The sequence below is a fragment of the Channa argus genome, chromosome 1, assembly GCF_033026475.1.
Source record: "Channa argus isolate prfri chromosome 1, Channa argus male v1.0, whole genome shotgun sequence".
NCBI lineage: Eukaryota > Metazoa > Chordata > Actinopteri > Anabantiformes > Channidae > Channa > Channa argus.
The window spans coordinates 34597819-34741997 of record NC_090197.1 but is presented as its reverse complement, the minus strand read 5'-3'; the positions used below and the strand labels follow the sequence as shown (position 1 = coordinate 34741997).

The following is a 144179-nucleotide window of genomic DNA, read 5'->3' as shown; positions in this document are numbered from 1 at the left end:
CACCATAATGGGACTGACTGGGCTGCCACAGACCTGTCTGTCTGCCTGTCAGTCAAACCTGTCCATCAGCTCTCTGTGACACAAACCTGTCTGTCTGTCCGCACTGTACTGTTGTCTGGCCTTTTGTCTGTCTTGCACTCAGCTTTTAAGAAACTCTATAAGTAATACGGTCCGTATCTTTCTTTCAGTTTGTGATCTGTCTTAATATTTACTTGGCTGTAAATAATGCAGTCTGTCTGTATTTGGTTGGTCATTGCACCATATCTCCAGAAGATCTATGTCTACCTCCCAGTTTTCTTTGGAGCTTTTTCTCACTGAGCCTACATTTACCATGTATCACGTCACATGTATCAGTATGCAAGCATCTAGCAACCCAATCCCCTGTCAAATTATCCCTTGGATGGCCCATTGATTGCTGTGACATTTCAGTGTATATGGCCAGTGCCACTGCCCCCTACTGTACTTGACATATGGAGTAATAAGACGCACACACCCTCCTCCTGTTCACAAGCACAATCCACTTTTCCCATGCAGTTAAATTGAGTTGCTGGATGCGCCTGAGTGGTTTTAGACTGCAAAAGGTATGAAATGTAGACGATACATACAACAATTATGCCAAACACACTAATTTAATTACAGAATATAATTCAAGGTCAATTACAGTATAGAGTCTGTTTATGCTCTGATTTGTTTTAACATTGACATTTTTTATGAAGTTGATAGGCTGCTGAGCTGGAACCGATCCGCTAAAATGGATTTGATTGGGTCCTGCGAATAGAATGAAAAACATACTAGACATCGGAAATTCTTAATGCAGTTGGAGGTGTAGTTGTTTATGCACAGTGACATTCTAAAGCTTCTCCTAAATGTGATGCTTGGGGGCCCTCATCTCCCACAATTCACTAGTAAATTGCACTGGTAATTACATCAAAATTAATTGAGAATGTTCTTTTGCCAGATAAAGAAAATGTGAGTAGTGGAACTGCATTAATGAACAACAGACCTGTTTTTTTGTAATTATCAGTGAAAACATGTTCGTGACTGCTACATATGACGTTAACATCATTTTCACATCATCACACAGTGTCTTTGTATAGTCAAGTAGGTGTACTACTACAGCGCTTGGTAAATTTAATCTGAAATAATTGACAGGTTAATAACCACTTATAACCATTTTCTGGATATTAACCAAAAGATCCTAAAAATTATGACATTAAGTGTCAGTTTAAACAACTGAAAGACACTTTTACAGAAATAACTCCAAATTCTTTCTTTTTCAGTATTAAAGTTTAAAAGGTAGGTTTCAGTTTAAAGTCCACTAATGTCAATACTAAGAAATTTCCTTTCCACTTCCTCAGGGTTTGGTAGCTCTCCCTCATTGCTTCTCTTATTTTACTCCTCTCCTCTCTTCCAGTCTAGCACCAACAATAGCCATCAGAGCCCCTCCAAGGGAGGCCTTCGAGGCACAAAAGCACAACGGAAATGAGGGTAACTTCTGGGAAGTCTGGCCTCTCGTACTCATTACCTCCGCCTGGCCCTTCCACCCTCTGTCCACTACTTCTCCCCCTCACTCTCACTCTTGTTTGCAAATGAGTGATAACTATTTGGGAGGGTTGGCCTCTTCTGTCCTACCTGTTCAACCTGTTCCCTGTCACCCCATCTTCATTTATCCATCTCTTGATGCGGACCATGGTTTTCACATATATTCCTGAGATACAGGACAAGAAGCATGAGATACGGGACAAACAGATGAGTTACAGACATCGTACTTAAGTAGGGACCTCTTCGTAATGTCGGCAAGTGAATTTCTGTTTTGGGGGGTAATGAGGAAGAGGAAGGGGGTCAGGAAAAGGAACAGAACTTTTTCTTTTGTGTTGTTTTGTGCTCTCTTGTGTTGCTCAGAGGAAGAGTACAACAAAAAGGGGAGAAGCTGAATTATTTGTCTGCCCTTACCTCTTTCCGTCCTCTCCACCACCCCCCAATGTTCACTCAGTTACTTATAGGACCCTGTTGAATGGGCACAAATGGCCCTGAGGGTGAAGAGAGCCACACAGACAGACGGGCCATAGTGTGGAGATGTTTGTCCAACAGTGCAGGAGAAAGAGTGGGAGGAAGAAAGAGGGAGTCAGGACCACCTTAGTGTCACCCTCGCCTTGTATCCCCTCTGTTCGCCTTCGTCTTCCTTGGCAGAAGGTCACCATTCAGCCCAAAGCGGTGACAAAGATGTCCAGTGTGTGTTTCTGAGAAAAGAAGTCAGTGTCTCAACGACAGCTTGGCTGCTTTGCTTTTACTACTGTGCGTGAGTGTTGTGCGTGTAAAGGCTGCAAGAGGTTAGACTGTAGCCCAACAAAAATGATTACAGTTACAAAGAGTACAAAAAGCCTAAATGTCAGTATGTATTTGGTCAATGTAAAATACCAAAATCTGAAAACTAAAATAGACACATCCTAATATGTTGTTATCTGATGGTAATTAGATTTAGTGTTTTTTAAGTCTTTAGGGGTGAAAAATGTTGTGGAACTGGACACAATTTTGGCACCATTGTAAAGAAATGGCAACTGGCATTTTGGTGTCTGTTGCCAAAAGGGAGGCAATTTTAACAGAAGCCTGTCTCACTACATGGGGGCGCTATTTCCACAAACTGTTCTGTCAGTTTTATGAGAAGGTAGGGACTAACGAGGTACAGTAGTTGTGCAATTACACAACTAGTGTACAACAGGAAAAGTGTTTGCTGCCTGTATAGTGTACATTTTTAATCACCATGAATATGTTATTAATTTATTAAATTATTCTGTACGAGGTCACTACCAATGTACAATTTAATTTATTTTTTTTAAACAATAGGCTCTCCTAACCGTTAAACTTATTAAAAGAGGTTAACTGTTAATTAACTTAATACTGTGCTGTTTAGAAGCTCACTGCACTTGGTTAAGGTCAGGAAAAGATCAGGGTCTTGATTTAAAACAGAATACCAGAGTTTGTGGTGTTGAAGTCATGTACATTTATGTACATGCAATTAAAAGTGTTATAATAAAACTGCAAAACCAACTATTAGTATGCAAGTATATTTACTAGAAGACAGGGTTGTCAATCAAAGGCACACTGTAACAAAAACCGGATAAAATTTGTTGAAACATTTATTTCATTTTTGACTGCTAAACTCATACTCATCTAGTTCAGTGAAAGTTTGCTGAACTGCAGTTTCTTTCATTTCTCCTTAATGACCTGATGAAAATGAGAAAATAATTCATGTAAATGTAAAAATCTGCCTGTGTTACCTTCCAGCTGATACCGCCACTTCGCTGCTCTCTCTGTCACTTGTTTGCATTCTCTGCAGCTTGTTTTCATTCTCTGTTTCTCAGAATAACATTGAGTTTGGCTACACTGTGTGTTATGTGTACACTGGAGAATGAGAGGGAGAGAGGCCTGCGTCCCATTAATATGCCACATATGGTGGATCTGCAAATGACAGATCCTTAATGGTAAACATAGACGGATAGCGTTTGCTTGTTTCTATTGGTGAACTGGATGGGTACACTTGTGATAAGTGCTCCATTGCCGAGGAGAGAGATGGTGTAAATGGGGCAGGAGAATACCACTAATAAAGCCCCTCACTCCCCTCCCCACCTATGCTCCTCAAGCTAGACCTTTTGTCCCACCTGCTATTCTCCGGCTGTGAAATTAGGCTGCACCCCCTCCTCTTTCTCATTCCTTCTTTCTTTATCCACCTCTTTTCCTTTTGGGTGAACGGCCATGTGAAGAGGTTCATTACTGCTGTGGCTGGCCCTACTCAGGTATGGCTGGGTCTTTTCCCACTATAGGCCCATAGCTCTCTCTCTGTCTGGCCCCGCTGGCTCCCTGGAAAAGGGAAACATGGCACACAAAGGTCCTGTTAGCACTTCCTATGAAATCAGCAGTTTTCTCTAGAGGTACAACGCTCCAATTACCTAACACTCAGAGGATGCTATACCCCCCACACAACACTACCCAGGGCTTCAGTATGTGTGTGAGTGTCTTAGTCTTCAGCATAAGTCTTCTTCGAGGAAGGGACTGTGCTAGGTGGCTAATTAGCACTGAAGATGCTCTCCTCCTTTTTTCATCCTCTCATCCTTGTGCTTTTCTGCTCCTCTTCTTGCATCCTGTGAGTGCATTTTATTTACCATTCATTCTTTGAGATGGTGCCTCCGGCTTCCTCTAATATCCCTGCCTTGATATACTGTACACTATACAAGCAGCCTATCCACAATACTCCAGGGCCCCAACCTGCTGAAATGCACAGTGGGGACTCAAAAAGAGCTCTACATGGCTGGAGTTGCTAGTTGGAGATTAGCGGTCCTGGATCCCTGGTTGTTCTCCCTTCTGATGCTATTGCAGCCAGCTCCACGGGATCTATGTACGAAGGATATTCTAGTGAAGCCTGAATAAGCAATAAGCAGTTTACGTTCATTTCTCACAAATTAACATTGAAATGAACAGCATATTTCTATCTATTAATTATCTATCTATGCTAAATAATGTATGCAGTTTATACAGCTCTCTATTACAGTAGCAATATGTTTTATTTTCCAAATAAGAAATTTTATAAGGGTCTTTTTGCTGGTTTTATTTTGTGGTGCGAGTTTTCAATCAAAGATGACCTGGAGGCCAATACAGTGAGAACTTGGGTGGTCTTAAAGAATGTCACGAGAGTTAAGTGGAGTGAAAGCAGAGCATAAGTAAATCAGGAAGAAGGGATAAGAGCGCGTCTCCTCAGTACAATAAGACAGGTGTGGAGAGGAAGGCACTGTAATGGTGGAGGAGGGAACAGAGGACAAGAGAGCGGAAAGACGACAGATGCATTCACTGACCACAGACCTGGTCTAATATTTCAATATGGGTGAAAAGCTGCCCTGGGAACTGGAGGTCATCAGTGTTATTTAAACCCCTATGGTTGCTATTGTCTATTATGAACTTTATTTTTAATAAATTATAATTTACACTGGTAAAAAAATACCTCAACCATCTTTGTGTCGTTTATGTGTTTTAAAGTTGTGGTTTTTTTTGACATTAAGAAAAATTGTATTCTTTATACAGATGCATATTTTTAATTAAAAAATAATTTGCTATTGAAGCTAACTTTATTGTATTTGGGAACTGCTGCTGTTTAACTATAGCAACATTTTAACCAAAGACGGTACCGTGAATGTTAATGAAACAGAACATTGTCTGTCTGAATTCTCACACTGTTTCCTATAATCTGTTTTTCATTTCAACCTTTTCCTTACAGCCTTATCAATCATCATGAGCAAGATCTATAACCAGATTACCTAGAACTAGCCTAGACATAATGACACATACACAGACAAACATATACACACACAAAACTACAAAACTATAGGTATTATTACAGAAACATTATCACAAATGGTATTTGTGGAGATTTATCCCATCTCCGTTCCTATCACTTGATGGGATTAATAGATTCCTAAGTGTGACGCTTGAATTAAACTGCCTTCCCTCTGTTCTAGGTGTGGAGATAAACGCATCGCAGTGTGGATCTTTGAACCAACAAAAACTCTGCCCATCTGGCTCTGAGCTGCAGGAGTTTTAAGCCAAGGGCACAGTTATGCCTCACTCGTAATCACAGCACCAGCAGCCTTGAACTACAAACCAGCAATCCTGTCTACAGGTAGACATGTGATAACAAACTTCTCGTAATTCAGCTTTCTTTGGAATGATTCCATCTCTGTTTTATAAGTTAAACAGTGGAACGTGAGTCTGCTGACTGGGTCTAACATGCTTGGTAGATGTACTTTTAGTTTAATTTATTCTGTTGCTTTATTCCTTTTGTCAACATTGACTGCTCCAGGGCCTAAACATACAGATCACATTACACATATGCCCCCCTTTCACATTTAAAGATACACAAATGGCTAAAGAACAGCATATATACAGTGTTAGCTTTTAATAGTGGGTTAACTATCCTACTCAAAAACACATTTCCACAGCCAACTCAGGGATTCAAACCAGTCATAACAGCACTTCTCAAAAATCTAGGCCTCTGCTAACTGCAGCTGACAGGTTAATGTTGGCAGGCTTACTTTGTTGCTTAATCAGGGGTGTACTTTTTTCCCCTGTTCAGGCAACACCCAATTCACATGGTCTGGATTTGCAAAGGGAAAGATTAGCATTAAACAAGGTTTGTTTACAAGTACAAATTAAATAGATGGAGAATCCTGTGGGCCCAAAAAAATGCATGAATCTGTGTAGATAAAGTCTTTTCATTTGTATGAGCTTCATATGAAAGGGAAATGTATTCAGCTGAAAAACGTAATGTTAAAAAAAACTGCTAAACCCCTTGTATGCCTACTGTAATTTACTAATTTACACATTTTCATATTTAAGAGTATGAGAATGCATACTTTAAAAAAATATTTGAATAATTTAAATGCATAACAATTATGACTTTTATAATATTATAATTAAATAAGAAAGCAGTTACAATATATTTAGAAGGCTACTAACATATGTAGACAAATGCTATTACTATTACTGTATACTGTAATTACACAAATGGATGACCTAAAAATATTGTATTAAAAATATAGTAATAAATATAATTGTTATTTTTTATTATTTAGTATCATGTATAAGAATTCATAAATTAACCAAGGCAGGGTTGCAGTTAAATGTGAACAAGACGCATGCAGTTAAATATGAAGAAATGGGTTGCAGCTCCAGAATAAAAACGATTAAGGCAGAGAGGATTATTTTTGATGAGGTCAGTGTTGATGTGAATTAAAACAGCGTCTCCAACTGCAGGCCTAGTCACTCAACCAGACAGTGCAGAGGAAGCTTATGTTGGGAGAGGAGTTAAAACCCATTTTCTCATCTCTCTCCCTCTCTCTTCCTCTCCTCTTTCTTTCTCTCTCTCTCTCTCCCTCTCTCTCCCCTGCACCACCTCTTCTCCATCTCCTTGTCTGAGAGCAGAGTGCTGAAAGACAAGCCGCATCATCATGCCATTAAATATTTAAACAAAACACTGAAACTGTATCAAAGATTAAGGGTGCATAAAAATAATTAAGGATTATCGCAATTAAAAATGCATGCTCGGTGTAACCTAGGAGTTCATGATATAAGCAATACAATATGAATCAATACAATATTAATGGACTGGAGTGAAGGACTGTGCAGGCAATTCTGTAGCCCCATTACAAGGAATATGTTTGTCTCTGGCAGGCAAGGCTGCAAGCTACAGATACCAGATCAGCCTTCAGTTCAGGTCAACAAGACAAACAAAGGTAATGAAACCACGCAGGGTAATAAGGTGTGAGTGTGTGGGTGTCTGTGTGGGTGAGTTAAACTGGGGATAACTTACCAAACTCTTCCTAATAAAACACACAGATGTGAAACCAAACATCAAGCTATGTACATTTTCCTGTTTGTACCATTATCCAGGAGTGAGTGGAATATTGCTAGGCAACATTAAAAAAAAAAATAATCAGAGCCACTGCAACAGGATTGGCCACAGAAGGTCATTTTCAATGCAGGTCGAATACCAGGGATATATTCATGGCCACAGAAATTAGAAAGCACCAATACCTTAAATCACATTACCATGAACAGACTCCATTTCCTACACTGAATTATAAAAGCGTGAACGGCCTCATATATCTTTTATGTGAGTGGCCCATTTTTGAGGAGAACTGTGCTCATTTCTCGCGGGACATTGATATTTTAACAGTGTTTTAATTATTGGAGGAGGGAAGCTGCAGGGTCGGTGCAGTGATGAGGTTTCCCCACATCGTTGGCTTTCAACAATGTCAGCTCTTTGACACATTTTCATGTCATTTTGCGATGACCGAAATACAAATGAAACCCATCGCCTATTGGAAGAAAGTAGCAGTAATTGGCGACGCAGCGCAAAAGGGCGCGACCGGTGAATTTGTTAAATTTGACCTCTCCTGAAGCGGAGGATTAGGAGGCAAACATAATAACGGGAAAGTCATTGTGTCAGCGGATTATGCAACTACATTTAAGTGCCGGCACAGAGCTGATACAATAGTGAAAATGTGCAAGTTTTAAATGTGTATCTGCCAGAAAGAAAGAAAAAACACATGGTTTCATATGTTGAACATGCATCGTGTGTGCACACACTACAAAACCTAAATATTTCATAGGCCTTCTTCTAGTTCATAAAATTTGACTATAAAATAAATTTCCACTCCATGTTTGACAAGTTATGTCACGGTGCAATAAAATTCCCAAAGCAAACGCAATAACATAATATCTGATTAATTTAACTTTTAACAAAATCTTTTTGAAGAAATAGTAGCATTAAGAGTGATGTTTTTACACAAACACACACACACACACACGCACACACACACGGTGAAGTGCTGCTGTCACACAGTCAGATGCTCCCTCATTAGTGCAGCTCAGCGCACACTGCGGCTCTTTGCGCGCTCCCCCGCTTCAGCAGAAGATTAGACGCAGATTCTGCCACTATTAAGAATTCAAATACATCCTCCCGTGATTGAAGGGAACCATTACAATAAGTCACGGGCTGCTGCTGATAATGGCACAAGGCAAACACAGCCTTCAGCCGCCGTGACAGGATATTGAACAGGGGTGAAAAGTTAACAAAATGATCAAATAGCCAAGATCCGTGCTCCTTCAGACGAGAAATAAAATAATAATACAAGACAAAATATAAAAGCCAAAGCCTCTGGGAAAAAAGAAAAGCCTGATTTTTATTTTTACAGCTGCTGACAAATAACAGAAGCATTTCCCATTATTGTTATTAGGGTTTACATCACGTGTTAGTGTGTGTTGAGAGTTCTTATATTATTCCCCCGATATCTTTTCACATTTCTATCCACAACTAATTTGTCGATGCGTTTTAATTATTACCGAAATTCAAACGGTGGCCTTGCAGTGGCGGTCTGCTCTCTTGCAGCAGGCACAGAGGGGCAGCAGCAGCTTCCTCATCATCTCAAGCACACTCCCTGATCTGTATTGTTCCCCAGTGGCATCATTTTGACCAGAAATTGTCAGAGTTAGGTTGGCATGTCGTAGCCCGAGCTACTTTGACAGAAGGAGGAGGCCTGGTTGTACAATAACAACCGTAAGAGAATCAAAGGGGTCTGAAAGGGAGGAAACCAGGGAAGCTTCCTCAAGTGAGTCTGTTCAGAGCAGCGTAACAAGGGAGGAGGAGAAAAATACAGCATTTAGAGGTTTATCAGATTTCTGCTGTAGTATATCGAGTGGTAACAGTTTTGCTTTTAAAGCTGCATTTTTGGAGAAAATATGGTAACTTGATCTGCTGGTGAATATGTTGCATTTTGTCATTACAACCAAATTATTCTATCTGCATCGACTTAAGGCCAATGCGAGTTTTTTTTGTTTGTTTTTTGTTTTGTTTTGTTTTCTACAAATTTCCTGAACATCAGCAATAAATAAACGGCAGAGCCAAAACAATTAAATTGTTGGTGCAGTAGAAATATATGCTAATGTGTGTGTGTATGTGTGTGCGCGCGCGCGTGCCTCATGGAGTCGTTCTGCGGGGAGAAATGATAGTCGCATTAACCCTTCAACTCTTATTTCATGGCTGCCTCGTTAAGAAGCTTGTGGATTTAATTACCAGCGATGGAGGCTGGGAAGGTACAAGGCCCCGTGTCGCCGTGTAATTGGAAGCATTTCTCTCTACACCCAACTTAACATTTTCCACCCATCTCTAATTGTTGAGTACAATTCATACTCATTAATAAGGCAAATTATGTAATTTTCAAAACAAGAATTGGGTGTGGATGGGGGGGGTTGAGCAATAATAATATTTCCTGCAGACTTGAAGCCTCATTCATTACAAATACACACAGCCTATACATATACTGCCCATGCTTCTGCATGTAGTCAAAGCTATAATTAAACCCAAGTCTCATTTAAAAGGCTTCTTCTGCACATACTTAACATTAGGAAAACTCTCCAAAAAGCCACACACTGTATCCAGTATTTCCGCTTGTGTCAAGTCAATTACAAAATATCCCCACCTAGCACGCCCTGCATTTTGTTCTCTGCATTTGAAGCTTTCTAACAAAATGAAACCACATCAAATTATCACACTGCTCTAAATAACACAAAATGATACAAGAATTAAGTTTCTACCTTAAAAATAACAAGGTCTATTCTTTTCTGTATGCTGATAAATCAGAGAAAATGGTCCAAACCTGGATTCTGTGACAACTTTCAAGGTTAACAGAGCATCTATGTGATTTTAAAATGCTACATTACCCTAATATAATGCTTGTTTTGACGTCTTTATTGATTTATGTAGCGTTTGGTTATTTTTTTTATTTTTTTTTGGCTGTATTTGGTGTCAGCACTAGTAGTAACTGAAAATTTACTGTTATCAGGTGGTATTGTCATGAAAGAGAGCCTCAGACAAATTTGGGAGTAATAAAAATGCTGCAAAATAGGATTGACTGCAAAAGATATTTGACTTTTCCATCAGGGGACATGGAATATGAGTAAGTTTGTCTACGTCTAATGGGCTTTGCATGTTCTCTATGCTACTGTATGGCTGCCATCTTCCTTAATTAACTCCACCCCTTCTGTCCTTATCAGCTGTCTTCTCTTCTTATTCATTTCAATCTTCTTGCTCCACTCTGCTGTCCATGCATGCCAGGTATCAGAACTATGTGTTGTTTTCAGTATGCTCTCCCTCTCTCTATCTCACACACACACACACACTCATATCTTCTCTCTCTCTTGTTTTAATCACCATTCAATAACCCCCAATGACTGTGTGAATGGCAACATTTAATCGGCCACACTTCATTTGCTCTTTTAAAATTGGCTCACGTTGATGGCAAACAACAACGGCATGCCCTGTCTGGAATAGAGAAATCACACACGGTGACAGTCGTGGAGAGGCGAGGGCCCAATACCGCTGAAAATTAAGTCCTCAGCCACAAGACTCCATTAAAATGTCGCAATGTGATACCAATCTGCAACTTCATTATTGCCGGGCCCACTTCCCCCCACACCAGCATGACCGCCACTGTAGGCGCCATCGTACTCCATTCTGCATTATCAGAAAACACAGTCATTAAAAAGCATTTGACCTTTTTGTAGCGAGTATCAAGAAATTACCTTTCCTGTTTGGTCCTCACCCCTCCCTCCCTCCTCCATCCCACCTTGTTCGGCAAATAAATCACTTCATGGCAAATTGTAATGCAACTCCTTCTTTGCTGAGTGGCGTTAGGTTCGCTCTGCCTCAACAGCGCCTGAGGAGATACTGCCGTAATTAAATGTTACATCTGCCAATTGTCTCACAGGGACAACGAGTAGGGAGGGGACGGCTGGAGAGTAGGAGAAGAGACGACTGGGGAGGGGGAGTAGTGGAGAAGCCAAGTTGAGGTGAGACAATGCACTATGGTGGACTGTTTGAAGAGAAGACTGCAGAGGCCAGCCAAGGAAAGGGGAGGAAGAGATGGAAGTAAACAGGTACTAGGAGAGGAGACACTGGAGCAAGGACAGACAGATATATAAAGCTCTTGGCCTCACATTGAGCATCTCAGTGTCATCGCCTTAGTCTGTATTGATCTGATGTGTGTGTGGGTGCTTGTACGTATCCTTGTGAGAGTGTGTGTGAACAGACAGACATATGCAGTGTTAGAAGTGTAACAGCATATCCTAACACTTAGAAATCCTCTGCTCAGACAGCAGCTATCTCAGATATCTTGGCCTCGCTGCCTTTCACTGACACCTGGATCCAATCGCCTTGCATAGTGGAAAACAACCATAGCGCCTGTTGTTGTCTTCTGATGCATCTCATCATACACCTCAGCATCCACCGATAAATAGATTTAGGCTGCATCCACACCCACTACACATGCAGACACATACATGTTTATAGGTACACACACACACACACACAAGCACGCAGCCTCTCCCCATGTCTACAGAGCAAGCCTTTGTTTACCCCTGGTGAAATGAAAACTGCTATGGGAGTTGCTCTAGTTGTTACATATCACCCTGTGAGCAATTAGCAAACTACACAGGGGGTGGAGGAAAAACATACACCATCCCACATGACACCGCCTGTCTATGTGTCTGATTTCTGGCAAGTGCGAGTGTGTGTACCTCTGTTGGTGCGTGCATGTTTGTGAGTTTTATTATTAGATTTTGTGTGGACCAAAACAGACAAAAACAGTATAGATGAAAACAGGGAGGGAAAAAATAGCAGCCAGATTTAACTCATGACCAGAATCTGTTTACCCACATTATAGCAAACTCTTTTGTTCCACACGTAGCTTTAGTTGTTTATGTAAACACTACAGGTTTTCTTTGCCTCGGTTATGAGATATCTGTGACTGAGATTTCTGCTGCCAGGCCCCATACAATGGACGCGAATGGAGTTTTTCCTTGTGGTGGACACAGCTTTTTAAAAAGTGGCCTTTAAAACATCTCTCAATATAAACAGTGTACCTGTTTAAATAGGAATTATTTTGTTAGTGGAAAGTAGCTCCTGTGAGGTGCGTGGGTTATCCAGACTAATAGGGCGCAGACTCTGAAAAGAGTAAATGTAATTTTTAAATATGAAATTCTATTTACCTCCATTTGAATCTGAATCAAACCAAAACTATATCCGTAACTATTTACTGAAGGGTAACAATTGAGAAAATAATTTCAAATTGGTCATTGTTAAAGCACTCCAAGTTTATTGTGACGCCGATGTAGTGGTTTTAGATAGCTATACACTCAGATGTTTTACTTACAAGGCTCAATATACTTATAATATATAGTACTGCTTATATTGTATTGTATCCCCGGGCTTCTCTTACATTAACTTAAGCCGTGGCACCGTGAAAAATCAAGAGGATGAGGAACGGATAAATAAAAGGGTTGTGTGGAAAGAACCCACCCTTATGCCTCGGAGGGTAAAGATGCATTTCCATAACAGCGATAAATTGGATTTAACGGCAAATCATAGACTACAATGGTTGAGAACGCTAAGGCCTGTTGTCTGTCCCACCCCGCAGGGAGGATCTACGAAGACCTACGTGTGTTTGTGTGTAAGTTCGTGCTTTGGTGCCTAAATGGTCTCATCTCAGTTAAGGTATGAAATCGCTCTGACCGTAAGCACCTTCTCTTTCCAGCCGTGACCTGTTATCCATTTATATGAGGAGAGTCAGGGGAGTCCTTGTTCCTGCCCAAGGGCAGATGCCAGCACAGACTCCATCCGACCAAACCCCACCAGGCAAACATTTTAGGTGGCAGGGGGGCACCTACCTGTTACACCTACTCAGGCCTACAGGTGCCACAAGGAGAGTGATGGGAGAGTCAGAAGAGCATCATCCAGACCAGTTTGGTAAAGTAGGTGTGAGTTAAAACAATTTCACCCATTACAAAAGTTATAAACTATCATAACTTATTAGCATTGTCATTATTTGTCTACAGTAAGTTGCTTCCCAAAAAAAAAAGCCACCAGAAACTGTGTATCAGAATTCTATAATGCAAAGTGTCTTAGATGTATTATTTTCTTTACACATCTCCCCATTTAATTAACAGTTAAACTAATGTTCCCCATCTCAGAATTTCACTTAACAGTTAATAATTTTTTTTAAATGTAGTCATGAGTCATATCACTCAGTTTGAACAGGATTTAAACAGTTGAGAACACAGAGGATGATATTGTTAAACAGCAGTAAACAGAAAAATCAGCTAAATCCACACAAATGCACTGACACTCACACACAAATACGCATACCTCCCACTGACAGTGATAACAAACAGTGATTAGCATGTGAAAAACAGCACAGACAGGGTGTAAGCAAGCAGATGCCTGTCCCCCTATTAGCCATGTTGATTAGCCTACTGTCTTAATATCTTTGTTTTGGTGGATGTGTGTCTATCTCGTTCTTTCCTGCTTCCTCTCTCTCCCTTGACGACACACCCAAGGCCACCCTGTAAAAATCAAACTCATCCTAAAGCCAATTCCTGCCTCTTTTACCCACAAAACAAATACACAATCAAACAACACTAAGCCAATTTCCTCCTTTGCTGAAGCTTATTCACAGATTCACACACACACACACACACACACACACACACACACACACACACACACACATACACACACACACCTCCTCTAATTTCCTGGGGCCGTGGTACTGGCAGGGAGTGTGTTGTAGCGCCAACAGAGCTCTGTGTTTGGGGTAATTGCTCTTGCTGCGTTAGTATGGAAATCTGCGAATGTGTGACAGGGCCAGATAGCTTCCTCCAATGTTGTTCTGATCCTGCCTCTAGGCCCACAGCCAAACTATTTTATCTCTTAATGCATTAGAGTGATCTTCCAATTAGCCCACGCTCATAATACTCCCCCATTCCGGGTGCCTGGCTGCTTTGGGCGGCATAGACGCAGGGAGGGAAGCCACACGTGTGTGTGTGTCCACGTAAATGTGTGTATTCTGTGGGTTGATGGGATGGCAACTGTGGAGGGTGGAGTTTGTAACCAGGAAAAGTGAAGTGGAGAAGATGCAGCGTACGCGCATGTATAAGTGTGTACATGCATGCAGCTGTACAAGAGGGGTGGGTGGGTAGAAGGTGGTGGTGTGGCGATAGTTCTGCTTGAGAGGTGAAATGAGGTGCTTATTGTGCACGGTGTGGGGGTTGCGCCGTTAGTCCGGGGCTCCTGTTGTAAAGTTTGCTGATAAGAGGAACCCGGCCCTTGAGCATCCATTCTCCTCGGTGTATTAGCGCTCCCTTATCAGGGGCCCAGATAAAAACCGGCATGCCATTTGCCTTCGGTGGAATTAAGCCCTCCTCCTCCTCCTCCTCCACCCCTTGTCTGCCTTGGCTAACCGGGCAGGCTGCGATTAACCTCGACACTGTCCAATATCCTCGGCAGACTCCTGCCTGCAGATTAGCTGCTATTAGTTATGACCAACTAAATTAACCACCGCCGCTTCCCTGAGAGAGAGAGGGGGGGGAAGAGAGAGAGAGAGAGAGAGAGAGAGAGAGAAAGAGCGAGAGAGAGAGAGAGAGATGGAATGAGCATGAGGAGGTTCATTTAGAAAGTGAGAAACAAACAGGGAAACACTAATGGAAAAAAGGGTGAGAAGTGAGTGAAGGAGAAGAGAGAGGGACAGACAGAGAGGCCAAGTGCTCTGAGCGGTGTGCGTGTAAACTCTGAAGTGGCTTATTCTGAATCGCACACTGCGGGGCATACATATTGCAAGCTGTACACACACTCCAATTGCAGTGATATTGTAACGCTTAGGTGATATATGCATATTAAACACCCCCACTTCCAGGAAAGTGTTACACAATAAATGCACAGCTATTTTTATCATATTTACAAATTGTACCTATAAATGTTCATGCACACTCTTACCATCTCTCTTCCTCCAATACACTTAAACACACACACACGCTGCCACAACATGTTGCAACATTATGCAATTTTATTTATTTACTTAGGGTCGTTTTACTTTACTCCATTTCAAATTATAGAAAATCAAGCCATTGTCTCAGTGAGCTGAACCAATCATCACGATAACTTAAGTAAAACACTCATTTTCCGCTGTGTCAGTGCAGTTGAATAGATCATCAAGTGAAAATAAATACAATTTTCTAACACTCCTAACATTTACAGACACTCTCTGGCTGACAGCATCTCTTTATTTTATAAGTCACAGAGCTTATAGTGGAAAACATCCTCACTAACATTACTAGCATTTGTGAGTTGAGCTTTTAACTGCATGCAGCACCTTGTTGCAAAACGTTAGGGGAATGAGATTTTAGATTTATTGAAAACCGAATCAGCACACACAGTTAAAATAAATGTAATTAAGAAATTTCGGGGCAAATTATAAATATAATAACAGAACTATTTTTGGATTAAACAATAAGATGTACATGCATGTACATTATAAAAGGGTATGTTTAACCTATTATTTTAGTTTTGGGGGCTTTTTCATCACAATTTGTTTTTTATTTAAATAAAATATTTTGTCCTGATTTAGTTATCAAGTAAATACACCCTGAATTAGCTCTCTCTAATATCCGATTTTATATTCTCCATATTTTCTGTTTGTTCTGTTATGGGTTCATGTTGGTGCTCAGACCTGTCTGTCTACTGTCCTTTTTACAGCGTGTAACAAGGAACAGAAACAAGAAACAGACCAAGGGCCAAGCCTTGGTGTGTTTCCGTGTGTGTGTGTTTCTGTTGACTTGACAGAGAGAATAGCACAGTGGCCAGGAGCCATGGAGTGCATACACTGCCTTTCTGTTTACATGAGTCGGCCCCTCACAGGCACACATTATAAACACACACACCCAGCTAAGCTTGTGCTAATAGTATTAAGTCATCACATCTGGGCTGCACTGACAGGAGATGAGACAGGGCAAAGCATAGCAACATGCATGCAGCTGCTGCAACCTCTGTTGCTTAAGGTGATTGTCTCTGCTCTCCCTGTGTTTGTTTTCTGTCTTGTTGTTCTTCTCACTGCCTTTTCTTTCAGCTTACCATTTGCAGGTATGATATTTGTACTTACAGGGCCCTGAAAAGATATCACGTATGTGCACAGACAACCTCACAGGTCCAAAAATCAATACTCAGCAGGTTTATTCATTCAAAGAGCTAACTGCAGCATTAATTAAAGATCTCTTGTAGAATCAAGCCAGTCTTTGCTTTTCACATCAAAAGGTTTATCTGTGAGCATGTTTCTTTTCGATTTTTCTTTTCTTTTATTCATTTATTCTTTTTTAGAGGTAAGATTGACCACACAATAAAGTAATGGTCAGAATTTCATGTGTTTGTCTTTAAAGGTTAGAAGATTAGAATAAAATGTAAAAGTTTTGACATGTGAAGATAGCAGGTAGATCAGCTTTCGAATCTATACACTGTCTTTAAACTGTCCTCAACAAAATACGTTATTAATATAAATTGTTTATAATGATCTGAGAACACACACGTACACAGCCGTGTCTTCTACTGTAATTGTGTTAAATAATACTCCAGTCACTTTGAAATGAGCCCACTAACAATACAACCTAAGCTGCAGTGAAAAACTGTTATAAAACAAATATGTCACTGTTGTATTACAAGAAAACCAGGACAACATGTGAGAGATCTCCTCCTATTTGATGTTGGTGGCGCAGTGTATGTCTGGTTCACAAGATTGCTTGGTGACAGTTTGCCTTCCCAAACCAGTTTTCTCTTTTCCTTTTGTACTCAGCTGTCACTCAGAAGCCTCGAGTATTGGATAACCACATTGAAAACAGTCGCTGTAATTTTACTGGTGGAACCAGTGGGCTTCAAAGGACAAGAGAACATGGCACGGTTGTTGCCCTCCACCGTGTAAAATGACGACAGGAGTGCAAAGCTGGTAGCCCCCCGCTCCTTCTCTCTCCAGCGCCCTCTTCCACAATGGAAAAACATGTTTATCTCTGCGTACAATTATAAGTGTGAAATTCGAACATGTCGAATTAACTTAGAAACCCTGCTTTTATTACAAAGGAAACAAAGCCTCAGGGGAGAAGAGAGAGGGAGCACAGACAGAGGAAAAAAAAAAAAGAATTTCTCTGTCACAAGAGAGAAAGACAGCATGGCTCACCAATATCCAGAATAATCACATTTTACCCAAATAAGTCAAACTGGTTGGCATGTGTTGCAAACAGTCATATTCATAATGTAATGCATGTGCCGATGCAAACACAAACACATGCACTGGTTCATCCACAGGAGAGTGCCACATTTGCCATGACTTTGCTCACTGGCTTTTTATTTTCACCAAAACACACACACACACACACACACACACGTGCCCCCCCACACACACCCACACACACAGCTCCCTGAAGCTATATGACAACCTGCCAACGCCACCCTGTGTGCTTGTTCATTCACCCACTATTTGGCCCAGTAACAGGCCTCTGGCAGTGCAAGCCTGCCAGACCACCCTGACCGCCCTCTCCTCACCATCCCTCCATCTTCTCCTTTTCCAGCACCAGCCATAACGACACCTCATATCGTCTCGTTTCCACCTTAAGAGAATCAGTACCAAACTGGGAGCCATTTGTCATCTGTCACTCAAACCCAGGATTCCGGTACGCTATCAGTCCACTGCCCGTCACCAAGCCCGCCTTTCCTTCTTTCCTCTCCTCTAATACCAATTTAAATCGTTCAACGTGCTTTTCCTCCTGCTGCCATTATTCAAAAAGATCATAATAGTTTTCCCTGTGCCCAAAGCACAAAAAATCAATTATTTCCCCACAAAGACTTGAAAGTACTTAGCGCAGGCCTGCGAGGGGAAAAGCTGTGGGTTATATCAAATTGAAACTGCACTCATTACACAGGCACACAATTAGTTACCTCTGGTCTGCCTGCCGCTCTTTAATTTCCGAAACGGCATATCTGTATTATAACAGAAACAAGCATGCAAATGCTATTGTTGGGGATTTAGAGAAATCAATAGGACGGCTGGCGAGAGGCGTTTGGTGGCGCTGTCACTCAAAATCTGCTGCCGGCGACTGATAAAGGTCTGAATTCAAATTAGCGCCAAAGCCGGCCAGTGACATCAGAAGTGACATCCGAAATAAAAGGGACGGCTTCATGATATATGTAATTATTCTCCTCGCATTTGCGCTACATTTTTTTCTTCACTCTCCCTCCCCTTCCTCATTCTCTCTTTCTCCTCATTGTGTGTACTTGTGTAACTGTGTTTTGCATAAAGGGATTAGGAGTGCCTTAATGAGAAACTGTAATTGTTTTTTCAGCCGCACTCTATGGATATGTTCGCCTGTGTGTATGTGTCTGTGGATATTTGTGTGAAAGAGACTGAAAATATGTCTTGAATGAATGTGCCTTGTTTAATGCAAAATGAATACGGTATTGAAATAATGTGTTTTTTCTCTTGCATATCAGAGAACTATTGGTGTGAAAGCTTGGAAGGTCTGGAAGAAAACTATGTTATGAAATACATCTCCCCACAATAATGAGGCAAGAGCTGATACTGAACAATGGAAACATAACCAGCCTTGGCTTCAGTTTTTCTCAGATACCAAATTATTGAAATCTTTTCATTTTCTGTGTTACCAAACTATTCTGTTCTGCAGAAATCCTGATAAGGTATAATGGCTACGAACACAACTTGAGCAAATACACGAGTGAGCTGTGGCAAAATGTTTAACACTAGATATTACACACTGGGGACCATTAACCTTTTTTTTCCTATTAGTGTTAAAAAGTAGAAATGCTGAATGAAAGTTTCTTTAAAGTTTCTTTTACTTTTTTCAACAGCTGGAAAAACTAAATTTGAAATGAAATGTTTCTGATAAATTCAATTAAAAAATTAAATGAAATATTTTAGTATACTAAATATATACTGGGTCTAAATCTATATTTTAAGTACATATTTGTAGTAAATTGGGTTGTACTTGGCCCAGGGTTAATGAAGAAAAAAGGCCCCTGAAGAGAGATCCCAGAATTACAGTAGTGAAATATTTAAATTCACTTCTTATTGATGCCAGCTAAAAACTAAGAATTTTCACAGGGAAATTGGGAGACAGCCCTGTTGTTGAGAAAACTACTGAGAAATCTTTAAGCCAGTTAAATTTTTTGATAACTTGATGGAACTTTTCCTAACAGCATACAATTCTTGTGAAAAAAACAAAGTGTTTGTAATCATTTGAATTTAAAATAGAACACACTGGCTCTGCTGATACGGTATACAAAGGTATGTTTGTTTACTCACCTTTCACTATTCTTGGTGATACCTGTCTAACACTGTCCCTAATTACCTTAGCATTCATAAGCCACAACAAATGTTTCCCTTAATTTCAAGTTAAGTTACTAATGTCTCACATTGTAGGCTATTTCTTACGGTTTACTGTGCCATGGTATGTGCTAGCAGCATGAGAATTTCATCATATCAACTATCCTTTCTAGTGGGCGAAGCCCAGCCAACACATCATGGAGCCCAGTGGTAACGGTTCGCTTGAGAAATTAAAAAAGAAATTCATAATGTCTATTTAATATCTAATATCTGGTCATTAGTAATTTTACTTGGATGTTCGCCACTAGCCCTGATCAGTGCCCTTGACTTCCTGTAACATGATTTATTAGGACATGTGCAGAGATTTCTTTTTGTGCACCTTTGCCTGTGTGTAATTTTTATGTTTGACAAACTTGAAGAAACTTCTGATCAAGCTTTTACATTCAGGTCATGCTTAAAGTCTCTCTCTCTCTCTGTTTCTGAAGCGGTGTGGTTCTTGTTGTGATTTAACAGATGTAAGATGATTGCCTCTAGACATCTGATTGGAATATGGAACAAGTGGAAATCACTGCATTGGGTCAGGAACACCTCTGAAATCCATTCTCAGTAAATATGGTTGATTGCTGCATCTTTCGGCTTATCCCGTGAGTTCAGGGTCGCCACAGCGGATCATTGTCCTCATGTTGATTTGGCACAGTTTTTACGCCAGATACCTTTCCTGACACAACTCTCCCCAATTTCTACTGGGCTTGGACCGTCACTGCACAGCTGTGAAGGGGAATGGGCTGATAGGGGTTCAGTGTCTTGCCCAGAGACACTTCGACATATAGACAGGGCCGGGGATCGAACCACTGACCCTGTGGTCTGTGGACGCCTTTACCAACTGAGCTACAGCTGCCCCGAGGCTCAAAGCTATTAAGTACCTGAAATACTATGTAAGGCAACTATGGGAAAAATTATTTTGGCTCAGTAGTTCTCCTCAGTTCCCAAAAAGTTGGGAACAGATTGTTGGTAAAAGAAGGGTGATGAAACACACAGGTAAACATGGCTCTGTGACAACTTTTTGGAGAACACGTTGGTGATTGTATTCACGTTGGTCAAATTTAAAATGGGAATGTAATTATCACATTTCTTAGTTTCAACATCTGATATGTTGTCTTTCTAATAAATAAATAAATACTCTCTTTATTACATAATAAAGACAAGGTTGTACACAGATCATCCTGTGTATCAAAATGCCTGATTACAACTCACTGTAGACTAAACTATTGAGTCTGTATTATTTAGAGAACAGCAAGTGAATGAGGGAGGGATTTTGGACACAGTGAGAGTTAGCTATCATTTACAGTATGTGGCTTCTCACAATAGACACCTTTGGATTGGCTGTCACAACATCTCACTTTGAAATTACTGTAACGTCATAATTTCCTGCGTCTCTGATGTGTCTTAGCCAGCTGGAACCCTGAAAGTGATAGTTTCAGTATGATTGCAAAATAATAATAATAATAATAATAATAATCCTAGTTACATTCAGCCATAGTCACAAGTCATAAAGCTGACAGAATCAGTAAGTGAATGTAATTTAAGTAATAAATAGAATCAGTATAACCAGATTAAAAAGGCCTCAGTATATTAAAAGTCAAGCTTTTAATTCCTGGCAGCAATACCTGCGGTTGGATCATGATAACTACACAGCTGTGGGAAGCTGTTTGGGGATCATGTCCTTGTCACAACACTGGCATATCCTGGTTTGTCAGACTACCTGCACCGATGAAGAAATGGGGATGATAGCAGGGGGTAACAAGTTCCTCACTGTTAGGTGAAAACAAGTGACTGCAGACACCGTATGTCACAGAGGCAGAAAATAGGTCAACAGGGGTTTGGAAAGAGACATGGGCCACAGTGCAGAAGAACTGGGTATTCCAAACTGGGGAGTAAAGGGAGAGGATCTCTCTGTCATACTTTTTGAGGGTCTGATTGTTTTGGTAAATAAATAAAGTTAATTAATAATAAAAAAATACAAACTCTGAGGATGACCTCTTTCTGATTTCCCATAAAAATGCATGATTCTCAGTATTAAGTTTAAAAAGTATTTAGTCTTCAAAAGTCAATAGCTTGGGGAAAAATTCAGGCCCTGTATGTCACATGGTTTTCAATGAATGTGTCATCTTGTAGAAATTTTTAAACATATCTACTCCAAGAATCTGAGGAGCCTCTAAATTGACTAATGATAATGATCAAAAACAGTATGCAGCCATATTTAAATCTGGTAACATAAGAGGCGGCTGTGGTTCAGATAGAAGAGCGTGTCATCAACTAATCAGAGGGTCGGTGGTTCGATCAAAGACTCCACCTGCCTCCACATGTCATAATGTCCCTGGGTCCAAAGTTGGTGAGGTTTACCATAGACTCCATTAAAGTAGAATTCTAACTAGGCTCCTCCTTTTTCCCTTGCTGTGACCACACATATCAACAACGATGGCTATAAATGAATATGAATGTACATGTAAAAGAAGGATTAAAGCCAGCATGTCTACAGTAACATAATGTACTTTCAACTCTTCACTTTGTCCACATTTAATTTCATCTCTCCTTTCCCCTCTGCCCTTCCACCTCTGTTTCCATACTGTGATGCTCACTTTGGAGAAGCGGAACGATCAGCCCTATATCTGCCTTGTCCCGGAAACAAAGCCTTCTGCTCTGGGCTGGGCCAAAATGAAGTGGGGCAAAGTATGCAGGGGGGGAATGTGCCCTTTGTTGCCCTGTTGCCCCCCTGCCCCATTCACTCTCTCTCTCTCTCCATATCTTGCCTTCCCCCTACTCCCACCCCTGCCAGTTCTCCAACATTGAAGGGATTGGCAAGGGAGGGAGAGAGGGGGGTGGCTGGTTCATTCAGCATCGGTTAAACGTTTTCACAGCAGCACAATGCTTGGGCGGAGTAGGCAGGTGCAAGCCAGAGAGAGGGAGTATAGGAGGGAAAGGAATATATGGGGGGGGGGGGGGGGGTTACAGACAACAACAGGTTGACCTACAACGGGCCATAATCATGTAGCACCATTAACCTCCAGAGACCCCCTACTCCCTGTCTTTCTTGCATTCTCACTGTTTCTTTCCCTTTCTCTCTCTCCCTTACTAGTGTACACAAGCTGACTGTCCTAACACTTGTAAGACCGACCAAGGAAACACACACACGCATTGGCAGAGCATACGCTCAGAATGCATACAAACACACTCACACCTCAGTGGCACATTTGCACTCATTTCACATAGATGGCTAGTCAAGTGCAAGTAAAACACACATTCATACGCACACACCCCAACAACAGAGCTGGCATATAATGCACCAAATTGCACATGCTAAGATGAGCACTTGTGTCATAATATGGACACACTCAAACACACACACATAGAGTTTCAAATGGCCCAACCAAGTATTTGATGATCAGTAGGTAGGCTGCAGTGTGTGTATATATCAATGTGTGTGTTTATCATTCACATGCTGCCAAGAAGCAAATCGTACTCACTACAGGCCTGTTAGTTTATTTGTGTGTACATGTGGGTGTCTACCTGTTTATGGTTGTAAGTGGATGTGAGTAAGGCAACTTGCAACTGTGTCCAAGGCAACTGTGTGTGTCCAACTGAACTTTTTTGGTGTTTCAACTCTAAACAACTTCTATAAATTTTGCTCACTGACCTTGCAGTAACTCAAAAAATGTCTTTGTGTATACAAACATTGTGATATTGATTTTTTTATTTTTTTTAACAAAAACGGAAATAGTTTTTTGCATTTAACTTACACTTGTTATTACTTAGTGTTATAAAATGACAGTGGCTTTAGAAAGTATTTAGACTCTTTCAGTTGTCCAAAAAAAATATATATATTTTTTTTAATTATTTTTTTATTGCACAACTGAAAGAGTCTATATATATAATATATACATAATATATATATATATATATATATATATATATATACACACACACACACACACACACGTGTATGTATGTACTGTATGTGTGTGTGGTGTGCATGTGCCGACTGCATGTCAGAACAACAAATCTGTAGTTCTAGTGTAGTTCTGCTACACAAGAAGGACCTTGGTCAGAAAGTGAACAAGATCTTGGTGAACAAGAACTCAATGGACACTCCAACAGAACGTCAGAAGTCCTTTGCAAAAATGGATGAATGATCAACTTCTTTGTCCTTGGATGTTCTTTTATCCTTGACAGCTTTCACAGTAGAATTGTGTGTCCTGGTAAGATAAGTAAAGGTGTTTGAAGTTGGGTGTTCTATATCAAGTCATTATTGGGCTTAAAAATATACTGTAAGTTAACAAGGGTATGGTTTATTGTATATTTCAATACCACATTACCTACGTTGCAGTTTCATTATTTGCAAATTCCTCTTTAAAAATTTACAAGCTAGAGATGTCTGCCCTTTCATAGTTTTCTCCATTTAAAAATTCTATCCATTGGTGGCATTTAGAGTTCACTGTGAATTCATTGATTTCATAGCAAAAATGAGCCACGACTAGAATGTGTTAAAGTAGCCGCTGTATTTCCTTTAGTATTTTAAAGTAGCAGATTTTTTGATTGATCATAATGGCCTCTCTCCCAGAGCTGATCCCATGTTTGAGCTTCTTATACCAGGTCAGGTTGCAAACATTTTAAAGTAATACTCACTACACTATTCCTCCTCCTTTTTTCTCCACATTTTCATTTTTAACCTCGCTCTTCCAAATCTTTTCAGGTCTCAAACACACCTACTACTCAGTATTCTTCCCTTCTATCCATGTTCCGCAGGTGATCGATGATCCTGTGAACATGAATTTTCCATTAAAGCTGAAACAACAAGATGAGGATGCATTTCCTTTCTATATCCTTATTTCAATCCTGTCTTCTTTCCACATGTTCCTACATTGTTCCTTCCTCTTTCTCCTCTCTTCCACTTTGTGTTTTCTTTGCAAGACTGTCTATACTCCATGTTTCCTATTAAGATGTGATACAGTATAAAAACCTCTAACCCTGAAAGCTAGAATATAGGAGAAATGACAATTCTCTTCAACGTCTGAATGAAAAGTGAGAAGGGAGGTGAGGAGATGGAAGAAATAAGAAAACAGAAGACAGACTTGAGATACGATATGGCAACAAATTTAACAATATGCATAAATAGAAAACACACATACATGCACACAAACAAAAGCAGGCCCACTAGTGCGGTAACATTAAGCAAAATAAACTGTGGCAGGAATCCCATGTGTCCATCTTACTAATTTTGAAATGCCATGTGATATTAACATAGGCTTAATCAGGTCACATCTAGCTCAACTCTGGTTTGACAAGTGCACAATACACTTGGGCTGCTTTATCTTTAAAACTACAATACCTACTTTCCGGCTTCCTCATTCCTTCCTGCCCTTGATATTACCAAGACAACATAAAATTATTACAGAGCCTGCACTCTGGGGAGTGTTTATTCAGTCGAGGAGTCAGTAATACACAGTTGGATCGTGAACAGTGGATGTAAGCAACCCATTAGCTGGCATGTAAAACTGGCTACCAGCAAGAAGCCACTCTAGACTTAAAAAGAATTCACTGGTTCCAGTTACTGCACTTCTGCACAGTTGTCAAGGAGACTGACCACTGTGTTTGCTCAGTACAAAAATAACTGTTTGTAGTTTTCATCCCACATTGGGCACACTCTAAAATGTTGCATTCTGAGCTTGATTGTGTCTTTGTAGATTTAAATACCTGAATAATTTGCTGCTCTTAATTATCAGCTAGACAAACTGACATGAAATTCACACCGGACATGAGGCGAGAGTGATGTTGAAAGTGTTCATTCTATCTGAACCGACTCTGACCCCATCATGGCCACCAGTCTTCTCAGGACCAAACTGTCTCTACCATTCTGAGTAATCTCTTCAGCCGACAATTCTGAGCATGATCCATATCCATCCATATTACCTGTCCCCACTTACCCTATTTGCGTCGCGGTGGGCTGGAGTCTATCCCAGCTGTCATTGGGCGAGAGGCAGGTTACACCCTGGACAGGTTGCCAGTCTATCTTAGGGCCAACATAAAGAGACATACACAGACAGACAGCCATTAACACTCACATTCACACCTACAGGCAATTTTAGACTCACCCTAACCTAACATGTATGTTTTTGGGCTGTGGGAGGAAACCAGAGTAGCCAGAGGTAACCCGTGAAAGGATGGGAAGAACATGCAAACTCCACACAGAAAGGCTACAGCTGGCTGGGTCAAGAACCCGCAATCTTCGAGCTCTGAGGCAGCGCTAACCACTCAACCACCGTTCTAAATTGAATAAAACATAAATTGTATTTTCTGTCTGATTTTATTTATGCCTTGCATCTAACATAATTCTTTTTTACAGACTGATCCTTACAGAGAGGCATTTGCTGACAGGAGATGCGTCCATTCAAACCAACCTGAATTGTTGGTATGATTCTATTAATACAAATGTGTTAATTCATATCAGTTTCGTGGCAGAGATAAGTGATAGACATCTAAAATGCTAAAACATGCATAAAAATGTTGGCCGTTGTGAACTGCCCTTTAGTCAACCTCCAGGTGAAAGGTGCTGAGTGTTGTTTTGATGCAAAGCCTCAAACATCTCACATCAATGGCCTATTGAACCCATCTCCAGTTACTTATCTCTACTATACAGAGTCAGCTTTCTTCAAGGATGGGAACAAGAGGCACAATTCTGAATGTCACACCTCAGATTTTGCTCAGAACATGTCTAGACAGCTACAACACAGTCAGATGGATATGTCTCCACTTCTGAAGATGTACTTTAATTGTTCAAGTTGAACGGGGATTCCCTTACTCCAAAACCCCATGCTGCTAGAAATACAAGGACTTGTTCTTGTTGTTTATTGAAAGTGGGAAGTCTTAGTTCTGGATAGGCATTTAGAGGATTAGCAAGGTGCTTCCAAACATTCCTGTGTAATTAGACACCACCGCTGTCAGTCATGCAGAAGCAACACGCTGATTGGCTGAGTGTCAAACAAACTGCTGCCTTTGGGAATGTCCCTGGTGGAGTGTCAGTATTTATTCTTTGAGCTCTTGAGTTCACTCACCTCGCTTGCTTTATTCAAAGTCACTAGAAGGAAAAAAGACCTAAGGGTGACTTAGTGTGAGAGTGGATGTGAGAGACACAGAAAAGCTGAGCAAGACAGGAGTAAAAAGTACGAAAATCCAACTTTCTTAAAATAGTACGGAAGCACTGCATTTGGATAAATGGGAAACATTTGCATTATCTACCTTTGACTGAGATGGGTGGAAGTGAATGTCTAGAGAATTAAAAAAAAAAAAAAAAAAACACAAAAAGCAGGCAAGAAGAGAGAGTCAAACAGAGAATGGGAAACAACACAAAAACAAAGACACGAGACGGAAACAGAGGTAAAATCAGAAAATAAAATCATAAGGCAAACGCATCCAGGGGGTTGGTAGTTAAACAACCAGGGAGAACATGGGGGAGCTAAATGTGGATCATCTGATCTGAATCATATACTGTAGTCAGCACTGATGAATGATAGATGAGCAGAACATTACCACCCTTCTAAAAAACGATGGAGAGGAGGGAAGGCAGGCAGGAAAACAGGACAACAACAGTCACTTTCCCTCCTGAAACCTAATGTCAGACATTACTGGGACACTTCTCTATCTACAGTGCATATTTCTGTCCTTGGAAAAAAAAGATAGATGTCAGAAGTTGTCGTTTGTTTAAATGCCAAAAACACACTTGTTTACCTGACATGAACCTCTTATGGCCATGTGAATTATAAATGAGTTCCTTTTTGAAACTAGCATGAAGAAATTCATCAAAGGATGTTGGAGGGATGAATAAGTCAACAAAGTGTGTAACATTAACTATAGGACTCATTAGTTCTTTAGGCCAAAGTTGTAGTCTTTTAACCACAATGCCACCACAGTCTTTTCTGTTTTTGTTCCTAAACCCAGATCAGTTGTTTTGCTGCTAGCTATCAAAATCGGATGTATGCTTTACCTAACCCAAATAACAGAAAAATACATTTTCTTTCAATGTTCTGTGTATTAACTGCAATAACAAGCACAGTGGACTTCATGCAAGAACATTCTTATATTGCTAATCAAATTTTTACAGCCTTGCTCATATGGGTGTGCCATGTTAGATTTACCAAACTCTTTTAACTGCACAAACCTGTTTAATCACTTGTTTGAGAACAATAGTTTTCATCGGTTCATAAGGAAGTGCGTGACCAGCACTCAGAATATTAGAATTAGAATATTAGAATTCTGTCTAAACGAAAGAAGTTGCTATGATGAAATATGCCATTTAAATCACAAGTCTAAACTACCTCTTAGTAAATTGGCAGATACGATGATGATATATATATATATATATATATATATATAAAAGCCATTTCTGAATAAAATAGAGTAATGGTAAACAGATTACACTTATAGAAAACTCATATTTGTAATCCACATACGGAAACTAAAACCAGCAACAAACTGCTTATCCTTGCGGTTAATGTTTACCGGTCTACAACTGGATTAGTTTATTTCTCTATTATTATCCAAAAACAAATAAAAACTCATCAGACAGACGGACCTGCATGTTAGGTGAAATGCTTTTTTCATCCCAAACCCTTGGTTGAAAAATGGCTGGTGTGTTTGGTATTCTTTCTGGACAACAATGGATGACAACAAACAAGATAATTTCTATTAAACAGGAACATGAATTATCAATTGAATAAAGCCAATTCCTTGTTGGTATTAGTGTCTGTATCATTAAAAATATGAATAATTTCGAAAATTACTAAATTTACCTTTGCTATTTGTTATACACTGCATATAATTTAATTAAATAAATTTCAGTAATTTTAAAGTTCAAATTACTTTAGCTGAAGCTTCTATAATTATAATTAATAAATAAGTGTGTTTCCTAAAGATCATATAATTGGTCGGGTTTAGACAAATCATTCACTCATTTGTGAAAGATAAGAACATTTTGTGAGTCCCACTTTTTCTGGTTTAAAACATGGATTCCACATATATTATGCTGTATTCTTTTTACTATCTTTATTAACTTTTTATATAATCATGGTACAGATTATCAGGTTATAATATAATGTAAAAAGAGGTACTTTCTGTCTGTCTGTCCTATTTCCTTCATATTTGTGCCTATTTCAATTTTTGTTTGTCCTGTATTTATGTCTTTTGCTTCTCTCTTTTCACAATGTATTCTTTGTCTCACTCTTTTCAACTTATTTTTACGACTCACCGGACAAATATTTTTTTAAAACACCACAATGGATTCAAATTACTGTATTTCAAAAATTCATACCCTTCAAAATAAAAGTGTGAAGGAATGGGTGAGAAACAATAAAAATTATCAAAACAGTTTGATTGAGCAGCTTGTTCTTTCTTTCTTTTTTTTTTTACATGGAAAGGTTTCTTTGGGCAGGCTTGCATAAAAACACAAACTATGCTCCAGCGCCAAGGTGGTTAAAGGATGAGACAGGACAGCACAAAGCCCTATTCACCAATAGCTTGCACATTCATTTTCCATTTCTTAGCAAAATATTATCAATTCTTAACGAGACTGTGGACCTCCATTTCTCCCTATTAAATTGTCACAAAGGCAGGGATGCCCCTCTCATGGTGAGGAAATTATGACATTTCTGTGGTGACATCAAGCAGCACTTTACAGTAATAATGTCACATCAACCAATGAAAGAGACTGTTGCCCACTGTATTTTCAGGAGACAATGTTGGTCCGTGCCATCCTTTCTGTATAAAACTATCTCTTCAACCATGAAAATATAAACATTTCAGTGCACTTTTATTCATTAAACAAAGAATGAGTCTCCTTATAATACATAGCTAATTCAGTATTTGAAGAAAAGTCATTATTTTGAAGAAACCCATGCCTCTTTTAAGCTAGTAATTAAGCTTACAGCACCCACAGCAACAACAGAAGACACTGCAAGTTACTGGTGGGACCTGCAGTAGCTTCTATGTTTGGCTTGACCTTAGCAGGGATTGAAAGAGCCAAATAAATCCACAGAAGAAAAAAATAAAGTTAATTTACCTATTGCTCCAAAGATGAAGGTTTTAATTTGTCTCCAGAAGTAGTTAAACATGAGAATGGGCTATGTGGGTACTACAGGGTAGAAAGAAAAGGATTAGGTCTGCATTTCTGATGGCTATTTGTAATAAACAAGATACAAAGTTAAGACCCTTGTGTATATAGTGAATAAAGTTTCATACTGTATCTTAAAGCTGCTGATATGTATTTTTACTTAGATATCTTAGTTCCATTTAATACCTTTGAATGCCAGCTTTAGCATTTTTTCAGTTTTTGTTTACCAGAGCGTTGACAGCAAAGCTGCAGTGCAACTCAACCGTGAATTTCCAAAGGAATTTGACCTTCAACAATAACTACTTAGCTTCTTCTTCTTAACCACCAAAAAGAACAGAGTCTTAATTTTTTTATATATAACATTAGAACCAATATTATTCTAAATTGACCTACAGAGCAATCAGATCACTGGTGATTTGAAGTTGAATAAGTTGAATTCAAGAGATGAATTAATTTTCCACTTCTTTTCCCTTCACTCTCCTCTAAACCCAGTCTGCCCTGCCTGCGGCGAGTTTCCTGCTTCGCTCATTCAACTGAAGAAAAGCTTAAACTCCCCCTCAGGTAAGGATGTCTCCAAGGAACCCCCTCCTTAACACACACACACCATGCTTATGCACCACCTTGCTGTTCTGTATAGTTAACAAACAAGCATGGAGGGTCAGGGCTGACCCTCTATTGAGCTGCCTCCAGAGGGGGAGGTTTGTGGTGCCATAGCCCAACTAGTCCTATGTTATTGTGCTCTAACCCCTTACTTAGCACCTCTAAGCAGTTATTGTACTGTATGTAAAACTTTGATTCTGAAACAAGCTACATGTGCAAGAATAGCCCTTATACATTAAAGAAGGTATAAGGTTCCTAGTTTTTACAATTTTCCACAGAGCATCTGTTTCATTGTTCTTTGTAAAAAAAAAAAAGCGTTTCGCAATGTTTTTCCCATATTCCAAGACCAATCACCAACTACTACAACACAAGAAGCAACTGGATGCTGAAACCATACCAACAAAGTTACCAATTTAGCTTTTAGGATCTACAGTTCCATGAAATAAAACCACAAATGCAACAAAGGAGTACTTCTGTAATCGTAAGATGGCTTTTTTCACATCATAAAACACCATAACACTCTCTTCTAATGTCATAGTTGTAGCCGTAATCCCTGCTCTCTGAAATCTTCCACAAACAACTTGTCTACTTGCCAGTTTTTCTTTTAACTTCTGGAACGCAAGATTTACTTTAACATTCTATATGGAGCAAAAGCAAAAATCTTCTACCAATGTAGAACAATTTGTATCCACTTGATATATGCTGAATTCCATACATATTTCATTAAAAGGCAATGTGTTTTACAGTAAAAGCAGTAGAAGTAAAATACCTTTAAGCTTAATATCTGAACCCACAGATATTAACCTTCTCCTAAGCATGATAAAAGTTTATTTCAAGTATATTATTTTCCTATTACGTACACAAGACAATCAAGTAAGAGAGTGTCTACCAATACAAATATTTTGTTTGCAGTTATTACCATCAAAGTGATAACAAACTAGACCTCTTTCATTAATGTGTACAATAATAATGGTCAAGAGCCAATGAATATAGTCTTTCTTCATTTCCTTAATGCTTATCTTAAAACACTCCTCCAAAAGGATTCACTGAAGGTCAACAACATTTCTTTATTAAATATAATATCAAAATCAAACAATCGATCTGATCCTAGTACTAGTACGTAGTACCTAGTGGATTTATGAAATCTCTTTTTGAAAACCGCCATGTGATGCTTGACTTATAACCTCCATATGGCGTACAAATTAAACAGCAAATGTCTCAAGTGTTTCCTATGACACACAAGTTGTTTTTTTAATTTTTATTCCAGTCGTAAACTATACATTGCTTCATCTGACCAGCTAAAATGAGATATCCTTTTAGTGTGCCTTAAAAGCAGGTTTTAATTAAGGGAATAAAATTAGCATATTGGATATAGATATTGTACTATTTCTAAATAATAAGTATTCCAATATCTCACCCACAGAATTGTAGGCTTCCTACACAAAAAAATGGCGGTTAACTGGATGTTGCTTGAAGCCTAAAAACTCAACAGTAGCACCTTTTATTTACTTTGCAATGATTACTCACGAAATATTTGTGTTTTAAAACATTTGAAGTGAAAATTATATATTGACAGATTTTTATTTCTGATTGTAATAATGACCACATTTAAAGAGTCCTGCATCATGACCACTGAGATCTCTGTCTCAGTGGGGAAGGCAAAAAATTGTAATAGTTAAAACGCACCATTTGAATTAAAGTAGTTGATTGGAAAAAATTATCCATAATAACTTCAGAAAATCTCATGGCCTTTATCAGTGTATACAATCAAATGCCATTATTTTTCAGAGTGACATTTACAGTGAATGGCAGACAGGATGACAACAGACATTAAAATGAATTCAATAATAAAAAAGGAGTGGTATTTAATCTTGATGCACATGTGAAAGTCAAACATAAAGATGGTTAATGATGTAAAGAAAATTTAACACAAAATGGCATCTTTTGCTTTCACACTTTATAGTAATTTTTTTGTTCTGATTTATTGCTATAACGTACTGATGTTCATCCATGGAAAAATAACTAGTGTAAACTATAAAAGGTTACTAGTTTAGCAGCGACGGGGGATAAGAAAGTTGATCCCTGACCTGATCATGTGTAAGGCCAAAATGCTTTTCATAAATTCATCATTCTGTGCATGTGCTTTATAAAACCATAAAAATATAAATATTCTGGCAGATTCTGGATTGATTTTTCATTTCAAGATGAATAGCAGCACCTGACATTCTCATCCAGTGTGTTAATTACAGTGGAGAGCAATAGACGGGCAGTGAGAGAAAAGATCACTGATTGAATAACAGAGAAAAGATGAGGATGAGTCATGAGATGCTGATTACTAGAACAGTGGCTAAGATGATAGACTTACAAAAGGTCATTAAGATATGACAGCATTAAGATATCACCGATGAGAGCAGTAAAATACTCAGAATGAGTTGCAGGCAGCAGAAAAGAAAGTGAGGTGTGTGTATGGAAGCATGTGTCTGTTTTGTGGCTGTTGACACCCCTCTTTGCATCTTTATACTTCCTTTTTTCCTCCTCCTTTTGGAAATTCTCTTTCCTTTTTCTCCTCTCCCACTTTTATCCCTATGAAATCTACTCTTGCCACGGGTAATTACAATGAACAACTTCATATAGCTGCTCCGCCTGCTGCTAAGATAAGACACGGTAGCACAGCACAGCACAGCACAGCACAACACACACACACACACACCACCATCCCCTATCTTATCTCCATCGTCACAGAACAACTGCCTTCTGCCCAATTCTGTCCTAATCTTCTGCGTAAACAATACTGATATTTCACCACCGTCCACAATGAAAGAAGGAAGGAGGAGGAGCAGAAGACGACGATGATGGAGGGGGTGGAAGGGAAAGGAGAAAAGGACTAAGGCAGGATAGATGGAGGAGAAGTGCCAGACTGATAATATAACAACTTTTAAAAAAAATCCTTCTTGCCTGATTCAGCCTCAGCTTGGCCAGTGTACATTAATGTGTGCACATTTGTCCATATAATATCCATATTATAGGAGTTTATATTAAATTATCTAGGCTGCTGATACATTTTTACTGCTGTAGCTCTTATCTTTGCTACAATAGCACTGGGAATCCTGTTAAAGGCCATCCACTTTTAACTAATGGTATTTCACTCAAAACTGTACCTTTTTGGGGATGAGTCTGTATTTGCTGCTTGTCTTATCTACTTAGTTGCCATCTTCAAATGAATCTTGACATTATGAAAAGAGTCACCCTCACAGGTAACATGTTTGCATGGTTCACAGCAGCTTAACTTCTTGTTCTTTAATAAAAAACAAAAAACAAAAAACAAAAAAGAGGTTCCATTTATTATAACCTTTGGTTATATATTTGGACCTTATTGCTGTCTGTAATGGTAACATTGTACTCACTGATTTAATTTATGAGATCTGGAAGAGCAAAACCATTGTTTAAAAAAGTAAAATGGGGCAAGAAACATTAAAAAAATGCCAAAAAACAAAAAAGAGGTTCCATTTATTATAACCTTTGGTTATACATTTGGACCTTATTGCTGTCTGTAATAGTAACATTGTACTCACTGATTTAATTTATGAGATCTGGAAGAGCAAAAACCATTGTTTAAAAAAGTAAAATGGGGCAAGAAACATTAAAAAAATGCCGATTTAAAGATAGAAAGATAAAGCATGGAATTATCATCTGTCTCTACTTTACATTCTAAACGGTTTCCACAGTTCACAGTGTGGCTCAGGAGGTAGAGCGGGTTATTAACCAACCTGGCCTTTTATTCCCCGTCTCCTCCAGTCCACATGTCCAAGTGTCCTTGGGCCAGACACTGAAACCAAAGTTTGTGTGTGCCTGCATGTGTCTCTTACTTGTAAGTCACTCTGGATAAAAAACGTTGCCAAATGACTAATAAATGTAAATACTAAAGAACGTCTGTTCCTGGTTCAACTACCTTTGATACCTGTCATACTAATCCAAGATGTGTTGTATACACACAAGCACCAAGCTGTGTTTCATACACACAAAGTTAATTTAACAGTAACCCCACCCCCACCCCTAAACGTATTGTTTTTCTAGCACAATTAACCACGTAGCTCCTTTTCAAACACTTCAATAGACATCTGCTTCCTTGCATATCAAAATCACCAAATCCTCCTGCATTTCTTGCTGATGTATTAAATGCAGTGACTGCAGAGATCACAACACCAGTTCTGGCGTACACCTACATCAGCTGTGATTGACATGCTTCAACAAAGGCTCCTGTTGTGAAAACAGTATTGTTTGCTTTTAGTGACCTCCGCCTATACCTCAATGTAAAACCTCCAAAGTGTCTTGGCATTTAAATAGTTGTAGCTGACCTGGAAGTCCATAGGACTGAAGCGATCTGAATGCTGAGGCTTTTAAGAGGATGCCCAGATGTAATGCAGAGCAGCGCTAACTGACAACAGACCAGGGTTTATGTATATATTTAGATTTATAATTCATCTACTACACTCAGTCAGTTTTTTTCCCTGAAGCTACAACAAAAGGAACGCATTCATAAGTTTACGACCTTTCAATGAAAGATTGCAAGAGAAAAACAGAAAGCAATGTCAAGAAAATTACAAAAATCTCAGTTGTGAACAAAGCCCCCATCACACTTTATGTGTTATACTTGACATATCTTCCTTCCCCCCCCCCCCCCCCCCCCCCCCCCCCCCTCATTAAAGTGCAAAAGCAGATTTCAGTCCACGCAGTTACATTTCTTTCTCACTCTGCCATCCCATCTCTACTCCCCTTCTCCCTAAGTAGTGATGGTGCAGGATAACCCTGGGGGTCTGAGCAGAATTATAAATGAAAGTTGATTTAATCAGTCACTCACTCACTCACATACACCTCCTCCAGGTTAGAGGGGGACAAGGGTGTGAGTGTGAGTGTGTGCATCATCAAAACATGGCAGCTCACTCCAAAGTCCTATAATCAGCCAGGACATTTCTATTGTCAACACAACACTAACAGCAATGCTGAGGCCATCTGTTTCTCATGGGAAACTGTCCAACAAGCAGATTTTTAATTTATTCATCCACATAAACATGTTGTTACTTTTAGTGTACATTATCACAGGAGAAAAATACATATATATTTGTTTTGTGAAAATGTTTTTCTCAGGATAGGCTAGGCTGACAGAAGTGTGGTTTGGCATCAAAGTTGAATGTGCAGTCATAAGTATTTTTTACTGATCTGATAAGCCTCTCTGTTGATCGTGTTAAATTTGTACTTGCTATAGTCGTGGTATAATCCAATTTTTCTTCAGGATTTGTGAGATGAAGCATTTGAATCAAATATGAAAATGTAACATCATGCAACAGGGTAACAGTTAGGATTTTAGTAACACTGACTCTTACTTATTCAACATGAAGGTCTATAGTAAATATTGTTTCAGCTCCGGGAATAAAATTTGGTTTGTGAACTCCTACTGTTCCTTCCATGTATTTGTTCCTTTACATTGCCTTAAAACTCATGAATGGGTCAAAACACTGCCTGCTATGTTTCACTTTGTGTAGAATGTATTAAATAAACACTCCCAATAGCCCTTTAAAGCCTAAAATCCCTTATGTGTTCCTGAAGGGTCCTAAAGCTTAGATCATACAGCTAAAATTCAGATTTGAAGAATGGAGAAATCTGTAGAGGTCTCTTCTCTAAATAATGGATTAATTAAGAACATTAAGATATTATAAAGACTCTTGAATACATGACCAACATGTAATAATATTTGGTATTCACAACAAGCTCACAAGAGCTGCTTATTTCCCATTCCCTTGGGGAATGAATACTTGTTTTTGCAACCTGTCACCCTGTAAATAATGGAACAGTAAATATCATATAGTATGTTTACAATGTTTAAAACAAAAATATATATAATAGTTGATGAAACAGGTTATTGTGTGACATCTTTCTTTAACAAAATTAGTCAAATAATTAAAAGGAGTCATCACATGTTGACAGATTTTTAATGGATGATACAGTGAGAGCCCATTGCAACCAGGGGGTGGATTTCACTATGTGCTGTAGAAGCCTATTTGTTGTGGAAAGGATTACAGTGACCGATCTAGTAGCAAACAAGATTAGTGGCAGCAGGTCATGTTTGATTGGGAAGCTCCAAAACAGCCTTCACAACTGTGAGACAAGTTGTTGCCCGGCTTGTTAGCCAGCAAGAAGGAAATTACAATAAACATAAGCAAACATATCAGGGCAAGAGGACTATCTGTGCTCTTTACTTCAATTTCTCTGACTAACCTACTTTTATGTCTCGCTGTTTCAAGTTGTTGCAGATCTGTCAAACTAACACTCAAAAGTGCACAACAAAGTAAACTACAAAGTCGTTGTGTCTTTTATTTCAAGATTGGGCTAAAGAGTCATGTCTTTTTATAGAGCTGGACACACATCACAGATGCACACACAGTCGGATAACAACGGTCACACACACTCAGGAGTATCTGTAATCCCTAGTTGAGACAAGCAGACACCCCCGGTGCATCACTCTCCCGTTCATTTCATAGATCTGTCATCGTCCCTGGACAAAAGCACCTCGCCAGAATGACTAATCTGTGCTCGGCTTGCTGTCCTGGCAGACTCAGGCTGCCATGTCGATTCTATTTCAGACGTGACTCAGCGATCACTGAAGCGAGCTATGATTGGAATGGAGACAAGTCACACAAAGGGGAAACAGAGACAAAGATGGAAAGAGAGCAGCAGAGAGGGGAAGAATGAGACTATATATTCTCAACTCATTAAAACTTCTTCAAAAGATGAGTAATGACTACAGGAACAACAATGCTTCTATCGTTGTGTATCTCACCTGTCTCCCCTCCAGCAGTGGCACTGAAGACTCCAGGGCTGTCACAAGGGACAGCCCACCTCAGTCTGGCCCAGAAACCCTCACTTCGTCTTGGCCACTAAGCATACCAAAGCCCCCCTCCTTCTTCAAGTGTACCCATCCATACAGTTATGCTGCTTAGCTGGGGACACTAAGACATGAGTAGTTTTGGGAGTTCGGGTGCAGGTTGACAGGCTGTCATAACAAAGGCACACACACTGACACAGGCAGAACATACAATATCAATCTGATGATATGAGAGAAACTACATCGCTGTGTCTCCCCAGCCCCACCCAGTACCAAAACCCACCAACTACAGTGTCCTGACATATAATCATCAATGATCTAAACTGGCGAGCTAAGCAGAGTCTGACGTACATACACAACAGCACATAGATACAGAGAGACTTAAATAAGCCAACACACAAATCCAATCATACCGACTCAGCTTAATAGAACTGCAAGGATATGCACAAATAACTACAAAACACATAAGGTGTATCATCTTCCGGTTAGCCAGAGAAGATATTAGTTATTTAAAAATGAATTTTCTGGAAAGACAATAAAACAATAAAAGTTGCTGTTTGGGGTATGCAGCATCAGTTTAGAGACTGCGCTACTATAGTTTCCAAAAGCCGAAAGTGTTCATTAGTGAAAAACAAATGTGAATTTTTTAATTGATGGCTCCCCTTTTTTTGTGTGTGTATATATTGCCATCGTGTCATGTACAATGTGTTATTGCTGTTTCCCCACACAGTGCTGTCTTGCTAGCCCATATGGGAAGTACAAAATATTTGATACATTTGTTGTGTGTGAAAGAAAACCGCTTACTGGCAAAACAGCATTACTAGTAAAATAACTGTCAAACTGGATCACTAAATAAAGTCTCCTGTCTGATGTTGGAAACCCTCCATTTGGCCTCTCTCACTCTTTGTGTCTTCCCCACCGATACTTTGCAGATCGGTGGGCCTGCTGTCTTTGGCAGGCAGCGGTACACCAATCCTCCTGAATTATTCACATCTCAAGCAGAAGAGGACCAGAGAGAGACAGACTGTATAAAGCCAAGCTAATTAAAGTAGTGGTATTAAAAGTGGGCCTGAGTCTCTTCAAAAAGAATGGAAAGAGAGATCAACGGCGATACCTTTCCTCTCTCTGTATCTCTATCATTTCTCTCCCCCTCCTCGCTCCTTTTCTCGCTTCACTTATTCCCCTCTTCCCTTGGCTTTCTCGGGAAAATTACAACCTGACTGTTCACTTTAATATTTCAGCATCTAAGTGAGTGTGACAGGCTTTCTTTTGTGTGTCCCCCCCCCTTCTATGTTCCTACCTCTATCCATCCACCCACCCCTCTATTTCCCTGCCTCATCCTCCTATTGTCGTTTGCTCATCGTTCCCCAACGATTCAACTTTACCATGTGACAGCAGGGAGAGGTGGAAAAAGAAAAAAACAAAAACAAATCAGGCTCAAACCACTTGGGCTGCTCTGCCGAGCTATCAGGCTGTCTTTCAGGGAGTTCTGTGATACATACACGGCCATGAACCTACAACGAGGAGACGTATCACTTCACCCTGATGGACGCAACTCACGCTCAGGCTTAAATGAACACAGGCACTGTTGAAAAGTGACAGAGAGGGTAGTGATCTCATCCACAGAGACAGACGTGGACTTAGAGTAAAGGTGTGTGTATGTCTTTGTGTGTTTATATGTGCAGCGGAATCACCTTATATACTTGAGCCAATTCAGATCATGGGTTTCTCCTGAAAAGACGTGTACTGTAACAAAACACCAATGGTCTTTTGCATTCATGAAACTACACCCATATGTATCATTGTGAATAAATGGGAAGGTGTGTCTGGACCTGCATTGTACACAAATACATGTTGGCTCATACATGTTGGAGTATGAGAGCTGTACTTGTTAGTGGAGTGATAGGAGTGTGTTATTGAAGGTGAATAGTCAAGAAGATGGCTCAGTGCGTTGTGTTCATAGGCACTATGATACACATCAATAATTTAGCTAGTATCCCCTACTCCCCATTCATTCTATTTTCATCTCTGCCATTTGATATCCCTGTCTGCTTCCACTCTCAAAACAGAGCGTATTATCCAGAAAAAAGCGAGAAATATACAAAGGGCCCAGGGAAACAAGCCCTTTATTCCCATAAGTAGGAAAGTAAATGGTGCAACAAATACACACCAACAATGTATGGACAAAGGGATTCAGGAATTACATATCTGCACCTAAACATGCACTGGTATGTCTGCACAGACACCAATTCACACACACAAAGAATTAGGAGCACAAAAATGGTGTGTGTGAGAAACTCTCAATGAAGTAAGGAGGTAGCGACATTGTACACAACATTGATCATATAATTTACTCCTCTCTATCAAGCTACAAGGCTATTGATCAAATAATTCCATATGCGGGCCTCGGCCACTGCCAAATTGCTAAAATGGGGCTGCTCTACTTAAAGCGTGTCCCGTAATGGTTTTGGCATTGATCGCCGCTTTCCCTCGCTTACTCCCACTGCAAACAAACCCCATTCAACTGCAGAACTTGAGAGCAAGAAAGGGTAGGTGAACATGGGGCAAACCAATCATACAAATCACACATGCGCACACACAAAGAGAGTTGAGTGGCAAACACAACAACACACACGCAGACATGCACAGACAAGCTTTCAGCATATGTCCTTTTGTATATTTGTGTGTTCATCAAATGTTGAAATGAACTATTTGCTGTGGGTTTCAGAGTGGCGCTGCACTATGGAGCAGCAGGCGGGTTTCAGGAGTGATTGGAAGATTAAGGCTAGTTGAAAGGCCAATTTGACCCCATTTTTACTCTGATGGCTCAGCTGACCGATTTCCTGTCGCCAAGTCGCCTGCAGGCTGGAGTCACACACATATACACACATGTGCACTAGGTGTGTTAATCCATGTGTGCAGCACAAGTGCTCACATGCATATATGTACAGTACCTGAGTATGTAACGAGTAGATACACATAGGCAGAAATTGAAAACAACTAGACAAGACAAAACGAGGAAAGCAGAGAGAGATCTAGGAAGTAACAATAGGTTTGAGGTGTAAGTCATAAAATCTCAACCGATAACAGTATGAAATAAAGAGCCTTAAAGAGAAAGTCATTTAATATACAGGCTGTCAAGACAGGATGTGATACAGCCATGTTTTTCAGTTGTCCATCGTGTATGTCGGGATAAACTGATTTCTATTGTAACATTTCTATTCTCATTAAAAAGCTGTCCACGTGGACATTTTAATTGCTCTAATTCACATCCTGTAAATGCATAATCATGATCCGAATCATCTTTTTAGGTTCTAGTCAAAAGGCTACCAAACTACACACATGACTGCACATAGAGATGAAGATACTCCAATACTAAGCTTTTTTTTTAAAATTTAGCCCTTACTCTCACACTGAGCCAACATTTTTCTCCCCCTGCTTACCAGATGGCGGCTGTGATGTACAAACATTATGTTCATTTCTAACCACAAGGTTCTAAAGAAGAAATTGTTTAGCAATCTTCCAGCATTTTCCTGTATAAAAATGTATAAAATGACTTTCTGTAGTGATGATTTAGTCTCAGAAAGAGTAGGGATACAACATGAGATCTGTTGAAGGACAAAGTTGAGAATTCTGACAGTGGAAACATAACGCAGGAAGGGCAAAAATGTACAGGACAGAAAAGGACAGGGAGAGTGTAACAGAAAATGAGAAAGAAGGAGAGTCCAGCTGGTGGCAGAAACAGAGAGACATGTATAGATATGACACCTCCTGTCTCTGCACTGGCCCTCGCTGGCCTTTGCTGTAACATACATGACAGCACTGTCACACTCAGTTACTCTCCCTCCCTCTATCAAGAGATATATGGAGTGAGGAGCAGAGTCATAACTCAGTAGGCGAGAGAAGAGCAGAGAAAAAAAATGAAAGAACATTACGACCATGGGACAAGAGGGGGAGAAAGAAAGAACTAGTGACACTGCATCAATTCACTTTTGCATTGCTTACACACCGGTGTCTCATAGCCTGCCACAGTACTTCTTCAACATATAAAGCACCACCAGTCTGTCTGTGTGTGTGTATACTTCCACTTCTCATGAAGCAAAAAGTATGATTGATTGATGTTAAAGCTTGTCCAAATTCAAACTGACTGTTAAGTACATTTGTCAAATGAGTCTGTAACCTTCAACCAAAAATTTAATTAACCAAAGAGCAACTCTAATCTCTGTTACTGGGAAATAAAATTACTGTTGGTAGTAGTGGTGGCAGCAGTAATATTATGAGAACACTTATAGCAGTCATACGCACCTGGGCTTGGCTAAACCTGTAGGCAACTGACTTACCACTGTACATAGGGATACTGCAAGTCCCTCCACAATATTACTATGCTTATTACTACGCTATCACCAATACCACAATCCATTAGAGATAATACAAGATGTATATTATGTCTAGAGTTGCAGTATACAAAAACAAGTTATAGGGTCCCAGCTGAACAATTACATCACATGTCAGGTTAGGTTGGAGTGAAGAAGTCAAAATCTTACACATACTGGTGTCATTCTTCTCTCAGAAAACAAATATTTATATCCCTAGCCTAATTTTTTGTTTGCATTGCTGGTTTTAAACTACACATTTTCAATCCGGTGTCCTTCTTCTGACAAAAAAAAAAAAACTTGCTTAATGCATCAACGACAGAGAGATGTGAGATAAAGTGATAGCAATGAGTCCTTCTGGGTAAGGATGGAACAGCAAATTGTTATCGCATCCGGATTAAATTGGCTTGGATAAGAATGGATTGATTTGGACCAGAATGTGCTTATTGAGTGTGTGGAGGTCTTTAACTGTTGTAATGACTGAATAACAAGCATAAAACTCACCTTTACAATGTCTGTTTGGCTGGTTTTCCTGGCAGTGAAATTCCTGATTATGTCATTTTACTTTTTACCAAAGTCATCTGCACACTGAAGCAGGGAGGTGAACAAATGCTTTTTGTCCCCTCCTTCTTAGAATCCACTTTGGCCCAACAAAGTCATTAATTATATCTCCGCATCTGCTGTTTGGGCACTCTGGTATGTAAAGCAGCACACCTTTGGTGGTCACTTCAGTTCAGCTGTTATTTTTTTTTCCTTTAATCAGCAGGTCATCCTGCTGTGTGTACTTATTTCAGATGTTTCCGAGTCCGTGTTTAGCCCTAATGGTGCCAACTGGTTTTCTTTGGCATTTTTGCGATATGGAGAGCTGCTTGTCCTCTTTTTAGCTAAAGGTATTGTTATTAGCTGGCTAGCTTTAGCTGCCATACTTTGTTGTGGAGGGGCTGACTCGCACGAGTCGTACGTGCTCCTTGATATTTTGAAACTTCATGTCCAGTATCCAGTTAAATGTAGTACATTTTTAAAGTTACTCCTGGTCTTTAATCTTTTGCACTTGTTTAGCTTTTGGGGCGCTCACCTCACGCCTCCTTATCGCCGCCATGACTGTTTACTTTTTTGCGTCGGAAGAGCGGCTCAGAACGTGACACCGGGGCGACACCAAACTGACCAATCAGCGTCAAGAAATATCGCGAACCAGCACCAAACTGACCGAGTTACGGGTCATTCAGTCCAAAAACTGCACTTCAAGTAAGAACAGCGGCTATGACGGTCAGGATGTTCCTGAAAATGATCCAAGAAGACCAGTTGGAGTGTTAAACCATTGAGTTTTCCTGCAACATGTGCCAAAACAGCATCTATGAAATTATTCAACCAGGACAGTTGGAAAATGTGTTGTGAGGAGATGTTCTGCTTTGTGGCAGAATTGAGCGTAAGCCTGCACAGGAAGACCCCTTTTTAGTTTTGTTGACTTTCTCCTGTGCAGTCATCTCACTGAAATCAATAAGAGGCTGTTACATGATGCAGGGCTAAAGATCCAGTGTTGCACCATTCTTGTGAAATCTAGTACTAATATTGGATATGAAGGCCTGGCTCTTCTGCTTACTTCTATTTAACATAGAAGTACTGCTATTTTAAAGTGGCATAAAGTTATGTTAAGTCTGTTGCTTGTCATTCCTCCAGAGGTATTTTTGTGTTAATACAGTGTGGCAAATGATTTATGTTACTAAATCACAAAAATCACATTTTATTTTCTAGTTTAATCATCCATGGGATATTTTAATGGTATCATCCTGTGCAAAATCCTTACTTAATTGGCAATATTTATGAACAATTTAATGCATTTCAGTTTACTTAAATTCTTCATAAAGGGATGCCTGAAGCTTCAGCAGTCCACTTTATCCCAAAGATAGACTACTGGGGTGGAGGTATAATCAGTATAGTATACTGTTGATTTTGCAGTGATATTGCATTGAATAAAAATAAACAACATCTAAAACATACATACATATTCACCCCCATCCTACTCCTCCCTGCATGTCTCTCAAATATTACGTTGCTCCCACCATCCATATTCATGCAGGTAGAAGCAGGGAGGAGAGAAAACATCTCTGGGCATCCCGTCATTTGCATGTGATAAATAAATGAGGTGAACCAATCAAGAGAGCTTTTTGTGTGTTTGTGTGTTTGTCAGTGTGTGGTTATGTCTGTGGTGCTCAGCTGGTTAAAATTGCATGAGAGGATGAGGGGAGGAGGAAACAGAAAAGAGGGGGAAAAAATGAGCGGTCCGGCACAGTAGTTAGTTTATGTAAAGAAAGAGAGCCTCTGAGTGGAGGAGAGAGGGGGGAATGGGAAATGCAAAGTCTTGGAGGGCCCTGTCGCACTGCTCAACACAATAATGAATTTCAAATAAGTTATTCACTTCAGGAGTAAGTGGCTGGCACCCACTCCTTACAGCTGGTTTGTTGAGATAATTGATTTTCAAATAGTTTTGAGGACAAGGAAAGGGGGACGGGGGCTGGTGGTGGGAGAGGAGGGGTTAGTGAGCAAACTGGGGATGACAACTACAGCAGGGTAGTGTGCACATGTGTAGCACTGCTACTTTTGGGTGTGTGCATGTCAATTATATGTGTGTAGTGTGTATGTGTTTGTGTGTGTGTGTGTGTGTGTGTCTGTGAGAGAGAGAGAAGTTACAGGGATGTTTTAATTCGCGTAGGAAAGAGGCCGTGTCGGAATGGAGGCCGGGGCGCTTGCTGTAATTAAACTGATAGGGCTCTGCAGGCGCAAACACGCACTCACACACACACAAACTCTTGAAGAAAAGATGAAATTTTCATGTCTAGCACGTCTACTTCATCTCTGCTGTCTCTTCTCTCTCGTCCTGGCTCAGGGCATGTTGGATATAGCTAAACTTTGCACTGCTTTTCACTGGGCTGTTAACATGGCAGCCCTCCTCTGCTGGCTGCACTGACACAGATAACTGAGCATCCGGGATGACAGCGACACAGACTCAATGAGATGCATTAGCGGCAGGATTTGAATTGACAATGTAATTTACCACATCTCTCTCTCTCTCTCTCTCTCTCTCTCTCTTTTGCTAACTCTCTCCCCTCTCTGACTCCAACACCCTGCTCTCGCTATCACTCTGTTTAATTCATAGCAAGAGGGAGAAAGTGAGGTGAGGAAACTCAAGCAGCCACTGAGGTTTCCATCATGAATATGTTTAACACACGAAACATCATACAGGGAAGTGTTGGAGACAAAACAACATGCATTGTCTAACAAAACTTCTTATAAAAACAAATCTCTGTAAGACGTAGGCCTATATCATATTTTCAAAATGCAATTTAAAATGATTTAGACATTTTTATGATGATCTTCTGCAAGTTGCTTTGGAGAAAATTCTAATCAGATTTGTCAGAAGGCACCTGTCTATGTTTCTTCAGTAATAAGACATTCAATTTGCCAGTCAATGAAGACTTTAATTCATACCAAGAAACATCAGAAACGACTCCACAAAAACGATGGCTGCACAAGCTGCATTGCTGTGGCTTTTTAAAGAAATCATTTTCTATGTTTACCAATAGTGCCGCAGGAATTTAGCTTAACCACAGCAATGGATTGGTTGGGAAAGTAAGGTGACAGCAAAGACAATGATATTTTTTCGATACCTTAAGTGGTTCTAGCAAGCTATCCATAGCTGTACTTTAGTTGTCACACGTCCAAACAATGTTGACAGTGAACTTTCAAAAAACGTTGTCATTGAACCTAATCCAGGGTTTACAGAATGTAAATGCTGTTTGACGGTGAACACACCTCATGACTTGAATTCTCAGTAGACAGGACATTTTGACAGCTTGGCCTTGGGCCTAGATACTCATTTAGACCATAATTGAGCTATACGCTTAAAGGGTAACCTGTATAGCCTCTATTTAGCACCTGACCTGTCAATCTTTCTCCCTTTTTGTGTGTGTGTGTCTGAGAATGAGTGTTTGTGAGTGTGTTTGAAACTCAAACCTTGTCATTGTGCCAGAGGAGGAGTGAGGAACAGGCTCTGTGCAGACATGTACATAATCTGTGAAGCCAAATTCTCCCATAGGACAGAGGGTTGTGGGGCTAAAATCAGACACAAGCATACAGTAAGGACACACGTGCACGTCACAGGCACACACGCAGACACACAGGCTAATTGCACACACTTGAAAGCACACACTCAAAAACACAATAGTTTTTTGTGTTTGCATGCATGTATATGTGTGTGTTCTTTCTGATTCAGATTGACAGAATGCTTAGGAAGCTGTGTGCTGACTATAATTACACGCACTTGAGAAATGTCGGCTCTCTGTGTTGGAGAGGAGGGTGTAATCAACGCTCTCTCTGTCATACACACGCACACACCTGACATTCTTGCAAAGATTAACAACACACCTCTTTGCTGTGGAATCCAATCTGAGGATGAAATAAGTCAGTTACACACAAACAAGCTCACACACACAAAGGAAACATCACCGTCATTATAGTCATCATCAGTGACAGCTGTTGTCTTATCATCAAAACTGTCAACAGCATCACTATCATCATCACCACCTTCCTCATTTCATGTTGTTGGCAGCAAATGTTTTTTTATCACTCTAGCTAATAAAAAATAAATTCATTTGCATGTGTGCACTATTTTTGCTTTTCCTTAGAGAGGTCGGTCATTATTTACAAGAAAACTAAAGGTCATTAAGGGTCTGCTGAGGGCCGTTGTAATTTCGTAAAATGATAAAAACCTCAATTATGGATTCTATCTTTATTATGTGGATTCCCTGGTGAAAAACCTAGGGTTTGTCTTGATGTGAATAAACTAACAAGCAGCTGTCGATTTTCTTGGGGATCTCCAAACTTACTTTTTAAAGCAACTTTCTAAAACCTAAGCTGACGAAAATCTCTGTTCCTCCTGGGCACCTTAATTACTTTGGGCACCATTTACCAGAGCTTATTAAAGACCGGCTGTCCCCTCCCTATGTTTATGTATGTACGTTTCTACCCTCCCATCACAGCCCTTAGGCTATCAGTCTTGCTTTTTACCATAACAAGCATACACTCTGCAGTCCAGATTCCATAGTCATTATTCTGCACCCTGTGGTCCCTGCATTCCCAAATACACCCCCAGGTCCTGGATCTCCTGCAGAGCAGTGTTGAGGGAACACTGTTTTCATTAAGATTACCATTTTCTGCACACTGTGATTTGTGTGCGTTCTTTTAAATAGTTTTTAAAAAGCCAGGGCCCCTTGCATTAAATGCCGCCGCAGTAGAACTATTAAGTGGAGAGAAGCAGCCAGACAAACTGTCACTGTTATGGCATTTCAATTCTGTCGCAACAGGATGGCGTTAAGACACACAACACGCACAGGCACGCACACATCACCTTGGCCCCTGTTGTGGACAGATGGCACAAAGCTCAACATCTAAACATCCCTTTGTGCTTCTGTATTCCATCCTTATTGCTTTTGCACAGCTTTTATTGTTACCCAGATGCTGTGAGAGGGACTACAGCCCACACATGCAAGAGCTCATGCACACACACACACACACACACACACACGCACACACACAACCTTCCACTGTCTCGTCTTTACCAAAAGCCATTATTCCCCTTTGCCGAACTTCAAGACAGGCAAATTAATTACGGCCTTCTTGATCTAGAAACAATTATGATTACTGCGTGGCCTCCTCAGCAGAGCCTCAAAGTGTCATGGCTGCCACTCCCATCATTTTTGAAGTGTCATGCTGGTGGATGGCACTATTAGTATGGCACTGCATCTTATCACCATGGCCCCATCACCCTCCTAAGAACTCTGGGGCGGTCTATCCTCTTACAATTAATAATTACCAAATTTAACACAAGATATGCTTTTTCTTATTAGCAATGAAGAGAGATATTTGATCATTTCTCTCTTAGTGTGTGAGTGTGTCTGTGTGTAAATGCTTTGCTGTGTGTTCTCCCGGTAATACATTTATTAATGCTTATTAATGTCAATCAGGGCAGGGGCTAACTGAAAACTAAGATTTACAAGATGTAATCATTTCCCCTATAGACTCCTTGACATTTAATGTTTACCTATTTAAAACAAAAGACATGCATATTATGTGCGCTACACATAAGCATACCCTATCCTTTTTTTCCTAGATTTTGCAAGCAACAATCCTTTATGAAATATGATGCTGCTGCCATTTGCAACCTGTTTCTACGCAGTGCTTATCCCTTTTATGAAATGGGCACCAACAAAACAAATAAAATACACTGATATTAATGTAAACTTTCCTCATCATACTGATTAAAAAAAGCACTAAATGGGCAACATTATGCATCCTGCAAGTAAACTGGTTTTTATTTTATTTTAGTTCTCATTTGCAAAAAATTACCTATGTAGTCTATCAGCTTCTTAAGTGTGCAAGTATAATGATCATCAATCCAACTACTTTTACTGCTGATCACTAAAAAACCTTTCATCACTGTCATGGAACTAGGGCAATATCAGATTCATGCCGTTACGCCTGCTACATAAATATTATCTGATAAAATACTAGTTTGTATATGTATATTTTTTAAGATTTAAAAAAAGTCCTGGTGAGTTTGGTGTATGTGGGTGTTTTCATGTGTTTGGTGTTTTGAGTGCAAAAAGAAGCAGTGTAGGAAGAGCAAGAGAACCACAGACATGAATGTGTTTGTTTGCCCTGGGTGGACGGAGAGGTGGGCTGAGAGGTGGTGTAGGCACACGGATATTTTATCAGCCTCCCCTATCATAACTGAGACACGCACTCAGTCATGTTCACCTCAACTCACTGTCGGTAGCATAGCAAAGTCTGCAGGGGGCATGCTCACATACTAACACACATACAGACTCACACTCGGGCACAAATATGTCCCAGATTATAACACAGAAAAGCACTTCATGGACAGCCTGTCTGGGGAAAGGTGTGGACAAGATACTTCGTGGCCTTTTTCTTGGAGCGGCTGAACTGCGCTAATAGGTGTGCAAGCGTGTATACACACGCATGGACGTGGTGCTGAGAGACAGGTTTCACTCTGGTGTGTGGGAATGAATCCATGGCAGCACCCGTGTTTCACAGTAAGCAACCCCTATTTCTGCCACCCAGAGGGAGGGCAGGAGAGACAGAAACCAGCGAGAGCAAGGCAGGGAGAAAAGATAAAATTGTCCCTATGTTTATACTCCTTCCTGCAGCTTCACTGTGGTGCTATACGTCAGCAGCGAGAGACCTGCATCTTTTATACAGCCAAGCTGTAAAAAATGGAATTATTTCTCTCAAATGATGTGTGACCTCTAAGGTCATTCCCTGTTCTCAAGTCTTTGTATGGCAGTCCATGTTCCCCTGAATGGAAAACCTGCTTATCAATAAAGAGGCCAAGCACTATGAAAGGCCAGAATATGGGGAGGAAGAAAGGGCTGACTTTTAAAGAGTCTGGTCCTCTGGAAAGGCAGCACATGGGGCTGACAGAATAAATGGCAAACTCATAAATCTTCGCTTATTTGGCTCCACTGCAGAGCTGGAAACAACAATAAACACCTGCAACCAGAAGACTCTGGAGTGTGTTTTTTTGTGTGTATTTTAGATGTGTCTAGGGGGGTGAGGTGACGCATATGTGTATGAATATGTGAATGTATTCTTTGCCGGGCTATGCTGCTTTTATATATGCTGAGCTTTGGTATGTCACAGTGTGCCCAGTTATACTCAATTAAATATGTAACAAACATCACAAATAGAACACTGCAACTTTTACCGGCAGAAAAAAAACACGTATGATTTCTCATAGATGTCTCTTTGAAAAAATTCCTTCCTTCTTAAGTTTGTGTATTGTTCTTTGAGAACATGTTTTACACTAAAACACTTTTCGGGGAACTGCCCAGATTTAATATTGAGGTGAATTAGATTCGGTTTGTTTGCTTTAGAATCGAAAAGTCATGGAAATTGTGACAACAGAAATACCATGAAAATAGCTCTTCAGTAGGAGTTCCAGTGAAACATATTCACACTGAGGGCTGTGGAGCATCCAAAGTAATTCTGAAAGGAGAAGTTGCCGTTGAATTTTTAAATGTAATTTGCAATATTGTGTGAGCACCACAAAGAAAATTCCACTCACCTTTCTCACATTGCTCTTCAGGGTTGCATTGAGACATGCAGTCGCCTGTTAGGCAGACATTCAAGCCATGTTAAATGGAAATTAGTTTCTGGATGTCTTACTTAGCTATTTGATTGCAAAAATGTACATCACTTGTGTTTTGCATTGCATTTAAAAATGTGTTAGGCCATCTCTGGATATAATCGAAAAGCATTCTTTCGGATTAAACACCATAAGAAGGTCAAATCCATCAATCAGTTCCTCTCACTGCACATCCTTCTTGCTATCAGTCATGATTTCTGTATTTTCTCATGTTTCCTTTTGCGTCATCCGTCCCTCATCTGTTCCTTCTGCGCTTGTTCTCAGCATTGTGCCTCCAGGAAAATAACATTATACCCTGCTACTGAATGTGTGTGTGTGTGTGTGTGCACACCTTCATGTCAGGGTTGGCAGGTAAGTGGTGTGTGTGCCTGTACCTGTTTCTATTCATGCTGTGTGCTTTCACATGCCTATGTGTACATGTCCATATGTGTGTGTTTGTGTGTTGTGTTTGTGTGCATGTGTAAATGGGTCTGGTGGATTGGGTGTGTTAGCTTCATGGCCGCCCCTGGCCTCCGCACCTCTCTTACAATCAACCTTCCCCTGCCTGCCTCACTAGACTGACCTGAGCTATTGTCCAGGCACAAAGCACTTTGGAGAGCAGCACCGCACCAGGCATTAGCATTTTAATCACAACACACATATACAAAACATTGCCGTGTTGAGTGAGCGTAAAGCCAGTCAACAAAAAAAGAACATACCTGAAAAAGAAGTGACTTAATTTAAGGAAAAATAATCTCCAGCACAATGAGAACAAAAAACAGAAAACATCCATCAGAGCAGAATGATCATGTTTTTCTCAGTTAATAAACTATATGCACATTATTTACTTTACTCTCAGCTTCCGTTTGCGTGCCTTATATTTGTCACAATAATTCAACCTCGGTTCATGATGATCCACAGTGCTTTAACAGAATCGAGGATTATGCTCACTTTGTGGAGAACAATACTGTTTTCTTAACTGTTACCATACTGGTTTACTTGAGAATGTGAAGTAGTACTTCTCAGTGAACTGCATTTAAAAGCTGTTACATAAGAAAGTGATTAAAGTTAAGTTAGAGACACCTTCTTTCAGAAAAACCTATTTGATGCTCTTCATTTATGCACAGTATAGAAACCAATTTAAGGCACTTTAATTTGTCAGCATCATTGCTTTTAGTGTGTGAGCTGAGTGTTTTTGTACCTTTGTGCACATTACATGACAAGTCTTACTGTCAATCACCTGACACCCACAGGATGAAACTCACTGCTGGGAATCCATGTCACATTAAACTTTGGTATCACATGCACATTTGTCATTTAGCTTGAACATAATTGTAAACTGCAAGTTCCTTACCTTCAGGCAAGCCGTGTTTTTATTCGAAATGATGAAACAATTTTATGTTTACTGAAAGTGTTGAAACCCCTAATTACAGTAGATAGCAACATGAGACAATAGCATATACTGTAACTTGAAATGGCAGTCTGAATAAAAATACCAAAATATAAAAAGAAAAGGTCAACACCAGAAGTTAAATACAATTAAAAAATCGAAACTCATAGACCACTTACTGGAAATTCAAAATTAATTTTTATTTGGCCTCCACTAATTCCTGAGGAAAGAATCAAGCTTTCTAGCTGTTAAATGCTTAACTATGTTGCTACCTTTGTAATTTATCATTGAGGATGTATACAGTATATTGAGTTATTAAAGTTTTTTTTTCAGAAAACAGCCATCTGCTGTTGGAAACGAGGCTACCTAAGAGCAGTGAGCAACGAATCAGAACACTAAACTGTCTGCAGTAAACCAGAGCACTAACGCTAAATGCTTAGGGAACTCAGGTAATAATTTCCTGTGGGTTTGTCATCACCACTCACTTCTTTAGTTACATGTAGTCACTCACCCACTGTGAACGTAAAATGTATATTATTAACACTGATTCATGCAGGATTAAGCAAGCTTCATATTTTAGTTTATTAATTAAGGCTAAATAATTTATTACCATGGGACCTGTAAACATTTGGTCATGGTCCATGAAGTCACAAACTGGTTGGGCCTTTGTTTACACTCATGTCTGTTTTCTGTTTGTGAGAGAAACAGTGACAAACTGCAAAAGGTTAAAGCTGGTCCCTGCAGGTAAAAGAAATCCCCTCACATACGTGAAAATCACCCACTTATAAAAAGAGGTGTCATGTTCTGGGTGACTCCAGAGCCACAGACTAAGGCCTTGGCTTATTAAAAAAAAAATCATAACCAGGCTAAAAATATGCAGTCTGTCTGAATGAAGGTGATGAGGAGGAGGATGTGATATCCTCCCGCCTTAAAAGCAGTCTTCCTCTTTCATGCCATCCCACTCTGCGATTGGTATAACAGGTAATTAGTGGTGTGTCATGGCCCTAGGGAGCTAAGGAACAAGGAAAAGGTGGACGAAGAGGGAGACAGAGAGAGTGAGATTTCTGATTACCTGACAAGTTAGGGCTGGAAAGGCTACACTTAGCCCATTAAAGATTTTTTCTTCAGCATGACATTTGAGAGCAGCTGCGAAGCCACGCAGCCGTGCACCGCCTTGCCATTTCGCCGTACACCGTGCATCCATTTAAGGACAGGGATGAAGAGAGAGAGAGAGAGAGAGAGAGAGAGAGAGAGAGAGCGAGGGAGAGAGAGAGAGAGAGCGAGAGAGAGAGAGAGAGAGAGAGAGAGAGAGGCCACCAGGGCATCACAGTGGCACAAATGGATTTCATTCACCAAGGTGAACTGTAGTACACTGATAAATGCACTTCCTTGAATGTCAGCAAATGTCACCCGAGAAGCCATTTGCCACCGCTTTAATAGCTTCCTTGGACTTACGGAGGGAGTGACAGAAAGTAAGAAGGTATGAGGTGAGAGAAGGAAGATGATGAGTCACATGGAGTGAGAGACAGACAAAGTGAGGGGACAAACAAATGCACACATGAACTGCAAGGCAACACACAAAACGACAGAGGGATTAAGGTAGAACGAAAGAGAACAGATGAAAACAAGGTTGGGCTATTGTCACTTCCACATGATTTAGCAATTAGTTATTTGAGATGTCTCCACCAAGGTAGTGCAAATAGACAGAAGTGACTATTTATAACATAATGCTTCTGTTGATTCCCCTCTCTTTCTCTCCTCACTGTGGAACATATCTCCACATCTGAGTACAATGTGTTTTTGCACCTGTGTATCCTTCAACCAATGAATGTATTTACAGAATGTTTCTGTCTACATACATATGCATGCACACACTCACTCACACACACACACACACACACATGTCTGTTCAAGCAAGAGTTGGCATCATTAAGTGTAATGTGAGAACTTCCAAATACGGTTGACGCCTGTGCTGTCACACAAGGCCCGGGTTAAAACACACAGACACACACAGGCATAAACACATTTTAACATACGGTTGTCTTAAATGTGTCAGTTAAACAAATAAAGGCAAGGTGAAACCAATTATTGTTAGTCGACAGTTGTGCTAGTAATACTTCATCTTGCCATTTTGGGACAGGCAACAAACCTCGTAGTAGTTAACAAAAACAGAAGGTGCTTTTTTACTAATGTTTCTGCTTCTCTTTCACTCCCACAGTACTTAATCCTGTTGTTGTTCTTGCACTATTTTTTTAACTTTTCACTCCTTTACCATTATATTATGTATGAAACCTTTGGGTCCATGCACAACTTGTCCACTGCTTTTATGCCTCCATATGTGCACAGTATGCTTGAATTTAATATTTAATATTGCTGTGTGTGGAGGTCGTTTTGACTGCATGAGGACAACGCTGGCTGCAGCCAATCCTAATCCCCCATTCATTTCCACAAGCAGTTGCTAAGGTTACAAATTACCTTTGGTGCTGGTAAGTGGTTTCTTTTATGACACTGGACGCCCTAATCCTTTTACTGAATACATATTTCATTTAGGATTAGCACAACAACGGATACAGTTGTTCTCAGAATATTCCAACTCCAGCACTCCGTTTTGTTCATGCTCATCAGGCCCACCACTTACATATCAACATCCAACTCCTATTTAAAATAACTAAATAAATTAATCATTATGTTATTTTTTTAAATTGTATTGTAATATGCTTGGTCTTTTTTTTCTAACTAGACTTGCGGGAAAGCCTGAGGAAAGTGAAACTCAATCAGCCAGGTAGCGTTAGATAGGTAACGACATGGCTATTATCTGGTAAACAATCGATTAAAGCACATTATTCTCTTTTTCGGGTTTCTATGGTGCATTCAGAGTGTCCTTTTACAGATGCCAACAATAGAGAGTTTCTTTTTTTAATCTCCTCCAACAGTTGATAAACACTTATCTGACTAGTTTAAATGAAAAATAGGAAGGAACTTTTGTGTTTGTGAGGAACTGAGTATCATTCGTGGCGAATGACAAAAGCTTATGGATTTCAACTTATGGTTGACAGACTGATTCAATGCAATTTGTGCTGTTTATGATTTGTGGCCATCAGATTACATAAACTACATTCTCCCACTATGCTGGTGTAGACATGGGGTATTCGTGATAAGAAATCCACATGAGAGTTTCAGAGCAAGTTCAGAGGCATTGTAAGGAAGGAAAATAATTTAATTTGTATTAAAGAGAAAGAGAAAGAATTGAGAACTGGAGATGTGAGCACTGGCTGGTCCAAGAGCCTGGATTTTGTTTTTTGCCATGTGCAGTATAAGTAAATGCTGCTTCCCCATGTTTGCCTTTGATTGTTTGAACAATGAATACACTCCTACCTGACCAATCGAGAGATTAAGAGAGTGCATTTAATAAAAGCTGGTGAACACACATTTCCATCTTTAACCAAGCAGTGGTGTTTCAAATGTACACCTTTCTAAATCTTTTCTACATCTGCCACAGAACGTGAGGCATTTTGGGGAGACCTGAGAATAGACTGTTTAAACTCAACCTGAAGGGGAGGGGGCTGGATAGGTTTATTAAGGCCTGCCTTGACTTGAATTCACTGTATCCATGCTCCTTATAGGAGTATAGTGAAGTTTGTTGTGCACTTGAGCTGGCTGATCAGAGAATTGTGCTGCTCTTTTTCCTTCTTTCTTGTGTGTTTTACCCAGTTTTCCTCACAGAAAAGCGGACAAAAGATGTTTTAGGCTTGAGGTGATAATTTATGGATTCAGAAGGAGCCATAGACCGACTGGGATGATATCATCATATTTAATATCTAACTACTTGCCCAGTTGCTGAAGATTTGGCTGTTTTGATAATTAGCTGCTGTGACTGACTCTGGCTGGATGACTGATGGGCATATTGACTGGCTGCCTGTCTGCCTGCCAAACTGACTGACTGGCTAACTATTGAGGCTTAGTCCTGCTATGTGATGAGATCATCATCACTGGCAAGTACAACAAAGGACTGATGGGAAGAGGCTGTCAGCTTGTGTGTGTGTGTGTGATGGTTTCATTCCTGTATCAACACAGTTCTCTCTGCAGATGAGTCAGTAGGGCAAGCCTGACCATCATCCTCTCTCATCTCTCCATCACACACACACACACACAGGAAAACAAAAACTGTGGGCTTTGGGGTGAAGTGGTGCTTAGAAGGAGTGAACTTGGGGTCAGCATGGATAGATAACACTTTCATTGGACACGCAATGTTTTATTTTCAGTGTCTTGAATGGATGCTTCTGTTGACTAATCCTCCAACTTGAACATCTCCCCTAAACTATTCATAAACTGCTCTACTTTTTACAGTCGTATCATACTTATATATTTCCCACAGCTGACTCTGTTCACTCGCTTTTTAAGTGTGAGGCAAGAGATAAAGAGAGTGGCAGACAGAGAAGTGACAGTAAGAGTGGGGCTCTTGTTTGCAGGGACACATGGGGGAAGGGATTTAGCGCAACACCCAGCTGTCTACCTGTCTGTCTGACTGAGGGAAAGTGGGGTTTTCAGTGTAACACAGAGCCAAGCTGTTCCCCTCTGTGGCAGCTAAAAGTGTGTGTGTGTGTGTTCTCTCCTTGTTTGCTTGGTCTCAGGGGCGCCATGGTTAGGAGGAGATAGGCAGGCGACCAAATTCGCTCTCCCTCAGTATCCAGTCTGCAGTATAGATGTCTCCATACTGACACAAAGAGAGAGAGGATGAGAGACACTAAGAGAGAGATGGAAACAGACAGAAGGCGACAACAAAACAGGCATTTTCCATGCCAATGCAAAGCCCTGCTGTACTTCTGTTATTCCCTCTGTCAGTTTTCTGTCAGGTGGCTCTCATTCGCCCGCTTTGAGGATATATAACTTCTCTATTCTGTCTCCCTCTCTATTCCTTTTGCATTTTGCCCTCTGTTGTTCATCCTGTTATACCTCCTCCCATATTTTTTGTCCCTGAGTGTGAGGAGTGGCTGAGAGCCAGTCTTATCTGGTTTGATTCACTCATCTGTTGTCATTCTCTGAAATGTTATGAGTTTCCACACACTTAATCCCAGAGCTCGTCCCCAATGTAAGGAGCCATAAAACACCTTTATGTTTATTTTAGGACATATTTGCTGTGGCAGTGTAGCTGTATAAACACAAGATACATCGATAGCACTCTTCCCTGAGCTTGGGACCAGTCATCTTAAATTGTATCAGTGTCAGAAAATGTTTTTATTGCTTGTTTTGTTGTATAGTGTGTGCATGGATTTTAAATCGTGGTTATCATAATGTGGTTTTAAATCACCTCATTTAAACAAAAATCAATGACAGCAATAAAGGGGTAACATTCTACATTGCTTTTCTAAATATGAACAATTGTTATGTAATGTAGGAATCCATTTTCATTCAGCTGCAGTTAGTTTTTAATAGTACCAGAAGATGCAAAGCTGTACATTAGTTTATTTAGTTTAAGACAATTTGCATAATAAAATGTAAAATAAATATTTTTTTCATAATGTGTCCTATGTCCATTTTCAGTTACACACCAGCCACAATTAACTTGTATCAGTAAATATATTTGAATTAAACGTTGACACCAAATATGTTTTTAAAAGTTTTATTAGTTCTGAAATCTGTGACACAAATTTGAATTGAAACATGACCAGTTGTTTGAAGTTAAATCCTAAATACCTTTCAGAAAAGAAAAACTATTTAAATTTAAACTCCCATTGTGAAACTTAATATGCACAAACAAATTGTAAAGTAAGCTTAATGTGGTTCTTTTAATCTGCATAAAATAGAATAAAACACAATAGCTAATACAACAGAAATTGTGTAATTTTATCACAGAACAATCCCAGCCTTTAATGACTAGTATTTCACTTGGCTCCTTCTTAAAGGAATAATCTACATCACAGGATGGAGACCTAATTTCTTTAATACAGTCATTCTCATTACATTAGAGCAAAACCCAGTAAAATGGTAAAAGGTCTGAACAATAATGCAGTGGCAATTAAAATGGTGGATAACCCACCTGACCTGCAGGCAGTCATCCTTAATGAGATAATGATAATCTCTACTAAAAAAAGAAATGTATTTCCATTTTCTTTCAAAATCTTACATCAATATAATGCTGCTTAAACATAGTTTATAGTGTTGATACATTTAAAACGTAGGTCCAAAAAAAGTGAAAGAAAATTGAACCTTAATGGATTATACTGCATTTAGAGGATCGTGTTTTGGGTCATTGAATTTGTTTTTGATTTGCTATAAAACTATTAAAATGTCAGCTGTGTCATTTGAATATGAAAATCTCAAAAAGAAGAAACAACCTTGAGTCCTCACAGCCAGCCGACATGTGACGATATAAATAGACACCAGACTTCACAAGTACAAACACAAAAGCTTTTTCTCAGGGAGACGAGGAGGGATGCAAAGTGCTAAACTCACCAGCACCCAGTGACGTGGTGATATTGGTCGTTTTCCTGCCGGGGGAAGATTTAATAAACGCAGAAAAACAAACACGGCCTGTGCGGTGACGGGGTTGTTGCGGGGTGAGGACGGTGGCACACTGGACACATCCTCCTGTAGGAAGGAAGCGGAGCTGTGGAAAAAAGCAAACAGGAGCCGTGGACGGGTCTCTTTAACCCCGCCGTGAACCCGCGACCTTACCTTCCGACTACTTCCCATTACCTCTGCACGACATTTAGCCCGCATACCGCAGAGCGCGCACGCACACGCAGCATTGTGTGGGGCTGTTTGGAAGGGGTGGAGGGTGTGTGTGTGGTGGGGGGGGGGGGCAGCGAGGGCGGCAGCGTGCTGTTCATGGAGGGGTCAAAAGAATGAAAACCACTATGTTCACAGGGCAATTACAAAAAGGCACGGACGCTGGATGGTGTGTGTGCAGCCCCAGTAAACTGGGAGAGAAAATATGCTGCAGCACAGAGGATTTTGTAGGCAGTAAATAAAAAAGAAAAATGTTGCTCAACATTAGACATTTCCTTCTGCTCATTTTATGTATTTTGAGTAGATAACTGAGAAGGGTTACAGTGAAGTAGATAAAATTAAATGTTACCCTTGTGTTTTATGTCTTTCTTATTTCCATAATCAGATAATCCAGTTTGGTATATGAATATTATTGCTGTATTACATAAAATACCAACAGATCAAATTAAGCATTGATCAAATATTTAAACAGAAACCTCTTATGGCATTTTCATGCATAATAAATCCACTACAAGGATCTGTTGCTTAAAAATGTTTAAAAATGTGTGACTTGTCTTCTGGATTACAGACTTTTTATATGATGATTTATATCATTCTTGCCCTCAGCAGAATTAACTGCCTTATATTCTGGCTGCCAATTTTGTTATGATCTTTAAAAAATGTGTCAAAGGTTAATTGTGTCAATTGAACACCTTCAAGAACAAGTTAGTGAAATATTCGTCTAATCTGCCTCCTACACATCGTTTATAGTGAAATTATGTAACATTTGTTAGTCATTAGTTCGTTAATATTCTTGGCATTAGCTCTGGTTCTCAATGAATTACAATAACATGTATTATGAGCTTCATCTGAGGCCTCCCCTTGTGGTGCAAACCTCTATTTGTGCCTATCATAGATATAATGCTTTTAAAGGATTTCTCCTCACAAGTGGCTGAGCCGTCTGCTAAATGTGAAAAGATAATAGGTTAACTGAGTGGAAAAGTCGTGGTTGCTTAAGAAGAGAAATGAAGCGGCCACAGGAGACACGGCGGAGGGCACATCCACAACTACAGCTGCCACACATGAATGTTTGATAAGCGGGCGGGATAATGGCTCATGGAATCGGTCAAACATAAACATCGTCATCGCGCTCTGACATCTGCCACCCAAAACTAAAAACTTGAATATGAATAATTAATGGCGATTTACAATAATAAAGCTAAAATATACCATCAGAGCGGATATGGGTCAAGTCTGCATTGTCTGAGTTATGTTTATTCATTTGGTTTTACTGAGTTTTAAAGTACTACAGGAAGTAGACATGCCTTTATTTTAGGCAGCAGAGACGGCAGGTCACACGCAGGCTTCAGTGGTTTGAGCAGTGAGTGTAGGAGCCCTGTGAGTATGAAAACATGAAGGTTTCAATAGCAGGGAATGGGTGTGCGTGGCGAGAGTATTTAACTTGATCCAAACTACTGATAGACTACTGTTAGCCAATCAGCACGCTAGTCCAACACAGGAGGACACATAGTGACAGAGATGGAGCCCAGACCCACAAAGACAGACCATATGAAGACAATCTAACAGTCCCCTCACCAGATTGCTCAAGCTTAAACGACTGATTTAATTAGACGAAAGCTTTCCCCAAATGAAACGTAATGCAGAGAGCACATACATTTGTGCTGTATGTGTACAACACTTAAAGACTCTGACTGATTTACTAGGAATCCACAACGAAGTGGAAACGTGTTGAAAGCTCATAGTTAAAAGACTATAATTTGAAATGGAACTATAGGCCACAATAATTGACATATTGATAAAGGCTTTAATAAAGACATATGTGCACACACGCTACATAAATAATAATAATAATAATAATAATAATAATAATAATAATAATAATAATAATAATAATAATAATAATAATAATAATAATAATAATAATAATAATAATAATAATAATAATAATAATAATAATAAAATACATGTTTAGCCTATAGGTCTAACTTTGCTGCTGATATTTTTTCCTGGCCCAAACTGCTCACCACAAACTGTGTGTGAGAGCAGCCATGATTTTCTATTTTGTGCTCGGGTCAAACTGCTGTTGACCTGTTGCACCTGTCCTGTCCTGTCCTTGTACCTGTGCAGCAGCCCTGCTCACCTTCATTCCCACCCCCTCCTCCTATTGATCTGGAGAGAGCCAAACGGAGGAGCGTGACACAAATCCAACTGGACGGCCGCTGCTCACCCGTGACTAAACGTGTCGTCTGCCGCCGCATCCCTCCGTCATTATCCTGTAAGACCAAGTCGAAGGCGGGGTGATATAATCGATAAACACACACCTGAGATTTCAGAAACAGACGTGAGACAACCACCACAACACTGGCACCAACTGTCCTTCTGTTGAGCAAACAATCCAAGACTTTGTTGCCAAAGAAAAAAATATTTTGATCAATTCTCAAACCTTATGCTTTTCCTTTTAATCCTCTTATCTGTCTTTCACGAGTGGTTAGACATTAAAAAGTGGCCCAACGCCCAACGGAATAAAAAAACAAATGTGCCATTTTCCCCCTAAACAGACTGAAACAACTATAAAGAAATCGTTTGGAAAAATAACAGTGCAACAAGTCAATAGATACAAAGTCGGAATAAAAGCTAATATAATTGTACTGTAATAATAATTTTTTTCAACCTATATAAAAACGTCCCCAGGTGGTGTGCTTCTCAGTCAGAAACTAGTTTAGGACTGATGGTCTGGGACTTTTAAGGGTTCTCATGGTCACTTGAATTAACTTTCACAGAAGGGAGCGAGTGTCAAGAGCACCGTGTTTGTGCAGCACACTGAGGTGGCTGGATCCCATTAATATTAATATCAATGAAGTGGGGAGCCGGAGTAAGTTGCCCTTGGTTACATTTAACTAAATCTCTTCAAAGTCCAGAAAAGTAAAATGCACGTTAAAGTTGGGTAAATTGTTTTAATTAAAGGCACTAAAAATATACATGAATTGCAGGCTATTAATTAAGGCAGCAACTGCAGCGCTTGATAAATCCGCGTTCCCACTGCTACAGGGGGAAAAACTCCAAACAGCCTCTATTTGAAACTATTCTTCCACTTTTTCTGATGTGCTGCCTTCCTGCCTGCCCGGGCCCACTGTGCAGGAATTGTTCTCTTGAACAATGATCACACCCGTGCAGCCCAACAATCCCAGGCCCACTGAGCGGATATGACATGGCCCACCTCTTTTACACTTCATGCCTGTCCCAAACTTGACTTGGGGGTAAACGGGCAATCGAGTGGAGTAATGTCAAAAGCTTCACTGAAGGAAAGAGAAAGAGGGAAAGAGAGAGAGAAAGATAGACGTCGGTTTTGCTCGTTGCGTGCAAACAGCACAACAAACAAAATGTGAGACAATGTCAGGCTCGTCGCTGAAATGGTGACTGTAACTTTCACACAGACACGAGAAAGAGAAAAAGGAGCGAGGGACTCACTCGATATGGGTTCACAGATCACCCACATTACTCGATGACAACATTAAGCTTCATTGAAAGCATTCACCTCTGACTGAGATGCTGCAGCCTGTGTGTTGAGAGCAGTTCAGTGACTGAGAGAAACAGAAGCAGGACAACTTTCTGGTTGCAGACATTATGTGTTGGATCATGGAGTTGAATCCCTAAAATCACTAAACAACTGTTACCACAGAAAGTAACCTACAGACTATTTTATTATTATGAATATTGAAACGTTATTATCATTACTATAACATGAGTATTTAGCATATTAGGTTTTATTATGTTATGCAGCTGCTACTGAGTTTATTCTAAAAATGCACCTTTGTTTGTCGAATATATGTTTGTATAAACATGGGAAATTAAACAAATAAAGCTGTAAAATAAAATGTGATAGCGTTCAAAGTTTCTCTCTGTAGCACCTTCACTTTTTACTTAAGTCACTTACAATACTTATTGTGACTGAGTATAGCAACTGCCCGTACAAATACTCACTTATAATATTTAAATATATTTGGAAGAAGTATTTAAAGTGTTTCCTAAAACAGTTTACGACCTTGTAAAACTAATCTATTACAAGAGAGCACTTAAGTAAATAAGTATTATTAGTTAGTAGTAACATTATTAATAACATTTGCTTACAGAAGGAAAAGTAAAATCACTTTTTAGGCTGGATTATCCATTTCAGTTCCTTATATTTTGTATGTATATGAATGATACAATAACATGCAAAAACATTCGAAAGAGGTGAAGCACAACCGTTGATTCCTTTAATATCTAATATTATAGGCTGGGAGTTTTTTTTAAGGGGTTATCTCAATGTTTATATAGAGTAGAGTAATATATCGTTTTCTTCTTAATTCACACACAGCCTTAACGTCGCCTCCACCATATCACTAGCTTAGAAATAAGAGGTTGTTTCACTACAGAAATGTTGAAATGGGAAAAGGTCAGATGTGGAGCATGTGTCCAGCCCGGCAGCATCGCACTTAGGGTTAAAAGCGACTTTGTGGCCCAAGAGTCGAGTGACATAAACTGTATGCAAGCTGCCTGTGGTATCCACATCCACCACATTAGTAAGCTCTGAGACCTGAGCATCAGCCGGAGTAATTGCGGCTTGTCAGCTCTAAAGGCCCATCTATCTGCATCGAAGAGCTGTGCGCGTAATCAACTTTAACAATCAAGTCCAAAAAAAGTCCAGTTATCCCACAGACAAACTCTACGACATCTGTGCTAAAACATCTTCGGCCAGTGCACATATAGACGCGACATGACTAATATACAGTGATTGGTCAGGGGCGGGATGTTGGAATAAGCAGGAAAAGTGGAGTAGGTCTTGTTTTGCTCTTAAGAAAAATAAAAAAACTCGTCGGGCAATAAACGTGCGCATCATATATAAGGCTTGGGGCAATGCATCTGATATGCACCCATTATATTTATTACTTCAAATCAACCCATCTACCTGGAAGAGTGAACACATGGCCTCCTCCGGCGCTGTTGCTCCACGTCACACTGCTGCAGCTCCCCTTACAGACCAGGCGGCTGTGCACTCAAACCGACGTGGAAAGAGAGGAATAGAGAAAATGCGCATTTGATGTGGAGCTGACACGATGGTTAAAATAATATCTGAAAACGGTTTTCATAAATGTGGAATTTGGAAGCTTAAACCGTTTTTTTGCTACAATCAACAACAGGGGACAGTGCAGGAGTGCAAACAACCGTGAACATAAAACTGTCAGCCCCAATATTAAGTCCACCTGGTGGTTTTAATGTTATGGACGACATGGTTCAGCTCGGACGCCTCCTGACACCTGTCGATCATGATCAGCGTTTTGTATATATTGTGCATCAGCGTGTACATGTAGGGTTAAATGTTTCGTGATCTACAGGGGCTACAAAATAAAATAATAATGGGGCGGGGGGGGCGTTTTCTTTCCCAAATTACAAATAAAGTTATGAAGACAGAGAGGGGGCCATAAGGTGCATACTGGCCTGTTTACTAATTCACGCTTGGACTTGGATATATATATATTATAATTCAATTATGAGTCTAGTTTGGTTTTACTTTTAGTGCCAAAATCTGATGGAAGCCACCTGTTTCGAAAATGAAGACTCTCGGGGAGGAAGAGACTAGACGAGCCTAATTGATTTTTAAGTGGTGTCTCTGTAGGTTGGAAGAGTAAGAGGGGAGTCCACTTCAGGGATCCGCCAAACTCCTCTGGATTGTACCTGAATTGAGGGGCAGCGATGTGTTGCTGATGCGGCTCAACAAGCCACACCGGGGGCCAGAAAAGGGGTGAACGGATGGGCCAGAGTCCAGTGCTCTGTTGGGGGATGTGGGGGTGATTATAAGTGATCTTACTTGTGCAGAGGCAATAAGCTGACATGTCAAGCCTCATTCAGCCAACAATAGAAGACACATCAAGTCTGTGATACGGGCACGCAAACACAAACACCCGCCCACTGGCCTGACCTGTCTCTGACCACATTTTAATGACACCTGTGAGGGTGGACAACAAAGCTTTAAAATGCTGCCAATTTAACACATTTACATTCCACTCATATTTAGTTTAATGTTATGATGTCATAGTCATGTGTAATAACAATTAATAAAGACACTGCGATTCCTGGATAACTGAGGTCACATTTTTATAAGGAGCTGGCTACATGAGCCACCCACACTCATTTGGCACAAGCACACGCACGTGCACACAGACATTGGTCATTCTGAAGACATTATAATTGACATAATGAATTCCCTAACCCCTCACCCTGACCCCAATCATCACAACTAAATGTCTGAGCCCATCCCCCAGCCTAAACCTAACATAATTCGAACATAAAACCACGTCTTAACCCACTAACAACTCTATGAAGTTGTGAGGACAGGCCAACATGTCTTCCCTAGGCCAAAGTGTCCCCACAGCTATGGTTTTGAGCTGAAAGTTGTCCACACACACACAGAGGCATGCATGCATGCATCATGGAGCCCGGATCTGCAGAGAAAAAGCAACTCTCCCTGAGTGAGCAGAAGAAAAGGGGGGAGAGGGAGGCCGGTTTGCAGCTCCACTCTTCCAGGGTCTCACACTCAAGATCCGGGCACACGGCTCCATTGAGTACGAGGAGGCTTTTGCATGGAGGTTCATTAGAAGTAACGAGTTGACACAAGGTAAATCTTAATGTTGAGGCGCCTTTCTCTACCGGCCTGGGGAGGAGCCCTCATTAACTGTCGCTAACAACCCGTGTAAATACACTGATTGGACAGCTCCGATACAAGCTCCCAGCCCTGCCAGGAAGTCCCCCTAATGAGACCACACAATAAAAACAATAAAGGAAAGGTGGGGGAGAGGGAGAGAGAGAGAGATGTTAAAAACTTTTGTACAAGGTTTGCTGATAAAGTTGGCGCCACATTTACAGATCATTTTGACAATATTCGAAACTCTACATTTACTCAATTGCCGAATTTTTTTGTATTTCTTAAATTTCAAATTAATGTACTATTGTGCTTTGTGACCTATTGCAGTAGCGACTCCTTGTAAGCTTCTGCGATTGCAATTGTTTAAATGTTGTTTTAAGATTGTTATTGTCAATTTTGTGGCGCTTGAAAAAATCATGTCCAAAATGACATGCGTAATTTTAGCATGTAGACCGAAAAAAAAAGTAACGTCATTATAGGAGAAGGACATGGGGCATTATCTGAGAGTAGGAAAGAAGTGCACTGCAAAAAAGATCTAATAAAAATCACCTATAAAATCCTCTGTTTTCCAAAACGCGTTTAAAATAAGCCAGTGGCAGTTCCAAAGATATTGCGCACTGCAGGGATTCTGCAGAAGTGTTAGCAACCTAAGTCACACAGAATATATTTTTCAACATCTTCTAATTTTAAAAAACTGTGCACTGATTTAAAATTCTCGTGAGAATGTTGTAATTAAATCAAGTGAAATGATCTTATCCCAGTGGCAGGGATTTTACTCTTACAAATAGTCCCTCACTCAACTCACTATTCTAATAAATCAGTACAGACCTATTCTTTTTACAGTGTAGAGTCTCCCTACTCTGGAACGGCCACAGTGGGACGGAGGGGATTGTGCGCCCCGTCCCGACAGCTCCACACATCTGCTCTACGAAACCACAGATCTCTGTGGTCGCTCAATAAAAATGGCAAATAAACAAAATTAAAAACGAACATTAGTGATAGGAAAGAAGAGATTTATGAGTAGCGAATTAAATCTTCATTTAAACTAAAACTGTCCTTTAAGGTAATCTATACAATTTTATAAACTAGTTTAGATAATATCTGTTTTCAAAATATGAAATTAGAGGAAGTTTACCGAACATTATGGAGACGGAAGCGGGTCTGCTTACAAACAACTCACTGGAGCAGTGGTTGGATTTCCATCCTTATCTTGGACAAACTGACCAGAAATACTCAAGCTGGTGTCACGTCCAGTTTCAAGCTCAATGGTGACAGTCCGTAGACTGGACCCTGCTCACAGCTTTGCACGGCGACGTGCAAGGAGAAGACCAAAAATACAAAACAAGATCAGGTAAAATCTGAAGCGTTTGGTGCGGAAAAAAAAGCACAATCTCTGAATTGCCACCTCACAAAAACTTAAAATCATACATTTACTAACGTGATAATTAAAACTGCGGTAAAGTATATTTTTTAAAAAAGAAATGCATGCGTGCGCGAACACAAAGCGCAATTATACATAAGCAAATAGGTTTAAAAGATAATTAAAATGTAAAAAACGTTATTTATTTGGTACCTACCCGTTATTTGCTCCAAAGTCCCATCCTGCGTATTGTTGAGATGAATCCAGGATGGAGCAGGAGCCACATGAGTCGCTCCTGTGTTTGCCAGAGAGGGGTGTGCTGCCTTTTCTGGCCAGCCTCTGCCAAACCGGGGTCAACGAGGGAGCACAAAATAAAACAAGACCCTATCTTTCGTGCCTTCTTTCTCTTTCGCTCTTACCTTTTACAGTCAACACCTTTTTCTTTCTTTCTCTCATCCGGTCCCCTTCTCTCTCTCTCTCACACACTGCCGTACATGACGTAACGTCAGCTTTGTTTATTTGCTCTCCTTATTGGAACAGTCTGATAATGAAAATAACGCACTAATTGGCAATTAACCAGTACTGTGACATTTTATATTCAAAGCGTGCTGCAAAAAAAAAAAAAAAAAAAAAAGAACTGCTCGAGCAGGGATAGTACTTGCCATTACTTTACTGGTAACTGCAAACTTTATTTGTGGAAAACTTTTCCAAACAACGTGTTTTACAAGCAATCCAACGAAATGCAGTCTCACAGGAGGCAGATGACGGTGCCAAGCAGACGACAGGCGTCTCTGTCTGCTCGATCAAAACATTCCCAGTGTTTTAACGCGCAAAATGCTGTTTGTGTTGCCTTGTCTGGAGGTTTAGGCTGTAAGTAAACGGAGAAGACGCTAAATAGTCGGTGTGCATTCAGAACTCTCGTCCCCCGCTGCTCAGAACATTCAGCGAGCCCTCGGATAAACACACAATTACGGCAGGTGAATAAACTTGTTTGGGGGTGTTAATTACATGCTTAACGTAAACAAAAGCCATGTAAAAGAATGTGAATTACCAGTGGCTTTCCTCCCTCAATCCCCATTCAGGTTTTACATTTCACCTCTAGTCTCTTCTAAGAATGATTTCCGAATTGCCTGCGAAGGCTACTCCCAAACTCGGCTCCTCTAGAACATAATGCTGGATAATACCTGCAGCCTCGACTTGAATGGTGATCACCTAAATTGGTGCACCAGGAAGCCAGTCAGGTTGAGGGGCTTTGCATATAATAGAGAGTAGATCTCCTAAGCCTGCACTCTCAACTTAATGTTGGGGTCGTGCATGAATGTGTGTGTGTGTGTGTGTGAGAGAGAGAAGGAGAGACAGGGGAGAGGGGGTATAGGCTAGGAGGTTAGTTTTAACACCAGCATGAAAATACCAGCCTTTACTTCCAGTCCACAGAGCTTTCCAACGGGACCAATTCAAGTGCCACTTGGAATTAGTTCTCCAGAGGTTCGTATAGCTGCACAGTGGGCAGGTTGATCCCATACCCCCCCCCAAACTTCCCTCCCTTCACACAAAACACGCACGCGCACACACAAAACCCCAAAAGACACGCACAGAAAAAACACCTGACTGTGCAACAAGATCATCACATCCCCTGCTCCGCATCACACACACACACGGCCACAGAAAACATGCAAGTACATGTACGAATTAAAGTATCATTTTTGCCCCAAATATTCCTGTTCCTAAAAGGTGCAATCATATGAACTGCTATAGCCTATAGATTAAGGTTTAAGAGTGTACATGCGCGCTGCTCTACTCACTGTCCCTCCACGTTATGAAGTGGTGGTCTATGTGGTCAGCCCCGGAGAATGTGCAAATCTGAGAGAGGGAAGGAAAAGTTTTGAATTCCTGAATGATTTTGTAGAAAGGCGGCTTAGGATCATTATGTCAGCTTTATTGAGGGCGGATTAAGCGGAGTCTAGATGCTACGCCTTGTACACGGCCCTCTCACAATGTGAGCACTGTTCGGGTTAGAGCGAACTCACACTATTTTAACACCCTATGAGCCCTGTCTAAATATGAAGCCGTTTTAGCCATAAACATGAAAATCACACCACTGTGGCTACCGCTTTAAGCCGAGTCCTGTGACTGGTTGTGGACACTGATCGTGGCCTTACCACTAGATCAAATACAAGAAAACTGCTTTTATGTCCCCAAGATCCTTTCATGTTTCCATTTGATTGCAATACCAGGACTAATGGCATTAATTAGAGGGCTGGGCTATCACAAACCCGTGATAAACTAAAGAGCGCTGCCATAGGCAAATTAGTTTTCGAACTTAAACGCCATTATCTTTGTTTCATCAACACAAGGCTGCGCATCGATATTCATTTGATACAACACATTATGTTGGTTGGAGAGGAGGCAGCGGGCAGGGGGCCAGGGCTTCGTCCAGCGTCCCAGAGGCAAGGCCGGGGACAGCAGGAGGGGGAGCGACATCACACTGCAGCCTACTCCCGGACCAGCACCCACCCAACACAAAGACAGCAGAGATACCAGCGAAGCCCAGGTAAAGTCATGCTCAGACCATGTCAAGAAATTGCGCAAAGGCGTGAGAAAAACAACAAAAATCACCTGCAGATCCAATGCAAAAGCCAAAGGATTATAATAAGACTGAATGATAATTTCATGAAATGGGAAAATGGAAAGTGATAACATAGACTATATGAAAGCGAAGAACGCAGAAGACCACGCGCGAAAATGAAAAGACTGATTAAAAAAAAGAGATTTAAAAAAAAAGTAGCTACTACAGGAAAAAACTATACGAAAAGCATGTGCAAATTGACTCGCTTCTATTCAGAACGTGTATTCCCGAGTTGCAGTCATTGGTTGTCCATTTGTCACCCATTTAAAGCTCCCACTGCCTCCCTCCCTCCCTCCCCGTCTCTGCTAAGCATCTCCAGTCTACATATCTTCTTTAGCTTTAACGAGCCTCGTTAAGATCGCAATAATATTCCACCCTCTAATTGCTCATTCCATTCAGCAGATAGGCGAGCATTGGCTTGCGCCTGATGCGCGCGGTGCGGTGGGAGGGTTGCTGTGGAGATCGGAGACTCTGATAACCCCCTGTGCGTGCTGCACAAGTGGTGAAAGCCTCGTGCTACGTACTGGCTAATGATTGGCACGCTTGACAGTGATTGGCAGGGCTGCCATGACAACGCTACAACGACACCAAGAAGACCAATAGAAAAGGGAAACAAAATGTTTCAATGCTACACTCAACGGCGGATTTAGGGGGGAGATATTATGAGGCTGGTGTCATTAGGCGATAGCCATTGAATCATTCAATCTTTTTTACTTGCCGTATTTTTTCGGTTTTTTCCTTTTTCTCGATAATTTTCTTTCTCTCTCAGGTCATTTCCATGGTTTTCAGATCCCCTTTAGAGCTTTATCCCTCCCATTTCTTCCTGCCAAACTTCGCTGATCGCCCTCTGCTCCTGGCGAACAGCGCTCCCACTACCAGGTCTCCAGAAGACTTGTCCATGTTTCAGCTACCGACCCTCAACTTCTCCCCGGAGCAGGTGGCGAGCGTCTGCGAGACGCTGGAGGAGACCGGGGACATCGAACGGCTGGGCCGCTTCCTATGGTCCCTGCCTGTGGCTCCGGGAGCATGCGAGGCGATCAACAAGCACGAGTCCATCCTACGCGCCCGGGCGGTGGTGGCGTTCCACACGGGGAATTTCAGAGACCTCTACCACATCCTGGAGAACCACAAGTTCACCAAGGACTCGCACGGCAAACTGCAGGCCATGTGGCTGGAAGCGCACTACCAGGAGGCCGAGAAGCTCCGCGGTCGTCCCCTCGGACCGGTCGATAAGTACCGGGTGCGGAAGAAGTTTCCGCTGCCTCGGACCATCTGGGACGGTGAGCAGAAGACGCACTGTTTCAAAGAGCGAACACGTAGCCTGCTGAGGGAGTGGTACCTTCAGGACCCATACCCAAACCCCAGCAAGAAAAGGGAACTGGCTCAAGCCACTGGACTCACTCCCACACAGGTCGGAAACTGGTTTAAAAACCGGAGGCAACGAGACAGAGCCGCGGCGGCCAAAAACAGGTTGGTGATTTTTGTCCTCCCTTTTAAAAAACACAAGAATGGACGAAAGTTACTGAAAAGTGCACGAGTTCCAAAGGGGAAAAAAAGACGATGTTTTATAAAAGACGTTGATGTGTTTACGGATAGACACTGTCTGGGAAAAAGACGAGTCTGTGGCAGGGGGAGGGAGCAGGCTGCGGCGACATTTTTGTGTTTAAGTGAAATCAGGATAAAGATCGAAAACAGCATTTCTACTGTTGTAGACATCCCAAAGTGTCTTCTGAAAAATTGTGAGAGGTTTATTGTAAATTGAGAGGGGCTTTTTAAAACAAGCCTCAGCAGATTTGTAATTTAATTTCGCTGGTATTTTGCACAGTATATTGAAATTCCAAAAAACAAAACACATGTTAAAAAAATAAAGCTTTATGTTTAGATACAAATGTAAACTCTCTGATTAATAAAATAACAACAAAAGTCTCGCATCACAAACTATAAAGCTTTTAAACTGAAGGGGCGATTATTGCGACGTTGTCTTCCATAACAGAAACGGCTTGTTTATCTTTCCCGTAAGAGTGAAAGTGCTTCAAGGAATTAAAGTGTTTAAATTAAATATATAAGTATTGTTGAACGTCACTTATTTATATTATAAGCACAATTTTGATAATAAAAAAAAATCTGTAAACTGTCCTACAAATTAATAAGAATCAGTCACATGTACAAAACAAACAGGGGAGAAGTCTTAACCTTTGGCTAAAAATCTGTTTAGCCAAAGGTTAAACTGCTTTATCCTTAGATTTAAAACATTTTAAAATTGCCATGTAATTAATTTCAAATATTGTTGCAATTGTTACCAAAAAGATGGAATCATTTATTTTTAATAACTGACATAACATGGCGCTACATTTGCCATAAACTCTAGTGCATTCATCGTTGCACCATCACGTTACTTGGCATTGTTGAAAAAGATTATCTCATATAATCATATAATAGAGATATTACTGATATTACTCGACCAAAACGAGCATGCGTATTAAAATAGCATTTGAAGACATAGGCTGTATTCATAACATTAAGTGTGCTATCATTCCATTGAAGTGCTATAATTGATTAGAAAATAGCTCGCAGAGAACTAAGCCATATGAACACTTTTCTAATCTTTTTTGCTAAATGAAGAGATACATTTCCAGGCTGACATTACCCCGCCGTGATGCAGTTATTATCATGAGTGGACTGGAGATCAACATTTAGGATGATTGAAGTAACCTGGGTCTCCACGTCACTCATTCATACTGTACACTTTCTCTTCCATCCCACTGAAACGCATTTGTGTCACAGCATCGCGACGATTTGCCTGTGTGCAAACGCTTATATTATTTTTGAATAAATAACAATAATTTCTGATACGACAGTGCAGAGTGCCGGCGATGCACGTGAGAAATAAAACAGTGCAGCAGAATAATCTAAGAGTACTGCTGCACATAGTAACCACACAACACACTATAAACAAAACAGCTCCAGATTGATGTTGTGGATGTTTTCCCAGCGCTTTTACAAAAAACGCCAAGCTGAATTTAATGGTCGATTATTTTTCCTGTGGTGATAGGACACCTACTTTATATCCCACATAGCTGACATGCGCGTTGATCAGGCCTAAGTTTGTAGAAGAAAAAAAAACAAAACAAAAAACCCATTACATTCCCAATTTCTACCAACATTTGGTAGTCTAAATAGTGCTGATGTTTTGTCCTCTGAAAGCTGGCTATTTGATAAAAGCATGCATGCATGGCTGGGGCCGGCAGGGGGAAAGAAAGGCGAGTTTGAACCCTATTTTGCAGGAGGAGAAGGGGAGGGGGGACATTCTCAGGTCTAATTGCCATTTCTCTAATTTTTTTTCTTCTTTTTTTTCTCCCTTTCCCCTCCTCGCTTCTTTTCTTTCTCCAGGCTCCAGCACCAAGCAATAGGACCAAGCGGTATGAGGTCGCTCTCAGAGGCCGGTCTCACCCCTCACAGCTCGGCAGAGTCGCCTTCAACCGCGGCCAGTCCCACCACCAGCGTTTCCAGTATGACAGAGAGAGTTGATACTGGGACGTCCATCCTGTCCGTCACATCCAGTGACTCGGAGTGCGATGTATGATACGGAGGAAAAAAAAACAACAACACAAAAACAAACAAAAAGAGATATTTACAGGGAAAAATGGACCTGAGAGGAAGAAAAAAGACTTATGAAATATCGCGGATGAAAAAAGGACCGATTGATATAAATATTAAAATAAAAAGAGATAAAAGCACGTCGTGTTTTTTTAAAAGCGCTTTCAAAGGACCCACGCCTCCCCCTCCTCTTCATACCCCCACACCACCACCTCCACCACCACCACCACTACTAGACTACTTGCATGATGTTTTTATTTTTTATTTTTTATTTTGTAATCAGGGAAAATAACCTGAATGCAAGATTTTTCCATCAGGAGCATCGATCAGAGGGAATAAAAACAGATCGTCTTGGTGTCTTCGTCGCTTTTTATCCCCCCCCCCCCCCCCCCCCCCCCCCCTCATCTCCGTTTTTAGTGATGGTAATGATGACAGTGAGACAGCCGCCGTGCAGACAAGATGCAATCCTGTTTTTACTCTGTTTTCATCAGACAATCATTTTAAGTCGTAAGCACCTTTTTTTAATACACTTCTGTCACTGCCTGTGTGGGGTACATGGTCAAAAAATTGTCGAACGGAATCGTTTATGACTGTATCAGATTTTTATTTTTATTTTCAAAATTTTATATTGAATTATGTATATCTCAAATAATGCGATCATTCTCCTGGTCTGTAATATACGTGTAGAAATATGCTTGTACATAATTATTGCTCTTCCCCGTCTCATCCTCTTTTCTATCCCTTCCTCACTTTTCTTGACTTGGTGTTCCTACATAAAATATTTGTCAAAACTTACAACTCAAGTGCTCTAGGCGTTTTTGTTGCTTTTGGTTTGATTTTGGGGAGGTTTATAAATGGCATATGTTATCGGTCCTATTAACTATGAAAAGTGGAATAGCTTATTCCTGCATTTATTCAAGTCCACGGGCTCCCCCTTCCTCTCCTCTCTGCCGCCCCAGGGTCGCTCAAAGCGCTTGTTTACATTCGCCTATTCAATGTTTTTGTCTTGCGTGATTATGTACTATACATTTCTAAATCAAATACAGTATTCAGTTTGCTATACCTCTTTGCATGCTGTCTGTCTCTCCATCCGATTACGCACAGGGACATTGAAATGTTCATATTGGGTCATTATTGGATTGTGGAAGCATTAATACTCATCGTGGCTTATTCGAAGTCGGGAGGCTAAACTACTTTAAAACAGAGTTAACTCGGGTTTTTAGCATATTGGCGTAAATAGTTTAGGTTAAAGTAAAAAGTTTGAATTAATACTGTGATTTTTTTTCATAAGAAGTCTTACTTTATCACTTTCTTTTTCTCTCGGTAAACTCCTGGTCCCATACCACATAGTGAAATAGCTCTATATGACTGCCTCTGTATACTGCAAAAATTCTGGCTAACGCCAACGTCATGCAGCACTTAAAAATGTGAGTGCTATTTCCCCTTTTGTTTACCGTTGCTAGTGAATACAGAAATTAAGTAAACGCGCCATTAAATGGGCTAATCACGATGGGACTCCTCCCCTGTCCCAATCTCCCATTGTGGTCCGCTGAAAAGAGCTTTTCTTCCTCGGACGAGAACCATTTCCCCCTCCAAAAAAAGCTTTCTCTCCTGCAGTCCCTTTTCCATCTAAATCCCCAACCAATTATGCAGCAGACTAGAGCAGATTTGCTATGGGACACTGTTGCAGGACCAACTATAGTTTTGGTGGAAACACTTGCGCAAAGATTTCTGTTTCCTAGAAGAAGCGCTGAGGATCATCCTATGTAAATACGGCGCTTTATTAACAGCAGGGAAATTGCAAAAAGCCTTGAGTCCATCTCTCTCTCTCTCACTCGGTGTGTGTGTTGCAATCCTGCCTTTAGGATCAGAAAGTAGGACACAGGCTGCTGTTTGGATCAGGGAGACCGCTGGACTTTGAGAAAGTGGAGACTGGCACGAAAACGATGGCAGAGATTCCAACAATGTAAACCTCGAGGTCTTTAATCAGGAGTGGTTTTCATCTGACCTTTGGTTATATTAAATATCTGAAAACGCTACTGTCACCAACGAGTGGAGCACAGGTCCCTCAGGCCTAGCGTGGTGTCAGGGATGAACATAATGCTTGGATTTTTTTCAATTATGTTTTATGCAAAGTCTGAAGACTAGAATGCAAAAAATAATTGTAAATTTGTAAATGTGTGCAAGATGCGCACGCGAATGCGGGGTTTGCACATCTAGAATTGGGTCCAGGAAATCAAATATCACAAATAACCTGTCTTATTAGACTTATTACTTTCATTTGTTAATCAAATGGGGTCAAGTTAACAAAGGAGGCCATGAGCACAGGCGTGTGAAAAAGCTTTAGCCAGACCTAAAAAGTAGTTGGTGAAAGGCGTTTTACTGCTGTAAAATTAAATCTCTCCGCCAAATGTGTGATTAAGTTTGACAAAAGCTGAAAGAGATATGAATGGTAAACTTTTGTAGACACCCTAGATCTGACAGTGGATTAGATTTGTCAGGCTCCGCTAGATGAAATGTGCGCATAAAGTATGAGCATGCATACATTTCCCCCACAAAAGCGAGTGTGTCAAAGGCTCCAGTCATACAGCTCAATAGGCCTATGATCCTGAAACAATTGAGGCCATAATACAGACAAACATAGCTCAGCTCCCTGCCCGCCTGAAACAAACCAGCTCCCGCCGCACTCCTTGGCCGTCGACTAAAGTAAATCTGTATCATATTTTAAACCCATTCTGGGTCTTAAATCGGCCTGCCAGAGACAGATAGGCCCTATCAAGAGATCCGAGGGGCCAGGGCACCGCCGCACCACCAGGCCGTTATCATATACCCCCACCTCTCCATTTACGCACTCCACAAGTTTTATTGGCTGCGACAAGTCCCGGCTATGATTGAGATTAAATTAATCGTAAACTGAAGAGCATTTTTATCAGCAAAGAGGACACGAGGATTAGGGCTATATCTGAGAGATGGAGCCCGAGATAGGAACTCATGAATACAAAACAAGGGCCTCATTTGCGCAATGTTACGTTCATAAAAACCAAGGCTCTGAAAATATGCTGATTTAAACTGGATTTACTGCCGAAAAAAACAATAACAAGCCAAGCGTTTTACTGAAATGACGTGGGAAAACGTCAGCTCACGATGTAAACTTTGCTGCCGCTTTTTAAACCAGTACAAAGGTGTGTTGCATGCGCAGTTTAAGGACCAAAAACTATACTTGATACTGGATTTTCTTTGACTAAATCCACCGGTAAAGTATGTTTTAAAGAAGTATAGAAAGTCGACGCTTTGTTACGATACCAGAAACACATCAAAAGTCGATTTTAGATTTTAAATAAGAGCACGTTTAACCGTGTAAATGATACATTAACAGGGACACTCGCCTCGCTTTAAACATATGTGGGTCAGAGTGGCACTAGTAAAAAGTGTTGGAAGTGTGAGTCTATCTGTTGCTGGCTGGGGTCATTAACAGTGGGGGAGCTCTTGTTCGTGATCTGTCAACTCAAATATGGATCATAAGACAAAGGAACTTAGCGACGAGTAATCTGTGTGTGTGATACTTTCAGGAGGGTAATAGAGAATGTCAGACAAGAGGGACAAATGATGGAGACGTGCATGTTTTCCTCTCTTCTTCCTCTCTGAAGTTTCTATTTAAGTTTGTATGTCATAAGGGTGATTGCTTTTTTGTCTATAGGCCGGAGTCTGGCGCTGAGAAACACTCGCCCGACCCTGTTTTTTCTCGGATTACACCGGTTAACTGAACCCAACTTTCCTATTGGTGTGTATTCATGCAGCACTCAAAGAGAACCAACTTCCCTATAGCCTTACCAGCGCGACTGTCAGTGCAGGAATGAACGAGGCCCTTTGGACTAAACTTTGTGCTCTCACTCTGTCTTTTCTTCAATAGACACAGGGCTGCAGCATTCCTCTTGACCGAGTGGTAATTTACATTAAGTTATACGACCACGACTTCACATTCGGAGAGCTACTGTTCTCCTTTTCTTGGTCATTGTGTGAAATATTAGCAGCAAATTGTCATCCTTGTAAAGGCCAAAACAAACGAGTCTGCACTGATTACACTTTACATCATGACCTTACAATCACCCTTTAAAACACAACCATCCTGTGCCGCATTTCAGAGGAATTTCAGCACATAAACACAGTTTTGTGCGCGAACTGCCTTAGAACGCAGTTGGAATTGCATAAAACAGGCTATATGGCGATACTGATGTGTGGTTTGGGGGTCAGGTGGACACTTCTGTAATTTGGTGTGAGTGTATGAAGGTAGATGTGATGACATGCGTAACATTTTTTACTTCGTATTCTCGATGTGCCCCCGTGCGTAAATTGTGCGCGTTTTTTTAATCAATGTTAGGCCACATGCACCTGCTTCATGTTGTTAACTGATCACTTCCCCAATCCCCCCACACAAGTGTCACAAAGACACACACACACACACACCCTCTGTCTACGACAAGGACAGTGTTAAATTGCAATTTGGAGGTCACAGGAGGCAGGAGGCAATGATACAAGATCACCGGTATATGATCTTTCATTATATGTAGGCTGGAACATAGGCAGATGGGGGCATTCTTTCTCTTGTTTATAGTCAGTTTGGGAGGTGTGTGAATGTGCATGTGTCTGATGGGCGTGTGAAGAAATACTTCAGTCTAATGCTTATTAGTGTGGACTGCCATCGCGCAAGCCTCATCTTTTTAAAACAAGCATAACATGAAAGCAACCCAGCTCTCGCTTACTCAAGCGAACATTACCACCCCTCTCTCACGCGCACACGTGCATGCAGTGCACGCACAGCACATATGGAGGTTGTGTGTGTTGGAAGGACGGGGGTGGTGGGGGGGCTCGCTGGGTGCAGGCTGTGATCTCTCGCCTTGTGCACACCGAGTGGACAGAGGGCTGAGCAGCTTAAATAGAGACCCAGCACCTGTGTTTTCTAGCGCCGTTCTCAGGCCTTCTTAGCATGGCCCTATACATATGCGTGCACTGAGACCCGCGCCGTGAATATGCAGGGGGTATCCACACCATGTGCCAGAAATAAAAGGGGGAGGATGAGTTTATCTTGAGCATTAAGTAAGGAGAGATTAAAGTGAAATCCCTTAGCCTATATTACGGGTTTACATGGCGTTTCTCATTGGTCAGTGGTTAAAGGTTATAATCATAGTCTAATATCGGAGGTGATGTACAAGTCTATATAAGATATCTATATAGGGTATCTTTGCAACAGTGACCCATCTTTAATTAAATCACTTTAAAAACTGGACAAATTAAGGAGACCTTCTGAAGCCTTTGCGCATCTCAAACCATCTCTGCTTTGACTTCAATTTTAAATGGGTGTTTGCAAGCAAGAAAACTGCAAATCAAGCTCCGTCCTCCCTGCTCTTCTCTGACTAGGTGCGTTTTGGTGACACGTCGCCCGTTTACTTCCCCATTTCCTTCCATGAATTGGTGATTGTTCCCTGGTCTGATGCTGAAGGCTATTGTCTGTCAGCCGGAGCTCCTGTCTGGTCTGGTACTGAAAGCACCGGATGAACCTGGGGACGGACACCAGAGGTCAGCTCCTCTTTTTTTTATTTTAACCACGAAGATCTGGGCTAATAATACATAAAAACGCAGTTCATCTTGTCCAGTAACAATGTATTTGGTCAGGATAAAAGACACATTTGTCCAAATCAAGTAACAAAAAAAAAAGACTATTTAATTAAAGTAAAAAATGTAATGTGATGCCTTTTATATTTGTTAATAAAGAGACCACCCAGACTTGGCTGTTATTAATAGGTTCTTTCTGAAGGGGAAATTCTAGGGAAACTCACCATCGTCACATTTTGGTGAAAGGGGGTTTATTTGGTGTAAGGATTATGCGAATAATTCACTGTATTGTAACGACTGTGAGCATGAATGAAATCTGATTACATATTTTTTGTTTACAAGATAAACGATTTTATTCACATGTTTATGGAACTCCACGGACAAAGCCCCATAGGCCCATGCACTGGAGCCATAATTACAACTAAAATATGGATTGCACCATCAAGGAGTTGCATATATCACAGTGATAAGCCTAATACATGACACACCTAAATGATCTGCACATTAAATAGCATTTGGTAAATAGCGCTTTTTTCTCATTCACACATTCGCACTCACAATCACTCACCGCGAGCAAGTAAGTCGGTGGTTCAGTGTCGGAGGAGCCGGGGATCGAACCATCAACCGTGGAATTGGTGGACGACCGTTCTTCCTCCTGCACCACAGCCTCCACCTAGAAACCATAAGCTTGGTAAAGCCTGCCTGCACCCTTTTTGTATCAATGTACCTAACAAAAGGTCGGGGATTGACTGGGGCCTCGGCGTCCTTATCAATTTAACCTCCATTTACAAAGACATAGGATGGATTACCGGGGATGCCAGGCTCCCCAGGCGCACAAACAGCCCCAGCCTGAGGACAAAAACGGTAGGGGGATGGCAAGGCAGGTGCAAACCCTGGTGGACTGACAGGCTGAGGGAAGCTGAGAGTCAAACGTGTTCCTTGACTGCCATCTAGAGGAATATTGTTGAGGAAAGATGACTCTAAAGCATGTCCTACTAAACTTCTTTAACGACAAACGTGTCCAAAACCAAAAATGGGGGGCAATGAGTTAAAACCTTCTAGTAAGCCTGTTGAAAAGTACATTTTCCCGGCTACTGTATTACATTAAAAAGAAGAGTTTGTAGAGTTCTTATGCAGTGACTTATCCAAGCACTTTCCCAAATGTCAGCATGACATGTTGGAGGTCACTAAAAATGTCTGAAAGTATTTGAAACAGTCTTTAGTTGTTTGAGGTGAATTCGTGCTGCTCTACACTAGTGACAGCACTGTTTGGCCACAGTCTGCAGCAGAAGGAGAAAATTTCCTTATCGTTGCTTCAGCAGGAGCAGCAGCTTCCTCTGACAGGAGACTCCTTACTTCTCTATTAAATCTTGATTATACTCCAGTTAATGTCAGTGTAAGAATGAACATACATGGCTTGCACTACAGGGACAACTGTAGGCCAGTCATGTTGCCCCCCCACCCCCTACACACACACATTAACTTACTGTATACACACTGTACAGGGCCCATTCATTAAAGTTTTATCGCATGAAAGTCAAATGATGTTGGAACTCTGAACCAGCTTCTCCATTTAGTGCTAGATCAAAGATTCAGACGCCAGAGAATGTAACGGAACCCTAGATCCCTGGTTAATTTTTAAAAACTGATACCTAGAGTTTCATTGAGGCCGCAACAGAGCCAAGTGACTGACTGGCATGTGTGTGTGCAGGATGGTAGAACCAACAATGGTGGTGGTTGGTGGGTGAGTGGGGGGACATAATGGTGTCTGCTGGAGCGCAGCCTTTTAGTTTAACTCCCCTACTGTGGAAAGCTTGAGCGGGTGAGGACAGACAGCAGGCAACAGGAAGATTTACTGTTAATGGAAAGTGAACCATGTATGACAACTAGGTCCAAATCCATCATTTCATCATTTCTGGAGGAGAGGGCTATCCTGAACTGTATCTGCTCATAAGTTCCCAAATGGTTTGAGTCTGATTTCAGCTTAATGTGAGCGAAGAAGCGACCTTTCATCTGAGGCTACTACAGTTGATTTACAGTTCCACCAGCTCAGTGCTGAGACAGAAATACCATTTACTGACTCGGGCAGCACTTTGGTTGCGTTAGCGCAGCCCCCTTCCCACTAAAAGGTCCTGGTATGAATCCATATCCCCCTGTAGCTTTTCAGTGTGGAGTTTGCATGTTCTCCCCCCTGTTTGCCTTGGTTTCCTCAGGTACTCTGGTTTCCTCCCACAGTCCAAAGACATGCACCGGGGTTAACCGGTGACTCTAGGTTGCCTGTAGGTGTGAATATGAGTGTGAATGGTTGTCTGTCTGTGTATGTCTCTCTGTGTTGGCCGTGAGATGTCCAGGGTTGACCCCGTCTCTGACAGCTGGAATAGGCTCCGGCCCTCCACGACCCTGAACAGGATAAGCAGTGAGGATGATGGATGGAAGGATTTACTGTCTCATTACCTAATGGAGCCTGCATGAGACAAAGGGAATCATAGAATCATAACTGCAGGATAAATAATGGGATTTTGTAGAAAGGAGTAATTAAAACAGAAAGAATTGTATATTCATAAGCCGACATACTGTATTTTGTGGAAACGTTTAAAGAACATACCTGCATGTTGTGTATGAGTAGCCAAATTAGTCTTCTCATTTCATATTTCTTATTGGCCATTTCCTTGTTCACATATTCTGCGCACCTTATTCAATTGAAAGGTTTTACTTGTCATAGCTGAGAAAAAAGAAAGTTTATTTAAATTCCTGAATTCCTAGAATTACAAAACCACCCTTTGCAATTCATTGTCAATGAGAGCATCTACTTAAGGGGTTGATGTGAGATGTACCTTACTAGTTAATAACTGGCCCAGGGCTCTTGAGGCCCTTAGCTGAAGCTGGCTGTTTTGTCCAACTAGTTTTTCTATTTTTAATAGGTTCCTGTACATGAGTCGGCCGAGGAGCATCTTTAAAGCGCCTCTTTAAAAACGGCCCCTGTCCCGAGGTGGCCTCCAAAACACATGCATTATTGAAGCCTGCGCAAGCCTTGTCCTCTGCACTCAGTCCAGTTCAGCAAGCAGCAAGTGGCTGCATTGCTCCCATAATAGATGGGCGATGAGAAAGAAAACACAGCCCGAGTGTTCAGAGCTCAGAGACCTGATGTGTGACTGTGGAGGAGGATAAAATAGGAGCAGTTACAGGTCAAAACATCAAGCATCCTTCACAAGTTTACATTGTTAGTAAAGTTCAGAGGTTTTACTGCTCAGGAATGTTCGCACACCACAAAGAATCTGAGCCATAACAAAAGCTAAAGCAACATCTAATTATTCCTTTTCAGCAAAGACTATTTGGTATAAACTAGTTAAGAAGAAGAATCTGACTTTCAACACACAAGCAGTATTGTTATGTGTGTGCAGTATAATTAAAAGCTGAAGAAATATTATAGTTTAAACAATCCTATACTGTGTTTCTCTATTCATTGTCTCTCTGCTTTACACACACTCAAAATTGAATCTGAGCAGTTGGAGACAACAGAGAGAGGGCAAAGGGGGAGGTTGAGCGCTGTGTAAACGGTCAGCAGGCTTAACTCGGTGGTGTCTGTTCTTGGTGTGATGATGTCAGTCGGCAGTGTGCAAATGTGCACTCTTTTGATTTCCCTGATGTAATCCTCTTTAGCATACTGGTAGCCTAGAAAGCCCCAGGGAGGAGAGACGTGTGAGACGTTAGATAGCGTTTGTTCGGGGATTAAGGTATTTCTTCACCACGTTCATTCAAATGTCACATGCAGGAAGAGTAGTTTTGTAGTGCAAACACTGGATGTACAGGAACGCACAAGCTATGACATACCCCCTCTCACACTCACACACGCACATACACACCACATTCTGTCACACCATCTCCTACACAGTGAGACACACTGAGATGTCTCATTATGTTACACTGCCATCTACTGATTTCTAAAAAGTTGCTCCCACCCAAGAAATAGCGTGTGTTATATATTAAGCGGACTTCAAACTCTACACACACCAACTTTAATCTGATCTGATTATACAGCTAGGAAAGGACAGTTCAACAAAAGTACCTTTTCACGCTAATGTGTTTCCTTTCAGCATTTAAACATTTGTGCAGGTTAGGTAGCCCTCTCCCTGTAATTACTCAGCTAACAAGAACAAATTGTCACATTTCTGCCTTTCTTTTATTTGATCTATTGTGTAGGGAAGGGAAAGTGTCATAATTAAATGTTACCATGCAGCATATCAAGATCATATTGAGCCTCTTATTATCAATATATTTTGATAGATTTGGCTTTAAATATACCCGTGGGAGTGGGACACACAGCTTGTCACTATAAACTGTAGCATCATAGAGTTTGTATAACGCCACTGTCACCATGACAACCATGGCTAGCTGCTCTGTGCAATCACAGAGCCCCCACCACTCACAAATACCACCACTTTACCTGTGAGCAAGCCACCCTCACCTCAGATATTCAGCAGACAGACAACAAGACTTTAATTCATTAAAAACATGGGGAAATGGACAATAAATAAGCAAACATTATCTAAACAAATTGAAATAAATAAGCAAAACTGGCTCTTTAGTCTTATGTAACATCAAATTATGACAGAAAACATGCTACACCGTGTCTTGTTCATTGTGTAATTTAATTATCAGAAGAAATGTTCTACTTTAAGCACAAGGGCTCAAGGTTGAACATTGGATTCACTTCATGAAATGATACAAATCAACACAAGAAAACCGTACAAGCCTCTGCCATGCTTTTACTAAGAGTGCTATGCATTATTCGCTGGATATTTTTATGCACTCACCCTACAAAGCACACAGCCTTAGCTACTAATGGCATTCATGGCTTTCATATCCATTCCAGTAGTTATATGTGTGTGTGTGTGTGTGTGTGTGTGTCAAGTCAAGTATACAATAAATTACAAATGGTGTATACAGAAGCTTTATGGTCACTGACACTTCCCCTACAACTATGCCTACTGTTTATTGCACAGTGAAATTATAGCCATGGCATGTTTTCTGCGTTTCTCACCACAAAATTGCTTTGGCTGGAACCCAGAAGCGTTTGAAGTGCAGTGCGGTGGAGAAGCTAATCAAGCAGCAAGTGAATGGCACACAAAGCAAAAGAGACTTCAAGCAGCTGCCACTGCTGTGGGTGAGAAAAACCAACAACAAGAAGAATCCACAGTGTGGAAACCAGTGTAGTGTAAGTTATCAGGAAGAAGAAAGAAGTAGGTAGGTGGAGGGATGAAACACAGAGGAAAGGATGGGGAAAAAAAGAGAGCTGTGGCTATTTTTGTCTTTTTTCATGTTGACTTGAGTATAACAACACAAATTAAACAAGTATGTGGATTTGAATGAGTTTAATAGACTATTTGATATGACTATTGCAGTGATATTATATCCACCTGTAAATACTTACCTGGTATTATGTGACAAGATCCCTCTCTATCAGCTTGTCTTTTTATTGATACACTGGACGTGTAAACTTTCCGTTACAACATAATCTGACTGCTCTGTGAAACAGACAAGAATTAGAACCATACTCAAACAACTCTGAAGCAACGAGACATTAATATACAATATGTCTATAGTAACGGCAATACTATGGTCATAGTACCAAACTACTCCTATATATTTTCAAGTGGCAATTTGGTATGCGGATAATGATCTGCTGTGGCGACCCCGAAAAAGGACAAAAAAAAATTGATATTGGATTAAAGTACTGATGCACGAATGTGTTAATCACTGTAAGGCTGCAGCTGGTAATGATGGAGCTGATTTTAAACTTATGACTTTATTTACAATTTTGAACATTTTCATTTTAATGACCTTATATGCTGTTGGGCAGCTTCTAAATTTTATAGTGGGAGTCAAAGTCTTTCTTCTTCTTCTTAAATTGTATTATGTTTTAATATTCTTGACCGTGATGTTACTTGTTACTATTAAGAGTAACAAGTGACCATATGGTTCTCAAATTAATGTAGTGGAGTAAAAGTACAATACTTGCATTTAAATTGTAGTGAGTCAAAGTGTAAAGGAATGGAATGGATGGAATATTAAAGTAGAAATAACTCAAAATTGTACAAGTGCAATACCTAAGAAAATGTACTAAGTTACTTTATACCATTGCTGTTTTTGTTCCTGCTTATATCCCCACATGGTACCTGCTGAGGTCTCAGAGCCTAGTTGTCTGTTTTCATGTTGTCTGTTCTCAGCATCATGTTCTCTTCTTTACATACGTGTAGTTACACGTACTGATCACTAGGTGGAAGCAGAGTTTAGCTCAAACAGGGGTTGTATATGGTGTACCAGGTGTCAGCTGCTTTCCGCTCAATTATGGGAAAAAACAAATAGTTGCCTTTCATCACTCTGAGGTTTTGTTACTCTTTAAACAAGTATACACAGTACTAAGTGGCTTGAATACGCTGTGGGTCTATACAGTATGTGAGAGGCTAGTGTAGAGTTTCATGGGCATCTATGTCTCAGGTCACTGTGTGTTTATTGTACTCACAGGATCATATGAAGCAGTACATGTTTATCAAGCAGGCACATTCACTTATACTCCCCTTGTCTTCCTTTTCTTCTCCATTCACAGATTGATTTCAATGTTTCCATCTCAGGTGCAGGGAATGCAGGAAAGAGGGAGAGAGGCCACAATCCACAAACATGCCTCAAACTTGCCGAATTTCATAGTTTTTCTAAGCGTTTGAAATTACTTCCCCAGTACATTTTAAAGCAATTCCTCTTATTTTCCAGCACAATGCCAATATTAAAGAGAACTGTGTGGTGAGTCAACGGTCTGGCACGTTGAACCCGTTGGAGTGTTTAGATGGAAAAAGACGAACCTACACAGTCCACACTGAGACAGACAGGTCTAGCGTGCTCAACCACCATATACTGATTGATTAAAATGAGTAGGAAGTTCCCTTCATCCGCTCCTGAGCCGGAGCAGACAATCTGGAGCAGGATATGAATAACTGGCATAACCTTTCACATCTTACAGCAACAAATATAAATGGGGAGTAAAACGAGCATGAGCTTTAAGGTTCAAGACCTCTGTTACGTTTCTCTGATTACTGTATTACTGGGTTCAAGTAAAGAAATGGTGTTTAAATGAGACAATGCAAAGGGCACCAACACAACATACAAAAATACACAATGTTATAATGTGATGTTTTGGAGACAGTTGTAAAAAGAATATCTGCACGCAAATGAGCCTGAATTCAGTGTAAGTACTAACAACAACCCTTTAAAACTTCGCTACAACACTGACTTCCCACCTCAGTTAGGTTTCACAGGTGGAAGTGAGAAATGTATTGTGCTTCTGAAGCTAATCCATACTTTAGCCTAATCAACATGAAGACTATACAAATGCAGCTGTGTTCATAGGACACATCAGAACGTTTTTCTCCCTTTAGTATTTTCTAAAAGGAAGAAATATACAACAGGAACATGAACGTAGCACTGGGAATTAATAATAATTAAATCCTTTATAAAAACTATGGTAGTATAAGAGGAATGGTAAATGGTCTGCACTTATATAACACTTTTCTACCTATTGGCAGTCAAAGCACTTTACACTGCTTCTTATTTACCCATTCACACTCACAGCAGCTGGCCAACACTCACTGGGAGCAACTAAGTTGGGGTTCAGGGTCTTGCTTAAGGACGCTTCGACGTGTGACCAGAGGAGACAGGGATCATACCAACTACTGCGAGATTGGTGGACGATTAGAATATTAGTGGTGGATTAGAATATATTAGAGTATAATATTATATATGAATATAAAATTATATTATTATGAATATAGAATCTATTATTATGTAAAGTAAGAGTAGGAGTGTATTCCTTATGTTATAATGTGTTGAGTGTTTTCCAAAAAGTCTCATAGGAGCTTTCATCAGTACAGCAATATATCTGACAAATTATAATATCCTAATAACAAAAATGGCGTTTAATTACTTATTATATCATAATTGCCTTTTGGAGAATTGTGACCAAGGACAAGGAGGTTTAAAAGCAACCAAAACTGTCAAAAGTTTGATTAAATGTGCATCTTACTTTGTACATGTTTGTGTCAGCAGACTAAGCTGATGAATGGACTAGTTTTACAACAATTTATGTGAGTAATGCTCTGAAATGCTAACACGAAGTCAAAACCTACATAGGCTGGACGTAAAATACAGCTCACCGTGAAAATCATGTGTGTGATTTAACCTTCCTCTTGGCGTTCAGATTGAACACGCAGTGAAAGCATAAAGAAAGGTGTAGTTAATCTTTACGCTGGACAGATTTAATGGAATGGTGTCAAGTGACAATAGCTGGAAAAGCCATCGGAGTGAACTTAATGCGATCAGAAAAGCCTGTGTCTGTCTCCCATCTTGGAGTTCACAGTAGGAGGAAGAAAATCCAGGTGAGCCTTCTCCTATCCATAGTGCACGCACAAACAAGTTCACAAACACACATATAACAATACTACATCCCTCTTTACCTTTTATACCACCACTCAGTTATCATCTATAATGAACATATAAATATTTAAAACACACTCTAATGTTGTATTGTAGAATTGTCAATAAGCTTGTGTATAAGATACAGTTGTAATTATATAGAATGTCTTCTAAGTATAAAAATACTGTGCATTAATAACACTTGCAGTGCCCCTATAAGTGTGTATAACTTTATAGCATGTTTTAAACTATTTGTGATATTAGATATTACTTATAAATGCAAAATAGAAGAACTCTGCTACTGCTGTTTCACTTTAACATTTAGCATGTGATACTAAAGCTGAAGAAGCTAAATGTCTCACTCTAACTGAAGTCTTCATTTGTTGATATGTCTCTCCTTGTCTCAGGGATCAGTCTGCAAAGTGACCTTTCACTCAAGCAAAGGGCGCCTGCAGTGTGCTTATGTGTGTTTCTGCTTTGTAACAGTACGCGTCCAGCACACAGGGAGTGCATTAATGCTCATACTCCCCTGGCCATCTCTCTCTCGCTCTCTCTCTTTTTTGACTGTAACTCTACACCGTGCACCCCACTTCGACCCCTCCTCCTCCTCGCTCCCCAAACCCCCTACTGTTTTATCCTGTTTTATGGGACACACCTGATACACCAAAATACATAATGGTTGAGGAGAAGCTGAAATCAAGGTGTTCATCAATAAACATAACACTGTGTTTGACCTCAAAGTGCCGCAAGATAAATCAAAACAACCAAAATTAAAAAAAAGGCAAAAAGGGGCTTCATACATTAGCTTGTGTTCTGACTGAAATGTCAGGAAGTTTTTTTGATCAGCAGTTGTTTTCTGTTTGCAGCACCTTTGGTCTATGATATTGATTAGTCAGAGGCTAATTGAACAGCTTTAAGGGCCGAAATGTGAAATAATTTAATTACTTCATACATTTCAGGAAAAAGTGTTTTAAATTTTGGACTGAATTCAGTATTCACATTTTATTCTTAAGTTGGCTTATGTTTGAGCTGTCCCCCAAATAAGCATTTGGTTTTCTTCAGGGCACTAAGAATGAGCATTTGTGTAGTATAACACTAGTGATGAACTTTATTCTTCTGTCTGCCTGGGTGTTCTTTATAGTTCTTGGCTTGACATGCGCATGAGTTCATCTATTCATTTATGTCTGAAAACACTGGGCCTGCTCTCCCTGTCAGCATATCAAGCAAAAACAGTCTGTTGAACACTTCCAGTTATATCTGAACCCCTGATACTTTTAGACGCAGCCAAAAACTCCCTCTGCTCAGCAGGCATTTCCCACCATACATTTTAGATACAATTCACATAAGAATGACAATGAAGCTAATTGAAACTATTAAAATTTCAGAAATCCACATTTTAAGGATTATATAACTTTAACACCCTTATGAATTCTGTGTTATGGAAGAATACAAGCAAAATTATTATATACTGTACATGCACCAGTTTTGATACTAAATAAATCAAAACTTATTTTGATTAAAGGTAGAAGGTGAAAAAGTAAATATTGGCACCTTTTAGATATTTACTTGTCCAAGCAATGCAATTGCAGCTCTCATTGTACATTGCTCAGTCATGCCTTTTAGATTATTACAGAGAAATATCAATAACAAACATCCTACTCTCGTGAATTATAAAGTAATCTGAAATAACAATAAAATTAAATTTTTAATGTAAATCCAGGTCACATTTTGTGTTGCTGCATAAACCCACAGTAAGAAATGATGGTGCAACCAGTTGTTATTAATCTTTGTCGTCTGACTCAAACGTTTCCACTTCACAGTCACACTATATCAGTAATGTAAGTCCCAGCTGTGGCACCGACTTGTTAGCACTGCCACCGACCCCTCTCTGCGCAACAAGTGTGATGAATCTACAACTGCTCACACTCTGTGGCCAGAAATACTTGTTGTGTCTCATCCTTATGGCCACATTAACCTTTAATTTGTGACAATTAACTGGGACGATGTCTGGAATTTAATCTCTGCTTAAACACCCTAAACATTTTGTCAGTAAAATGACTTCACACCAATGAAGTTAAATGGCACAGTGGTTTAAGGAACCAACCAGAGGACTTGGCAGGTAAACCCTTAATGTTCTGCTGAAGTTTCCTTGGGCAAAAAAGAGAGGCTCTTCCAGCTCTCAGGCTGCTGCTATACAAGTCTGACCTCTGACCTCTCTGAATGGGTCTGAGTGAAAAGAGAATTTCCCCACTGGGACCACTAATGTGTCACGTTAAAACTACCATCACTTTAACTGACATTTCTATGTGCTGTGTTAACATCACTTATAAAAATGTGATGGACTCAATTAGTATCTGATACTTAAGAGTACTGTGTTGTATTTTTTCAATTTTAATGAGTTCTGTGCATTAAATAGGCTGAAAGATCAATGTTTATTCAATGAGCAGAGATTTTTTTTTTCCAATTCCAGAACACCTTTAACACTAATTGTGCCCAAGTAAAAATGCATCATGATTTGACTATTAAAAAATAATAAGAAAAAGAAAGAAAAAGAAAAAAGGAAAATAAATTTGCTTTAGTAGCTTTTCCTGCACTTCGGCCGTTCATTTCATTTGGTATGGAATACAATTGTAGCATTATTATTATTATTATTAAGAGTTTCTCAGCTCTAAACACATTTTAAAAACAAGTAGGTTTAAATTATTAATAGTTTAGGCATAATATATACATTTATCACTAAATACACATATTTTAATGAACGGTTCTTTATTCTAACTATAATCAATCGTTACAATATGACAATTATAGTTTAATATTTTCATGTGTATTTCCACTGTTATTTCTCTTAATTTTTTTACTTCACTATTCATTTTATTGTTGAGCAAACAACACCTGAATAACGACCTGACAAAATCCAGGAGGAAAAACACTCAAATAACAGAAAAAACAAAGGAACAAAACATGCCTGTATAGTAACAGGCCAATTATTTAAATTATTTTACTTTTACACCTAAATTATTAACAAATTACCCCGACACACTTTAAATCAGACGTGATCCCCCGTGGCCTAAAGCGAAATACTAATACAATGTCTTTCGTTGCGACAAAATTAATTGAAAATATTTAAACAATTAGGAACGATTGTCGTTTATAAGATGCAAATAAAAGAGTGCAATAAGTGAAAATGTATATGCTTATACATAAAACGTTAATGGCTTTTTAATCTGTAGCACTGCCTGTGTATACACGGAACGACATTTCTAATGCTGAATAATGTGTTTAAACCATATGCGGAAATTAAATAACCGCAGGCACAATTATTCACTGTGGATTAAAGCAATGTGAGCCTGTTCGCTCTCTGGGGTGATGTAATTATTTTTACAATAATAATGCACGGATTTGTTCACACGGGCCGATCTTAAAACAGATCAGAACAGCCCAAATCTTAAAGTTTGCCTAATAATCTGCTAAAGTGTTTGGATGTGGTCTTTACGAGCCCGGACTCAACATTCTCTCCTGATTGCTTCATGACTTTTATCCTGAGGCAAAAGGGTTTTAACTTCTGCTCTAGAGGCTTGTTTTCCTAAAGTTGTCGAACACATGAAGTTTAATCTGCGCAACATCCTCGCCTCGTGGTGAACTGACAGGCGATTAAACAGCCTGCGGATGAATTTGCACAACTAGTTCACACCTGTCTAACAGTTTATCCGGACTCGTCTGCTGGTTTTGGTGGGGCCATTATTCCCATAAGCCTGCTTGGCACAAGCAAATCAGCGTTTATAACCAGCGCGGCTTCTTAGGCATTTTCTTCAATGCTGGCGGATTTTCCCAACATCTTCTGCCCAAAACACGTTTAACAGCCTGCCCTCCCCTCCCGGGCGCACATGGCGCACTCACAATGCCAGTTCAAGTTCACATTTCAAGCCTTATGGGAAACAAGAGAGAGTGAAACTAGGAGACCAAAATCCCAGCTGTTTGTGGGGTTACAGAGTTAGTTTGATGAGAGATCAACTATTCCGTGTCACGTCTCCTCACCAGCCGCTGTTATAGGATTATTTTGAGCAGACCCATATGCCCCGAAGTCCTCGTTAATTATAACGTGTGGGATTTGAGCTGCGTGCGCGATTGACCTTCATGCGCCAGAAGCTGTAGTACCCGACAAGGTGCGACTGATCCTTCACATTTACAGACAGGAGGGAGAAAGCTTTGTCATATTTACACTCCCATCAGAACCGCCCGGTCCTGCAAGATCATTCATTACTCGACCATAAAGTTCGTTTGCTGTTGTTTCACAATAGTTTTCCATGTGACCCAAAACAAAATCAACCTCTAGAAGCCGCACAAGGCCACGAATCGGCAGCACTTTTAGGAAAGATGGCTTCTAACTTTGCCCTTGTGACTTGTGGTAATGATTATTACCACAGTATCATTAAATGCGCCCAACAAGTATGAGATTTATAAGAGGCCAGGTTACTGTTACTGCCGTGTTAGGGCGACAGGAAAATGCTGTAAATTTCACAAAGCCTCCTGGAGCACCACCTGACCCTGCAGCCTGTAAGAGGGAAAATCCTAAAGCTACTAATAAAAGTATGATGAAAAAAAAGAAGCATAAAATATGTAGTTTTGGGTTTATTCTACAAGAACAGCTCGGGCAGCAGACTGGGGGGAGCTGAAGGTGTCGCACGGCTGAAGCTGTTCAAACAAAGTGTCTTCTTTCAGCGCCCGTTTCCAGCTCTGTGTTTTCTTTCCCCCCCACCACCACCCTTTTTCCTCCAACCAAGCACCACCACACTTTTGTTCTCCTCAGCCGAGGAGTGCAGAAAGATAAGGTGTCATCACTTAAACATCAAGGTTCCCGGTCGGGAAAGCACGTACAGTATAAATTTCGCCCAGCTTTGCCACATGCCACAGGATTCAACCTCTTGACGAGTGTTGATTTTACCAACACTGGATTAAGTGTCGATGTTTTTCTTTTTCTTTGTCGTTTTAACATCAGAAGTGACTTGGATAAACTTTGACCTTAAGTGGAGGATTAACTTTTGACAACCGCCGATTTATGAACACAATACAAATCTAATGCGCAATAATCCAACTTTTATATTTTAAACATATTCTTTAATAGTTTATTTATTGCCAAATTACAGCTTCTATAAGTGTTAGCCAATCTAACTCAGCACTTTTAAGTGCAGCAGCCATGGACACAAGCCTTGAGAGCTGCTTGTGGAGGAATGAGGAACTTCCCTTGCAGCATTTATGATTAGATGGCAGATAATCCCGGCATATCGAGCAGCGCACGATGACAGACTGCCCACATATAAAGCGCACTAACTCCTTCCATAGAGGAGACACACGTGTCAGAGGCTAAAAACGCATTATTTTAGGTGATGCTTCGTGATTTTACATTTCCCTGTCACCGGTGGTTCCTGCACATAAGAAATAGCAGCTCAGAGTTTCAGTTTGTGTCTACTTTGCGAGTAAGATTTGTGAAAGCAGAACTGGAATTGAAAAAATACAGATACACAATCCAATGAACAACCCTTCTCTGATTGTGCAAACATTTATATTTACCTGCAGCGGCTTTCGAATATTTGCACTGTTTTAATTCTTTAAATAAAAAGGTTGCCCAGCTTGATGGTTTAAAAATAGACAAGGAGGTGAAAAAATGTTTTCAAACTGACCGCATGACTGTAAAAAATGTAAAGAATCATTCAGAATTTAATCCATGAAGTTCTTTGTCTTTTATTGTAAAGGGTATATGAAACTATAGGTGAATCGTTTTACGTTTCATCATTTATCGCAAAGTTTACATGCAGTCTCTTTCCAGAATGAAAATGAAAATAATAATAATATTATATCAACATATTAAGATAATCCATCGCACCACGGCTCTTATAAGACACTTAAGAATACCATCCCCTCCACCCACCTCAAAAAAAAAAAAAAGTATGGCTCTCTTGTAAAACCCCGTGTAACCAAAACAAAACAACAACAACAAAAAAGGCGATGGGGTACCTTTTAACTTGGTGCTTTTAGGGCCTGTTGATATATCTAAACAACCCCTAAAATAACAGCGGTAATAGTAAAGAGAATTAAGACATTTTATTGTTATTGTTTTCAACAATATAACATGTTAACGTTATTACATTCCGGTAAAATACTTTTTTCTTTTCTTTCTTTCTTTTTTTTAACCTCGCCTTTTGTCCGCCCCACCATTGCAAAAATAATTCGCCTCAACAACTCATATAATCTCAAATCTATTTCAAATTAGATTAAGCGCATTAAAGACCAAATATGCCAATAGGATGAGCAAAGTGGTACCTGGGTCAGGTCCAATGTGCGATACTCTGCCTTCATATTTGATTCTAGAAAATCCTGTAAACAAGCAGGAGTGTAATTTAGGGACGAATGGATGTGTTGCACGCTGGCAGAGTTTCCCACTTGTTTCAAAAAAAGACTTTTGAAGTAGAATATGAGACTAAATGATTTGTTACGGTGGCTGTTTTCCAGTCTGTCTGCCTTGCACCTTTCCGCAAGTGCTTGAAGCTCGTTTCACCCCACGTCGTAAATTTCTTTTCCAAGAAAACTTTGCTCTCTGTCCTTCTCTCTGTGCCTGTTGTTTTAAGAGCCAAGGTCCACTAGATTCGAAGACATAGGGTTCAGTATGGTGTCATGATGCAATGAGTGGTGGTGGTGCACCGTGTCTGCGCCGCTGGGTACCGGGATGGCGCTGGGTCCCGGCGGAGGCGCAAGGCCGTGGAGGGACTGTAAACCGGTGTTGGAGCCGAGAAGCAGAGCCGGGCTCGCAGACGTGTGATCCGGGGTACCCGAGGGTGTTTTATCGTCGTCTGAGCTCCCCAATAGAGTTTTATTTCCATTCATGGAAGAAGTCAATGGGTTGTGACTATTACTGTTGGAGTTCTCGCTGTTTTCTCTGCCAACAGAAAACAAAACCATCAGTAAAATCCGGAATATTAAATTCATTAATATTTAGGAAATAATCAAGGACACTGAATAGGCCTACAAATACAAGTTCCATTTGGCAAAATGATTATTTGTGAATAAAAACATTGTTTGAACAAAAATTACAATTTCTAAAAGACGCTCATAGGCTACAGGCCCACACACATACACACACACATACATACACGTAGCAGAAATAGCATTGTCCATGCTGTGTATACTGGTGTACTAATTAGGTTACGCAATAACCATAATAAGTATCATTAATGTATAAGTGCTTAGGTGAATGATTTATGAATGCATCAATCCGTAATGTGTTCATGTGCATCTGTGCCAAAGTGCAAACAATTAGCAGCCACTGCAATAATGAGAAGCTATCGCTCGTTGCACAGTGGTGGTGAACAGTCTACTGTGACTATTGAACCTGTGCTTGCTGCGTATGGCATAGTTCATATGTGTGCAGTGGTGAGTAAGGGTTCTCTCAGTGGGAAGACATGATTTACGCGGAGCTTTCAGCCCGAATTAGTGGCCAGAGGGTGAAAGAAGACACCAACCCAGTGAACACCTGACTAAAACACGTCTCCCAAACAGCTCTCTACGCCCGCCCGTGTAATTTCCTAACTTTGAAATGTACAAACGACCCCTAATGAAATGTCAGCCAAGTTGATGTGGAGGCTACATAGCCCGCCACATCAATTACACCGCAAAACAACTTTTAAATGTGTCCTGAGTTGTTTGCTGGAGCATCTGCTCTGTTTACCCCCAGTGTCTGGAGGGTTAAAGAGAGTTTTTCACTGATGCTACTGAAAAAGTCAAATTTCATGTTATAATAAGTGTGATTGCTAAAACATAAAAGCATGGTAAATACAACTTTTATAGCCTTGTAATTTACATGACTACAAGCCTTTAATTTTCTACGTTTCAACTTTTACGTGCGGCCTGCACAATTATCACACACACACACACACACACACACAAATAACAGTACGGACGTGACTTTAATAAACCTAAAAGTATGAAAAAGTTTCTGCTTTTAATGGTGTGTATCAGGAATAGATATAGATGCCTGGATAGTACTTGAGTTTATAGTTTAGAGGTCAACAATATATTACAATGTGGTTAATTGAATACATTGGCAGATGTAGGTCAACAATTATTTGCACTAACGCGCAGAAAAAAACTTTGTTTTTTGCTTTAAATGTGACTTCTGCCTGTTTTGGGGTTGATGTCACAGTGATAAAACAGAAGCTATTAGTGGGGAACATGTGTTTGTGGGAACATATTTTTCCTACCTTTCCTTTGCCTCAGCTGCTCGGTCTCGCTGCCGTCGGTTTTTGAACCAGTTGCTGACCTGCGTGGTGGTGAGTCCCGTCGCCTCGGCCAGCTCCCTTTTCTCCCGCGGGGACGGGTAAGGGTTGTGGGTGTACCACTCCCGAAGGATGCTCCGGCTTTTCTCCTTGAAGCAGTAACTCGTCTCTTCTCCGTCCCAAATGGAGCGGGGCAGAGGGAACTTTCTCCTGACGCGGTACTTCCCCACGGCGCCGAGCGGACGGCCTCTCAGCTTCTCCGCCTCGATGTAGTGCGCCTTGAGCCACAGCTGCTGCAGCTTCGGGTGGTTGTGCGCCGAAAACTGGTGGCTTTCCAGGATCTTGTAGAGCTCACGGAAATTCCCCCGATGGAAGGCGACCACGGCTTTCGCCTTGAGGACGCTCTCATTTTTGTGGAGGTGCTCGCATGCCGGGAGCGACCAGAGGAAGCGCCCCAGCCGCTCGATGTTACCCCCTTGTTGGAGAACTTCGCAGACACACGCCACTTGCTCCTGCGTGAAACCAAACGTCGGAAGCATGGACATGGCGACAACGTAAACTAATGCAGATTAAATTGTGCCTCACTTCCACGTCTCTCTTCTCAGTCTCACATTAAATCAGAACACATTAAGTCCAGAAGCGACAAAAGATCCCCAAAAAGAGCAGTTCAAAGTTAAACCGCCCAAGGTTAGTTAAAATCCAACTGCGTATTGTGGAATAAGCTCAAGTCCATTCAGCCATGCAAAACCCCAGGCGACAGTTCCTCATAGAGTTGGTGAGAAAGAGAGAAAGTTGCTACTCCTTCCACCGTTCCCCTCCACCTTTTCTATGCCGTTTCAACATAACCTACTCCCGGAGACCGGGCTCGCTGGCTCGTTTTAATAATATTATTCTAAGCTGGCAAGACGTGCGATTATATGAACTCTGATTGGTCGGTTATCTGACCCGGGAATGGTGAGGATAAGACAATAGCCTTGGTCAAATAATTTGCCATGGTTACGCTGTCACTCAAAGTAACCTGATATGCTTTGAGGTGGCTCCCTGGCAAAGTCAACCCGATTGTTCCCTTCACGAGCAGCCCGCCTACCAATAGAAATATTGCTCCGATTTTTCTTCTAAAACTATTTTTCCCCCCCTTTCCCTTCACCGTTGACAGACACCTCGGCCAGCCAAAGAGCGCAGAGCTGAGGGGAGTGAGGAGAAGAGGAGGTATAGCTCTGATGCCGCAGCTGGAGGAAGGATGGCGCCAGAGCACACAGAGCCCGGTGCAGTACGTCTTCATGCCCCGGGCAGGTCTCGCAAATCAATCAAGATTTCCTCAACGACTGGGACTTTAGAGTTAGTGGTATTCCTCGTTTCGAACACATGAAATGACAACAGCTGACAACAAGTGGTGCTGCGTTGAACGAAAAGGTCGCAAAAATAGCTGACCGCTAAAATATTTAACAAGAATAAATTATACTAATATTAGACAAATTCTGTCGGGCAGGGCAACGACTGATGTTTTTCATCTCCAATTATTCAGAGACGATTAATATAAATTCAACAGTTAGCAGATGTGTCCTTTGTGTGCAGTGGCCTAAATTGATTTCACAGGTGATTGGAAATAACCTAACGTAAAAGAGTAAATATTTAAAGCGGGTCATGTAAGAAAAAAGTCGACTAATAACTGCACGAGAAAGAAAATGCCCAGACTGTATAAATGTGCACACGCACTGAATATTTTCAGAAGACAAAATTAAACAATATATTGCGTAAAGAGCGCGTTCAAGAGCTCTTCCCAAAGGAGTTTGTTATCTTAACTTAATGCGACTGGTTTAGATGATTCAATCAATTTTAAATTTGATCTGAAATTATTTTATATTCACATTTTATATGACATTATTTTTGGGTATGCAGCTGATATGTTGCTCTAGAAAGTCTAATAATGCCATGAGGTCTATAATTAAAGACATGTAATAACATGTACTATGATGATGAATATCTAAATGAGGAGCGAGGCTGCGACTGCAGGAGCGCGCAGAGTGCCAAAGAAATCTCAAGGTGAGCAGCCGGTGTAATGTTTGGATGAAGTGTTCGTGTCTGCTGTAGTTTGTTGGACAGGGAGCAGTGAAGGAAAGTCTGTCGGGCATCGGGAGGGAAGAAAAACTCCAACAGCGGTGAGACACAAATTTCCATTTGTATTTAAGTCATCTGGCTGACGGGGTTTAGTGTGGCAGTGGAGAAGGTGGAAGTCGGAGATCATCAAAATCACAAAAGAGGACTAGACGAGGAGATCTGGGTCCACAGTAATGAGTACAACATGATAATCAACGAATACAAAGTAGAAAGAGTGAGAGATTGGATTTTAGAGGTTAAACGTGTCAACGGCAGGTTTATGAATCACTGAGGAGACAGTGATGCGAGGTACATGTTGAGTTTGAGCTGTAAGATACTGCTGTCCAGACTGCAGCGGCGAGGCTTTAAAGGGAAGTGGCAGCAACATGATGAGCACAGGAGACACCGCTGTATGGGCGGCTGTGGCGTCGGGCTGTTGTCAGGTGTGTGGAGACGTGTGTCATGACGACGGACATGTGCTTTATTATTGACTGTTGGGCTAAAGATTGACCGGTTGGTAGATTCCTATCGCACTCACCATGGGACCTCTTCATTAGAGATATACGACTGTCATTTACACCCACACGCGGTATCACATCGCACGACACTGCTGTGTCAAACTGCACACACACACTCACACACACACAGACAGGCCTGTTTAGACACCTTTTTTTCTCATAACATTATATTACAAACTCTAGAAGATATATATTTTATGGATATGATTATTAGGGTTTTACTTTTATTATGCGTAATTTGATCTATACACACAACTTGTTTTTATGTTTCAAAAAAAAAAAGTTGCAAAAGAATACCAGCAGCAAAGTTAAATCACAGCAGGACGTAAATCATATCGCAGGGGCATAAAAATAATTATTCCCCATCTGCTGATGACAAAATCATCAGGTTCACGTTTGCTCCAGGTATATTCAGTGTTTTTCATTGTATAGGCCTGTCAGACATTGACAGCTGCTCCTCTAAGTCGTGGCTGTTTAAAATTAATTATTAGTGTAATTAGGAAGTTAGGTTATCACCAGAGATGAGGACTCCTCTAAGAGCAGTCTGATCCCTGTTTCCGTGTTGTGTTCTCCCTCTGTTTAATAAATTGACTTGGGTTTCGCCCGAAGCGCACTTCTCAGAGTATTACGGCATTAGCCTGACTGATGGTAATCATCAGGGGACCGGGGCTCGCCTGAAATGGATAGTGAGAAAAACAAGGAAGCGGTTTAACCTTATAGATAGACAGCTTATATGCGAAAATTCTCATTATTCCATCAAGAATAAATCCGTTTCGCTATATAATAATATTATTAATATTATTATTATTAATAATAATAACAATAATAAAATTAATAAATACATTTGTCGGCCTTGATTCCGACAACTTTTGAAAATCGGAGTAAGCTAAAGCGCAGAGCAGCTGGCCAATGAGTGAAACTGGGAGCGCCTGTAAACACAGCTTGACAGACGTGACATTTTAAACAGATTTTAGATAAAAACTTATCGCTTCCAACCATCTAACTCAAACAACTAAATGCCTCGTAATTGAGCCCAAAGCACACAAGAAGCTCTCCCAATGGTGAAAGAGGTATTGTAATTACACTCACAGTGGTCACAGTATTTTCCAGTGAGGTTAAGCATCGTCTTATTTTCAGGTTGTAAGCACATAATTTATAGGTTCGATTATACAGACTGAAAACACTCTTTACCAGTGTGATTTGGCCCTTCTTTGTTAAAATTCTTCACCTCCGCTTCAACTGAGTGGGTCGTCCTGCTGTGGACTGATGCTTTGCCCTCTGCAGTCAGCAATGGTTAAGTGAAGCCCGAGTTCATCCCTGCCTGACTCTGTCGTTAGTCATATAGATTATTTGGGGTGATGATGGATGCAGATATAACCAAAGTAGGGTCAGGGATCTATAAGAGCCATCAGAGTTTCATTAGATATTATTCTGATGAGATGACACATAACTATCTAGTACCATCTCGTCCTATTTGTGATAATTGCCAAACATGAAATCCATGCAGAGGGAGTTCCGTGGAATAAAGTGCTGCTAAATTAGGATTTTATTTTTGCTTCACTAACATGAAAAGGTCGGGATAATCCCTTCCTGTATAAACTGGGCCATTCATCATGTCAACATGTCTCACTAAACACCTGCTCACTCAGTCTTTATATCTAAATACTTATCAAACCACAGTGCATCTGATCAGAAAGCTTGATCATGAGGAAAGTGGGCAAAGAGGAGGTATTAAAGCAGAGCAAATACAAGAGTAGAGCAGGCAATTAAAACATGAAAACAAATACAAAGAATCCTCAGTGTTTTGGGCTGTTCATGGTCAGAACTGCTGAGCGTGTGCACTGGCAGTGACAGGGCAAATCAGGGTCCTGTGTCTGGTTCTTGACAGTGTTTGTAAACCACTTGTTTCCAGGGATCAGTTTGATCAGAGAGCTCTGGCTCTGAAACAGTAATTATTACGGCCGCTGATGAATGGAGATCACGTTTCCCCTAATAGCCATACCCCCTATTTTCACAACCTCCCACCGCTCACCTCGGCCACTCTCCACTACGCCCTCCACTAATTGAGCTGATTATTGCAAGATGTATGTTTTGGTGTGTGTGTTGGTGTGGGGGTATGAAGCAGGGGACGTGGCTTTTATTCCAAAAGACTGCTATATGCACTGACCTGAGACAAGCGCAACAAGGGGTTGATGAGTAACATTCTTTCAGACAGACATCCAAATGTTGGGCAGAGAGAGAGAAATTATTAAAGCCAGAACCGCCGTGTCTGTACTGGTTAAGGGGATATGAATGAGGGCCTATCCAATAATTGGTTGTTTACATCTATCTTGTTACCCCAGAGGCCAGGGCTATCCTATAGAGCAAGGAGAAGATTTCATTAAACCACACAGGCAAGCAGCAGGGAGGGGTGGGGCAGAGGGTGTGTGTGGGTGGGGGTCTTGTCTTCATTTCCAGGAAGTTCTGACCGGTCGGCAGGTTCATCAGATTGGACAGTTTATATTTCAAGCCCACGGTAGAATACACAGGCCTGCACACTACCTAGCAATTTAACAGGCTGTTAACAAGCGAGTCAGACTTCAGCTTCAGTTGATGATCATCACAGCACAAATGCCAAGCTGAACATAATCAATCAAAAACCAAATTGGCTTTTGTCTTTTTTTCATTAATCATCTTTTTTCATACGTAGTTTACTTATAGTACCAGCTTCAATAAATTATGGTCTTGTACATACACACAGTTTATAAATTCCAGGTTTCTGCTAATATGGGTTGCTGAAGGCTGAAGTGCATACAGACAGAATATTAAAAAAATCTAATTACCTGTAAATTTGACATCCACTGCCCTATATAACTGCACTCTTGTTCACGTTGGAGCGCAATACAAAAAATATAATTACATTTTAAGTAAACACTTTGTATGCAGTTAACAAGACAAACTTTGGGATACATTAGTGTTTGGATATATTCATAAAATCTGTCACCTGTGATGTAAAATGCATCATGAGTTTACATAAGTTTGAAACTAGCCGCTTGCTAAAAGTAGTTTTTGGTGCATTTCCTTCTACATAAATAATCCTCTATAAATAAATTATCTTCTACATAAATAATAAATCTCTAACATTCTCTGTAGTAAAGGAATTTACAAATTTAAAGCCCTGCAATTAAGGACAGTATGTGCAGATACATCTATTACCCACTAGCAAAATCATCAATGATCAATCATAAAGCATGACTACCAAATACCCGGCTGCGGCCTCTTTCACTATCACACTGCTGTTGAGCAAACTTGCACCCAAATTGCGGATGACCTGAACACCGGAGCAAGCAGTAACAAGTGTTTTTCTACAAGGCTGGTCACCAGACCTGATGAGTAGCTGTGTGTGTGTATGTGTGTGTGCCGAGGGAGACGAGCGAGAGAGTGGGAGCATGGTCAGCTTGTAATTTATTCGATCAATCACTCCATTTGATTCCTGTTTATTTTCAGGAGTCACACAGTCATTTCAGCAGCACACTGAGCCCTTTATGCACTGCCAAGGCGTTTCCTCTCACTAAAACTGTATAGCATGCATTCGACTTTAAATTGGACAGGAGAAGGGTTCCAGCACTTCTCAGATATTTCACGGTTCAGGACCTTTATGGTGAAATCCCTTCAGACCTGTCTATTGTCAAACCTGCAGCATGCAGATGAGCTTCACACTTCACACACTGATTTATTTTAGCACAGTAGGATTGATTCAAATGGCTGCAAACACACTCTAGCGTAGAATAATGTACTGGCATCATCTGCAATATGGTAAATGTTGTATAGGCAAAGTGTGCAGACTCTCTGTGCATGCATTTTCTGTTGTCTGAGCCCATACTCTGGATGCATTTATGGTTAAAAAAAGTTATACTTTGTAAAGTCTTGCAAGAAATGCCAATTTAAATGCATTTTCAGGAGCAGTTGATGTATTTTACAATGCTGCCTACTGGCAAAAAATTGCCAACCTAGCTAGAAGTTAACCAGCTCCACTGGAGTATTTTGTTACAGCAAACTAAGAAACCACCATGGGACCAATATGTAGGATCAGATAAACCTCGGCCTGCTCAGCATCAAAGCAGGCACAAGGCTGGGACATATAATTAGATCATGATAACCAATTGCTTCTGATCATGTCAAATTTGAAACAGCAAATGAAAGCATCTTTTGGCCAGAAACACAAACAGAAAATGTTCTCTAATATAAAACCATAATGTTATTTCTATATGGATTCGGGTCAGAGCTGGGATCAGAACCTATTTTGCAAACTGGTTTTAATAAAGCAAAAGGGAGCAAGGAGACAAGAAAACAAAATGTCAACTAGCCCACTGAGAGCTCTGTAATTAAAGTGCAGGGTTTATAAAATGTTATTTGTTTGTAGAAAACATGGCTCAGATAATCAGGTTTCTATGCATGTAGATTCACCACGAAACCCAACTTAACAGAATATTACACATCGTACATAACAGTATTCCTTGACATACAATCCAGACTTTCTACTTGCAGCAAAGTCTGCAGCATTACTTAATGTTTTTTCCTTGTGCGACATTCTTCCTTTTTTACAGTGCTGGAACTCGTACGTCAGGAAAGAATTTATTAAAAGTGGTCCTCAACAATTAGCAACGTGCTAATGCTTGAATCTGTATCCATTCCTGTATGCAGGCTTTTTACAACACTTTGTGGTTTCCCTTAAAACATAGGCTTGACCTTGTGTCACCCTCCATATGGCCAGTAAATATTTCCATGATAGAGTCAGTGGCTGTAGTGATACTGTACTCGAGAGAAATGTCTTATTATACATGAGACTTTATTATGTTTTTAAGGCATGAAGATGACTGACAGTGAACTTTTGATGTTGTGACTGGTGTTTTGGTTTTACCATGTCCTGGTATTTTGAGTTTTACTTTTTTTATTTAGCGCCAGTGTGTGTGGGTGTGTGTGTATGGAATGAAAAAGTATCAATATCTTTTAACATGCACTGTAAAATTTATATCTGTAAATATGCAATGTAGCATCAATTAATATTTTGCAACGGGTTTTGACAATATAATCTGTTTAGGACTACCATAATCCATGTCAAAGATTAAATGCACACCCTTCACCCAAATCCAAAAAAACACCAGTATTGTTTTAGTGTCATATGAATTAAAGGAAATGTGTGAGTTCACATGATGCTGTTAAAAAAAAGCCTGTATGAGGACATAGTGTTACTTTGAGCAAATGTTCATAAAGAGGCAATGTCAACATGCAGATGTTGTGTAGATTTAATGTTTACATCTTAGTTTTGAGCTTTAACATCTGCTAATTAGCAATGAAGGCTTCTGCTTAAGTTGACGGAAAAATCATTAGATTTGCTTATATTAAATATAATGGTGTTTGGCCCAATGGTGGTACTAAATTAAACCACAGGTAATGACCAAAGTCACTGCAATGTATCTAGAGGGGGACATGAGCTTTGACTGTGGGTTATGACACACTGTATTTGCTTTGCTTTTAAAGTTGTATTAGTAGAACCTTAAGGAACTACCCAAGTCATAATTTGTGAAATGTAAATCATATTTATCCAAAATCTGGTGCCAATCCAGCCAGTACATATTATATAGATGCAGAGATATTTCACAGGAATAATTTAAAAAGGACTGGGTTGTCCTGCTACAGCACAAAACCGAAGGATAAAAGGTCAGAAATGTCAAATGTCCACAGGTAGTGGACCGACCAACACTGGCATCCTTAACACCATGATACTAGCCTGGCTAATAAAAGAAACATGCACATGAACAGACAGATTCAATTTCAACTAACTTTGATTATGGACGTATTCAGTCATCACAACACAGACCACCACAGAATCACAGCGACTGCTTTCTTGTCTTTTCAGTACAACACCCACTTTTATCTGTTCACACGTTTTTGTTTTTTTTTTGTGTTCATTCAGCGTATTAGTTAATCAATCTCTGAAAACCCCACTTAGGCCAATAAGAAGCCCCATTAATAAAGTGTCTTCTTTCCTCACCTGAATTACTTCTCTCTCATTAAAGCGAACCATCCATCAAACCTCTTGGTGTATTCCGCTCATTCCTAGACAAAATATGAGCTATTGTAAAGATGAAGGGAAATGTTTGCTTTGTAAATAGAAGGGTGGCATGGCGCATTGCTCATTTGTTTTTATATGGAAGAATTGGATTTCATGATTGCTTTTTAATTCTGTCTGCAGGGTATATTAAATGCCTGCAAAGCTCTGAACACTTTGTCCAGGAAACTAACAATTATAGTCGATCTGAGCATATGGCGACCACAGCTATTTGAGAAAAAAGATGGGGCTCAGGGTTCAGAACTGCCTCATGCATCATTACACTTTACTAAGGTTTAGTTTCTCTGTGTAGTGGTGCTGTTTATGCCACTGATTCTATCTATTCCCTGACAAAACCTTTCACCTAAAGAAAGAGTTTAACATCCTTGTTAATACAGCACATTGCATTTGAAAATGCATCAGTATAACCACATAAAACGTCTCATAATGTCTCTGTAATAAGTGCATATCTGTAAACTGACCGTCCCTCACTTAGTTCAAGCACATTCTGCAGGTCCCTCGATCATTCTTTATCTTCTTTAGCTGCTTCAAATCCCTCAGATCCCTTCCATATACTAAGTTCTGACAGTCTGTGATTATTTTATGGGTTTGGGAAACCCTCAAGCTAATATCACAAACTATATTCATGCTTTGCTATGATTCTTCTGTGATTGCTTCATTCAAATACAATCAGGTTACTTAAACCTGCTTAGGATCAAAGGCATCCAAACAAAGCCAGCTTGTCTTATTATGTACTGTATAACTTTCTCCATGTGCTCAAGTAGTATTTCAAAGAAATCTTATGGCAGCATGAGACTGTAGTAAGTATTTTTTAAATCAACATAATGAAAAAAAATATTCATTTGGAACACAATTAAAACAAATTTGCTGTCAACATTTTGCTTTCTCGGTTAATTATCAAAAAAGTCAACACTGCACTGGCCTAAAGTATAAAGCAAGACACATGCAAACATGAACTGCACTTGTTTGATTTTTGAAAGAAGAAAATCAAGAGAGATGTGCAACAGCTGATACTGCGTTGCCACTTTGCTAGCTTCTCAAACTCTTTTTGAAAAGAAGACAAAGACCACTGAGAAAAAAGATACTTTTGTGTCCATAAATAGCATCTCGTTCTTCAAGTCGTTCCTCAATTGTTAGGGGCATAAACATGCCCACTGGGACCACAGGTTTGACTCCTTGAACCACTGACCCCGTGGTCTGTGGACGACTGCCTTAAAAATTGAGCTAAAGCCGGACCGAAGATCAATCCTGTATGAAAATAATTCAATTCTTACTTAACTGGGGATCAATGGTTTAATGGCCTCAATGCAGGACAAATGCTAGACAAATGCTTGACTCGTCACTTTTCACTAACCTCACTGACCAATCAGTGAGTATATCGTTAAAGCAAATGCACCCGTAATACTTCCTCTGTCATAAAATAAGCCGAATAGTCCAGCACAGAACTGCAATCACTGCATCTACGAGGATTCATTTGTGTTTAGTTTTGCTGAGAGTGCAGTGGTTTACTCCTGAAAGGCCTCTCCAGACCACCAACAAAATGTCTGGGAAGAGCCGGAGCTGTGGAGGTCATCTGTAGTGAAGACGTGCCTGTCGGCGTGCAGGGGGATGATGAGCTTTCACACAAGCAGAAAGAGGGGATTACTGTCAATTGCTCCCAAATTGCAATAATACCCGCTGTGGGGCCACACACACATGTGCTGAGAGACAAATGATAAATTGCTACATATGTCCATTCCACAGTGGCAACTCCTGACACCAGCACATTGCCCACAACGATCTCCATTCTTTTAAGCTATGAAATATGGGGAAACAAGTGGAACGACTTTCATTAGTAGAGGGACTGGAAATTGAAAATGTTTATGTGGACAAAGAGATTGAAAACATTGAGCTGCTTCATTAGCTTATAAATGTTATCAGGTTAAATATTGTGAACACAGTACCGTCAGTGCTGAATCAGCCATGTTTTAGAAGCTAAGAAAAGCAAGCGGCATCATCTGTAGCTCTTTGACATTCAATCTGATCTCACAATCTTTATCTAATGTTTTGCCACATTTTACTATCGGACTCATTCACCTTCAGTCCAGTCTGGTTGAGAACTCATCTTAAGAATGACATTTATTTTCACCTTAAAACGGCTAGATGAAATAAGATCTCTGTAAATCTAATTTGTTTTTATTGAAATCCTAGGACCCTATCGTAATAATGTACGTCTTAGCCAATGTATTAAAAAATTCCACTACACAAGGAAATGTTTAGATTCTCCCAATGAATAAAGCATATCATATTTTGAAACTAAACCCTTCAGTGTGTTATCACGTAGGGAGACATGGTAATTTGTTCTGATCATATCATTCCTCTGCCTAAGAGCCAAGCAGATGGCTAATCCAGTCTCACTATCTAATCAGAGCAGTCACCCTAATGACAGTATAATTTCATAAGAGCCCTTTGTTTCAGAATATTCAGGAGCAGTATGAGGGGAGAACGGAGATATTCATCATCAGCACAGATTGGAAACAGGCCCTAATAAATGACACATTTGCTTCCTGCCTGTCTGTGTTATGGTAGAATGTAGTGAATGTGGTACAGTGTGTGTGTGTGTGTGGGGGGGGGGGGGGGGGGGGGGGGGGGGGGAGGGGACGACATGGTTGGGGTGTGTGGGTGTATGGCAGCTGCAGGCCCCTCCATGTGCATTTCTGAATATGTATGTGTATGTATGCCTATGTTTACTTGTGTGTATGGATGTTGAGGATAAGAGGTGTGTGTGTGTGTGTGTGTGTGTGTGTTTGTGTGTGTGTGTGTTATGTATCTTCAGTAGTGACAGCATCAGAGGAATTTAGTCATGTTAATAGACGAGGCTTTAATGTAGAATTTACACCTTCAGGTCAGGGCACCAAAAATGTAATGAGCAGTTACAATGCAGCTGGTGGCTCAGAACTATGTGTGTGCGTGTGTGCGTGTGTGCGTGTGTGCGTGCGTACAATCTCACTGTTATTTTAGTATCACAGTCTCTTTCTTTGTAGCTCCTTTTTTTGTTTCTATGCAGTAAAGATAACGAACGCCTGAAATGTTCTGAAAACATGCACAATAAGGAGGAATGCAGTGAGAAACGACATGCGTAAAATCCGTTGCAGCTAAATCCATCCATGATTCTGTGCAGACACCTTTCAGTGAAAAACGATATTATTTATAGCACAGTGGGAAGTCACAGCTCAGCATAAGCAGACAAAAAATATATGCAGATACATAAGGGCAAGATCTTCTAGCCAACTTAAGGCTGAGAGCATTTATCATGTTTGATCTCAGCTTGGAGTTTCCTGCAAACTGCATGTAGCCAGACGTCGTGCTTCTACCTTGGGAAGGAGCATCCTGAGGTCAGGAAGTGAATATGACACACAAACACAGATACACAGTGAATTTCCCTGACTTCCCCACTTTGTCTTACAGGTACATATTAAATTCAACCACCAACACACACACACACACACACACACACACACACACACACACACACACACACACACACACACACACACACACACACACACACACACACACACACACACACACACACACACACAGGCAGTCAGGGTTGTTGCAGCCAGAGTCATATTTACATCAGCCAGTGTAATATTATCAATAAAAGCCAAGAGGACAGCACCTTGCCATAACTCACGGCAGGCAGGGAGCACCACAGCTGTTCAGAGTTCATCTTCCTCTGAAGCAACAGGGGGAGACGAAGAGAGTTGTTAGAGCAGGGACAAAGACAGTGAGACAAGGAAGGGGGGGCAGATAGCCAACGAGAAGCTGTTTCTAGGAAATACTATTTTATTATTAAGGATGGAAGCGATCATAATTTTAAATAATTTTTTAAAATGCTGATTTGAGGAATAATTATGTAATTGGTAATTATATAAAAACAAGAAAATAAGTGAAAACAAACACATGCAGTTCGGAGAGGCACAGGTTTCCGATAAATTGAGGTAGGACATTTCTAAATTTGTCCTGCCGATCACCATAGATAAGGAAGTGATGCTTTAACAGCTGCTACCTAATCCCAGATATTATTCGCAGGCTCGGTCCACAAAAAAAAAAAATAAAAAAAATATTGTTTTGGAGAAGGCCCTACATAGCAAAAGTGACAGAAAAAACGCTCCAAAACACATTCACATTCACCCACCATGTTGTAGTGAGAACACTGGCCTTGAGGAACTTTAATGTAAACGTAAAAGTTAACAAGCCAGAACCTGAGCGTCTTCAGCGTGGCTGCTGGATAAATGATGCAAATGATTAATGAGCAAAACAGATACTGATTAATGTTCTAAGGACTAAATGATTAACTGGCTAATTAGTTCTGCTCCATTTTTCATAAACAGATTTTTAGTGGATCCATAGCTTCATAATTTGACTATCATATCATCTTTTAACAAAATTTCTTGTCCAATGAATCCTTTTAAACACTTATTAACAACAGTATAAAACTGATTAAAAATGCATCATACAAAACAAATCAATGCTAATAATTAAACATTGAAAACATGATTACATGTGTTCATTATAGTGCCCTGAAACAAAAATTGGATTTCTACTATATCATAATGTTACAGCTTTTCTTAGGTTGTTGACTGTTGTGTGCTTGTGAATCCAGATGCAGCTCTACTCCACTAACACTTGTGTTTTTCTCCTTTGTTTCATTGGTTAAATTAGGTGTCACATCTCATTAATGGACGGATGCTCTTCAAATACATCTCAGTTTTACTGCGGACACTGGGTGATCTCACCAGACACAGATTAAAATCATCGGATTTCTGCCTGGTCAAGTTAATAGATCATCGCGAAAAAACACAATCAGGTAACATCTTACTTGACAAAAAGGAATTATGCTGCTTTGGAAGAGCAGCTCTGCACGTGTCCTGTGATGATGTCTCTTTTGGGGGATTTGATGGCTGGACTCCAATTACATGAATCATTACTGAGTTATATTAGTTCCTTTGGTGAGTCAACAGAGTTCATACATAAAGGCAATAAACTTTAAATATTATATATTGTCCACACTTTTTATTTTTTGCATTTAGACTACTTCACATAGCAAGCACCTAAATATAAATCTTAAATAACCTTTGGAATTAACCTCTGTGTTAACAAATATTCTAGTCACATTCCAGCATGTATGTGCCCATATGTTTGTGTGTGTGCTGCTGAGAATGGAGCGCCTGTATCACTTGCCCTTTTCTGAGGGGAAGTGACATGAGATACTTAAAGACTAAAATTGCCTCACTTAGCCAAACAAACTGCCTCTGCTGAAACACACACACTCACACGCACACACATACACACACACACACACACACACACACATCTAGAGTTCTCTAATGGCCAATAAATTCAGGATGTTGGTTCCTCCTTTCAGGCTCACAAAAACCGAACAGCAAAATTATTGAGAGTAAACGGATTCCACCGTAGCTCTGTCAAATGACCACACACACACACACACACACACACACACACACACACACACACACACACACACACACACAGTTTGAGGGTCAGTGAAGGCAAGGCTGAAGCAGATTGGATGAACATAATAACTCTAACATGGCGTTTATATGCCTTCAGCTCTTTTGAAACGACAACAGCTGAGAGAGAACCCAGGCCTGCATATAAAAATACTGAGCATTCTGGTTTACAACTTTGAAGTTGTTTCTCTATTGAAAAGGCACTCTGGCCTATTACAGATACAAGTGTCTATGCAAACAGAAAGACATATTAGCAGTGAATAAGAATATGCATATGGGTTGAGCTTTTTCACTATTATAAAGTGTGTAAAAGTCAAAGTATGGGATGGATATAAGGAGGACACATCACTGCTTACAATCTGCTGAAAATTACATCAAATATATAAATAGAAGATTAAATATGAACTCTCCAAGTGTTCAAGAATTAATAAAATACTACTGTACTTAAACGTCAAACACAAGTACTACAAAATATAGTCATGTGGGTTTGACGCAGAGGGACACAAGTTGCTTCCAAACATTTACTAGACATTTCCTTCCTTGTCTTAATATTCCCATTTGAGTCTCCTGCAAATTATTGTCCTGCCTCAGCTGGTAAATTCACTTTCCCTCCAAAGGACATTTTCTTTCTCTGATGTCACTACAGATTTCGGGACTTCTTTTATTTGTAGTGCAAGTGTGTGTGGGTTGGAGGGAGAGAGTGAGTACAAGATAGAGAATACACCCTCCAGTATTTGACCATATGTCCTTTCCGCTAGCACCGCAGCAGCATTATGGCCTCTACAGTTACAGTCAGATTTGGTGAGAAAGATAGACATGTTGTACAATATAGGTGGGGAGGTGGAGGGCATTATGATGTGTGTGTGCATATAAATGTATGTGTGTGGAGCAGAGGGGGAGCTACAGAGAGTTTTTGAAGAAGCAGATCTCTCGTATTACCTTACCATCAATAAATCTGGGAGTAGTGCTGACATAAATTAGCCTGCAACCCCAACACACCCAACTACCAGCACAACCTTTTCTTAAACACACACACACACACAAAATACACTCTCCCCTTCTCTCAAAACCTGTTGCGAGCACATGCAAAAGGGCACATACAAGCAAACATACAAATGCTTTGCATCCACAGCCAGTACAGACAGCCACAGAGTTTGGGATAATTAGCAGTATTCCTCAGTGGTGAGTATGTTTCCTCCCCAGGGTCACTGATAGCAAAAGGCCTGTTAAACTTTATATTCCCTGATGGGGCGGAAAAGAGAGTGAAACAGAAGGAGAGTACACTCTCATTAACACGGCACACTGTGTTTTAGTGTACGCCTGGATTTTAACGTGTGTGCATGCGTGTGTGTAGTTGTCTGGGTGGTGTTTCCATGCTGAGGCCAAGTCTCGTAAAGGTGAAAAGATACTCTTTAACCTCAATTTAGACCAAGTCTTAAAGCTCCACACTGGATCTGTGACGAGACAACAGACAAGTTGTTTTGCATGCTTTGTATTTTCTCACAGATGGTTTCTTTTTTTTCTACAAACCATGAAATTAATTGCTAGAATTTCAGTCAGAGAAAAGCTATAACATTTCCTCACTAAAATGAATAGGTATGTGTCAGATAGAAAAGCATCTCATCTCATATTGGGATACTACGTGTAAATTGTCAAGTCTTAAAAACACAATTATGACATAAGTGTAAACAACTAATGCCTAATCAATTAACCACTTAATTAATTAATAACCTAATAAAAGTCAGTTTTTAACTAACCATGTCAAACAAATAGCTTTTTAATGTATTTTGCTGCTGTTCTTTGCATTATTGTTCCTTTAAATGTGTTTTTTAGGGTTTTAGTGTGATGTTCAAACAGCATTTTCAAGAACTTCAGAAAATGTATTTGTGAAAAACTGCAATTTATATTATTATCTTCTGCCATTTTGCAGACTAAACGTAAAAAATTATTGGCACGTTCCTAAAAAAATCTACATAGCAGAGAGAGCAGTACAAAATGTTTCAGTTAGTCCAGTAAGGTTTTCTTTGTGAATGTGTATGTAAAGGAGAGGTCACAAAGATAATTCAACTTTAAAACAAATTGAACTACATAATTATACTGGACAGACGCAGGTTTTTAAAATATGTGAATACAAATATAAATGTTTTAGAAAACAATAGATAACAATAAATATTACATTTCAAACAGCTTGCCTTATTTCTAATAAAAGAAAAATACGTTATTCTATAAATACAATAAAACTGACAATAATAGTCAGAAAAAATAGAAGAATTAAAACTAAACACCAAAACCATCCAAATACACATCAATAATTCCTATATTATTCACATCAGTGCTCACTGGTCCGCTCTAATATAGCAAAAAGTTTTCCTGTTTACAAAAAGAAGGATGTGGGGGCTTTTAATGGACTCAGCAAAAAAGCTGCTGTAAGGCACTTTAACATTTTAAAACACACACACTTTTGGTGAATTAAAGAGATTCTGTAGATAGCTCTGAAACCTTATCCTGTGCACCTCAGCAAATTCTAAAGCCCTTTTTCTTATGTGATCATTTTAGGTAATTGAATAAATTCCCAGAGCTCTGTGTGGAACTAGAAGAAGCTAGACTTTGGTCAGAGGAGAGCTTTTAAGAAACCAGGGAGAATACATCAGAGGCCCAGCAGTCGATGGTAATGTAATGAACGTTTACATTTACCTGCCTCTCACCTTTCCTGTTGGTATATACCCACAATCTAAACTGTGCTCGTCAAAGCGCCTTTCCAGTTTGTTTTCATAAATATCCCATATCTCATTTTTTCCCCATCTCTTGCCTCCTTGTCCCTGCTTCGAACATGAAATATTTGGTGTTTTAGTGTGGAGGCGTGGGTGTGTGAAGGCGGGTGCCGAGGGTTGTTCCTGATGCCAGAACTAGCACTTCTGGTTGGAAAAAAGAGGTCTGAGTTTTCGTCAGACGTGCAGCACAGGCAGATGGGGTGAAGGAATGGGTTTTTGAAAGTGGTGTCCAAGAGCAACAGAAAACACTCCCTCTTGACTGTGTGGTCAAAAATGGATGTAGAGGGAGAGGCGGAATCTGGCATGCAGCCTGGAGAAAAAGGGGAGCAAAAACACCCGCCTCAGCCCACCGTTAGCCCCCCTCTACTGCATGCTACGGGCCATGGGTGTTTGGAAGAAGAAGTGAGAGATAAAGATGGAGGGAAACAAGCAGAGCACAGACAAAATGGGAGGCAGACACATACAAAGAGCATCAGTGAGAAAGACAGGTAGACAGAGAGACAGAATCAAGTAGAGAAGCGCCAGTGAGAGGATACTGAGAAGCATGGAGGCATATCATCAACAAGGTCAGAAAGACATAGCTTGGCAGAACAGGAAATGATACAGGATATATCCTCTCTCTCCACTCACTGAGGCCTGTGCTGTAAGTGACAGCACTGCAGAGGGAAGTTGACATTGCTGAAGTTTGAATTTCACTCGTTTGTGTTTTGCAAAAAACACGAAATCAAGGCCGTCTGTCTGGATCAGGGGCTGGACCCTTGACCCCTGATTGACCCCTATAGAGCAGACAGCAGGGTTTTCATGGCCAGTCAGATTCAATGTATTAAACATTATAGAACTCTATTCTCAGCTTTTGAGCATTCCTAAATGTGTTTGTGATCTGAATTTGGAAACAGGTAGGAGGGCTATTTCTGACCACTGATGGCCTCTCACTTTAGATACAAGCAGTTACATTTAGAAAGCGTTTTGCTCTATGTTTAAACTTTTCCCAGAATGCAAACAACATTTAACAGGAGAGGATATTCACCCAAAGCAGATTCCTACAATATAGAAATTTCCTGGAAATGAACAGAGAATATTTGTTTCAAAGAAGACAAACTGATCAACTGAGCATGATTCAGTGCCTAATTTACGAGTGTTGGGTAAACACAAGCCCAAAATTAAAGGAGAAAATGAAGGAAATATAGGACTGACACAGCTTGATTCATGCAAGACAAGACCCCAGGTTGAAACACAAACAATGCACACGCAGTATGCCAGAATACAAATCTGCATATACATGTATATTTACACACAGATATACACACAAACATGCACTCACAGTACAGCCAGTAATACAATATGCTCAGCCATGGAGTGGTAGGGTAAAGTGAGACCTTCCTGTAATCAAAAGAAACAGTGTGCTACAATAAAGGCTGTTTTGAACAGTCTGTGACCTGAGGGATGGATCCCTCTCTTGGAATGAGGAAGAGAAAACGAACACTAAGCTGCGTGTCACAGAAAGAATAGAAAAGAGTAAAATAGAATAGAGCAGCAGAGAGGTTGCTGGATGTACAATCTTAGTAACATTGTGTTTTGTTAAGTTAGGATCTCTTTACTCTTCTTCCCTTGTCTTCTTTTCCTTTCTCTTTTCTTCTTTTGTTTTCTCTACTCTCCTGAAGTGGCAGGTTGTGAATCTCTTGGGCAACATCCATCAGTTGAATGGATAGAGGCTTTGAAGCACTACTGTGAAAGGAGGGCATATTATCTTTCCAAAATCCACAGAAACACCAGTATGGAACCAATCTGGTATCAGACTACTAAACCAAAAATGCACACACAAACACACATTTTGATCTCTAACCCTGGTGAGACTGCTTGCGCTATTTTTCATCCTTGTACCTTTATGTGTTGCAATGTTGTATCAGATCTGGGGTATGGTTCTCTGCTACATCCCTGGCTTCACCAGGTGCTGAAACTCTTTACCAGAGCACTTGGAGTTAACTGCTGCAATAAATAGTCAAAGGAGTGGGTGCAGTTATCTGCAGGGCAGCAAAGGACAAATATTTATCTGACAGGAATAGAGCACATCTCCTGTCCATGCTACCTGCTGTAAAAAGTCACATCTCAGGGACTAAACCACCAGAGACAGGTTGATTTTTTTAAGAAAGAAAGAAAGAAAGAAAGAAAAGGTATATGAGATGTCGATAGTACACTTTATTTGATTTACCGGGTACTGTGTCAGACATAGATTTCACACAGGAATAGAGTATTTGCAACAGGAAATGAATCAAGTGAGTTCAGTAGGACGGTAAACTTTCTAAATTCATTTTGAATTGATAAAAAATTAGTCATACCTAAACCAAAGATATTTAGTTCAATTAAAAGGGAAGGTATATGTGATTCCCCTTTCACCATAGACTAGATTTTATCCAAAATATAAGTACAGAAATGACCAGTGACTGACATTCCTGTTAGCTTCTGGTGTTACAGAAAAAAATAATACAATGTTTTCATTGAAGAAATGAAAATACAACAATGCATGCATACACACTATTGCAAATGGGAGTGTTACAGCAGATCTCATGATTGCAAAAAGAAAAGATACTTGCGTTTATTGCATGGATATTTGATAGGAAATGAATACCGGCCAGCATGTTTGTGTCAATGTCAGATGGAGTGCAAAACACTGGAGAACATGTCACAGTAGGCAGTGTATTTGCTCTGACGGTGGCACTTAGAAGTGGGTATTATTCAGTCTAAAATAAAATGATATTATGAGATATTGCGATGAACAAATGTCTATTAGATAGTATTGATATAGCCAATCATTTGGACGGACGGTAGGGTTAAATAAAAAGGCCAAGAGTGATTCATCTACTGCACACCACTAATGTACTTTTTGGTTTTGGCCTTTTGCCTCTATTTCTTGGTAGACGATGGAGCTGCAGACAGAATGGATGGATAGGAGTGAGGGAAAATAGCATGCAACAGCAGTCGATGAGCAAACACAAACATTAGATGTTGAGATACTGCCGTTACATGGCAATGGCAGGACCTACTCAGCTACCATTGAGGTCCTCCAAAGTACATTTAATGGAAATCTGGCAACTGGTTGAGTATTAAATGTACACACAACATTGCCATCATCATCATCAAGAACTGTAAAAGGTACTTAGTACAAAGCAAGTGCATGCTTATTTATCATAAAGGAAGCATGATTGTCCTTTTGATTGCAACTTGTGCAATGCTTGCATTAGCCAGTCACGAAAAGTGCTGAATCAAAGTGAACAGTGCTCTCAGGTCAAAGATGCTTCTGTAAAGCCCACAAAGATGAGTTATTCTTTAATTCTAAAATGAACTGTGCCCACCAAAGCCACATTTATTTATCAACCATCAGGCAGTGACTCGGGTTCAGAATCCATGACCATAACACTCCAGTAAATGAACAGACAGCATATTGTTCCTCTGCGGCTCTTTGAGGCCTCACCTCCAACTACTTAATTAAAGGTTAATTGCATATAATGAATATGTGCCCCACGCCAATTGTCCACATTTCTCTTTCTATCTGAGCAGCTTTTCCGCAGGGTGGGTAGGATATCTGGAATTTATCAGTTACTTCTGGACATAAGAACCACGCTTTACCTAACGCCGTGTGTGAGCAGGTACAAAACCAACATATGGGAGTATATACGCATAATATGCAATAATATGAAAACACTACATACACACACACAGAAGAATTTGGCACTCACTCAGTCATTTTTAATCAAGAATATGATCCCTCAACCCATCTGGGTTTTCTGAGTTGGTGGGCTGCAGCTTGCACACAACAACATGTCAATTTTATGAAGCACACACAAACACACACGCACAAACTTAGATAGACAATTTGTGTGGTGACTGAAGTTGAGACCACCAACTATATGCTGGGAGTTTTGCTTTAGCCATCACAAAGAGCAGATGGTCAACTCTTTAATTTGACACTGATATTGTAGCAGCCACTCAGACACAAACACACACATACACAATCTATCCAGGTTTCTAACAACAACAATTGCTCTGAAAAAGAAACATAAAAGCAATGCAGTAAAGTTTACTGATAAAAACTAAAACGCAAAATACAAATACTGTGTGTGTGTGTGTGTGTGTGTGTGTGTGTGTGTGTGTGTGTGTGTGTGTGTGTGTGTCTTTGTTCTCCTTTAGGTTGATTTTGCCAGTAAATCAATGTCCTACAGTCAGCGGTTTCCTTATCACAAAATGATCCCCTCTGCTCAGTTACCTACTGAATTGGACTGTGTGTGTCTATGCATGTGTATGCAGGTGTATGAGGACAGAGGTTAATAAGATAACATTTGGTAGACCACCTGCCGGGAAGCTCAGTTTGCTAAATACAAAGTCTCATCTAACCCATCACTGGGTCTGTGTGTGTGTTAGGGGTTTACCGTTTACCTGAACGACTGAGGTTCAAATGTATTTGATTACCGATAAAGTTAAGAGGGCAGGAACCATATGACGAGGTAATTCAAAACATTAAAGCTGCAAGTTTTTACCACAGACACATAAACGTATTTTATAAACAGACCCAAAAACAGTATTTGCACACGTGTTTGGGTCCCCCCCCCTTGCCTAACGTTGATATAAAGGCAGCACAGACATAAGTTTAGAGATATTTGCAAAAGCCTGCTTCTTCATAGCTATTTTTTTTTTAAATGAGACCTGTCCCAAAATTGAGCCAATGGCAGGAACACACAACCTTCGTTTATCATGGCGGCAGTGCTAGAAGCAAAAGCTTTTAATTGCAATGTTTCAATTAGCAAGTTCTGCTACCAGCTCACGGCCTCATACCCTTGAGCAGAGGGGTAGTTACATTATTAGCTTGGAGGCAGAAACTCACAGAATGGTTTAAGAATAAAGGCAGAGAAAGAGGGGTACAGTTGGACCTTTTTCTGGGTAATGTAATTATAACAAGATTATGTTTTCTATTAAGATGAGTAAGATCAGTACAACATCTGACTGTAGCATTTGTTTTTGGTTGTGTTTAGGCACTCACAGCAGATGGTTGGGGTTAGTGAAAGCTCAAGCACTGGCTTAACAGAGAAGAATTTAAGTTACTGCACATACAAGTGTTGATTTGCTTTTAAATAAATCACAATCTGTCTCTAACCCTAAGCTAAGTACTTTTCTTGCCTGAACTTAAACACACACAAACACATTGCTTCGGAACTTGATAATTCAGTCATTACTTTACTGCACAATGTAATTGCATTAGAAGATTAGTTGCATAGGAACAAAATCTTTATTAAATTTTGTTCTGTCCATGGGTAAAAGTTAAACATGACCATTCAGCTAAGTTAAAGCTGTATGAAAGTCCTTATGGACAATACTTTTCAATATACCATACACATTTTGCTATGTGCTTGTTTAGTCATATATAGATTTATGTACATGTGCGTACACGTGGCGGACAACTAGAGGAATTTTAATTACCTGAGACAAAGGAGGATTTCATTTTTTCCTAGTACATCTATCTTTCACTCCTTCACTCTCCCTTGCTTCTTTTTTTTTAACCATCCTTTCTTGCATGAAACAATAAAATTGTCTGGCCTCTAAGTTATAGAGGGCTTTTGAAGTGGCTAGAGGAGCCAGTAAATTTAGTGGGCACCTTTGGGAGCTGGTTCAGTGGTGCAGTGGCTGCATCTATATTTCACATGTGCATGTGCCTGTGTGTGTATGTGTGTGTTTGGATGTACATGCATGCACAAATGAGTCATGGCTATGCCTCTGTTTCTGTGTGTGTCACACAAATCTGCACAGATTTGGTGTATGCAAGTGCATGTGTGTTTATATGTTCATGTGGCTCTTCGTTTCACTGTCATGCTGATTTGTGACCATCTACATTAGGTTTCCCAGGGAACCATAAATCATGCTCGACAAACTACATTAAGGATAGATATGCATGCAAGTGTTTGTGTGTGAATGACCTTCTATGAGCACCACAGTATATATTGGACAGCTATGGTTATACTGTATTATCTTTGGGCAATTAACTGTAGTTTCATCAGTTGTTAGATCCCTTTAATAGGAGGTTGTTCAGACGTCTGAATCTGGGACAGAGAATTAAATAACTCTCTTGGAGTGTGTGTACAGTCTAACAAATCATTACTTTGCCTTGACAACTCTCTTTCAAAAGGCCCAGCAGTTGACAAGACCAGTGCAAAATAAAGATAATGTGTTGCTTCTTTTGACGACGCATTATCAATTTGTATTGCAGGCACGTTACAGGACAGATTAAACAGGTTAAACTGTTAGTTGGAGAACATAAGTGAATGTCAAGATTCAGCTGGTTGCATCTTTAAACACAATTTTTAGCAGAAGACATGGGCCAATTGAAACTGCATAACCTGTCAATTTTTTGTTACTACTATTTGTTTCAGGTCAGCTTGATGTGTCGTGATTCTAACCCATTTTAGACTAGCGACATGATCCTTCTTTAAACACCCCCGAACCACATATGGCCATGTTATACAGGAGTTATAGCACCACCAAAAAAACCTTCTGCTTCACTTTCTATACAGCTACACTGGAACTCCATATATCTCTTAACACCGTTGCTCACAACACTGCTCTCTGTTTAGAGATATCTCCTATAGAAAGTTCCAGGTCAGTCCATCGGATCCTGTTTCCAAGAATAATGGGTGGGAATCGTGATCTCACTTCTAGGGGTAAAACATTCAAGAGGTTCATATGCGATCTATAATAACAGCCCTATTTGAGACACATTTTAGTTATCCTGTCATCCAAAATGTTTTTTTAATCCATTATCCAAGTACACATAGAGCGTCTTACACTAGATTTTGTCAACTAGGTTCAAGGTTTTGCTCAGTTGTACTTCAGCAAGGACATGTGGTTGTTGTGGCTGACTGACTCTTTGACCTTTAGTTGTGGATGTTTTTTCATAGTTTTCGTTCACCAGATTAACACGGTTCACCTCTACAGACCAAAACCAAAGATCCATTCAATCTCCAAAACTTCATCCATCAGAGTGCCTCCAAGTCCTTTGTAATTACTGCATCCTTATATCTACCACATATCTGTTATTAAATGCCTATTTGGAAAAATACACAAGATATGTGCTACCCCAGTATGGTTGTGTATGGGGGAAAATACTTGATCCACTAAAATGGCACACCACATCGGTACACTTATCTCACACAGCATCCCAGTCTAATTACAACCTTGCAATGTATACATAATACTGCAGGAATATGAGTAACTGTAGCAGCAGATAAAGAAGAAATGTAAAAACAGAAAAGATGTAGATACAAAGATATGATATGCAGCTGGAGGAAATTAATAGCTGTTTTATATAACTTCTCTCTGACTCCCTTTCTGCCCATTTTCTCCCCCTTCTTCCACCTCTCTCTCCCTCTAGCTCTCTCTCTCATTTTATTCCTTCCTTGCTCTCTCAGTTTTCCTAGACACCTGTGCAGGTATAATGTTTCAGCCGGGTCCCTGAAAAATAAATGGAGAGCTCCAATCTCTTAATCCACTCGGCTCCACGCAGCCACGTCACATGACACCGCCACGGCCATCCCGATGCCCAGACAACTTTGGAGGGAGAGGTTATGTGTGTGTCTGTGTGTGTGTGTTGAGACAGCGAATGCCAAAGAAAGAGAAAGCTACAAGAAAATATGCAAGTGCTAGTGTAAAGTGGGGTCTGTAAATGTTAATATTACAGTAGTTGTTCACACACTCTACTCACACATGCTTGTTGGTGTGTCTGCATCCTTTGTGTATTTTATAAGAGCAACTGAAGTCATGAAAAGAGGAGGTGGACCAATCTTCTTCATTTAAATCAAGGTGCTTGGCCAGTGTTTTGTACATGTGTGTGTATGTGTGTTTTGGGATGATACCCTATCCACAGCAATCAGTCTGACCTCCACTCTGGAGTGAACTGCTCTCAATGATTAATGGATCTGCCTCCGTGCTCAGTCGCCAAGGCAACCTGAAACCCGATAGCCCTCAGGAATTCGCTAGCTCGCCCTCAAAGTTAGTGTGTGTGTGTGTGTGTGCTGCTAGGCTGTGGGTGGGAGACAGGGTGAGGCCAAATGTGGCTCTTTGGAAAGATGGAGTAGGTTGTGGTAAAGGTGGGAGAAGACTAGTGAGAGGGGTCCAATTCACTTTGTAAAAAAAGGGTGATTTCTACTCTACATTATTTAGTTGTTATTTTTTTTTTAAATGTATAATTGAATATTCTGTCAGTCTAAGCATTTGCAGTTTAGGCCTTTATTTCCTACTTATTTATTATTTATTTTTGGCATATAAAAACACATCATCAGCACCATTATTCACTTGTCAATGATCTGTACTTTGTGCTGAAACAGCCAAATGATTAAATGTGCATATGTGCATATGTGTTTGTGTACACATGTTGCTGGGTAGATGCTTGTGTGAAGCATGTCTTAATCCATCTGAATCTGCTGATGAGTAAATCCATGTTAACAAGATGGCAGCTCTTGACTTGAAGTGCCGCTGCCAGCTTGTGGACTGCTTGCCAGACCAAATTACCACTGCAATGTCCACTTAACACTTTATCTAATGAGCCCCCATGGTCTCCAGATCAATAAAGGCTCAAGCTAAGTATCCCATCCATGTAGCATGGTCAGATACTTCCATACAAATTCACTAATATAGTGTTTTTATATTTTAACTTAAGGAACTTAAGTCAGTTTCTGTACTGGACTCAGAAGGTACACACAAACTGGCAAGATGATTAAGAGCCAAAATATTTAGGCGTACTTCGTGTTTGTACTTAAAAACTGCTAACTCATGTGCAGATGTTTTAAACAGGGACACAATGGTTTTGCAGAAGGTTGTTTTACATTTCCGGCTGTCCCATGTCTTTTATTATGGGATCAGTGTCTTCAGTGTATCGGTTCCCACATATTGTACAAGCTGAATAAAAAAAATCTATATATGTTTGGATAGGTATCTTGTGTCAGAGCCATTGTCACAGCCCAAGGATGAATCTCTAGCAGGAAACTGTCAATCTTTATCTGCGTATGTACTGTATAATGAGATAAAGATGGCAGAAAAGAGAGAAAAAAGTCATCACATGTGCATCTTTTTGTACTACCATGATAAAAATGATCAACTGGAGGCCTGTAAACAAAACTTTCATGAACTTTCTGTGTTTTTTTTTTAGTATCTAGAACCTTTATTAAAGCACAAAATATGTAAAATCAGTTTGTCTATGTAATTATAATTTTGGCTAACAGAAAGAACTTGAACCCAAAAAACTGTAATACGTCAGCTGAAGTAAAATGTGCTTCTTTGTATCAAAGTCAGATCTCTATGATTATTAACTTTGAGGGTGTTTTCAAAGTGCTTATCTTTCAAAGAGATTAAATATTTCTCATAAAAACAACAAGCTAAAACTGTATGATTAGATTAAGAAAGAAACCTTTCAGGAGTCCAAAGCACGTCTGTGATTAATGTTTTTACTGACATACACTGATTGGAAGGTGCTGGTGTTCACATTCAAGTGTACACTTGTGCCTATGAGTGTGTGTGTTTTTTGTACATTACTGTCTGGGCCTATGTGAGTATGTGCTGAGTGACGGACGCAGCGGGGGTATCTGTGACAGTGTGTCAGGCATGTAAACCCAGCCTGACCTGGTGTGCTATAGCTCTCCAGGTCCCTCAGTACACACATGCACACGCTAAGCTTCCTGTGTTCTCACACTAGTTGAGATTCGTCTTACACCTTTGTGGTACCAATAGGATGCTGCTGTTAGTGTAACTTGTGCTAATGTTTTTCTACTGAGACAAGTGTAAGCACACAATTATTTGCACAAGGATTTTATGACAACAATAATCCAATGAAATGGTCATGGGAACATATGGACTAAACTCATCTGGAAGTTTATTACGTACATCAAGCTAAAAGCAGTGCACCTCAATATAGCAGTCCTGCAACAAATTCTCCATTCACAAAGGTGACGATGTTCAGCATTATGTTGAAACTATTTGATAGGTGTTGATTAAATAATATTAATTTAAAAGGATTTTGAACCACAATTTCAACACCCACTTGTGAAATGACTTCCATTTAATATTATTACTACAGACATTTCATATTCAGTTAATGAAATATTTAAAATAAACTTTGCTAGAGTAAAATCCCTCCATGTTTAGTTATCTTAACTTTTTCCAGTGATGACCTCATTATATACAAAGTAAGGTTAAAAACAATACCATTTATTCATTAGAAGGTTTAGGAATAATCTTAATCATCTGTGCCTCCGTCAGCAACATAAACATTGTTTCTATTTGTAATTATTTATATATACAGCAAATGATTACACCTCAGTGTTACATAGTGTATCCTGTTTCATTCTAAAATGGTTTTGATTTAAGTTTTGTCTAATTGTTGACAGTTGCATAAGAAATGTTATTTCATACACAAGGAAATTTTGCGTTTCCTACACACGGTCAGCTCTGTTTATTATAAAACAAATTATATAGATTATAAACTTAGTGATTGTCCAGAAATGTAAATTTTAATTTACCTTCACATATTATGTTGTTTGTGACTTTAGAAATTCGAAACAGGTTTGGAGTCCTATAAGTAAGTGTGTGCATTTTTTATATTGTGGTCTTTTATATTCATAACCATCTTCACAACCATGATAATGTTATACTGAGAACATAAATCTGTAAACTGAACTAAGACTGTAAAATTAAACTGAGATATAACTGGAATAGATACGTTGTACAAACTTTGCCTATGTACAGCTGTTAACTGGTGTATTTAATGGATAGTGGTTAGCTCGAAGAAAACATCAAGCATCTGTAAAGAAATGTGAAAGATAAATGTTACTGATGTCTGAGCAAAGGTCCGTTGTCATATCAGTGGTGAATTTTAACAGCAGGAGTTTACAAATTTGAATTAATTGCATCAAAGTGACTAATGTTAAATACAGTAATTTTGTGTGTATACATGTGTATGATTGTTCATTTGTATGCATCAATAAACAAGTCAAAGTCAAGCGGAAATAAATATTGACATTATTGAAATCCCATCCACTGAGCCTAAAAGTCAGAAACAACTTGTGTATGCTTAAAAAAAGGTTAAAGAAGCTGTTTCTTTGTGTCTGCTTTTGTTTATGTATGGACACATGGTACCCCCCCCCCCCATTTCCCAGAGAATTTTGAGATAAAGCCCTATTACACTGTCAGAGTAATAAACCTTGAATTTTCCAGTGTGTGTTTGTATGCTGGCCTGGATGATATCACGACTAGGAAAACCAAAAGACAGATGGGTGAGCGGAACCACTGAAAGTACAAACTCTGTGTGTCCATATGTCTATGTGTTACAGGCAAGTATAAGAAAATCAGAAAAAGACAAAAACATTAAATTGAGGTCAGGTTATCTGTCACAGCTCACTCAGATTGCAGGACAATGTGACAGTGATTGGACCTGTCATTTGTCAATGAATACCAGATAGGTATTTAGTTCAGTGGTATTATGTTAAACTCTGTCTGTCACAGTGTCTTTCACACTCCGTGGTCTGATAAGTGTCTGAAATTGGTCATGATCACAATGCTGACTTTTCTCCAAGTCAGTTTTTGTAAAAGGGTAGAACAACTCTCTCTCCTACAGCTCTGACACTACAGTACTGTATCCGCCTGGTTCACAGGGTATTGTGTATTTATGTCAGTGTACCTAGTACCATATCGCTTAATGTGGCCATGCTTACATGAGTGAATATGGCTGTGGTATACAGGGTGCATCGCTGTACATGGCTTCTTAAAGGTGAAAATTTAATAAAGGGACACTTTTATTGGGTTTTGAATTAATTGCATTCGAATACAAAAAATGTTACATTAAATCATACGTCTTCTTATATTCTATATTTCTGTCATTACAAATACAAAAATTATAATAAATTTATCCCACATGCACATTTTTACTGTGTCCAAAAGCCTGATGAAGCCATTGAGCTCCACAAATGTCTGAAAATGATTAGAAATGCGGTAGATGAGACACACAGCTGCTCTGTGTGATGTATTTTTTCATTGCCATAAACATAAGCAATTGTTTACTCCAGTGTGATAGAAGAAACGTTTGCTAGAAATCACTATGTCCAGCTGTTGGCTAACTATTCATCCTTTGAAAATAAAATGACAAAAAAAACTATATATATATTAATGACCTGGTTTCAAACATTTTCTTGTCCTCAGTAGTGGATTGGTGCTGTATTCGACACACAGGTTGAAGAAGTTGGAAAGTAGAGAGAGAGGATGTAGTGCTTTGTCCGTTTCTGTAGTTTGTACGGAATTTGTTGACAAAAAGGGCGGACCAGTAAAGCTGCCACTTTGGATTAAAATTAGTTAAAAAATGAAGCAGTGAAGGCAAAGAGATTTCAGGCAAAGATGGATTCTGGTTAAATAAATATTTGTTTTGAAAAATATCACTTTGGCAATTACAGCTGATCCTACTCCACCTTGTGAACACCACTGAATGTGTATATGCAGTAATACTGTAGGTTTGAACCTATGGAAAACTACGAGTTAATATCACTGCATTTCGGGCACATGTGTATCCTATGTGTGCATGATGAGAAGCCTGACAAAATTAGAGGCGGCGAGCGGAGCCCAGTTCAGTACAGGCCAGACCTCTAGCCCTAATCAGGTTACATGATTAATGAGGGGCGGAAATGGGCTCATGTTGTATTAAGAAAATGTGTGTTTGAACCCAAAGTGGCGGGTATCAGCAGCCTAATGCATCAGCCATCGACTGGACACCTGAGATCCACGGTCTGCTGCGCTGTAGCTCTGTCCCAGTGGAGAGACGCTGCATCGATTCTCCTAAGGCTCTCATTCACTCACATTCTTCCTGTTTCACTTTTTTCTTTTCTGTTTCTCATTTTATCCTTCATATCTGTCCATACCTTTCTTGCATTTCATTCACACCTCCTTTGTTTCATTTAATTACCCCTTTCTACTGTGTACTTTTTCTGATCCTTAATCTGTCTTCCTCCTCTTTCCTTACTTCCTTTCTCCACAACACTAACGGCTTCACTGGGTTTGCACACACTGCACAATAGCATCAGTGTTTTCTGTGTATTTTTTTTTTGGCCTCTCTGTGATTTAGGTTTATTTTTGGCATTGGAGCGATGGCCAACACTCAGCCCTCGCAACCCAAACACTGAGCAGTCATTTAATCTCTGTGACTTGCTGTACCACAAGCTGGTATGATATATTAGCTATAGTGCTGTCTCATCTAATAAAAACTACAGTAGGTCAACTCAGTAAGTGTGTGAATCACACTTTGGTAGCAAAAACATAAGGTTTCTATGAAAAGACAGTCATTATTCATGTCCCCAAGTGTGCAAACAAGTAAATTGACAAAATCTTTAATTGTTTTTTGGGTCAAAATGATGAGAAAAACGAGATTTGGACTCAACTCTTGATCCTTCTGAGTGAAAGTTGCTGTTGTGTTATTGCTGGGAACCAATTAGACGACATTTGTGGTTCTTTGAAGCTGAGTGTATCTTGACACTCTCTGGGGAAGTGAGATGTTGGGTGCACAATAGCTGTAACACACAAAGTACACAGAAGCTGATGAGCGATTAGCCTAGATTCAAACACAAACACGGCTAAACCAGAACTCTACTCATTCTACCCTAAAACAATATTCACTTTCTATCATATCAACCGCAGTGATTGCAGTGCACCAAATTGTGGCGTTATATTGATTTATTTTGGTTGACTCCTGGTTCTCCCGTGTTTAAGCTTGCTGTGAGGTTTATTACAGTGTGGGATAGTGACTGTGTTAATAAAGGGGTCAAAATGTCATGAGCTCCACAGTAGCAAAAAGTGTCCTTTTGGCAGCATCAGGTGTGTTTTCTCAAAGTGAAAAGTAATAGTGATTAGCTATATAAACAGTAAGGAAATATTGACTGAAATTGGGATACAAAGATGTTATGACAAGGACAAAGTTAAATTTTTCCCTTTGTTGTGTCATTTTCTCTGAGCTTACTCCCTCGGTCATGTGAATATGCCAGATCTCCTCAACTGAACCATCATGTCCAATGAGATGGTTTACTCTGAAAAGTTCAGTTACTGACTCTAACAAAGGAGACGTATAAGGCGTTCATTAAAACAAAATAACCCTGGGCTCAGAGAATCAAAGCAATAAAGCAGACTGGATAAATAAATAAATGAATGAAATGAAGATCATGAAATCAAGTCAGGGAAATGGTGAGGAGACCACAAAAAACCCTTGAGATATGGAAACAAACCTGCAATATATAGACAAACGATTAGCGCACCATGTCATCAGTACAGATGATTCATTGTTGTATCATTACAACTTGATCTACACACATGTGCTCACATGCATACACACTGTATCTGTAAACACACTTACAAACATACATGTGCCTGCAAGCACATACAGTACAAACACATGCAAACATACACACACACACATGCACACACACACACACACACACTATAGATTCTGCAGAGACAGCAAGGAAAATATCTGTGTTTTGAAAGTATTACCAGTCATATTTTCATATTTCTTTCCCCCCGCTGTTATAATTTTCTCCCCTGTCAAACAAATCAAAACACCAAGACCAAACGGAGGCTGAGGGAGCGGCTCAGATTTTCCACTGTCAGGTTCACAGACACGTTGCTCTTACAAACAGGCGCTGTGCAAGGAGTAATGACCTGTGTGCTTGTGCATCCGTGCGCTGTGACTGTGCATGTGTGCATGAGTGTGTATGTGGCTAAGAGTGTCCTGTACTGATTTTCAGGTCGGTGAGAATAGTACAGCGAAATTCTATTTGTACTCCACTTCGCTCTTGTGTCCGCAAATATAAAAATATATGCAAATATTTACTGCAATTATTGCATTTTTGCCCACTTATTAATAAATTAAGATGAATAATTTTAAGAATAATTCTGTTTAATTAAAAGAAAATTAAGTGCATATTCTAGATTCTTATTATTATTTTAGGTTTTTAATACTTTAAACTATAGATTGACATTGCTGAGGTATTTTATTTTTAATTATAACAGCTACTCAATGTAGCACTGTGTGAGCATTTGTATAATGTGGCAAAAATGTAGTTTAGGTTTCATGACAAGTAAATGCGTCTGTGCCACATATGTTTAACCACCTCAGTATTAGGCTGTTTCAGTCTGCTGTCAGTTACTGAAAAAGGAATACTTCCATTTTCTGTAAGTATGCTATCAGTTAAACATAAAAGATGACAAAAGGCAATTATTCAATATCTGATTGTTATCATAAATAACGAGCAAAATTAACTTGACTACACTATTCTGATGTTTTACTCCCCAAGCCATCTGCCATGAACATAACTAGATTGAAACTAAATATATCATAGAAAAAAAAACCTGGTATGACAAAGCAAGAGTCCATTTCATCCCCCAAACAGGATGGCCAGGCGATCTGCTGCCTTCTGGTTACATTTCCCCTCAGAGCGCCATCCGTCATCAAAGGGTCAGAGGTTGGGAGATTCATCAAAACAGTTTGTGCAGCGTGAGGTACACAAAGGAGCCTCTCAGGATTAGAGATGGCCTGCTGTGTTTATGGCTGTCTACATTAAGACCTATCCCATCATCACCCAGGCCTGCTTGGTGTGAACTCATCAGCCATTCCAATGGGCTGACATGGCAAAGCATCGCATACACAGCTCTCTTACTGCACTTTCTTTCTCTGTAGCCTCAAACACACTAGAGGAGGAAAACGGTAATCAAAATGTACAATAGTTACACCTTTGAGTACTGCTACGTTTTTGCTTGTGTTTTCAATTTTAGGTATTACTATAACACATATTGAAGGCTTACTAAGCAGAGGAAGAGGTTGAAAAGATAATTGAGACAAGTTATAGTTACAGCATATTGGGGGAACTTAGGACCTCATCAAAGTGACACTCCCTGAATTGTATGGTTACAGTTTTTGGACATTCACAATTCAACTGTTAACTAACAATTAGCACCTTTGTGACTTGCTACAAACATTATGCATTTTTCCCAGACTCGCCTATTGTTGTGAAAATCCTGGAAAGATTTTTTTTTGTCTTTGTTTATAAGTTTTCAAATCTCTTTCCACTTCTGTCTCAACAGAAAAAGCACAGGGGATTAGAAATTTACTTCACTGCAAAACCATCTTAAGTGTGGCTCAAGTGATGTAAAAGCAAATGTGCAAATCCCAACTCATTGTCATCATTGCTTTTTGCTGTGTATTTCCTGTTAACTCAGTACTGATGCTCTTGCTTTACAGTTTGGCCAGGATTTCTAGTCACATGGTACTCATCCACAGACTATGGTTGATGCCTATTGTGTTTGACATGCGTTGATTGCTAGACAGTCAGTGTGGAAGAGGAACTTGCCCCAAGGATCCGAGTGGCCTATTTAGCACATTATTTTGGTTTTCATATTTTCCTTAATATGGACATCTGTCTTGGCTTGTGCAACAAAGTCTAGATTGAGAGTTAATGAAACTATCTGCCCAATTTTGGTTTTTATGACAAACTTACAGTACGTTTGATTCACGTGCTGTGGTGGTGAAACATTTTGCATTTGCAAAATGGAGTCCATATATCTTCTCTGTGCATCTCTTTCTCTCCATGTTCTTACTTAAAGATCATACTGGCTCCATTAGTTGGTGTTTGGACACCTGTAGGGGCTCGGGACTCGATGAGGAGGGCTGTCAGCAAGCGGCTTTGGTAAATCGAGAGATTATCCAAACAGTGGGACACTAGCTAATAAAAACAAGCCCCCTGTGCACTGCATTAGCGCTGCATTAGTGCAGAGGGCATGGAGAATGGGGACCTGGGGCTCTGAGTGATGCACAATCTAAAGCTGTTAAAGGGATCTTCTGTAAATTATTAGTGATTTATTACAGACTGTATTTATTAGATTAGTTATTGGAGTGTTTCCTTGTTTGAGTAAGGCGAGAAGGGGTATGTACTGCTGAGACACAGACATCTGTAACCTGCTGGACTGTTTTGCGGGCAAAAGCTAAAAGAAATATTATACAACATGATGAATTTCTTAATCAGGAAAAACTTAATGAGGTCAGCTAAGAGATAAATTCAGTTTTAGCCGATGAATAAAAAGGGTTTAAATGCAAAAAACTGAGGTGCTGTTCATGGTATTGCTCCATAAAAATCATACAAAATAAATAAATAAAACAGATCAACTGGTCCTGATCTTTGACAAGTGCAGAGGCATGTCATAAATATTGTCAAAATTCATAACATTTTCAGGACATTTAATTTCCAAATGCATCTCACTCAACAACTGAATACAATTAACTGTGCAAACATTTGAAAAAGGTAGGTTACATTCTAACTCAATTTTCCAAATAGCTGCAAACCTGTTTAAGATGGGATGTTTAAATTAGAACAAAAGAAAAATATTAACACAAATGATACTTAAAATTCACTTATCCTTCTAAAGTTACAGGGGAAAAAAATCTACAAAGGCAGGTGATAAAATAATAATTAAAATGACACTTTAAGTTCACTTACATGTGCAGGGCCAGAGAATACAGTAAGCACAGTATATTTCTACCGCTGTACAGCAGCCTTTCTCAGGGTGTGTACACTGGTCATGGGCATAAACTTCAATTACTGGCCATGACATTTATTAACTCTTACAAATACGACAGCTGCTGTTTTTTTTTTTTTTCTCAAGCCACGGAAAATGAAATCATCTAATTTCCTTGACACAACTTTGGGTTTTTTGTGAAGTTTCTCAGGATGAATTAAGGGAAAGGTTTCAATGCATTAAATCATTTATTTACACAGTAAAATGCCTCTTTTTCCACCAGCAGCCAACACAGTGTAGGTGCCTTCACACACTATAATCCATTTATACAGTCAGCTAATATATGGGCATGGGGTTAAGGGTTTAATTTAAAGCAAATTAGATTGGCTAAAATAAATCTACTTTATGTTTCTGACTAATAAATATGCAGAATTCTCACTGTCCTCAAGTTAAATGTATATATAGTTTGAGAGCTTGTAATATAAAATGTTTCCAAAATAAAATCATTACATACATTTATTCATTTATTTATTCTAAGATAATGCAAATAAGAACTTTGCATGCACTGTTTGAGCAATTTTAATGCCAATAACTTAGTGAGACAGCATGATGCCATTAGGGTATAATTGCTGGTCTCTGAGGTGGTAAGGACACTGCTGGCAATAACACTGTGAGAGAGGAAATTTGCCTTTTATTAAAAACTGCTTTGGTGACTGGGAGTAAATTCATTATCTGACTCTATTAGCTTGGCAGAGAGGGAATAAACTACTGAGGAGGTACCTCAGAATGCTCCAGGCAAAGGTTTCTGAGCATTTTGTGCATGCGAGTCATCGCGGCTCATAAACAAACAAGACTTATTTTAAATCCAGAGATGATATCTGCAAGACTGTCCTTTAAGGCAAATTTATTTATGGTAAGAAATTGATAATTGATGTTCCTAATAAATTAGTTTAAAAACAAGAAAGTTGTAATATTTGAGGCCAGAACTAGAGTGGTACGAATCACTTGTCTACATTTGGGGTTAGAAACACTTAGTGTACAGCATAGAGTTTGGCCCTTTCTAATCATTTATCCTTAATGCATACACAGCCATTGTTTTAAGGGGAAATCAAAAAGACTCTGCACAACTCCACTGTCTTGTCCAGCTAGGATTTATAGCACAAAGCCCGTTACAGCCCCTGTACATCCACTCATCTCTGAACACTTTACCGAGCTGTCTGCCTCTACAAGCATGTTTCTCCCTACAGCCCATAGTAATCCCTCTGAAAAGCCTCTCTGAATGTGCGTTTTACAAATCTCAAAGCAGAAACACAATGGCAGCTCAGCAAGAAGTACAGACAAGCATCAGTCCATTTGACAAATGCACACATCAGTGGGAGATTTCCTCTGTAGATAAAATGAACACTTTTTTCGTTCACTTATCCTCCCACTGCCGCACATTGAATTACTGTTCATTGTGATTGTATTTTTTTCTCAAGAACATCACCAAAGAAACATGCTAGTGCTGTTCGTGAAACAGTTAATACTGATGTGTTAAGTGCAGGTTATACATAGTGTTTCAGTCTTCCGTCACACAATTTTTCTGACGTGGAACTGTTAAAGGTGCTGACACTGATTTAGAAACTTAAACTTGCAGCTTACTGCTGTAATAGTCAGGTTCCAGGTAAATGCTTACAACCTGTAGTAAATGTAAACTAAACGCTAGGCCTTTAACAGAACACATGTCAATCTGACATTGTTTTGTCACAGCAACTACTAGAGTCACCCAACCATTTTACAAACAGACAGCACAGTGCAGCCGTTATCTCGAAAACCCATGCCAGCCACAGCCCTGACGTAGTAACGAGGAAATGCCATGCTCAATTTAACCTCATGTCTTCAAAAGGTTGCCTCTGAAATTCTTTTTTTTTCCTTCACCGAGGATGTGCTGCGGTGTACAGACTGGAGGTAAATAATTTGTTGGTGTGGCTTTGACAGCAGAGGCAGGAGCCTATGGGGGTTTAGAGACCAGACTGTGTGGGCCTATCAGCTTACAGTATTGACCCAAGGTCTGACTTGGGTTGTAAGAGAAAGCTAAAAATGAGAAGGAAATCCACAAAACAAAAATCAGTCTCTGTGTCTGTGTGTGACAGACAGAAAAGTGCGAAAAGTATTTGCATTATTCTTTACGTTGAAGTAATTCAGTTATGACGAAATATAATTATCACGAGGAAAGGTAAAACATTTAACAAAAAGGGAAGGATTTTGTTATTTACTCTAACAAACTGTAGTGAAGCAGTTTTATTTAAAAACAGTGGAGTAACATGAAACTGTAAAACTTCAGCAATGCTTTAAAATAATGACTCTTTGTGGCCAAAGCAGAAATAAATAGCCAACAATCGTCTAGATGTAGATCATAATTTTTGAACAATCAGAAATACTTCTGCAATATGAAACAGATCCTGTTGCTTGTACATTAACTTCTTAAAATGTCCTTCTCATAAAGGGAAGCTGACATACTGAAGTATAAATATTGGGCCACTTATCTCCAAGCAAATGCAAATACATACAGTATAACCAATATGCAAGATTATAAAAAATACATATGATGCTAAGATGCAAGTGATAATGAAATAAAGGAAATTTAACCTTTGTCTTGTGATTTCAGTGAAAGGAAATGTCTGAAAATATCCTTAAGGGCAGATGAATTAATATTGAATTATTTAAATACACGCAGTGCTTGATTTGGACTTTCTTGCTTCTTGTGTTTGATAAATTTGTGGAGGTGTTATCTGACGTTCATTATATTTCTGCTATAATTCTTACACTTTATGACGCTACTAGGAAGAAATAGGCTCCCCGAGATTATTTCAGGCAATTTAACATGGTAAAATAAATATTTCGAAACAATGGTGTAAAAATTAATCTATTTGGAAACGGTCTCGCTTTTGTTTTTGCACACGCATCCAGTAACATTGGCAGGCTGCCTGATGCACTGTCACATCTGACAGGGATCTATTTATCGCTCGTGTCTTCTCCACCATTTGGTGACACTTAAGTTGCATCTGTGCTGTAGGCGCAGTGGGTGGAACACTAAATCTAATGGTTCAGAGACCTGTTGAGCCAGATTTAAAACTTGCTCTGCTCAGCAGTCTTCCCGACTGTGCTGTGCAGCTCATTTGACCCCAATGCGCGGTTGAATTTCTCTGTTCTAATGCTTTAAATTTACATTACGCTCTTGGTCTTTAAACCGTCTCAAAAAAGTAAAATTCAAAGACTGATTTTTACTTTATTTTTTCCTCCATTTTTGTGTTCATGGGCCAACCTTTGTGAGGCGACTGCCTTCCACATCGGGGGGCTGATCAGGAACAGATGGATGGGGTGATGACCCCCTCAGCAGGCAAGAGCAGCAGCACAACTGCCACTCAAAATCCCAGCATGTGGATGTGTGCAAGTGTAGATTTGTGTGTTAGAGGACGATGGGGGGTTGTGTTATGGCTCTGAGGGTGCTATGGCAAACAGGGTCCCTATGGCATGAGTGAGTGACTCTCCTCCAACATCTGTTCCGTGGAACTCACACTCTCTCGCCTACTCTCACTTCTTCACTAACGATCTCCCTGACTCTGTCTCTGTCATCTCTCCCCACACACAGACACACACACGCATAGTTAGATGATCTTTTCATTTTACAGTAAAGCCGAGAGGAATGAAGAAATTAGATTATGGCAGAATAAGATACTCCATTTATGATGTGGCTCTTTGCAGGGTTCTCCGCATGGCTGACAGAGGCTGCTGCAGACACTGATTCTTTTACCCTTCTCTTCTCCTTCTACCCTCACTCTGTCACCCTCCCCACCTCCACTCCTCGCTCAACGATCAGGTTTCTTTTTGTCCATCAGTGGAGAGGGAGAGGAGGAGAAGGGAAGGAGGTGGGTTGTTCTGATCAATGGCAGGAAACCAGACGATGGGAAGGGAAGACGTGAAACAGATAGGCCCCATAGCCTACCTACCTACAAGGATACCACAATCACTTATCGCTCTCTCTCTCTCCCCATCTCTTTCCCGCTCCCTTCTGTGTTTAATTCACACACACGCACACTCTCTCTCACACACACACACACACACACAGTCAGTTCTGTTGAAACATAGTCCAGACAACACACATACAAATGCATCTGACCACAAACATGCACCCATCTTTGAACTATGATATGTCAACACACAACATATATATACACACACACACATTACACAAAGCATTTAAAGCCTTCCCTTTATGCTAAATGCATAACTACTTGCCTTCCTCTTTTGGGAGAATGATTAATAATATATACAAAATTAGAATAAATTTTCTCTCCGCTCTATGCTAATCTCAGACATATTGCTTTCTGTCTCAAGGGGGCACACATTCCCACACACAAACACACACCCACCCACACCCACGCAAGATAGGTATAATTAGGGCAGACAAAGAGAATAGCGGTCTTGTTTAAGTTTATTAATTTGCTGGGTATATATTTATTACTCTATATGGCCAGTATTTCACGGTGGACAACATTGCTACTCATTCCGCAAGGCACTTTTACACTGAATATTTGCTGGTTATTTAAATCTATTCCTCAGGATCAAATTAGGGAGTAATAAATCCTGGCAGAGTTATGAAACGAATACTGATAATACAATGGGAAAAGGTGGAGACGTCATTATAATAAAAGACTGTGCTAAATATGATCGCATTGCTTTAAGTATCAAATTATTAGAAAATATTTGCAGTTGCAAGTTTGAATGAGATAAATTGGGTGAATCTTTGTATATTTGAACAGGCAAATTTATGTGTGTACTTACATATACAGTAAGTGTTTGTTTTCTTATATATATGGTGCAGATAACTGAGCTTTTCTCAGCACCCCAGCTAACTCTTAACTCCTGTCAAAACACTGAGCTTTAAATTAAATTAAGACTCCATGCTGCAGTCTTCGCTGAGCCCCCCAACCAACGCCTTTAACACCCTACACTGCACAGGAACACACACAGACACACACTAACACACAGTGCATTCACAGATCCTTCACATGTAAGTACATTTGCAGAAAAAGACTTGGGCACCAAACACTATACCGATCTAATACGCACAGATTACTGACAACCAACTAAACTAAGCTCAATTTATACAGCACAGTCAGCCAGAACTGTTGAAAGCACTAACATGCAGAGGGCACTACAAAAAAATATCTGAAGCAGGATGAGGTTGGCTCAGCCTTGAAACTTGGTTGCTGTTAATTCACTACAGCTGAAATAGAGAAACTGATATCTTTTCAGTATGTATAATGCTGGGAGGACAACACTCTAAGGCTGTTTTTAAGACTTCTGAAATTGTGTAACTGTAGTTAGTTCAACGGAAACATACATACAGTACAAGACGAATTAATAAAATGTAAACAGGAGCTGCCTGTAGCTGTAATGGGTACAACTTCCAAAAATCCATTAATTTTAATAAAAATAAAAAAGATAATCACATAATATATTCTCCTGAGAAACCTTATTCATTTTCTACTTGTGTAGTTGTGCAATCTGTGGATCAAGAAACACCTTTTTTAGCTTAGCATGCTCTTCATTTGTTGCCCTGATCACGTTTTCTCAATCCTAAAACCATGTATGCTGCCCGTGGGGTTGGGGATGAGCCAGAAAACCCAAGGGGTGGGTCAGGTGAGCAGGTGGGATGCATCTAAATAACTGATCCTAAAAGCACCAATGAAAAGAATACTCTTGGCGGTTTGTTGTGGTGAAGGAATTAGTTGTTCAACTTGTACTAGGAGCGATCGCTCTATAGTCTGATGTTAATGTCCTTGCGCATCTCACTGAATCGTTTTTGGTGCTCAATAAACTATTAAACCATTAAACTAATTAAACACGACTACTTCTCTGAGTTGGTGCTTGAAGCCTCTAACTTCCTGAAATGTTTTGCTGCTGATAACCAGTGATGAAACTAGAAGAACACGGGCACTCGTGTGTTTTCATTAGAGGAATTCACTCACTGCTACACACCATGACCAATTCTACTTTGATTTCTTGTCTCCATGCTGACCTACAAACCTAAAAACGTTAAAAAAAAAAAAGACTATATAAGCTTTCTGAAACAAAAACATTTTAGGTTATCTCTTGTATTTGTATGCAAATTAACCAGTAAAACTCCCCTTGTATTGCTGGCATTGGTATTTGTCACTGCTGTTAAATGAAAAATGGATCAGCAGCAAATTTGTATTTGGAATAAAATACAACAAATTTTAATCTCAGACCAAAGTCAGGTTGCAGTTACAGAATATATCCTGTAAGCACTAAAAGGAGAAAGGACCACTGCTAATATTCAATCAACTAAAACAATCAAAAAACATCAAAAATGTGAGTCACAGCAATATTAGCCGCTAATTTGAAACACATTAAGTTGATCTGTCTGTGCTTTGTCCACTGCAATTTGTGTTGCGTAATTGTCAATGTTCTGTGTTTTATCCAAAGATTACTCTCCAATTTGGTCTGTGTGTTGTTGGCAGTTCAAGTTGCTCCATTAGAAATCATGTTAAAACAATAATGTCTGAGTGAGCGGGTCATAAATCATCACGTTGACAAGAGGTCTGGACACTGTTGACGAGTAATGAATGTGGTACTAACCTTTAATACAGTTGGGCTGCTGTTAGTTGGATAATTAAAATTAAAAATATTCTGTAAAAGTATTCTGTATGCCATCAGTTCTGCTGATTATGTGTCATTACTAGACTGAAAGGTGCTATAAAAGTTTCATTTTTACAGTTTGAAAAATTGTCTTCTCTCATGTGTTCACGGTAGGGATTTAATAACTTCATGACTATAAAAATTTATTTGTTTGTTAGTGTACAGAAGTATTCATTATTTAATATGAAATAATTACTACTTATTTATTCCAGTCTTAACATTTACAATGTAGAAAAAGAAAGAAAAGACATGTCTGCAAATTAAAAAAAAAATAAAAATCACAGTTAATAGTATAATAATGTGACAGTACATTCTCACATTAACAACCAACAATTAAAAGCAACCTTCCAGACACTGATAATATATTTGTTTCTAAATACTAATTTTGCTTAGTGTTACACATTATTGCACAGGGCATTATATATAAGGATTTGCAGTGGCAAGATAAATCTATAAATGAGCTGTTCTAGTCTTTCTCCCACAAATGAGAGTTAAGTGCTGTGTGAGACATAACCTTTGGTTTGGGACTATTCAAAAGGTTACTGCAGTGCATGCATGTGTGTTAGAGCGTGTGCATGGTAAGTATTGAGCAAAGGCCACCGCAATGCAACCCGACACCAGCTCTTTGTCTGAGCAGGAGCTCGCCACAAGCTGCTAACCCAGTATGCCTCATTTTTTTAAATACAATTATTTAATAGTATATATATATATATATATATATATATAATATAATATAATATAATTTACCTGCTGAAACCACACTAGGTGAAATTACCTATTTATAATAATATTAATGTTCTTATTCAGTATTTTAGCCATGGTTATATTTTCGTTTCTTCTTGACCCAAATGTGTTTTATTATTATTGCTGACACTGGTAAAAAAAAAATTATAGTTAATATACAATCTATGTTAATTAAAAATGTAGAGATTGTGAGCCTAATGTATTTTATCACTAACAATAAAATTTACATGGTTTAATAAGCTATAAAGAGCTCATGGATATTCCCAAGAGATGAAGAAACAACAGCACATAAAAGTTAAGACCTCTCATCTGTTTTTACTGCTTTAACATATAGCTTTCTTTATTTTTACAATTTATAATCCAACTGTTGCATTTGGGAAATTATAATAAAAGGTATAATATTTAGAAATACACACAAGTTTTAATGAGCCGAATTAATAAAAAGAAAAAAAGTGCATTTTCCCAATGTTTGTTACAATATCTACCATAAAATGATTCTGTGTTGGACTGTTAATGTGTGTGTAGGTGTGTGTGTGTGTGTGTGTGTGTGTGTGTGTGTGTGTGTGTGTGTGTGTGTGTGTGTGTATGTATGCACATGTGTTTTCCATCCCTCCAGAGACATGATAATTGTTTGTTGTGATATTGTAATGAAGCCCTCAGGCCCTCTTAAACTAATCAGCCTCTCTCTCTCTATGTGCAGATAGATCAGTTGTCAGAGCCGTGGGCAGGACAGTGCAGTAAAACACAGCGTCTGCCTTTTGGCCTTTGCCTTGCATAACACACATTCCCTGCCATTCCTACCTGACATGCTATCATGCAGCCTGCCTATCAATAAGCCACTCCACTCTTCCTTTCCCAACTCCAGGCATCGTTTCTTGTTGCGCTGGAGGTGATGATACACAAGCAATATTTTAGAATAATACAGCTCACAAATGGTGCCAAAAATGATGCCATGGTATTTGAAGGGTTTTATACAAATGTCAGTTTAAGTAATGCTTGTTACTTTAAATGTAACAATCCAAGCCTATTAGCAATCCAAACAAGTTCTGACACTTTTAAAAGTTGCAGTTGAGTGAAAACGTTTGCATTTCCTTATGCTAAAATGGAGTGAGCAAAAGAAAATGTTTTTTCATCAGCATAACATTTAATGCACATTCAGCATGTACAAATATATATGTATTCTATATATGTATTCTGTATCCCTTCGTCATCAGAAGTAATTGTCTAAAAAAGTATAAAATGAAAGTAAAATAAAAAATTAAGAGTGAAAAGGTTTCCATGCCCTTTGTTAAACCGTGTACATGATTAACTTTAATATGTGAAAGAAAATGTCTGATCATATAAAAAAAGTCTGTCAGTACTTAATGCTTAATGAGTGTTTTGAATTGGGTTTATTCTTTAAATTTACAAAAGTGTAGATCTCCAAGGCCAGTGTCAAGCATTTTCCTCAGAGCAACAAAAACAATGGTATATGTAAAAAGGCTTTTGGAAGACCTCAAAATGATACTGGTAAACCCTCATAAAACTAGAGAGGGATATAAAAATATTTCAAAGTATATAGGGATACCAGTACTCACTGTGAAGACCAGAATCCAGAAATGGAAGAATTGTGGGCCAATAACTGAAAGAGGAGCTTGGAAACTTGCTTAAGATATACATAAGTATCCAAAATAAACAGCAGGGGATCTGATGAAGTCCTTAAAGGCAACTGGAATAAAAGTCACATCTCCACAGTCAAATGCAGTCTGCACAAGCCTGGATTGTTTGGAAGGAAAGCAGGCAGGAAGCCATTGCTTACTTCCAGTCACACTTTAATGCAGCAAACTTGTAGTATAATAAGGAGCATGTGAAGAAACTAAATAGTTTTGGAACAAGATTATGTGGTCTGATGAGACCAAAGGTGAATTATTTGGTCATAATTCACACAGGTACAGTATGTTTGGTGAGAAAATAACTGCCTATGAGGAAAGGATCACCATTCCCACAGACAAACATGGTAGTGGCACGCTGATGTTTTGGGAGTTTACAGTATGTCATCATCGGGCACTGGAGCTCTGCTTAAAGTGGACAAGTGGAAGATCCAAGGCAAAGCCTCCTACCATCAGTCAAAAAGCAAAAAAATGAAGAGGTAGTGGATCCTTAAACAAGACAATGATCCAAAAAACAAAACTAAGTCAACTCAGGGAGATTTAAAAAAAACGGAGGTAAATTTTCTAACAGACTTAAATGTGATTAAAAACTTTAGAGTGACACAAACCTTTGCACTCATATATTTTTTTACTATAACTTTCTTTTTATACACTCCTTGGAACATTGACAAAGAAACATTTGTATTAGCTGAATGTGCATGAATTATTAGGTTGTTGAAAAAGAATAAAAGTTTGTTTTACTCTTTTTGCCATTTTTAAGTAAGGGGATGCAAAATTCTGCACTCAACTATAATTAAAACCTTTTTGGGGGTGGGAGTTGTATTGTTTTTTTTTATTAGTTTTGCATATACAGATACATATAATGAAAAGTATTTTCTTTTTTCAAATAATTATTATAAATAAGTTGCATATTTCTAGAAGCTATTCAGAATATTCAGCACTTAGGTTTAGTCATTTTTTGCTCTTGCTTGCATTTTTCAACTAAATTTAACTAATGTTCAAAATTATTAAAATATATCTAATTTGTGTAAATTTGTGTGAACTAGTAAACTAGTCTGTAAATTGAACAGTTAGTGTTCAAATTTCCGTTTTTTACCAGATACATACCAGCATAATTTACTGTATGGAAGCAACAAACAAGAGGTGATGATGGTGAACATCATCTAACAGCACAGTACGGAACATACAATTTCAACTGGTCTTCACAAACAAAGCCAATCAAGTGCACACAGACAACATGTAGCCAGAAGCAACTTCCTGTCGAGGACTGCGAGAGCATTCTCAATGAGATTTACATACATAGTTAAATTGTTACTTTTTGAGTATGTGAGCGTGTTTAAAAGAAACATTTTGTAGTGCAACATTGTGTGGACACTAATCGTGCACACAAATTAAAATAAAATTATGTGTGGAAATACAAAAACAAACACGCAGAGATAAATGCTGCTAAATGCTCCAGGCAAAGACATAGCACTTTAAAACATGTATATTACTCTGAAAGAAACTGCATTCCAGTACAATGTTAAGGATCAATATTTTGACAAAAATTAAATTGTTAAGGACAGGTCTGTGCTTTTTAAATTTGGCCTGCTTATACAAATGATGACCCTCAAGGATAAGGTGAAAGTTAAATCAAAACAACAGTAGGGTAAATTAATATTACATGAGGATCTGTGTCTTTAACATGTTTAGTAGCTGCGTGTAGTGCTTGCTTGTATGATGATGACGGTGATGATGATGATTGGTTAATTGTAGGCAGCTTGCAAGTGCGGTGTAGACTGTGTACTCGGGTGTGTGTGTGTGTGTGTGTGTGTGTGTGTGTGTGTGTGTGTGGTTCACAGGTTGTAGTGCAATGGGAGTTGCCTGCGGTGGCTGCGAGAGGCATGTAATATGTTTAAATAGGCTAAAGTAGTGTTTGGAGAATTGGTAATTACTTACATCCCTCTCTGGCCATAGGGACACTGTCCAGATCTCACCCCATCTACCACACACATATACTCATGCATATACAAAAAACACATATACTCCACTGTGAAACTCAGTCACACACTCAATACATAAATACACTCCAGTGAGTGATTCTACTAATCAACAATAATCAACAGTAGCCAGCATGAGAAAAAGTCATAGCAGTTTAGTAGAAGTAGTATTAGCTTGGCACAAGTTTTTATTTTTCCCATTTTTAATAATAACTGTGACTGAAAGGTGAAAGGTCACCTTTCTCCACTTTGCATGGCTCTGTGGTTTTCTCTGTGGGGCCAAAGGTCATCAGTGATGATCCCCATTGCCCTCTACTGGTTAGCTGCATTTTTGCGTTTTTTTGCATATATATAAATAATATTTTTTTATCTATATTTATTGTGTTCCATTCATTTTCCATAAATTTAAGGTGCTCTGCTTCATCATACTTTTGGAAATGCTCAAAAATAAGAAGTTCCACAACATTAGTTTTAAACAAGTTAACAGAATGGGCCCTTTTTTTCCCACTGCAGTCTGTGCAGAGTCAAGATTAAAGAATCCTTTAATCTAATTCTGATTTAGATTTTATTGTATGATTATTGCTCTGATTCCTGCTATTGCAAGTCAACAGGTACATAAGGAAATGTGGTTTCTCAGCACATTGACAATTTGATGGCTCCAAACAAACCAATTAAAGCAGAAAATGTAAAAAAAAGTTCTACAACAAAGTATAGTTTTAACCCAAACAATGTGCAGCAAAAATGGTGGCAGGGCAGCAAAGACTACCCACACATCCTCCCAACATAAATGATGATAGAAGTTTGTGAACCAGTGGCTGAACCACTACAGCTAAGTTCTAGGATAGTATATGAAAGATCATAGTTGTTTGACATAATGAATGTAGCTTTTCAAACATAATTTTTATTTTAAATATGTTCCATTACTTACACTAACACTGCACAGGAAGTGTTGCCTGCATTCACTTCTGAAAAATATTGAGCGAGGCTCTGCCTTCTAACCAATCAGAGAGTGTCACTTACTAAGTATTTTAGAACTCTCGTTTGCTGTAAATAAACTATGACAACTATCTGAAGCAATGGACAGAGCATAGCAGAGCTAGCAGAATAAAGCAGAGCAGGGAAGGAACGTGAAAGACTGTGTAGAGCAGTACAAAGTTATAGGTATCCAATTGACTCATTCCACTGTAACATTTGAGTATTATAAACACTAGTGTTAAGTCTTAACATCTGACACTGACATGATGTAAGGAATTGAAAAAGTAATGCATACATTTCATAGCAATGCACAAAAAAAACACTAAAATAATGAATGATATGAATATGATATTATGAATGATAATTAATCCAAATATATTTCATTAATTATGGCTATGGCTTAGTGTCTTCAGGCCATATATGTTAACGCCCTTACAGATCAGTTTGAGCATTTTTCTGCTAGATGGTCTGCACTTATATAGCACTTTTCTACCTATTGGCAATCAAAGCGCTTTACACTGCTTCTTATTCACCCATTCACACTCACAATGACACACACACTAGTACACCGATGGGGGAGCTGCTATGCAGCTGGCCAACACTCACCGGGAGCAACTAAGTTTGGGTTCAGTGTCTTGCTCAAGGATACTTCGACATGTGACTGGAGGAGGTGGGGACTGAACCAACAATTGTGAGATTGCTGGACAACCGCTCCATATTCCTGCGCCACAGTCGCCCAAGTCGCCCAAATTTTTAGATATTTCTTAAAACTGTACACTGACCTCAGAGCTCAAATTTTCAAGTTAAACGTAAGAGAACATCTTTAACTCAGCAAAATAAACTCATGTGGCACAGTGATTGGCGGCAAAGTCACAGGTCGCTTCATGTGCACACTTGTGTGTATTGGATGAAAAGATCGCATTCGGCGCCAAACTTGATTAATGATTTGAGTGTTAAAATTTACTTTCCACTGTCGTCCTTTTACCAGTTCTGGCACTTAGTACGAGTGAGACATCAAGCTGTGACCACAATACCACATTTTGCGTAAGAGGACATTTTTATCACTCATAATATTGACTCTGATAATGATTTCATCACTATGTGGCAACAGCAGATCAGATGAACTGCATTCTGCGCAGACCAAATATACTGCAGCTTCGACGCAAGTGAAGGACAGAGCGACTAATGTTGCTCTTACCTTTTTACCTCTGAATCAATAAAAGACACTCATTCACTTTTCTTTCTGAGTTGAGAGGCATGTGTGTGTTGTTCGCTCATCAAAACGCACACACTTGCTCTGCTCTTAGAGGCCTATCATTTTGAGTGTTTCAAGGAAATGGACGTGAAAATATACAGAATTGGCTGTAATTATGTGTGGTGGTTTATTTAAGTTTGAGGGTAACATTGAGAAAAAAGACAGACAGGCAGAAATCCAGATGAGGGTCTTGCATGCATGTTGAGCAGAGTGGATTAAGCCTGTGTGTGTGTGTATTTGCTCATGTATGTGTGTCTGTATTTCACATTGTGACTTCATGATGTTGTCTAGGCCAATCTGCCAGAGTGAATGGTTTGAATTTACTAGCCTGCGACAGTCAAATTGTCCTAATCACTAAGTAAATAGATACTTCCCCCAAGCCATCAGAGCACACACGCCGACTGAACTGCCTACAAGGAAGATGGTTGAGAGATGAAAAAAAAAAAGGAGAACATTTTCACTGTTAATTGTTGTTTTCCCACTTATTCCAATGTAATAACACCCAGTGTAATTATTCATAAGTGGCACTTTGATTCGGGAAAATTTGTTTGAAAGAGGCTTGAGGTGTTTCACCTGAGTTATTCCCTTACAGAGTTTGGATTATGCATGGAGGGGTCTTTTGCTTGCAGCATTTTCAGTTAAATTGAAGCTGAGAGCCGGGTGTTGGATAGAATTACACACCTTGTGCCCCTTTCTGAATGACTTGCCTCTAATCTAACCCAATCTGTCTTTCTCCAAACCTTATGGTGCTATATTTCTTTACATGCATTGGGTATTAAGATAGGATAACAACTGATGAAGATAATCCACCTAAATGAATTAAATTTGTTAAAAAAAAATGCTTTTAGCTGAAGTGAATCCGCCACCTCTTGTAAACATTTAATTAAAGTTTACAGTGGATTATGTCGTGAAATTTGATTCTATCTTGATTTGAGCGCATGCACAAATGCTTACACTCATAACACAGGAAATTTGCTTGGATAAGCATTCACAAAAAGGCAGTTATACGAAATTATATTGTTTAACAAATTAAAAACATGTATAATTCAACAGCCAATTTCAAGTTCAATGACTTCAAAGAGTTCAAACCCAAATTACCTGAAGACTCTCTACTGTCAGATAATTTACAGCATTAAGACTCCACACACTTTTAGGTTCTCCTGATGACACAGCTGAAAGAGACCATTCACAGAAATACTGTATATAGTGTTTGAAATCAAGGTATAGACTAGTCTGCGTGTGGCTTATCTGTGATTTGAACATTAGAGTGAAGCACGGGCCAAGTCAGCAACCCTACACCAGCGTGTAGAGTATCTGTCTGTCATGCCTGGTTTACACTGGACCTATGTCTGGAAGAGGAGAAGTGAGGATACTGTGACATACTGGCAACTGAAACTCTCCAGTGAAGTATGTCTCGCACAACATTTGGTCATTTTCCACTTTGAAATTTTAAAAGGAAAATTCACGACCTTTGCTATGAAGATTGGCTGGAGGTAGAACCTAAAGTGTGATGAACAAAATTTCATTACATGTGAAAATATGAACAGCAGGACAGTTGCATCTATTGGTTTTACTGTACTGCTGATAA

General features: G+C 39.8%; 2 protein-coding genes and 2 long non-coding RNA genes across 6 annotated transcripts; 2 read left to right on the top strand and 2 right to left on the bottom strand.

The window, feature by feature from the left end:
* Positions 1–59968: 59968 nt before the first annotated feature.
* On the bottom strand, positions 59969–69141 carry LOC137132595 (uncharacterized). 3 transcript variants are annotated; one of them, XR_010915150.1, is made up of 5 exons: positions 66351–69141; positions 65909–66073; positions 65602–65716; positions 61560–64879; positions 59969–61382 (listed from the first exon to the last, which is right to left on the bottom strand). It is a non-coding gene; the product is annotated as an uncharacterized lncRNA (long non-coding RNA). The 3 variants fall into 3 exon arrangements; XR_010915148.1 differs by having other exon boundaries at positions 59969–64879; XR_010915151.1 differs by lacking the exon at positions 65602–65716 and having other exon boundaries at positions 59969–64879.
* Positions 69142–69397: 256 nt separating this feature from the next.
* six3a (SIX homeobox 3a) lies at positions 69398–72648 on the top strand. Its single transcript, XM_067515338.1, has 2 exons — positions 69398–70229; positions 72150–72648. The coding sequence occupies exons 1-2, from the start codon at positions 69538–69540 to the stop codon at positions 72340–72342; spliced, it is 885 nt and encodes a 294-aa protein (XP_067371439.1). The 5' UTR covers positions 69398–69537; the 3' UTR covers positions 72343–72648.
* A 19865-nt stretch (positions 72649–92513) lies between these two features.
* six2a (SIX homeobox 2a) lies at positions 92514–95763 on the bottom strand. The gene is made up of 2 exons (XM_067515324.1): positions 94682–95763; positions 92514–93360 (listed from the first exon to the last, which is right to left on the bottom strand). The coding sequence occupies exons 1-2, from the start codon at positions 95239–95241 to the stop codon at positions 93048–93050; spliced, it is 873 nt and encodes a 290-aa protein (XP_067371425.1). The 5' UTR covers positions 95242–95763; the 3' UTR covers positions 92514–93047.
* Positions 95764–96165: 402 nt separating this feature from the next.
* On the top strand, positions 96166–122743 carry LOC137132588 (uncharacterized). The gene is made up of 4 exons (XR_010915146.1): positions 96166–96855; positions 108131–108275; positions 111496–111607; positions 119125–122743. It is a non-coding gene; the product is annotated as an uncharacterized lncRNA (long non-coding RNA).
* The last annotated feature ends 21436 nt before the right edge of the window (positions 122744–144179 follow it).

Excerpts from the sequence above, each read along its gene's own strand:
- six3a (XM_067515338.1), top strand. The coding sequence starts at position 69,538 with ATGGTTTTCAGATCCCCTTTAGAGCTTTATCCCTCCCATTTCTTCCTG. Across the intron at positions 70,230-72,149 it reads GCCGCGGCGGCCAAAAACAG|GCTCCAGCACCAAGCAATAG; the intron begins GTTGGTGATTTT and ends TTCTTTCTCCAG.
- six2a (XM_067515324.1), bottom strand. The coding sequence starts at position 95,241 with ATGTCCATGCTTCCGACGTTTGGTTTCACGCAGGAGCAAGTGGCGTGT. Across the intron at positions 93,361-94,681 it reads GCAGCTGAGGCAAAGGAAAG|AGAAAACAGCGAGAACTCCA; the intron begins GTAGGAAAAATA and ends TTCTGTTGGCAG.